This window comes from Pseudopodoces humilis, chromosome 7 (genome assembly GCF_049639895.1).
Source record: "Pseudopodoces humilis isolate 2021_Gansu_Grassland_sample_001 chromosome 7, ASM4963989v1, whole genome shotgun sequence".
NCBI classification, from domain to species: Eukaryota; Metazoa; Chordata; class Aves; order Passeriformes; family Paridae; genus Pseudopodoces; species Pseudopodoces humilis.
This window is the reverse complement of record NC_142206.1, coordinates 4,793,932-4,932,696: the sequence shown is the minus strand read 5'-3', so window position 1 is coordinate 4,932,696 and position 138,765 is coordinate 4,793,932. Positions and strand designations below refer to the sequence as shown.

General features: G+C 48.2%; 6 protein-coding genes and 1 long non-coding RNA gene across 20 annotated transcripts in view; 3 read left to right on the top strand and 4 right to left on the bottom strand.

Annotated features, from left to right (window-relative positions):
• LOC106628493 (uncharacterized) overlaps positions 1–7,497 on the bottom strand; it is a 20,460-nt gene extending 12,963 nt beyond the window's left edge. For 6 of the 8 annotated variants that reach the window (XR_015772910.1, XR_015772906.1, XR_015772909.1 and 3 more), the window contains exons 1-2: positions 5,489–5,654; positions 778–872 (exon numbers count right to left, since the gene is read on the bottom strand). This is a non-coding gene — a long non-coding RNA (uncharacterized LOC106628493). Of the gene's footprint in view, positions 1–777; positions 873–5,488; positions 5,655–6,062; positions 6,170–6,865 lie in introns of those variants that run through there. The other 2 variants (XR_015772912.1, XR_015772911.1) reach the window with 2 other exon arrangements.
• A 5,330-nt stretch (positions 7,498–12,827) lies between these two features.
• Positions 12,828–61,846, bottom strand: LOC102105571 (EPS8 signaling adaptor L2). Of its 2 annotated transcripts, XM_005529071.3 has the most exons (21): positions 61,556–61,846; positions 43,026–43,090; positions 41,938–41,993; positions 31,708–31,772; positions 27,575–27,736; positions 27,137–27,286; positions 26,932–27,011; positions 26,663–26,802; positions 25,179–25,258; positions 24,605–24,731; positions 24,200–24,288; positions 22,673–22,747; positions 21,881–22,029; positions 21,609–21,735; positions 21,149–21,264; positions 19,181–19,292; positions 18,325–18,432; positions 17,325–17,466; positions 16,052–16,235; positions 15,507–15,639; positions 12,828–15,136 (listed from the first exon to the last, which is right to left on the bottom strand). In XM_005529071.3, the coding sequence occupies exons 2-21, from the start codon at positions 43,067–43,069 to the stop codon at positions 15,065–15,067; spliced, it is 2,211 nt and encodes a 736-aa protein (XP_005529128.1). In that variant the 5' UTR covers positions 43,070–43,090; positions 61,556–61,846; the 3' UTR covers positions 12,828–15,064. The 2 variants fall into 2 exon arrangements, with proteins under 2 accessions (XP_005529128.1, XP_014113298.1); XM_014257823.2 differs by lacking the exon at positions 43,026–43,090.
• A 4,185-nt stretch (positions 61,847–66,031) lies between these two features.
• Positions 66,032–72,197, bottom strand: TMEM80 (transmembrane protein 80). 4 transcript variants are annotated; one of them, XM_088057959.1, is made up of 6 exons: positions 71,697–71,728; positions 71,309–71,424; positions 69,355–69,471; positions 68,182–68,254; positions 67,988–68,080; positions 66,032–67,067 (listed from the first exon to the last, which is right to left on the bottom strand). In XM_088057959.1, the coding sequence occupies exons 1-6, from the start codon at positions 71,713–71,715 to the stop codon at positions 66,862–66,864; spliced, it is 624 nt and encodes a 207-aa protein (XP_087914085.1). In that variant the 5' UTR covers positions 71,716–71,728; the 3' UTR covers positions 66,032–66,861. The 4 variants fall into 4 exon arrangements, with proteins under 4 accessions (XP_087914085.1, XP_005529129.2, XP_087914084.1 ...); XM_005529072.3 differs by lacking the exon at positions 71,309–71,424 and having other exon boundaries at positions 68,182–68,275; positions 69,455–69,471; positions 71,697–72,197; XM_088057958.1 differs by lacking the exon at positions 71,309–71,424 and having other exon boundaries at positions 71,697–71,918.
• DEAF1 (DEAF1 transcription factor) lies at positions 71,933–91,636 on the top strand. Of its 2 annotated transcripts, none has more exons than XM_088057957.1 (13): positions 71,933–72,053; positions 73,340–73,437; positions 73,787–73,916; positions 74,770–74,916; positions 75,705–75,844; positions 76,463–76,528; positions 77,457–77,583; positions 79,481–79,609; positions 80,346–80,474; positions 82,145–82,395; positions 88,134–88,199; positions 89,878–89,967; positions 90,981–91,636. In XM_088057957.1, exons 5-13 carry the CDS (start codon positions 75,767–75,769, stop codon positions 91,083–91,085), a joined length of 1,041 nt encoding a protein of 346 aa, XP_087914083.1. In that variant the 5' UTR covers positions 71,933–72,053; positions 73,340–73,437; positions 73,787–73,916; positions 74,770–74,916; positions 75,705–75,766; the 3' UTR covers positions 91,086–91,636. The 2 variants fall into 2 exon arrangements, with proteins under 2 accessions (XP_087914083.1, XP_014113321.2); XM_014257846.2 differs by lacking the exon at positions 71,933–72,053 and adding an exon at positions 72,239–72,540.
• A 1,213-nt stretch (positions 91,637–92,849) lies between these two features.
• On the bottom strand, positions 92,850–103,634 carry DRD4 (dopamine receptor D4). The gene is made up of 4 exons (XM_005529074.3): positions 103,366–103,634; positions 96,195–96,307; positions 95,313–95,863; positions 92,850–94,907 (listed from the first exon to the last, which is right to left on the bottom strand). Exons 1-4 carry the CDS (start codon positions 103,594–103,596, stop codon positions 94,705–94,707), a joined length of 1,098 nt encoding a protein of 365 aa, XP_005529131.2. The 5' UTR covers positions 103,597–103,634; the 3' UTR covers positions 92,850–94,704.
• Positions 103,635–113,002: 9,368 nt separating this feature from the next.
• Positions 113,003–117,172, top strand: LOC102106319 (uncharacterized). Of its 2 annotated transcripts, none has more exons than XM_088057590.1 (6): positions 113,003–113,045; positions 114,752–114,848; positions 115,599–115,703; positions 115,805–115,909; positions 116,092–116,193; positions 116,777–117,172. In XM_088057590.1, exons 2-6 carry the CDS (start codon positions 114,760–114,762, stop codon positions 116,886–116,888), a joined length of 513 nt encoding a protein of 170 aa, XP_087913716.1. In that variant the 5' UTR covers positions 113,003–113,045; positions 114,752–114,759; the 3' UTR covers positions 116,889–117,172. The 2 variants fall into 2 exon arrangements, with proteins under 2 accessions (XP_087913716.1, XP_087913717.1); XM_088057591.1 differs by having other exon boundaries at positions 113,023–113,045; positions 114,740–114,848.
• A 1,380-nt stretch (positions 117,173–118,552) lies between these two features.
• CDHR5 (cadherin related family member 5) lies at positions 118,553–132,153 on the top strand. Its single transcript, XM_005529076.2, has 14 exons — positions 118,553–118,708; positions 118,898–119,073; positions 120,045–120,095; positions 120,396–120,488; positions 120,616–120,714; positions 121,860–121,970; positions 122,328–122,504; positions 122,848–122,938; positions 124,128–124,225; positions 124,559–124,765; positions 125,303–125,419; positions 125,924–125,996; positions 128,800–128,960; positions 129,796–132,153. Exons 1-14 carry the CDS (start codon positions 118,630–118,632, stop codon positions 130,393–130,395), a joined length of 2,133 nt encoding a protein of 710 aa, XP_005529133.2. The 5' UTR covers positions 118,553–118,629; the 3' UTR covers positions 130,396–132,153.
• Positions 132,154–138,765: the final 6,612 nt, after the last annotated feature.

Here is a 138,765-nt window from a genome sequence, read left to right as displayed (position 1 = left end):
GCTCTGGGGGAGGAATTTATTGCGTTCCTGGTATCAGAGAATGTAAATCTCAATGGCGCCGAGAAGATTGATCTATTGGGAAGGGGGCAAGAGAAAACTAAACAGAACAACACCAAAGATCCTAAGAAGAATGTATGAATATGTATGAGAATTTATAGATATGTAGTAGGATTCTGTTTTTAAGGGACAATCCTTTGTTAGTAAGGTGTGCTCTCTTAGCTGAATGCAGAGACACCCGGCCGTATCTGTATACTTTACTTTATTTTTCTCTCCTAATTGTTTTTTTATTAAACTTTTAAATTCTATAAAAATTATGTGAACCTCGTTTTTCACATAAGCAACACTGTTGGCATGGCAACTCTGATAGCTTATTTCAGAATAAAACTCCAGATATGCTGAGCACAGAGTTCCCAAGACAGAAAAAATCAGCCACAAGTCTGCCTCAATTTGGAGCTGCTTCACAGCAAACAGCACCCTAAGACAGGTAGCTTGTGGTTTTGTGTAAACACACTGAGTTAAGCCATTAAACTCATTAGCATATATAAATATGATATAGGCTTCCACATCATGAGCAGCATTGAACACTTCCCATGTCCTTATGCAACCTCTGCTGAAGCCTCTGTCATCAAGCTGCAGCACTAATTGCTTCCAGGCTGACAGATTTTTAAATTCTTCTAGCTTAGGAGAGGCTTAAGTACTTGGCAAAATAAGTCCCAATTTTAGGAAGCAGCTTGGAGAATTCCAAATGCAATCTCCCGTCTCAGACTCAAGACTCACATTATTTGTGGCTGAGCTGACTCGTCCACATAGGGGGTGAAACTGGGTAGGGGGTGGGCCAATTCCAAGCCAGAGCTCACAGTGCTGCGAGGACGCTGCGGAAAGAAAGGCAACATTAACAACTTCAGGATTCATTTCAGTCCCCACACCCCTCTGCACTCTGCATCTCCCTTTTCCTCATCTTCTGCTCACTTGGAGGTTTTCTTCTACAGAAAATTAAACTTGATGGAGACTTTGCCAGGATGAATTCCCTTCTGACACAGGCACAGCCCAGCACCTGAACACTGGCACCCAAAAGGCAAGGAACACTCCTCCTCCTGCGTGTCCTCACCAGCCCCGGTTCCTGTTATCCTGAGGCAATGTTTTATACATACTGAGGGATATATATGTGTATATATATATATACACTGCAGGGAATACCCTGCTCAGGCTGGGTATTCCAGCTGCTTCTTATTTTCCACAGATGCCACAGTTCTCATTTGACAGCCAAGGTAGTCCTAATTCCATGATAATATTCATTCTCCTGTCCACCAACCACCACCAGACCTAGAGTTTGTTTTTTTTCAATTTTCCCATCAGAAGCCACCTCAGCACCATGCAAATCCCTTAACAGCTTGTGAGGTCTGATGGCAATTGAGAGACAGGACTCTGTATGGTCCAAGCAAGAAGCAAATTTATAGTTTCTACAGCTCAGTTTATATACTCTTACAACTTTGGGTAAAATTTTCCACTGCCAAAGTGATAACCACAATATTTATGTTTCTTAGCAACACTGGTTAACCACAGTCTTGTGTGATTCCCTTTAGACAAAGCATAACATTCTTTCTGCTTGCTCCTTTACATTTCTGTTTGCTGTTCAAAGGGCTTCTGGACCACCAGGTGCAAGATGTCCATATCATCCATCAACTGTACACTCATTTCTGTTCTACTGTTCAGCTGTCCCTCCACGGAGGTCCATAAGTGAAGAGGTGGAATTCAGTCGGACAACACGCTACTCACATCTCACTATTTCAATTCCCTGAGACGGTTGGGCACAAAAAAGTTACATGGTGGGAACTGGCAGCGATTGAATTGATTCACTTGTTTCCGTTCAAGAAGTTGATTTATTGATTGACTGTAGAGCTTAACATTTATACTTTTCAACTGTAGCTAAAAATAGCTCACAGGCTGAAGAAATATTCATTGTAACAACCACATCAATGTTTCTTAACAATATTGCTTCACTATAAGCCATCAAGCCTGTACAGATATGTACGGGTCTTACATGAACAAAGCCAACCAAGAAATGCAGCCCAAACACACACATTTACACACTACTAACGGGGGCTTCCCTCTTCAGGGTACCACTGGCACGGGCTTTGCTGCCTGCCAAGGCCTGCAGCCCAGCAGAGTTACAGCATCCACTCCTGACATGAGTTTAGCAGTGCTCTCACTTCTGCTCTCCAGCGGGGAGATTCCCACAGGGAATACCTCACAAACTCACTCCTCTTGTCCATCATTTCCCAAACTGCTTCCTGAGTCACCTTGAAACCAATAAGAGAAACCCCTTCTTCCCTGTACAGGTTTTAGTAGCTCAGAGCATTCACCAAAGGTTAGTCTTGCACTGCCCTTCAGTGGAATGGAATTAAACATCCTCAAATCTTCTGCCAGAAACAGGATATTTTATTTCATTCAATCTAAGAAGTTTCATTAAGAGGAGAGCAGAGACTACTCTAAGGGCAGACATGAAAAGAAATATGGAAGCATTTGAGGACGAGAATTAATGTTTTAAGCAGCACAAAGAGACCGGTAAAAGAAATTTTATACTAATAATTCCTCATCACTCTTCTCAGCTATATTAAACCTGTGCTTTACTGAACTTGTCCATTCATTTAACCAAACTGCTTTTTACCTGAAAAGAATGTTCCTGGAGTTTCCATAAATTTTAGCCTGGCTGCATCCATCCCTCATTCCAGATTTTGTTACCAAGCTTCACTTAAAACAACATCCATACTGAGAAGATGAAATTATTTTCATCATCTTGATACCTAAGGTTTTCAGCTTTTATGTATTCTTCATGTATTTGTAGATCTGTAGACTGTTAAAAGCCTCAGTGTAACTCCCAGTACTTTCTCACCTTTCTTTCCCACAGTGAACAGGCACTTATTGACACATTCCTCAAGTTTTGTTATGTCTTGCCTGTTACTTCTCCAAGGACATTTTATTCTGCACCATGTAATCACTGGCACAAAAAAGGTAGGGGAGGAGGGCAGAAGCCAGGCAGGAGATTACCTAACCCTAACCAACTGCAGCTCTCATTGGACAATATTGGCCAGATAGTCAAACTGCCCAATCCTATCAATTCTAAACATCGATTTCTGAGTGCTCTTTTTTCCCATTTTGGGTACCTCAAGGCTTTCAAGACTTTGCTTTTACATTATCATTCTAACATGATCTGGAACAGTTGGTGTTCTGTTTCCAGGCATCAATCTCGTGACTTTCTATTCTTCTTTTCTCAGCTACAAGGAACATGGTAACACTGGGGGGTTATCTGAGCACCTATGAAACAAATCTGATCTCACAGGATTGATTCTCTTCAGACAATGTCTTGCATCACTTCTCTAGAACAGCCCTAAACACCTGTAGCATAGCTGCTGCTTTTGATGCTTAGTTTAAGCCATTGGAAGCTACTTTCTGTCATCCTGTTGCCAGGATAAATATTCCATTGATACGGCACTTGAATTCTTTTGATCTGCACTCTTCTGTTTTCCTCACAAACACTTCAAAACAAGACTTGCAGAACACTGTACATGCCTTCTTTGCACAAAACAGACAACAAGGTCTTCCTTCAGGTTGTATTTTCCAATATAATTCAACTCTTACGCTTCTTTCTTACAGATTTAACTAAGGCCTGGCTTCTCTCCCCTTCCCTGGCTAACATTTTCCCTCTCACATTCCTCTTCTGCCCTCCAAACACTTCAGCGGGCCACCTCTGCCAATTCCTCTGCTTAGCAAGAACTTTCATTTCTTGATTTTAAAACTCCACAGAGATTTTAAACCTTATTCTAGCAATATCAGCTTGCTGAACTTGAACAGAGTACACATGGCCAGGGACTCATTAGAAGGAGAGTGATCGTTCACAAGGGCATGCAGTGACAGGACAAGGGGGAATGGCCTTAAGCCGAAGCCGGGTGGCTTTGGACGAGATACTGGGAAGAAATTCTTCCCTGGAAGGGTGATGAGGCCCTGGCACAGGTTGCTCACAGAAGCTGTGGCTGCTCCAGCCCTGCAAGTGTCCAAGGCCAGGTTGGATGGGGCTTGGAGCAACCTGGGCTAGTGGAAGGTGAAACTGGATCATCTGTAAGGTTCCTCCCAACCCAAACAATGTCACAATTCTATCATTAAATCTGTATTTGCAATAGACACAAACCACCAGCTTACACACAACTTCCTCTCTTTTCCCCGTCCATTTTGAGCATCCTTACCCTGCCAAATATCTAAGGTCTTGCACTGAGTTAGTTCTTGCAAGCTGGACATCACCTGACCCTGCCTGAGGGGCTACACATTCTCCTTGCTCAGCTCCCACTCGTGGCTGTCCTCCTGGGACATGACCACCTCTCCTTTAATCCTGCATTCACAAGAAACCGACACCTGTAAGGCTGGGTACTGACCTGAAACCTGACAGAGACGGCTTTCCTCATCCCCTTCACCCCGAATTTTCTTTGCAGCCAAAACACACCGCTTAGATACACAACTTTTAGAGGGACTTCAGCGTTTAATTCCCCACTAGGGGAAATACATTAAAAAAGAGCCAATCTTGACAAGGAAGAAACGCACGCAAGGCAATCTTGGCAGCAAAAGCCACTAAGATTAACCCAGTTCCCTCCCCAGTGATTGCTCCTTTCGCTGCCCCGAGACCCCCCACCCTCCTCACGGGGGCTGCCGATGGCTGCGCTCCGGCCACGGGGAGTCTCAGCCAGCCTTAGTCGGGACCCTCTGATCCTTCACCAGTCACGCGAGGGGTTGCAGCAGAAGGGGGACACAGCCGAGCCTCAACCCCTGCCCGGCGGGGACCCCCGCTGGCACCGAGGGGAGGCGAGGCTGCTGCTTCCCCGGGACGCACCGCCCCACGCCGGGTCCGGGCACCCCGCGCTGTCCGGGCAGCCCCAGCGCCGTGCCGGGCGGAAAAATACGGCTCCGAGCGCCACAGCCACCCGCGCTATGTACCTCATCCCCTAAAGCCCCTCAAGGATCCCACACAGCCACAGCTCCTCCGCCCTACAAGGCTCACCTCCCTTCGCGGACCGATCCCCCCACAGCCCCTCAGCCACACGTACCTCACACCTTACAGCCCCTCAGGCCGCCTCTATTCTCACTCTCTCCCAGACCCCAGACACCTCTCAGACTACAGCCCATCACGGATCTCCGAGCGCCCCTCAGCCCCGCGCACCCCACAGCCTCAGCCACCCGCCCCTTACGAGTCTTCAGAGACCCGCGCACCTCACAACTTAGAGCCCCTCCGCCCCACAGGAATGTCACAGACCCCCACACCTCACGGCTCCCCAAGCGCTCCTCACGTGTACCGCCGCCATCTGTTCCGAGTACCTCGAAGCCCCCCAAGGACTCCCCTGATCCACGAGGACCCTTCATGGCCCACAGCCCTTCAAGCCCCCACCCCGGACCCCGCAGGCGCGCACCCCTCACGGGCCCCACAAACCTCAGCCCCGCGCACCTCACAGCCCCTGAGACCACAGTCCTCCACGGACCCCACAGCTCCTCAGGCCGCCTTAGCTCAGAGCCTCGCAAGCTCCGCGAACTCTTCACGGACTCGCCCCCCACCCAACCAGACGTACTGCACACAATTCCCGGTCGTGGGAGTCACTCCCACCAACACACCAACTGCTCGCCAGCAGAATGACTGGGAATTGCCGCCGCCTTAGTATTCAAGCAGCTCCCGCCTCCCCATTGGCCACGCCCCGAGCTCCGCCCCACCCCGCCTGATTGGCGCCGTCCTGCGTCGCCCCGGGGCATCACGGGAAATGTAGTTTTCACTTCACCAACGGCAAACCAAACGGCGGGGCAAAATAAATAATTTCATAAACAATGCGTTCGCAGTTAATCTCATCTGAAAGGCATGCTCCTAGTCCTGCTTGCGTGTGTTCCTGCCCTTTCCCTCTGCTAACCGCTGTCACTCGCTGATTCTCTACGTTATTTTTCTGTCCTAAATTCATCCTCTTTTTTTTCCTGAGGCGCTCACTTCATGCAACTGGCGATGAGTTCTGCTTTGGTGTCACTAAAAAACTCACTTTTTGGGTGTCCCTGAAAAATGCATAGTTTGCCACTCCCAAAAGTGGCTCCCAGAAGCGTATGGCTGTGTTAATATGATGCTCAGTCCCGTTAATCAGCTTCTCTCCTACAGGATTCAAAGAAAAAACTAATTAGTCTGACAGGCTGCAGTAATTCACAGGACCCTGGAGTGACTCGAAGCGTCCAAGACCAGGTTGGACTTGGGGTCTTGGAGCAACCTGGGATAGAGGAAGCTGTGGTTGTTCATGGTAGGGGCTGGAATGGGATGGACTTTAAGGTCCCTTCCCGCCCAGAAAATTCCAGGATTTTATGAATATCTCATCACTGCTTCAACACTGCCGGAGCACGATCGTGCAGTGAATCCAGTTTTTTCCTGCTCTTATTGACAGGGCAGAGGGAAGAGCTCAGCAATGACAGCCTGGGCAGAGGGTGAAGCCCTGAACAGCGCCACACGCTTACAGCCTGTCCTGCAGCACTCCCTCGTGCGCCTGTGGGGAACTGCAATGAGCTGGGACTGGCGGTTCGCCTCTCTCAAAGTTGAGATCTTCATAAAATCCAGCATCTACAGGAGAACAGGAGTACAGATGTCTTGCTCCCCTCTGCACTCAGGATCTGCAAACACTGACGTATGAGGCAGCTGCAAATCAAAAATTACCATAGACTTGGACAGGAATATCCTGTCAGGAACATAGATCAGCTGCCTTCTGTTATTGGAAATGTGATGAATAACAGAAATATTTGTCATAAAGAAAACTGAATGAGGAAAAAGCATTTTTTTTTTCCACAACTACCCTTAACTCACAGACTCTGAAGGCTTTTCTGGTGGCTGTGACTAATGAAGCTTTTGTATGCGCAGAAGAGACGAACGGTGACCATGGTGTTGATGGGTGGTTCTTTCCGTGTTACGTGGGCAAGAAACTCTTGACACACCGGATCGGGGACAGCGAGCGGGGCGGTGCCGGATGGGGCTCGGTCGAGCTGTGCGGGCTTGTGTGTGCGTGTCTCTGTCTGTGCCATGGACAGTGACAAACACCGGTGCCAAGGATCGGAGGTGGCCGCAAATGAAAGTCGGCAACGCCCAGGAGGGCGGCCCGGGCCGGCGGTGGCCCGGACCCGGCTGCTGCCAGCATACAAGATGGCGGGTTTGGGCAGAACTCACGTGATACCACACATAAGATGGCGGCTCTCACCGGAAGTGATTCCTGCCAGAACACAAGCGAGCGGCCTTGGGTTGAAGTCACGTGATACCACATCAAATATGGCGGGCTAACCGAAAATTACTTCTTCCGAAACGCAAGATGGCGGAGTTTGGGCGGAACTCACCATCGCCACACCTAAAATGGCGGCTTATACTTACCGTGCCCTTTCCAATATGGCGACACTTCGCGCATGCGCTTTCGGTAGAGAAAAAGTGGCGCCGGGAAAGGAGCCTACCCCGAGAAACGCGTCTCTGGAACTCTGAGTTAATGTTAAGTAAGTCTTGCCAAATGATTTTTATGAGGTTAAATTTAGTGAATCTGTACCAATAAACAGAAGCCCTGAAGCACAAGAAGCTGTGCTGCAGAACACATGCTGTGGCCATGCTGTGCCCCTGCCAGGACCTCTTCAGGTGTTCCTGTGGACCATCGGGTCCAACTGCTGCCCCAGCACTGCCAGGGCCACCCCTGTCCCTCATCCCCAAGTGCAACATCAGGAGCCACCCATCAAGTGACAAGAATTGGGGCTGGGGGTTCCCAGAGGGGCCCCAGTGCCCCTTCCCCTCTCCCTGGCCTTCCCAGGGAGGATGGCTGCTCTGGAAAGTGCAGTGTGCAGCGGGAGCAGCCCAAAGCCAGCCATTTCCCAGCAGTTCAGGGAATTTGTGCCCAGAGCACCTTGAACTCCTGTGTGCTCAGCACCTTTTCGTTGGATTTTTATGCACTTGGAAATGGATTTCAGGATCTACCTGTGAATTCAGTGAATTGTCCTGGCCAGAGATCTTTTGCTGACCTAAAAGTAGCTTTTAAACCTCAGACCCACAGGCTTGCAGTGTTTTCCAGTGGCAGTGGGAAACACAATGGAAAGATCCTGTTCAGTGATGCAGCTGCCCACAAGGGCCGGGTCAGCTGGGACAGCCCTTGCTGTCATGTGTTCTCCTCTCTCTTGGCTTTCCCATGTGGGATTGACTGAGGCTGCAAAGTGCAATCCAGAGCATCTCCAGGCTGCTGGTGCTTGGGGCTGTGGTGCTTGGTGCGCAGACAACATTCCAGCCCATCTGCTCTGGGGTTGGATGTACATTTCCACAGGCACTCAGACTGGGAAAAGGTCAAGAGTGTGGTGGGAAGGGCTTTCTCCCAAGCATGGACACGCTCAAGGCAGGGATGATTTTTAAATATTTATTGTCTTTTGCTTCCCAGCCCAGGGCTAAGTTGGTGTTCCCTGAACTGGATGTGGAGTGAGGAAGTTACTGTTGGGAGAGTGGGAGAAAGGAACACACTTGGCTGGTGTACCCCGGCTGGGCAGAGAAATCTGACAGTGCCAATAAGGGTTTGTAGGTATTTAACGAGTCCAGTGGTGCCAGTGGTTCAGGGCAGAGGGGAGCAGGGGCTGATGGACACTGGCACTGGATGTTCAGTCATGGCTGGGAAGGAACAGCTGGACCTCTCCCAAGGCAGTGCTGGCTGTGGATTTGGGTCCTGTCTGGCCACAGAAAGGTGTGGCAGCTGGAGACAGGGCAGGTTTAGGGGCTGTGCTGTCATAGCCTCTTTAGTTCTTGTCCCTGTTTGTTCCTTCCTTGGAAAAGCATCCCTTCCTGGCTGGTCATTTCCTGAAAATGGCAGAGCCTGGCCCTGAAGTTCCTCAGCATTGGTGTGACCCACTGTCCTTGTCACCTGCCCTTGGCACAGTCACTGCCTTTGCCATTCCCGGTGGAAGGTAGGATCTGCCCAGAGTCAGGAGCACCCAGCAGGATATAGCCCCTCTTTTCCAGGAGGTGAGAGGTGGGGGGGGGGGGCAGGAGATGGAAGGGATGTTTTCCAGGCAGAGACACTGAGGTCACTGTGAGAATTCCAGCTCCCAGCAGCTCTGCTAGTGCCAGAGAGACTCAGGGCTGAGAAGAGAACAGGGCAACACTGGGGCTGTGAACAGCTCCAGTGGACAAAGGAATGTCAAAACAATATGAAGAGTTTGAAGGAGAACAACTAACCTGAAATTTGGCTTTTGGTGTTACTGTGTGTAGTCTGTCACCTCCAGGCATGAAATTGGACTTTGAACATGTCCATGGTGAGTTGTGTGTTCTGTTCATGGGAACACTGACCAGGTAAAGTGGGATGTAAAGGCTTGTGGCAGACCAGAAGGTGCCTTGAGGATCATGGTGAGTGCTGCCCTGGAAAACTCCAAAAATAATCAAAATATGAACTCATGAAACTCGGGGTTTTAAAACTTTATTCCAGATAAAAAAATATGGAAATGACCTTGGTAGAAAAGCACCTCTGAAGCAAAGCAGAATTAAAATACCTGTAACCAGAAAACCCAGGAGGAATGGCTGCTGGCTCCTGGAGTCCTGGTCTTTTTAGGCAGTTTTTATATTGGACTGAAAGGCAGTTTTTCCTTCTGGGACTGGACCTGCATCCCCCTGGAAGGGGAAAATGTGGGAAGAGTACAAGTGGGAAGACAGCTGTTGACATCAGCCCTTGGATTCTATTTGCTCCCAGTGGGTCTGTGCTGCATGAGGTCCAAAGGAAATCAGTCCTGGAGTACCTGTGTGTTCACAGCCTGGATCTGGCCCAGTTTTCAGAGTTGCTGTGATTGAGGAACAGAAACAAGGAAAACAGGCTCTGTTTCTTTGCTCTCTCCATCTCTCTTCTCACAACTTCCCTGATGTGCTCCATGTGCAAGGGCCCTGAGCAGCATTCCTGGACAGCTGCCACCCGCTTCTTTACAAATAAAGGGCAAAGAACATCCTGGTGCAGAGGGGTCTTTAGGAAGTGCCAATCCCTGACTGTGTCTCCCTGCGCTCGCTGTAGTTCTGCCTGTTACCACCTGCACTGGAGAGACCTCCATGGCATGGGGTTATTCTAGGAAAGTGACCTTATTTAATTAGTCCAAAATTTATGTTCATAGAAGTCAAATTTCTGACAGAAAACACCATTTAAATTTTGACTTTCCCATGTTGTTTCCAGTTGCTGCCAGGAAAAAAGACCTTGTGGCAAGGGGCAGCACCTGAGCAGGTGGAGTAGCATGTGGGGTCCCAGGGGAAACATACAACTTTCCTCTTGTCAGTCCTTCCCCAGTGCCCCCAGAAAAAAGGGGGGATTATTAGGAGAAAAAGTGTTTAAACTGAGGGGAAAAACTTCCTTTTCTGTAATTGTCTGTGTTTAAATTGAGCAGGAATCCCCTGTGATTTTAAGGGTATCAACTGAAGGAAACCCTGCCTTTTCCATGCTCTTAGGGGTATCACTTGACAGGGAATCCCCATTTTCCAGTTTAAATGGAAGGGGAAAACCTTAACAACACTATGTTATGTGTGTGAATTGAAAGTAACTCACCCATTTTCATCATCCTGAGGTTTGAATTGAGGGGAAAGACATGTTGTCCCTCCTTTTTAAGGCATTTAATTGAAGGAAAAATCCCCCTTTTTCTATCATTTGAGAGACTTGAAGTAAGGAAAATCCCTCTTTTTCCAATATTTTAGGGGATTCAGAGGGGAGAGCCCACTTATTACCACGGTATTGGTTTAAGAAGAGGCAAATACACCCAGTTCCCTCATTTTAAGTTCAGTGGAAGGAAGCCTCCCTTTTTTTCAGCAGTTTAAGGGTTTAAATCTGTACTTCAGGATGCTTTTACTTGTGCCCCTGCACCAGATCTCTCACAAGGGAGTGAGCTCCCTAAGACATAACCCTAAGGCTGCCTAAGTATCCCTTTTATTTCTTATTTTTATTTACAGCACTAATTAGAGGTCCCAAGGGGCATTACACCATATATACTGTTAATATTCCTCTCTACGATACTTAGTCACTGCTACTTAGTAATTACTAATAAATAGGAATTCAAGTTAACAAATTACCCAACTTACCTATCTACGCTGCCAAAACAAGCTTTTTTTAACCTACTGCCTGCTCTTACTGTCAATGCAGTTGTAGTAAAAAAAAAAAAAAATAAAAAAAAAAAGAGGCATCTATAAAGCCCTTTACTCACCTTGAAGTGAGAGGAACCAGACAGCTACAGCTCTTCTCCGAGCTTTTATCCCTTGTGGTAATTATCTCCTCCCTTTTCGTGAGAATCATGCGAACAAGAGGCGGGTCCTGTCAGGGGTATATTAACCCCAGCCCTTGGAAAAGGGGCTTATTACATCTCTGGGACTGACTGGTGAAAGGGCTCTTATTTTAATGAAGAGCCTCTTTCAGGTTATCTCAGCGTTTTCTCAGGGAGCATTTAAGTTCACAATTTTGTGTTGAGTGTTCAGGGGTGGTAAAGTGTTTTTGTAATTTCCTCCTCGGCCGGGCGCGCCCACTCTCCGTGAAGGGAGACGGGAGAGGGGGCTAAGGAGAAGGTGCGATGACAGGATCCCCTCGCGCCGTCTCTCACCGTTGAAGTCCCCGGTGTCGGCCACCACCGTGGTGTGGTGCTTGAGCTGGTCCAGCGCCGACTCCATCTTCTGCCGCTTCACGGGGGACACCGACATGTCCGCGGCTGTGGGGGCTCGCGCGCCTATAAGGGACAGTGCGTGCCCGGAGGGGACCGACCTGCGCGCGCACCCGCGGCCCGCGCGCTCCCGCCGCCAATCCCAGCCCGGCTGGGAGGCAGCGGCCAATCAGCAGCGCGGACACAAGACGGACGCGGCCGGGAGGAGCAGAGGCGGGGCAGCGGGAGAGAGAAAGATTCTGATTGGCTGGTTCGTGGGCCTGGCGGTCAGGGCGGGTGGTCGCCTTGGCAATCCTGGCGCTGCCGCTGTCACCAGCGGAGCGTGTCCGGGGGTCTCTGCATCCCCCGGCCCCGGCATCTCCGGTCCCCAGGACCCCCCGGGGGTCTTCCCCACGGCCGGCACGGCGCCCGACCCACCCCCAAGCCACCCGTCCCTCATGGCCGCGCGAGGCCCGGGCGCCGCCGGTGCCGCAAGATGGCGGCGGGCCGGCCCTGAGCGGGGCGGCCGTGAGGGAAGGCTCGGAGCCGCGCCGGTGCTGCCCCGCTGCAGAGCTCAGCGCTCTGGGCTCCCAAGTTTCGAAACTGCGTGTCGGCCACAGCTCCAGCCTCTGAGAGAGCCCCCGACCCAGCACGGCAGGTGTTTTGGGCTCTTGGTTTGCCTAAACTTTATTTAGGCTATAGAGGAGGTGGTCTTGTTAGTGTGGTGCCACTTGGAAATTGAACTCCCCTAAACATCTACAAAAGGCATTACCAATTATTTCAACTAAGTAACTTAATTATTGAAGGAAAAAAGAAAACAAACGTTTGCCTCCTGAAACTGAGGATGGCTCTTAGCTGGAATTGTTGGAGAATCCATGTAACAGGCCCTGAGTCAGGGGTTTATGCTGTTCCCTCTTTCTGTATTGTTCCACTTAGGACGGCTGCCACAGTAGTTTCCCTTCCAGATGGGCACAAATGTGCTTTTGTACAGCCTTTTCATGCTTTCTCCGTTCTTAAAACACAGCTATCCAGGCTATAACATCCTTCCTGTTGAATGTCAGTCCCCAGACCCAAAAGGAAACATGTGGTTTCAGACATTTTGCTGAGTTTCTGAGACTCTCAGTGGCAAACCATTATGAAAACCCAGTGAAAGAGACGGAGATGGATTTATAAGTATAACTTAACTATTTTAATAACTCTTGTACAGTGCATGGTTATATCATTGTCTCCTTCGCTCAGTTACATCAATGTACAGTACTTTATAGCAGTGTCTGCAGGCAGTATAAACAGAACAGATGCACAGCTCAGTCACATGGAAATTTGTAAAAGTGACCTCTGCAATAAGGTCTGCTGAGATATCCGTTTTAGGAAATGCTCCTGTGGCTCCCAGCTTTACAGAACCGTTGTGTACACTCCTGTTGAAATCCCAGATAAATGTAATTCCCTGTGATTTTCTTTCCTCTATGCCCCAGGACTAGAAGGTGGTGTGTTTCCTAGCTCAACATTTCTTTTTTATTTTCATTTTAGAAACTTTCTTGCCTCCTGTGCTTGCCATCCTGCTTCCTTTCTCCACCCTAATCCAGAGCCAGGGCTTCTCAAGAGGATTGTCCTCTTCATCCCTCCCTGACAAGGTGAGTGCCAGTCTCAGATCCCAGCAGGGCTGTGACTAAACCCAGGATCCTCCTCCCCTGCCTGCACCCTAATTCTGCTGGTGCCAGCAGTGCCCTCTTTCAAATGAAGAAAGCAGATTATCCATTGGAGACACTTAAGAATAAAGCCAGAACTGAGGTGCACTGGTGTTCTCAGATTTAGACACAAGTTCCCCAGGTGCTGTGCTGTTTTAAAGCTTTTTCCATTAAATGTGCAAGGACAGACACAAATTTGGGCAAAGACTCAGCTCATGCTGAGGGAGAAAACCCAACTGTCACTGGGCTGTGGGCAGCTCTGGAGCTGTGTTTGCTCACTGCTTTGCAATCAGGTTGTCTGTCAGTTAAATAGAGATAGAAATGCAATGTGCCAGACTTGCTGTGGACAGGAACTACGCTGCTTGCTTGAGTTTTGAGACTGTGAGTAAATTTTGGAAGCGTAATCACTAATTCTGCCTCTAGGGAGAGAGATTTTCCTCACCCCTATTTACAGATTGTTATATACAAATGCACATAACTTTATGAAGGAAAACAGGAAGTCAAGAGCAACATCCTGTGCTAAGTTAGATTATTTTTTTTTCTTGTGCCCATTTATTTGGAGTTAAAGGTGCCTTTCCCAGTATGCTTTGGGATTTCAGCTATTTGGGAATCATTTCAGCTGACTTTTTGCAGTGAAAACGTGAAGGTGGGGGATGAGTGACCCCCAGGAAGGGCTGTGGTGTGCCTGGGTTGGGAGCAAATGGTCAGGGCTTATCGTGTCCTGGTTTGAGGCCGGGTTTGGCAACACCACAACATTCCAGTGCAGGATCAGTGCCCCAGGGAAGGGCTGCACAGCTGCCCTGAGCCCCTGCCTCTGCATCAGCAGCGGTGGGCAGGTGGAACTCACCTATTTCCACATTCAGATCCCTTTGTCTGTCACTCCTGCTCGTTTCTAGGCACTGAGAGCTCATTTCAGCTGTTCAGAGGCGGCACTAATTGGTCCAGGGATTTAAGGAAGCAGCCAGACTTTGGGAATGTGTGTTGCCATTCTAGCCTTGTCCAATGAGGGGGCACAGGAGGTCAGGAGGAGGACAGGGAGTTGTCACCAGGCCTGGGCTCGTGGGCAGCAGGGGACACCTGCACTGAGGAGGAAATGGAAATGGGGCTGCCTTAGGTTGCCCAGGGAGGTCATGACTCCCCATCCCTGGAAGTGTCCAAGGCCAGGCTGGACAGGAATTGAAACAACCTGGGCTTGTGGGAGGCGTCCCTGCCCACAGCAGGGGGGTGGAACAGGATGAGCTTTAATGTCCTTTCCTTAAACCCAAACCACTGCAGGGTTCCAAAGCCTCATTCCCGTGGGGCAGGCTCCAGGCCTTGAGGCTGGCCTCTCCTGTGCTGCATGCCACACCTGCTCTGCCAGCGAGGGGGTTGGAGCAGGGACAGCCCTCGGAGAAAAGCTCTGGGGGTCTTTGTTTGAATCCAGCCCTTGTCTACATCCAGCCCCGTGTGAATCCTGCTCTGATTGCATGCACGGAAAATTTCAGTATAAAATATATAGTTATAAAAAAAATACTTCATGCAAAATTAAAACACCTTTCCCAGTGGGACATGGTCTTATTGTCAACCCTTCCCAACAGTGTTCAAGGAATTGTCACTCTGATGGCAGCTGGACCCCAAGGGGAGCTCTGCTGCCTCCGGCCTGGGCCGGGAATCATTGCTTTCATTCCCTTTTTTTCTGCACTACTTAGGGCTAAGAGCTGAAATAAAGCAGAGAGACTTTAATTAGCAGAATCAATCCTTTCCTGGCGGCGCTTCATGATTTCTTGGAGCTCTGACTCTCCTCTGCTTTTCTGGAATGGAAACAAAACAGGAAGTTTGGATTTGAACTTCAAGCTGTAGTTAAATTACAATATTTAATAAATGCTGCAGGAGTAGAGCTAGTTGCAGAGGGATAGCTGGTATCAGTAAAAGGCAGATGAATTAGTGGACACAGGGGATCTTATGGATTTGGGGCCATTTTGCTTAAAAGACACTTCAGAATTTTTAGGTGTGTTTTATTGCTGGTGTGGGTTTTGGTTGTGTTGGGTTTTGTTCATTTTTTTCCAGCTGTATTTCTTAAAATGGCTGTTTCATGAACTGTCTGACACTGCTGGTGTCCATTCACCCCCACAGCCCCCACAGCCCCCCATTCCAGCAGGAGTTATCCAAAAGAGCACTTACCTCCAGCTGGTTTTTCTCCACCGTGATCTTGCTGTACACTCTGTTTCCCTCATCACCACACACCTTCTTCAGCTCCTCTCTGTTGAGGGAGAAGAGCTGAGCTCCGGTGAGGATGCCCAGGTGTTCCACGGTCCTGGGGAGACACAAAATGGGGAGATGATGGTTGTGCTGCACGTGGCCTTGTGCCAGAGGTGAGGAATGGAGGGAGGAGGGAGATGGGAGGCTGGGAGCTGCACTGGGACCGTATCACAGGGCCTGGGGCTGTGCCAGGGTGCCAGCTGTGATTCCAGTGGCATGTCAGGCTGTGGGTTTAGTTCCTTAATTATTTTTCTCCAATAAAATGTTTATAAAAGAGAAAGGGAGTGAGTTTGGGGTCTGAACATCCTGGTTATAAAGCCTGGGTTGAATAGGGTTGAAAACTAATTTGCAACACAGGCTCTGTGTAAATCCAAGTGACTTGTCCCAGGTGAGATGGTGCCAGCGGCCTCCCCTGCTCTTCTCCAGGGAAGGACGAGCATTTCTCGAGGCAATAGGGCAAATCTTACTCTTTGCTGAACGACTTGGCCTCCAGCCAGGCTTTGACTTCTTCAGTGCTGGATTCAAAGGTGAGGGGTACAAAAACTTGCTGAGGCTTTTCCACTTTGAAATTCCTGTGGGGAGGCTGAATTTTATTGTTTGTGATCTTCTTTAGCAGCTCGTCATTCAGCTCATCCATTTGGTGAATAAGTTCTGTAGAAACAAATAGGGAATGAAATCAAGTCTTCAGTCACAAATCCCATGAAATGTGTTTGTAGGGAAACTGTAAGGAAAATGGGGGTGTGGCTCAGCATTTGTATTTAAATTCAGCCCAGAAAAGTGGTTCCCATTTTCCTGTACCCCTGTGCTGCCATTTATTTTCCTTCCATCACCCCTTGGCTGTTTCCTGATATGGAAGGACAGATCTGTGAGAATCTACAATTGAGAGCTGGGATTGAGACCTTTTCAGTCCTCTCAGCTACTTCTAGTCAGTAATTTGCTGGTCCCAGAGCTCCAGGCTTTGCTCTACAGCAGAACAGAAGTGTCAGGAAGCACAAACTGGGAGTGAGCAACACACTCATGATGAGATGAGCTTGAAGGTCCCTTCCAGCCCAGGCCATCCTGTGATTCTATGAAAACTCCAGTGACACTTCATCACTTTCCCCATGAAACTCCTGAGGACTGTGGAGAATAACTCAGTGTTATGAACAGAGTCATGTTCTTTTATTGTGGTGCTTTCCATTGTCCCAAAAGGGCTCCTGCTTCTGGGAGTGGACAGAGTGGGATAAGGGGTGAGGTGAGAAGGGCCCCTGGTCTCTCTCCTGCTCTGTGAGCCCCACAACATGTGCAGGGTGAAGGAGGGATGTGGATCTCCTGTTTGGCTGGGAATTCTGTGGGACCACATGAAGGAACTGGCCAGGCAGGTGCTGTGTGTGTGGCAGGGTATGAGCAAAAGGAAGGGAGAGAAAGGGATTGACCTGAGCTTAGACACACTTAAATGTCTTGGAAGAGAAAGGAATCTCTCTCTGGGAGGAGGAGGAGGAAGGTCAAGCTGGAGGAAGGAGGAATGAGATGATCAATCATTGCCCTGCCCATCCTGGGCTGCCTGAGAGCCTGGGAGGTGTCACAAGCTCCAGGGCTGCTCTCTTGGCTCTTGTCCTACCTGGAATGGCCTCCAGACTCGGTGCTGCTCTATTTCTGATCACTGAAAGGTGCAGAGGAGCCCCTTGGGTAGGTCTGGACCGCAGAGCACCCAAAGCCAGGGGACCCCAGCATGGGACACAGGGTGGGACACACACGTACGTTCTTTGGCGTCCTGTGGAGAGTTGCGTGATAACATCTCACTGCCCCACTTATCCCCAGCGTAGCTGGCAGGCAGCTTATGAGTTGGACTGGATGGGCCATAGCCCCTGGGGCTCAGGTCTCCTTTGTACCTCTGGTTAGACTGGTTAGAAAGGAAAAAAAAGAAGTAAGATTTTTTTCTGCTGTTTTTAATTTTCTTAAACTTTCTGCCTTGCACCCACAGAGGGACAAACTGCCATGTTGTCCTTGTGCTGATGTGGGGCTGCTGAGACCTCAGGTGGAGTTGCATGGAAGAAATTAACTTTGGGTTCTTCATTCCCAGAAATGAAGTCTGAAATTTGCACAAAGGAATTCCTAGACATGCCAAAACATGTTCAATCCCATTAGAAGGCAAAGCCTCACTGCTCTGTAGCTGGTATGTGAAGTGTGACCACTGCCAAGGGCCTGGAGCAGACTGGGAAGTTTTTTTACATTTTGATTAAACTAGCAAGGATTTATCTAGAAGCCTGCTGCGCCACCTTAGGCTTTGTCCAAACTCTGCAATACCAAAACAGGGAAGCGATTCCATGCTTCCCTAGGATGTTTAGAAAACTCCAGCTCCACATTTCTGTAGTGCAATTGCAGTATTCACTTAATTCTTACTTTGATGGCATTTCCATCTGCCACCACTCCAGTGATGTGTTCCTGCTGATGAACTGAACTGGGTGAGGGAAGTGTCTGTTTTTAATTTAACCCCCAACAAAAATGTTGAGAGGAAAAAATATGGAAAACGGGAAGCTGCTGCACAAATTGGAAAGATAGATTGGGAAGACGATTGTGGCAAAATGAGAGTTTTATCACAGGAGACTCAGGAATCTCCTGACTTTGTCTACTTCTGAGGGTTCGTCCTGGCTTGTGCATAGTATCCTAAGAAATGCAGGGAGGTCTAATGACAAGATTATTCCCAGAGGCAGATTGTGCCCTGCAGCTGGTACCAGTCAGGTACCACCTGACTACAGACCTGTTCGAGCTCTTCCAGTTTCACCACATCCAGGATATTGTATGGAACGTAACCAGCCTGGCCACTCCGGTTGAGCAACTTCCACCATTGCTTATTATCTTCCAACACCTGAGAGAGGGACAAAAATAAATCTGCTACTGGGAACATGGGATTTCAGGCATACTCAACCAGTGTATGTCGCTTCTTCACCCAGAAGGTGAAGTTGCCAGAAGGACATTGCTGAGGCCAGGAGCTTTGATTAGATCTGCTGCTCTCAGATGTAATCCAGGATTGAAACTTTTCCTGGAAGGCATCGGAATTTATCATAAAGATGAATAGAAGAGCACCTCTGGGTGCTGAAGAACTCATAGTTGCTATGTAATGTCCCTGTTTCTTCAGGTATTTTTTTTTCCCAATGACTGAGTTTCTGTTGTCTTTTTGTGTTTAAATAAATAAATAGCTATATTTTGCACAGAAACTTTTCCCCAGGTCACAGATCAGTGTTAGCCTGAGTTGTGTCCCACATTCTCCAGCTGCAGGAAGAGGAAGGTTATGAAAAAGGTGTTTTTCAGAGAAAACAATTCCTTGTGGAGGCAGAAGTGGTAATAAGGAACACAGACTCAGCAGGGGATGAGCAGGGCACAACAGGGAGTTGTTGTCCTCCCTCCTCACTGTGGTTAAGATGGGACCGATGTGTTTGAGCTGAGGAAGTGACACAGCACAGCACAGGCAGCCTGTTCCAGCTTTGGATTGGAGCAAAGCTCCGTGTCACTGCTCAGACACCAGCAGGGAAAATGGAGCTGGTGCTTGCTGGTATCCTGAGCTCTCTCCTGCCCCTGGGAAGGGAACACACCTTTTCCCAGCAGTGGTCACGTACCTCCAGGATTTCATCCTTCAGCACCGAGAGCTCGTTGGCATTTCGCGCGGTGAAATCGTAGCGGATTTTGGCAAATGTCCTGGGCACAGCCACTCCCTGGGCCTCGAAATTCCTGCAGGAGAGAAAAACTGGAGTTTTAGAGGAGGCCTATCTGATTACAAGGCCAAGAAAACTGAGATTGGAGAAATGATCCTAATTCTTTCCTGACTGCACACTGCATCTGTACCACTTGATGTTCCTACCAGGACCAGTGATGGGGTGAATGATAAAAATAAGTTATTTTGCTGATATAATTGGATTTAAGGTATTTTGTTGTGGGTTTGAACTCTTGTAGTAAACCTTATAAATCTTTTAGATTAGAACAGAAAGCCATGGAAAAACAATCTGGCTTGAAGGTTTTTTCCTAGACTAGAGCTGGTGACAGAAAAGTGGATGGTCAGCTGAAAACTTGACTCAAATCCCTGAAAAGTGATGTGTCAAATCATGGCAGAGGGCTCATGTGGAATTCAGGAAGAGTTTGGTGGCACTTGGAGATGTGACAATTTCAAGGTGTGAGCTCATGTAAACAAGGAAGAAGATGGAGCCTCTGAAATAAAGGTACTTTGATGAAGGTTTTGTTCCATGGAGTGACTGGTGATGGAAAATGAGAGTTTGAGTTGTTAAAAGGTGAAGAGCCATCTTTCCCTTGGAAAAAAACCTGAGGCAAAGGGGTGGCCTGGTTGGTTCTGGGTTTGGAAGTGAACTTTCCAAGACTTCTGAAGAAAGGGGAGAGTTTTTCCCCATTTTCTAGAATTCTGTCTCATCAAGAAGAGTTGTCTGAACCCGGTTCCCAGTTCCCTAGGGAAGAGGTGGGCAGGACTGGAATATATTGTTTTATTCAGCCTCTCCTCAGTGGGTTTGCCTTCGGTTGTGTCTAAAGCCAAGGAGGAGCTTCTGTTTCCAGGCAAACAAAGCTCATTCCTCAGCTGAAATGTTTTCCAGCAGCACTGGGAGCTCAGGCTGCTCTTCCCTGGCCCTGTGTTTCCAACAGGGTGAGGTTTGTGTGTGCTCTTCCCTTAGGGCAGATTCCCCCTGTAGGCAGCTTCTGTCTGTGCAACCTGTGGTGGCTTTGGGATGAATGGAGAGGTCCTCAAGGGTGTCCAGAGGAGACCAGGAAGGGGCAGGAAGTGCTCCAAGGGCTGGAGCATTACAGAGACAGGCTGAGAGAGCTGGGAATGTTCAACTGGGAGAAGAGAAAGCTCCAGGGAGCCCTTAGAGCCCTTTCCAGTGCCTAAAGGGGCTCCAAGAGAGCTGGAGAGGGACTTTGGGGAAGAGTCTGGAGTGACAGGACAAGGGAGAATGGCTTCCCACTGCCAAAGGGTGGGTTTAGATGGGATATTGGGAAGAAATTCTTCCCTGTGAGCATGGGGAGGCCCTGGCACAGGTTGCCCAGAGAAGCTGTGGCTGCCCCATCCCAGGAAGTGTTCAAGGCCAGGTTGGACAGAGCCTGGAGCAACCTGGGATAGCAGAAGGTGACCCTGGCCATGGCAGGGGGTTGGAACTGGGTAATCTTTAAGGTGCCGTCCCACCCAGTCCATTCTGTAATTCCATGATTCCAACGTCTCTACACATACAGAGAGCCAAAGCGCAGTGCAGCATCTTTGGCACCTGACCCTTAAAGTCACTTTGGTGGGCTGATGTTGGGAAACAAGACCTATGGATGGACTGATGAGGTCAGTCAGTATTTTTGCCTCCAGTGGTGAAAACCACCTGGGATTCCTGTCCTTGCAGAGCTGCTGGGGGTTAAACAGCAGACGGTGCTCACGGGAATAATCCCTCGGCTGATCTTTATCTTCTCTTGGTGGTTATTAGTAGTGGCAGGGAGTTGTCTCCAGGATGTCCAAACTTCCCAGTGTCACCATACGTGTCCGTGTGTGTTCACAAGGTTCCAAGGTAGGAGCTGAAGCTCCAGGGGTGCAGATCCATTACCTATTGCCGTGTGGAGTGACATTCTGTTTGAAGGCATCCCCAGCCTGTGTCTGCTCAGCCGTCTGGCCACGCTTGAGTGAGGAGTTCCGGTAAGGATATCCATTGGCTGAGGAGAGCTGGAAAGGCAGACATGGAGTCAGTGTTACCAGGAAAGGGGAAAGCCAGTTGGAGAAAAGGAGAGGGTTAGTGGGCAGCTTTTGGTCAAGATATTCTTCAGGGAAGCCTGTGTCCCTGGAGCTCAGTGACATTGTAGGGTCCTGTTGCCTTGAATCAGGAGAGGCTGATTATTGCTGCCCTTTTCCAGCCTCATTTGCTTTCTGTATTTAACTGGAGCAACCAGATCCAACTGAGTTTTGAGCCAGCTACTTGTTGCACACACCACCACACCCCCTGCAGCTCCATCTCTCTGGAAAAGGAGGAGGGAGAGGGAAGAGAGTATCCTCAGGGACACAGGACTAACCTCCTCTTGCAAGTGTCCAATGTCTATTTCCCAGGGCGCTCCACGGAAGATTTCTGTGGGTGGTTCCCAGCCGTTGCGGAATTTGGGGATGTAGGTGGGGATGTTCGCGTCTCGGGGCCACTCAGCTCTAGGACACAAAGTGAGAATATGAGGTGACATTCACAAGGAATGTGTCTTTGAGAGTATCCTCTCAAAGGAGAAGCAGGAGCATCAGGACATCCAAGCATCCCATCTGCCTGGAGACCCTGAGGAGACGGCAGCTCTGTCCTCACCTGGATCTGGTCCATGTCTCCCCCAGGGAATCCCAGAGGTTTATCTCTTTGGGTGTCAGGTGTCCTCTCAGGAAATCGGTGGCATCTTTAGAAAGCAGTGGGCTGAGGACAGACCGGGCCAGCTCAGGGCCACCACAGCTATTGACGATCTGGGTCACACACAAACCACACAAAGATGTCAAACCAGGGACACACAGAGGAGCAGGAATCAAAGACAAAGCTGATCCTTGAATCAGCTCAGTCACCTAAAGAAACATCAACCTTAGTCTTTGAAGGAGACTGGACAGCTCTGGAGAGCATGAGATTTTTTTGGATTGGAGTCAAAGCAAGATCTGATATACAAATGAGCTGTTGTTACAGATAAGTGAAGTGTCACAAGCTGACACTTCAAAAAATGGAAAGTGTCTTGCTATTCCTGTGTCCTTTCTGCCTCCTTTTCCAAGTTGGGCTTTCTGCTTCCAAGCATTTTGAGTGCAAATAGTGAGCCGTGTTTGCCTGAAGGTGAGACCAGACAGATTCCCAGTGGGAACTCCAGCTGGCTGCCCCTTTTGTTCACAGTAATTCTTTATTGACTGGATGGAAAGATTCATATTTGCTGGAGTTTCCTGTATTTAGTTCAAGCTGCAGACCAGATCAGAGGCCAGAAATGACCGGCATCACTTCTGGATGTCCCTGAGAAAGCTGTGGCCAGGCATGAGCAGTTTTCTAACCCTTCTGCACAATCTGTCTGCTTGTAAGTGTGAAGTAGAAATAAAAGGAGAGTTCCCAATGAGACCTGGGAATAAGATTTACCAGTTCCAGTGGCCCAAATAGGAAATGCACTAACTCCGAAGCGCTGGGGTTCTGGATGTGCTTCCTTAATTTGGCCTGGAAAGAGAAAAGAAACACAGTTTAACCCTAACCTGAGTGTGCCTTCTCTTTTCTGTCACATGGGGGCTGTGTTGCTGGCTGATGAGAAGGGATGGGGGAGTAGGAATCATTCATTTTAATTTTGTGTCCATTTCTAATTCCTGATGAATTTCAGGAAGGGTGGAACACCCTCTCTGTTAAATCAGTGCCTTGGAAGGTAATTTGAACAGACACACAAAACCTTGGCTTATTTTGAAAGTCCTAGTGAGGAAAGGCCAGGGTTATGGTTGCTTCTGCCTATTGCAGGGTTGAGAATCCCACTAATTCCATGAATGAAAACAACAGGATAGGTGTTTTGAGGGTCCCTTGGCAGATTGCTGACAAGGAAAAGTCTCCACCACGGTCTTGTCTGTGACACCCAGAGCTGCCTTGGCCACTGAAAGGCTTCAAATCCACTGGTGTTTGAGGTGAGCTGTGGCAGAATGGAGGGGCAAACACTTAACAATTTACTGTAAGAATTGGGTTTTGGTAGCAGCAATCAGCTGAGCTGTAGTGAGAAACCTCTCCAGTCTGTGCTTCCATTCAGCTGCTTCTCCTGTCCTGGTCTCCTGGCACTGCTGCCATGAGAGACAGGAGCCTGCTCCTACTGAAATGCAAAGCATTTGAAATGCTGGAGTTTAAACATTAACATGGAATGGTAAGTGGGAAACAAATGCTGGCAGTAAGGTGACCCAATGAACTGGCACTTCCCAGGGACTTAGCAGCCATGTGGTGAGGAACGTGGCAGGGTTCCACCATGGAGTTCCAACTCTGCTCCATGCTCAACCCTGGGCTCTTGCCAGATCAGCTGTGCCTTCTGATCCTGAGCACAAATCCTTCTCAAAGAAAAGGCTGGAGCTTGGTGTCCTGCATTAAGGTTGTTTACAATCTCTGGGGTTTCCTTATTAATGACTGCCCAGGAAGGAGCTTGGAGGACGTGTTTGCTGGACAAGTTTGGTCACAACTGACAGAATTCCTGCTGCCTTGTTAACCTCCTGATCTCTTGTGTTTCACTGAACAGAGCTGGTAGCACTGGGAACATCTTTATGCTCTTGCTTTTCACCCCTTCCACAATACAGAGGGTCTGGCAGGGGAGAAAGAGAGGGGCCAGGAATATCGGGGAAATGGGGGACATCAATTACTGTCAAGCAGAGACTTCCCAGGCTGGATCTGAAAAGACCCAGGTGTTGCAACCTTCTGGCTGCTCTGTCCCATCCTGGACTTGGTGCTTCTAGTTTTGTTTAACAGCTTGTCGTAGAAAACCTGCACAAGACTCACACAATGTTTGTCCTGAGTTCTGAAGAATCTGGAATTCATACTCTTGTCCCTTGTCAATGTTTTCTGTTCAAGTTTCACTCTAAACACTCACTGTTGGGATACATGGGGAAAAGCCCTGTCCCTGCATGGGATGGAAACTCCTCCATGTCTTACCAAGAGGTTAAAAGCCAATTTGGTTTTCTGGAAGCAGTCGATGAACTCAGCCTCACTTGGGGGTCTTGCTCGGAGGGTCAGCATTCCCTCTGCCAGGAGAAGGGGGCAGAGAAGGACATGTTAGTGAGAGCATCCCTTTTGGGGAGGTTTCATCTGCCTGCTGTGCAGAAGGTACAGCAGAAATGGGTGTTGAGACCATAACTACTGAAATCAGGGGTTCAGAGAAAGGCAGATTCCCTCTGTGTGCTCTGCCAGAGGTGCCCACACACAGCAGCACCTCCTGAACGGGTGTGCCTGGATCCATGGCATTGATCCGGCCTTGCTGGCCTAGGAGCTGATGTGTCCCCCCCACCTTCATGTGTGACCCCCTTGCGCTCCCAGTTTGTTGTGCTTTCTGCACTGCACCTGCTGGCCCTTTCTTCTTGTTCTTCTTCCCTTTTTTCCTTTGGTTGAGCTGTCGGAATGCCTCTGCAGCCTTCTGGAGCCGGGCGACGAACACTTCGATGTCATCCAGGGTGCAGTTCAGGATTTGCTGTGAGGACAGAAACCCAAGGGACCAATGTGAAAGCGAGCCTGGGCTGTGCATGGCTGGGAGCCTGAATCTCAGAGTCTGCTGCATTTCCTGGGAGAATGAATGCACTTGAGTGGGCAATCCAGGCATGAAATGCAGCTCAGTGCATCCCTCTGCAAGGGTCTGGCTGTGTGCTGTCCTTACCAATGTGACAAGTGACCACTGCTAATGGATGGCTGGAAAATAACCCAGGGAGGAGCAGAGCTGGAATCAGCAGAGCTGCCTCAGGTCAGAGGACATTGTCACTGACATGGTGATGGAAACTTGCTTTTGGACACCTTATTTTTATGCACAGGAGGTATCAATTGGAAAAATGCCCAGATGAAGCATTAAATGTCTGCTCATGGAGGGGCCCCTTGCTCCCTGCCTCTGCTCCTGCCTATGGACTGCAGTGTCCCTGTCACCCACCGTTTCCTTTTCAATCTTCTGTGCTAACATGGCACGGGATTCCTCATGGTCGTGAGAGCCAGAGCTTCGTCGTTCATAGTCTGCAAACAAGGGAGAGAAAAATAGATTTACTATCAGAAGCTGGAAATAGATTCCATGAAAGGGAGGGATCCATGGGATGGTAGCTCCCAGCTTGGGTGTTTGTTCTGGGTTATGAGGGCACCTCAGGAATAATGTTTGTAATAGGTGCTAAATCCCAATCAACCTGCAAAAAACCCAACCTTGAGGTACCTCCCAGCTTCCAGAAGCCACATGCCCAGTGTGGGGGGATAGTCCAGTGGGAAGAATCACTGGGGTGGTCCATGATAGAAAGCAAGTGGTGTCAGCTCAGGGCAGGGGCTTAGAAAGGGCTGGAACAGCAGGATCTGCCAAGTGGAAGAAATGAGGAGGCAATTTTGGCAGAGGACCTTGACAAGTCCGAGGCATCTCTAAGTGTGGGGATGAGGTGCCTTATTGGGACAGGTTTTGTAGGAAAAATGGGAAGGCATTCCATGGAGAAAGGATCTTGGGAAACAGGCATCACTCAAGGCTTTCTTCTGTCATCTGCTCTCCTGCCAGGCTCTGTGCACTCAGAGCCAGAAATTCTTCCTGGAGGAATTCCCAGCTCTGCTGATATGCACACCTTTGGAAGGGCACAGGTAAGAGTGGCTGCTTTTCATCAGAATAGAGATGTTTATTCATGGTCCAGCTCAGAAATAGAGATATTCCTTTTATGATGCAGAACTGGGCCTGAAATAAGTTCTCCATTCAACATCTAGAGCAGTTGCTTGGCTTCAGAAGCCATCCTGGAAAAGAAGTGTTTTGGATGTGTGATAGTATCCTATTAACGTGTTTCCCTTGAAACTAGAAATGTATGCCAAGAGAAGGTGGTATGTTAGGCAGGGGTAAAAAATGCTTACAGTTTTTTCATCACTTTGATCTTTTGTCAGAGAAAGAGCTTGTTTCTGTTCCTAGGAACTTATTTCTGCTACTTCTTTCTCCAAAGGAAAATACCAAGTTTTTTCAGGCCAACTCAAATGGGCTGAAGTCAGGATGGTGTTGGAATCAGTCTTCAGATGAGCACATAAGGGTGAGTTCAGATCTGCATTTCCACACTTGACTTTACAAGAATTCATGAAAACCAGTTGATTTTTAAGGGTGAAATCTTGGCTTCTGTGAAGTCAGCAGAGCCAGGAATTTGTCTTTCTGATCAAATGTCTTGTCTGTACATTTTAAGATCGCCAATGCCTGGTTCAGGTTTCACGTGATGGCTTATGAGGGGCTTTTGCTTTTTTGGCATTTCTGTATCCCCCAAATAAGAGTGTTGTTGCAAGGAGTCTCTGGGAGTTTTATTTGTTGAGCAGAAGATGCCCAGGGCATACACCACAGACCACTTCAGGAAGGTTGGCTGTCTGCGTTAATTAGTCTCCCATCCCCAGCACAGACTTCCTGAGCACTCCCAGTACCTGGATCATGCTGGGAAGGAGGTGCCACCCTGTTCCTGTTCATTGCTGAGCCTCGCATGTCATGCTGGATCGGGATAGGAGCTGGTCCTTGAGGAGGGGGGAGGATGGATTGTCTCTGCTTGATCTTTTCCTGGTTTGCCCTACAAGGAAAATGACACAGAACAACCCCATCAGCGGCTGCACATCCCATTTCCAAGAGACTGTGTATCTAAACTACTGAAAACAAGGGTTTATTGTTGTTGCTCCCAGCTGTACCCCACAGCACTTACTTGAGTGTCTGTGGCCGTATCTTCTTCCCATGTTTGTGGTCTGCCAGGGCACTTTCTATGTCCTCATGAACCATCTCCGCCTCAAGGATAAAACAGGGATGTTTTTAAGGGCTTGGTTTAGGAAGGATTAGAGGAAGGGGGAAAGGGCAAACAGCAAGAAGTGTGTTTTGTTCTATTTCACATCAAGCAGGAAGGCTCTGCTCACCTCCACCTCATCACAGTTGAAGAAGTGGATGTCAGGTTTGTGCTGCTCAGAATCCTGACACACGAGCAGAAGGATGGAGGAATAACGCATCTGATTGAGCACTGTCTGGCAGTGCTGCACTGTCGGCAGGGGGAAGTCCTCCAGCTCCTCCTGCAAGAGAAGGGGGAAGGTGTTAGGCAATGGGGATCTATTAAACTGAAGGGGAATGGTCCTGTGCAGGAACTCCTGGGATCCCTGGGCTGATCTTCCTTAGTTTGTCATTGCTAAAACAATCCTGTTCCCATGCTGCAGGGCTGACTTTAATTCAGGAGAGGATTTTGGTAGCGATTCACCCTTGTCTGTGTTCTTTAGGACTTGCCCCCTCCCAAGCAGAATAGAAAGGGCACTCACTGCACCCCACACTTCAGTCTGGGATCAGTCCCACAGGGCTCCAGGTACCTGTGTCTCACAGTCCAGCAGCCGGATGGACTTGTCATTCACTTGCAGCAGCATCTCCTGTGTCCAGATCTTCTCTTTGGAGTTGAGAAGGATGAGTTTCCGGATTGCGTCATCCACTGTTGTGATGGACTCACTCTTGTCCATGATGAAGGTGGCCAAGTGCTGAAGTTGGGGAGAGAAAGAAGATAAAAACACATGCAAAATATTTGTTGGGGTGTGTAAATTGGTAATGAAAGCATCTCTAGAGGCTTCAAGTACCATTTGTAGTTTCTCAGAGCTGAGGAGTAAAGGCGTTGCAGCACAAAACAGTTTTGGTAGTTGGTACCAGCTGGTTGTGGCAGTGAAAGATTTGGGTTTCATAATGGGTTTTCATAACCAGTTTCACCACTTGTGTATTACTCTCATCAATTCCAGCAGGTCTGATCCCCGTCCAGTGGGGCAAATGCTTCACATACACAAGTTACTCCCCAGGCCCCTCTGAACCTGGCTTGGAAGTAGAACTATGGCAGTTGAACTAATGCTTTGCTTGCCAAGCTATAAAAGCATTTGTATTTTGCTTGTCTTGTGTAGCAAACCTGCTTGTGTGGGATTTGTGCCAGGCAAAGAGCTCACACAAACCATGGGCAAGTGTTGGTCCTCTGTGCCAAGTGGGATCCATGCGATGTGTGGGGTCCCATGCTCTGGGAACAGTTACTCCAAAGAGCTTCTATACTGCAAAGCCTGCAGGAGCTCCAAACCTGGCAGCTCACTCTACACCAGCCCTTTAAGCCCCAATTAGAGTTGGGGTTACCTTCCCCCCAGAAAGTACCCAAATCAGCCCTCACAGTAGTGAAAATGGGTGTTGCTGACTTGTAGCAAGCTTTGCTTGGTTATCCTGGTTTTCCTACCTCTTTTCACCTGTCCTGTAAACCCAGCCCATGCTCTTTTCCCATCAGCCAGGCTTCCGTGCTGTCCTCCCCTCCTTCACTGCCCCATGTGTGTGTGCACTTGGGCCAGGAGCAGCTCAGCTACAGCCTAACCATCCAAGCTGCTTTCCCATCCCTGCTCCAACTGCACCCTGAAGTGTGTGGTGATCCAAGCCTTGCACCTGGCACCTGTATGTACAGAGTTTGTGTAATGGGGCACCTTTGGGCTGCTCCTGGGGCTCCATGGGAAGGGAATGTTGGGCAGGGAGGCAGCTGGGGAGAGATGTGTCACATCCAAATGTTTTGTGCCCACCAGCAGTAGGTGAAGGCCACTCCACAAGTCCAGGTGGGTAAATGCTGCTCCCTGCGGATGGTAGAACTGGTTGTGTCTGTTTGCAGAGGGGACTGCAAGGCAGGAAAAGCTGGGACTCAGAGCAGCCATGCTGTTTGCCCAGCTGCTGTCCCTGGGGCAGTGACAGCACAGCCAGGCCACATGTTCAGGTGATGGCAGGGAAGAAAAAAAAAAACAAAGGAAGGAAAATGAAAATGGTACTGTTTCACCTTGTTCTTTTGTTGCCTAGCTGTGTTCTCGGTGAGAAGGGAAGGGGAATATGCCTGACTGTCAAAAAGCAGCTGAAGCTTTTACCAACTTTCTCCAGCAGAGAAAAGCAGGAGGGTTTTGGATGGATGAGTTACAGGCCCAGTCAAGGCATCTGTGCAATCCAATGGCCTGCAACCCAGCCAGATCCCAGCTTTTTCTCTTGTCCCTGGAATATTGAAGGCCCATCTACCAGCATGACCCTCTCATGCTGGTTTCCTTGCTCAGTAGTGTACAAAACACACACTTCAGCAGCAGTGGCTAAGCTGGAGGGTCAGGAGCAAATTAACCTGTGGAGCAGGGACACCTAAGGGGTGGAGCTGCACTGGGGGGCCAGGACAGCACTGTGGCCACCCCAAAAATGGTCCTGCTGGGCATTCAGAGTTTGTGGGGAGGACAGCAGTGAAATGCCTGCTTCTCTTTGATGCACACATCCTATAGTTTGGTTCCAAAGCAAGAGCTGAAAAAACAGGACGTGTTTTAAAGCAAGTCCTAAATTGATGGGAAATTTGTAGTAAAGGGATGAGTTTTGCCTGGATTTTCTCCCTTTGATTCCATGTCTTCCTGCCTTCTCCAGTGATCAGACATAATGTTTTTATGGATCAAGTAGCTTCTTTCTGGTGCTGATGCATTCATGAGCTGATTCAGTAACCCAGTGGGTTACTGAACATGTGCATCAGTGAGCCATGGAGAAGGATGAGAGAGTTGTTGGGAAAGAATTCCTTTCTTCCTGTAGAAGCCCAGGTAAATGCAAAGTGGGAAGCAGATTAAGAGGCAGCAAAAACTGGTGCTGCTCCAGCATGTCCTGCTGTGGGACTGGAACCTTGGAGAAGCTGTGGATTTTAGGGTCTGACACAGACCAGATGGACCCGAGAGGGATGAGTGCACTCAGAGCACAGAGCCTTGGATGCTTGTGAGGAAGCACAAGCAAGAACTGTTGTTGCAGTTGGCTTCACATAAGGTGGATGCAGGGAAAGGCTTGGATTTAAAGCACTGGTAGACCCAACTGGCAGAAAGTCTTTAAACATGCTCTTGGGCATTAGGGGTGAATAAGGGTTTGTGGTGACCCATTTGCTGTTAGATGATTCCCAAAGACTGCAGGAAGAAGCAGAGGACAATGCAAGGGCCCATTCTTGTGTTCATAAAGCAAAGGTATGGGGCGAGGCACTGTCTAAATAGAACTCCTGGCAGGTGTGTGAGCTGAAAGCTGAGATTAGCAATGCAATCACAAATGAAAAACATGCTGGGTGTATGTTACTGTAATTGTAAAATAGTGCTTGGGAAGGTATTTGCCAAGTCAGTTTTATCTGTACAGAGGTGACAAGCCCTCTTCTTTCAGACCAGTTAGGAGAATGGGTTTACTTAAGATGACAGGCATTTTTATCTCTTTGATAAGAGATAAATTTTATTTTATTAAGAGATAGATTTTATTTTATCCACCACCTTTACAAGCTTCATAAATTCCTTTGCTGTTTACTGTTCAGTTAGTTTTCATGGAGGGGGAGCTACTTGTCTGACTCAATCATCAGAATATTTTTCTGCTTTCCATTTTCTGTAGATATGGGTGGATTGAGAGGGAGAAGCTTGCTGCTGTCTTTGTTTTATCCCTTAAAACCCCTTTTCATCCAGATGGACATTTAAATACAGCAGCTTTTACTAGAATGGGCAATGACTCCATCCACCGTTAAACTTTGATCAGATTACTTCAAAGGATGTAAAATGCCTCCTATGAGAAAACCTCATTATATCTCACTACCTGCCACCGCAATCCTGTTTGCCTTGGTCAAAGTTCAGGGGAGAGACTCACAAACGGGTGGCTTATGGTGTAATTAATGAAGAATTCATTTACATGTCACCGTTTAAAGTCCCTTCTCTGCATCCATGAGTGACTTCTGAGCCACTGAGTTGGTTTCTCCGATGGAAACCAGGACCTCTTTCCAAACAGGCACTTTACAAGTCTAAATGTAGGCTTTTAAAGGGCCCCATCTCCTAAATATGAACCTCAGGAAGTGTTTTCCTGTCTCACCTTGCTCAGTTTTCAATGATGAATGGCCCCACCTCGTCCACAGAGTCCTGCACCTCCAAGTCGCATTACAGGAATTACCAAGCTCAGGATGGCCAGGATGGCTTCTCTTTTTGGGGTGGGTGGGAGATGGATTTGGCTTACTGCCTGTCTTGTGTGAAGGGGTTTGTGTTACCTGAGAGGACACAGTAGCTGAGGAGAGCTGAAAGCTGATAGTCCATGTGGTCTCTGTTGTTTGGAAAGCTGAGTTCTGGAAACCACCACGGGAACTCTGCTTTTAACCTGTCTGTGCTGATCAGAAGGGTTTGAAGCACAGGGTGACAGGAGGGACAACATTTCCTGCTCCCCTTCAGATACAGAGAAGGGAGAAGACAGCAGCTTCTACATTTCCTCTTTCCTTGTACGAAATTTCCCTTGTTGATTTAAATCTTTTTATCTCCCCATTTTCCTTCACTCAGTGACTTTAGATTTTAATGGTAAAGGGGTTCCCAACTCCCCCTTGGCCTCCTGAAGATCTAGGACACAGGGACCACATTACACTACAGGCACCTATCACTGACCTTGGCCCCTCAGCCCTTTAGCAACTCCATTGCGTGTATGTGCTCACCTGGACGTGGTACTGGGAAGTCTCGTGCATAATGACGTTGGAGTTGGAGTATTTTTTCCTTTGTTCTGTAAGAAACAAGAAAAGAAGCATTGGTTGTTTTTCTTTGGATCTGAGAATTACAACTCTGAGTCTTTCTCACAATCCCTGAGTTTCCAGCTCGGGCTCCGCGGGAGTTGCCAGCAGGTGTCTCTCCAGAACAAGCATTGTATTTCCTTGAGCTTTGCCTTGGGGATTTCACCTTTCTCCTTGGCCAGCCAAGAGCTTTTAAATCGAGCTCCTCTTGGTGCACTGGGCTGAGCACAATCCTGCGTACTGATCACCCGAAGATATCCCAGCGATAAGGATCACGAAAAGTTGCCGCTGCTCTTCCTTGGAGCCCGGCAAGGGCGGGTAGAAGCTAATTCAAGCCGATTTCTGAAGTTTTTTAACACTTATCCTAACACTCTTTAGGCTGTGCCATCAGTTTGGCAGGACACACGAATACTTGTAGCTCTGCGCCTGGCTGAAAACACAACAGTGTTTTGCCTCTCTGCCTGATTGCTGACAGACCTGGAGTGGTGGCTGTTCCCCAGTAGAAGTGATTTATTGATTTATTGGTGGGAATATTGGCAGAGGCATTAATGGAGACTGCAGGGCTCTGAGCCCATGTCTCACCAGCACCAGCTCAGAGGTGGAGTGAGCATGGTTCAGGGGAAAGACCTCAGACAGCCAGCCCAGTTCCCTGCTCAGCCATTCCAGACTGACCTTGAATAACCGAATTAACATTGCAGCGCGGCCCCTTCCCACCTCAGGCTGGCAGGAAAGGCTCAGTGGCACTTTCTGGTTGCTGGGGGCTTTAATTGCAGTCTGTCCTACTTGAAATGTGGGGCAAGGTCTGGGATAGGGCACAGGCAGCGCATCCCACAGGGATTTGGGGCTGATGTGAGGCACTTTTTTCCTCTCAGTAACCTCAATTTCCTCCCTGAGCATTTCTCATGTAAATAGATGACACTGATGGAAATGAGAACACCGCATTCGTGTGGGATGGAGACAGATTTGGGTTTTAAGACATCCCATCCCCTCCTTTTCCAAAGGGAGTGGAAAAGGATGAAGTGGGTGGTCTGGAAACAAAGGGAGTTTACATTCGGACAGGCAAATGTCTCCAGCCCTGAGAGGAAGGGTGCAGAGCTGTGCTGGGAACTGGTAGTCCCTGAGGGAGGGAAGGAATACCAGGGGAATGAGGTTTCCACTGGGAGGCTAACTGCTGCCCTGACCACTGCTACAGCCCCATGGGCTGCTTTCCTGGTAGGAAAACAACCCATGGAGCTGTAGCAGTAGCCAGGGCAGCAGTTGGTTGTTCCCAGACTCTCTGGGATCCCTTCAAATGCCTTTTCCCCTTCCTCCAAGCTCAAAGAAACTGCACGTGTCGCAGTCAGGGGAGATCTCAGTATGCACTGCTGAGAAAATGTTCAGAGAAGCCCTTGGAAGTTTTGGGGACTGGCCTAAACCTCAGAACTCTGCATAGCCCAACTTCCCATCACCTGCACTCAGTGAGTGCAAGAGAGCAAAGGCCGCTTTAGCCCTTTGCAGCGTTGTTCAGACAGCAGCAAGCCCTGGGACAGGGAGAAATGCAGATGTTTCCCCTCCCTCTGTTGATTTTTCCCTGGGGGAATTTCTGCATTACCTCCACAAGTCACAGAACTAGAACAAAGTGCCTCTATTTTGTCTACTGATGTCATTGAAGTGATGTCCCAGAAGCTGCCCAGGGCAAGAAGTGGGGTGTTTCTGTATGTTCTCCTGAAATCCCTTCTGTTTCCTTGGCTTCTACCTGGCCCCCACACCCATGGAAACTTTCCTTTTTGTGTTTCCTGCTGGCACCCTCAAATAAGACCACGAGGTCTGGAACCAGCCAGACTTTCTGGGGACAGCAGGGTGCCAAAACACTGAAATCTGCTTCTTTCCTAACACTTAGTTTTGATTTAAACACAGGAAGAATTAAAGATCCAGGCTGCAGATCATGAAAGAGTCAGGTTTGAGCCACATCTGTCCAAGGAGCATGGGTGCTTTGAAGAAAATGAGTATTTTTTTGGTTTATTTACTCAAAACAACGTGGTGAAACACTGCAGGGTTTTCCAAGATGCATCATTATTTGTCTTCAATTAAATCTGACTCTGGTGGGGCTGGGCTGATCCCAAAATGCTTTTAGGAAGAAGTTCTTCCATGTGCTGAGGCCCTGGTGCAGGTTTTCCAGAGCAGCTGTGGCTGCCCCATCCCTGGATGTGTCCAAGGCCAGGTTGGACCGGACGTGGAACGACCTGGGATAGTGGAAGGTGTCCCTGTCCATGGCAGGGGATGGCATGAGATAGGCTTTAAGGTCCCTTCCTTAAACCCCAACCATTCTGTGAATAATGCCTATAGCAAAATCTGTGGCTGTTTGACTCCTCAGCCAAGGGGACTTTCCCTTGCCCAGGTGAACTCCCTTGGCCAGCCATACCTCAGAAGGCAGGTCAGCTGTCCTGTGTGGCTCCACCCTGCCCTTCTGCACAGCCTTGTCCCTGACTTGCTGAATTTTGTATGAGTGCATGCTGGCCTGTTAGCAGCAGCAGCAGCAGCAGCAGCTCATTTCCTCCCACTTCATCTGACACCTCACACCGGGACACTTGGCATTTCTACAGCGTCCTGCAACAGGACCTCTGCACTTTCAGGTGTTATCTGACCCCTAACCTGGCCCCAGGATGTGGAGAATTTGCATAATTCCCATAATTCCCATAATTCCCATGTGATAGATGAGCATTGCAGGAATATAGTGATGATTTCCCCAAATTAGCTCAGACACCCATCTGCACCTCTGTTTATTTCCTGCTGTGACCTTCAGAGTCTGGCAGTGGAGCACTCTGGATATAACACAGGCAAAGGGCAGGGAGAGCTCCAGGGCTGTGGCACCGGTACAACAAACATCCAGAGGTGATAAAGCTGGCACGAGCCCACAGTGACCACCACTGTCCTTTTTCCCTTTTGTCTGCCAAGGGAGCCAAAGAGATGGGAAAACAATACAGCTTTGTCCTGTCCTTTGCATGTCTGGCACGAAAAAAACCCAACTCATAGCAGGTACCCTGGCAGGTGCTGGTGGGATCCCCTGTGGCCTGAGGAGCAGTTGTGCTGATCCCAGACACTTGCTGTATGTATGGGATGGGGGATCCAGAAAGCTTTGAATGCCTTGAGCTTGGATAACACATGGGACACGCACACCCTCTGGTAAATTGTCTCATCTCTTGCCTCTCAGGGTCTGGCCCAGTGATCCCTAAAACAATCCTTTGAGAGGAAAAGCCCCTATAAATGGTTCTTTAATGGAATTCACTTCAGTTCTCTCCTAACCAGGTAGCTTTAATCTTGCCTCACACCCAGAGGAGTGGGGAAAATGGAAACAAATGTTATCTACCACGGGTATCTTACAGATAAAAAGTGTTGTGGGAATGGCATTTCCATTCCAGGAAATGGGAAGAGCTGAGACCATTGCAGAGGTACAAGGTGGTACCTGAGGGCTCAAAACAGTGCTGCACTGAAATCCCAGTAATGATACTAAAATCTTGGCTGGCAGGGAAAGAGTCCTGTTTGGCTTTATGTTAAAGAGTGGAAAGGATGAAAGAAAGTAATAAATGAGGAAAAAAAGCAGGATCAATGCACATCCTGGAGGGCTGGGGTTATCAGCTTGGTCCAGGAAGCCAAAGCACATCTTTAGTGCCAAGTTCCCTCCCCATTTCCATGCAAAACCTTATTTAGCAGGGAGCTGGGACGTGGCTGCAAATGCTCTGTTCAATGAGCACAGGAGATCAGCTAGTGGGATAAACTGCCCGTGGGACCAGCTTACAGCCAGGATAATTGGTTAAGGTCTTTGGGACTTAATGAGCAGTGCCAAGGAGGGCAGGAGCAGGCTTGTCTTTCTCCAAGCACAGCTTCTGTCAAGTCAGAGGGGCAGAGCACCCCCAGTAACAACCTGCCAGTGGCCCCTGCCTCCCCTCCAGGCACATCTTCCTCTAATTAATTAGTTTTACCACACAGGATCCTACCTGATCCTCCCTGTCCCTCCCCACATTTGTTTACAGCTGTTGCCGGGCAAAAGGCACAGCAGAAGACAGGGGGATGTATAGACAAGTACAGAGCAGTCTTTGAGGAATGAGAGGTATTGAATTTGTTTTCCTTGGCAGCGCCATACCAAGGACCTCTCCTCCATTCCCTGAATCACACTGCTGACCTCTCCAGCCTCTACATCCATTACAGCAGCCTAAGGGAAGTCTTGGCAGTTACTTGAGAAGCTTGCCAGTTCCTTATATAATCTTTACATTATCTATACATTATCTAGCAGCGCGCAAGCTGTTTATAGGAACCTGCCAGCATAGCATGAGCTGCTCTGTGCCAAATGGCAGGTCAGGACCAGCCTGCTGAGGAGAAATGGGGCAGCAAATGCTCTGTGTGCTCATGGCAGCCACAGAAACCTGCCAGGCTGGCTTACAGAGTAGCAGTATGGAATAACCTCCATTCCAGGATCCCAGCGTGGGGCCAGATGTGGCAGTTGAACACAGCATCTGCCACGTTCCTGCTTCCTCACACATGTAGGAGGATGGGATGTTCCAGATTACCCAGGGTTAGTCAAGGATCTGGTTTTGGGCCTAACCTGTTGTGCCTGAGCTCCTGACGGGAGAATCTGCAGGTCCTGCCTTGCTCCTTCCGTGTTCTCTATGGCCAGCACAGAGACAGCTCCATTTAGGGATATCTTTGCAGTTTAGGGAGCATTGAGCATGTAGTTCTTAGATCCATGGTACTTGCTGAACTGCTGGAGCTGGAGTTGGTCTCTACTGGCACCTGTGGCACTGGGAATGTCTGCCTGGTCAACTCTCACTCATGGCTAGTGTGTGCAGATGGATCTGGAAGCTCTTGGAGTGAATGAACAGCTCTCATTGAAGTGTGAATGGGCTGTGGCAGCAGGGAGCAGCAGCTCTGGGTTTCACACAGCTGAATTCCTGCTCGGCACGCTTCATATTTGCCACGGCTCAGCCCCAAGTGCTCACATTCCTGGTTTATTAGCTGAAGACACAACCCACTCTAGGAAAGCAAATAAAAACCTGGCTCAGCTCCTGGGTTGTGCAAGGACTGAGTACATGGAGGAACAGTGTGTGTTTGTGTTCAGTGTGTCTGGCGGCACGGTGTCCATCGGGCTGCTTGGAGCAGGATAATCAGGGCATTGAGGAGCTATAGTTCACCACTAGAGATATTTCCTTTTACCTTTACAACCAGACCTGGAAGAAACCTGCCAATTTTCACCAGAAAACCCAAAGTAGTGTTTTCTCAACTTTCTGTAGCTGGTAATGAAATTTTTTGAATGTCAGAACATAGTAAGATTGGGGGGAGAAAAAAATGCATAATGAAAAGTTCCCCCCTTTTTTTTGGTGTTATTTTTATGAACTACCACAACTTTTGATCCCCAAACTACTTGGGCATATCCAAAACCCCAATTCCTTTTAGGAACAGGTTCCTCTGTGTGAGCTCTAAGCAGTTACTCCACACAAGGACAGAACTTGTGCTCAGCAGTTTCAAGGTGGCAAAGAAAAAGGGTCACTGGAGATGCTGAGCAGCATCAGAGGTGGGAGATCCCTCTCCACACCAACTCTGTCACTAACTGCCATCCCAAACTCCTGACCAGCAGCACCTGGAGCAGTGTCTGCTCTTCCCAGCAGCTCCAGTCAGGGCTGAACTGAGCCAATGTGTTCCCTGTCTCACCCATCACTGGGGCTTGTTCTGCAGGAACCAACAGGATTGTTGGCTTCCAGTTTTTCTTCCATCCCTGTTTCCAGTTGGTGCATTAAATGTCCAAGGCCTTGAATAAAAAGGTCACCCACACACTCAGTATCAAAGGGGAGCAGGGTAATCTGAAGCTGGAATCTCAGGTGGGAAAGGGGATGTGAAGAAGGAAGCTGGAATGGCACTGTGGGAGAAGTGGGGGAGGACAAGGGAGTTATTCAGGGCTGGCAGCAGAGGACATGAGGAATTCAGCAAGAAGGCTGAACCTCAGGCTTTTTCTCCAGTATGATGAAACCTTTGAAGACATGACAGTGAGCGACAGTGTTCAGATGTTGCCCAAATCGCTGTGGATTTAGGCATGGACACGGTCCTCTTGACCCAGCAGTGTGGCTGAGTAGGCTTGGGTTTAGCCACTGTTCCTGTCAGGGTTGTCTCTTGCAGACAATACCAGTGTGTGTTAAATCCTGCACAAATCCTCTCTAAAGGTTGTGGGCAAGGAACGGTCCCTCCATGCTCCTGTCAATAATGATGTGACAGCCATGTGGCTTCCAGCTGGAACTGTGAACAAGCTCATGGTTTGGGCAGAGTGTGGGAGAGCCAGCAGCAGGGAATTACAGTCTGGGCACTGTGCTCAGGGCTGGAGGGTCTCATCTCAGAGACCTCTCCATGTGGCTGGGGCTGGAGGCCCCACTGGGATACAAGGGAGGTCTGTGGAGACCCCCAGGAGCTGGCTTATGACCATTAAACATAATTTACTCCTTCTCCATTGGTGTGTTCTGCCTGGCCAGCACCAAGCAGCTGCCTGTGGCTCAGGGGTGATGCTGGCACCAGCAGAGCCTCTCTGCCTGTGGCTCCCCAGGGAGATGATCCCTGTCTAGGGACACGCTGGGCAGGAAGTGGCTCTTCTCTTTGTGATAGTACCTCGTGTCCTGTTACAGCGCTGCAGCCTGGCTTGGGTTACGGGTGTGCAGTGTCAAGTGATTGGTGTCAGCACTGCACTTCTCCAGCCTAACTCATTGCTCCAAAACCCCTTTTCCAGCCCCTTTATCAAGTCTGGTTTTTTCCCAGAAATGAGCACATCGAGGATGGGTGGGCAGGTTGGAACCAGCTGGCTGGGTCTCACAGGCTTGGCATGGGGGGCTGGAAGGAGGCTGAGCACTGCAGGGACAGACAGCAGCCAAACAGAAATGAGCTGCTCCTCCCCACAGCCCTACAAAAAAATCACTGCAATCATCAAACTGCCCTCAACTTCCCCTGCTACACTGCCTAATCCATCAGGAGAGCCAGCCAGTGCTGTTTGCCAGCTCGGGAAGCAGCTGAGGGGAACACCTGCAGAAGCCCACATGGAGTCACCCCAGAAAGGGGTGGCAGCAGCTTTCCTGCTGTGGGAAGTGCTGTGCAGAAATGCTTCCTGCCCAGTCCTTCCCATGGGTTCTGTTGGAGCCTGGTTTCCCCCCACAGGCTTTCATCTGGGCTCGGAACAGACGCCCGTAAGCAGAGAAGCAGCCTAATTTATTTATGGTGTGCATTAACATTTATTCAGCTGGTGGCTGTGTGGGGAGAGAGGTGGCAACCTGAGAGGGGGCCAGCCGTTCCCTGCTGCCAGCTGAGGGAGGACTGCTCCATGCAGCCACATACCCCTCCAGAATGTGGAGCTGAATGAATGTGGTGCTGTGGTACTAAGCGAGGAGGAAAAGATGAGTGTCCTGCTCCCATGACAGCCAGGAAACTCCACTGAGGATGGCAGAGCAGCTGGAAAGCCTATAAAACTCTGGTAGGGACAGAGCCAGGGGAGTGTATCTTGGGGTTTTAAGCCAGTTTCATTGTAGAATTCCCTTTGTTCATCTCTCCACATCCCTCTGTGCTCACCACCGTGGAGAATACACAGTGGAAGGCAATATATTTGGTGATCAAAGCAATTTCAGCAGGCCAAGTGTGACACCAGAGCCTTCCCCATCCATCAACAGCCGTGTGTCCTGTGAGGAGCTTGACACTATGCCCTGGAGCCCCACCAGAGTGAAACTCCACCTTCACCATCCAGGTGCCTTCTGTGCACAGCCTGAAGCTGCTGCTGTGTTCCAGCCTCACCATGACAATTTTAAATATCCCTCTTCAGGGTCCCCCCTGAGGTGGGTTTAATATTCCCAGTAAGTCCCTGTTGATACTGGGGACACCTTGGCCCTCAGGTAGCACTTACGTACTCACAGTTGGCACCCCTGTCATGTTAGGCCAGTATTTCTGTAGAAAAAGCATCTTTAGAAAGCTAAACCCAAGGCCTTGTTCACCTAGAAATAATATTTAGACACCTGTGTGCATTGGAGCCGTCATAACCCAGTGAGCTTTTAATGAGTGGATGCCTGTGTGATGGGAATTTGGGAGTCACTGCACTCGCTTCTTGGAGGTCTGGCAGTGTACACAGGCTGAGGGTCCAGCCTGATTGCACTGGAGGAAAATGGAAATGTGAAAAGTCTTGTCAGTTCCAAATGTCCCTCAGCAGTGTTGTAATCACATAATCAAGGCCAGCTCGGCTTGGTGTGATTTGTTTCATTATGAAACTTAATTCTCCCTGGAATTTTAGTTCTTGCTTGCCCTCTACCCCCAAATGTGCCAGCTCACAGCAGAAATTAATGCTGGGGGAGGGAGGATCCAAGTGGGAAAGGGGCCAAGACATTTAAATATTGGTTTACCCATGCTGAATGTCCTTTGCTGAATTAGTGGGTGGGTTTCAAGTGCTGCCAAGCAAAATCCCTCTGGATGTGCTCATGCCAGGAGCTGGGCTGGCCAAGAGGCACTGATTTGTGCAGGGAATGCCTACAGAGCTTGTTCTGCATTTCAGCACTGGCAGGGAAATAGCAGGTAGCTGCTTTACTCCTCCTGAGGATTTGGCCCAGGAACATACAATCTTCATTTCAGGTTTGCTGGAATTTGGTCAGAGAGGTCTAAGCCCTGGTGAATTTGCTTTTGAGGTGTGTTCATACAGGAAAATGCAGAAGATGAAATCCAGTGTTGAAAAGTGCTTATTTGAGAGCTGTGTTTGTTTCTGAGGCAGTCTGTCGGCCTTTCCCTGCACTGGCTTTTGTGGCACAGGATTGAGGGGTGCTCCCTATGCCATAGCACCATTAGATCCTCCTCTGGAGTTCTGATGGCTGGAACCCTGGGCTGCCTGCACCCATGGGTGCCAGCCTACAAATCTGCTTGGCTTTAATACCGTTGTGAGCTCCCAAGTTCATTTTTACACATCTCTGTAGGGCTGTTTACCTGGCAACTACAGCCCTTCTGGCCCTGATGTGCTGCAGTGTCAGTGCACAGCCAAAGGAATGTGCACTGCCTTGGAGGCAGGAGTTTATCTGCATTAGCAGCCCTGTATGCACCCAACATTTCCACACCTCATCCTCCTGCTTCTTTATCATGTGTCCTTACATCTCCAGGAGTGACTGACACAGTTCAAACCTCTCCTTGGCACCTGCCCACCCTGCAGCTTCCAGGCCACAGACAGCCCAAATTTCTGCTCTGCCATTACCCTCATGTTTCATTTATTGGAAGGTAATTGACATGAACAATGGCCTTGTTTAGCACTAAGTACAACCCCTGCTATCCCACTTCTCCCCAGGTGAGGTTGGTCTCTCTGGACACTGCTCCACATGGATAAACCTCCAGCCAAAATACTTGGGCAAACAGAGTCACTTCCCAGGGACGAATAAACCACCTTGGCAGCTGCCAAGGACTGATCAAATAGAAGATCTTCAAGGAGAAGGACACACAGCCTGTGCCTTCCCAATAAAATATCAACCAGGTAAATCTACAGCTCTCAGGTGGGAGAGCTGGCAGGCTCGGACTCCCCAAAAGCTGCTTCTGTTACACCAGACAACCCCCAACTTCTTACCCAGGAAATAACTGAGGGAGGTGATTTCTCACATGACTTATGCTTGCTCTGCCCACCCCAGAGGCCACATTTTCACCTGGGGTACTTGGGTCTGCTAAGATCAGGAATAACTGGTATTGATACCTAAATGTGCTCAACCCAAACAAGCTGCCTCTCGGACTGTGCACAAACACCCATCCTGCCCATTCCCTGCACTTCCAGAGAGCCAAAGGGCACAGAGTTTTCATGGTTCACTGAGTAGTTAGAAGAGTATAATCATTAACCTGCTGAGGACAGTTTTTCTTTTGTGAGGCCCTTTATCAGGTGATCTTGCTAACAGCCTAGGGAGGATCTGGGTAGGGGAAACAACATTCTGTTCCCACAAAATCCCAACTGTCCCCAGCATGGAAGGTGTTGGCACAGATGTGAGGTGTGTTTTTGCTGCCAGGTCAGGCCAGCCTGTTGTGTACGGAACTCTGGATTCATGTGGCTTTGACTGAGTTCCAGCCTAAAGCTCCCTAACATCCACATCCAGCTTTCCAGAGGTGCCTTTGCCATGGGAAACTTCGGATATGTTTGCAGGCACGACTCACCGTACAGGTCCTTTGCACTCAGCTTGGAGACTCCCTCGGCTTTGCCCATGCTGCCACTGGAAAAGAAAGAAAGTGCAAATCAACCATCATCTCCCAAATATTTTTAACATCAGTTTTCACACAGCAGCTCTGCAGTTGCCCAGAGGGACCAGCCCTTCCCCTCTGTGCAAAGCATTTCCTTGTGGGCTGTGCTGATGGCTCCCTGTGCAACCCTACCCGTTATCCACACCACAGGCACATGTCACTGAACCCAGCAGTGGAAACAGGACACGGAGCAGCCCAGCCAGGCCTGTCCCCACTAGAGTTACCTTCACAATGTCCCCTGGAAGGACAGGAAACCCAGAGGCTGGGTTAAGGACAGTGGTTCCCAGTGTGCCATAAGTGGGGTTGTTACAGGGAGACCCCCTCCATGTTATTCCTGAGCCCACCTGAACCTGAGGCAGTGCAAGAGCCAAGGTGACGATCCTTCCCCAGCAGACATGTTGGAGATGTAGCCCTTGAAGGCAGTGCTTGGATATAGAACATATCCCATGTAAGAATGTGGGAGGGTGGAATTGTGTGTAAACAGCTGAGTTTTAAGTGCCACAGGTAGGGCCACCCCCTGTGCCTGGGTTGTGGGTAGGAATGAGCACCCAGGAGTTAACAGTGTTTTCTCTGGCAGGGGAAGATCCAAGCAGGATCTGAGGCGCTGTGGTCGGGCTGTCCTGCACAGAGCAGTGAGCCCATGGGTGCCCAGGGGCTGCTTTATGCTCTGTCACTGTGTTCCCCTGAGGGCAGGCAGTGGTTCAGGTGCTCATACCCGGAGCAGGAAGGAGGGAGAGAGCTGGTGGCTCTGGCTCCATTAGGAAGTTGCCATGGGCTGCTGTAGCCTGAGGCTGCAGGTGGAGAGGCTCCTGGTGTCCCTCTGCTCTCTCCACCTAATGTGCCACTATCAAACCCCAGTGCACAGGGCAGGTGATGTGTGAGGCAGTGCCAGCTTATGAGGTGCCCAGGAAGGGTGAAACAAACATCAGGGACTTTGGGGATGAGTGGGACTGCTTGGAGTATCCCCTGAACGGTAGGAAGGAGTGGTGCAGGAAGGTCCTTACTTTGATGAGCTGGGGTTGCTGCTGAGGGATCCCTTGTGACTCATGTTGCTTCACAGGCCAGGCAACTGCAGCAGAAGCACAAGAGACAGGGTCAGTGGTTATGGAACAGGCTCTCAGGTGATTTATCCATGTGCAACCTGCCCTCCCTGCCTCCAAGCTGGGGTCTCCAAGAAGATGGAGCAGTCAGGTGAGTACAAGGGTGTTTCCTCTCTGCTCTCAGTCACCTCTCACTGCTCTGACCTAGGCTGAAGGTGACACATCCCACAATGCTTTTTCAAAATCTACTTCCACCTCTCCCTCTTGCTCTTCCATTCCAGGCACACCCCAACTTTGTGACATTCCAGCACATCTTTTTCTAGCAGCACTGTCGTGCCTAAGGTTAAACAGGGACTGAGGTGGCCTTTGCCTCCATGGTCTGTCCTGGATCCCTGTGCCCATGTGCTCATGGCTGTGTGTCCCAAGTAATTTTTCATGCCTAGAGTGCCACTAGCTTTTGTTATGTGGTAATTTTAAGCTCTACACCAGCTGTTAAAGTATCTTTACAAGGGGATTGTCCACATAAAGAAAAATGGGATAACTGAATGTTGTTCCACTAGCAGCTCAAGGATGAAGGAAAATATACTGAGGTGAATGGTTAGTGAAAAGCAGACAGGATCAACATAGGTTATTTTTGTCTTCTTTCCAATGTGAATTAGAATGTGGGAGAAGATGTGAGAGAGATCCAGGCACTGTTCTGACAGCAGAACTGCAAGGGAAAAGAAACAAAACCTGAAAAAAAGATCTAATAAGATCTCAAGGAATGTTTTGTTTTGGTATCCAAGCTCTTCAGCTCTGCTCCGTGTGTAAGCTGATGGGAAGCCAAAGCAAAGTCCTAAATTTTTTTTAAGTCTCTTGTAAAATTCAGGAGCACTTCTGTGCCTGCGTCAGACCCTGCTTATCCCATGATATGGTTGCCAGAATTCAAAGGTTTGGCTTTGAAATACTTATTGCTGGCCTAAAGGAAGAAATTCCTCAGTGTCCTCAGTGGGACTTCCTGTAAGGGAACTGCTGAGTGTGCTTGGCATGTGCCAAGGGCTGCCATGACAGCCATGGGCAGGCAGTGGAGCTTCCTCCAAGGGTTTGTCTTCACTGAATCTAGGCTAAAGTGTGTGTAATCCCCAGGGAATACTTTGGAGTCATCCTTGACGCCTGGGATTTCCCCTCTGGAGGCTGACTATCTGCTGCAGGGCTTGTTGTATCATCAGCAGGGCTGCCCTAGATTCCTTACGTATCCATATTTATTCCTCGTGTTGGAAGAAACACTTGTGGTATTTTTCTCTGTGTGTTTCACCCTGAGGTGAGGGCAGAGACAGTTTTCTCACTGATCTTATCAGAACTGTCAGTAGGATGTCAGAGGGATGCATTTATGGGGATGCTGGTGAAGTACTTGGCTGCATGGAGGAACCCAGCATGTTTTGGGCTCAGCTGTACAACTTTCAGCCTGTTTTCTGTCACAGTAACACACCCAGCTCAGAGACATTTCTAGAAAGGACTCTTAAGAGCATTTTAGTAGCTACTATGTTAAGCTCCCCCTTGTTTCTTGTCTCTCTTGTGGTTGATACTGAAATCCCTATGCATGCCTATAAGAGGTATAAATTCATATCTACATTAGAATAGAAACTTGGTGGTCTGCCAACCCCTCTGAGTGTAATAAAACCCATCCCTGTGCCCAAGCTTGGGTACCTGTGAATTTTTCCTCTGTTAATAGCTGTCTGCTGGTTTCCTTTTACAGTCCTCAAACTGTTCCTATCTCCTGGATCTCTTTGTGCATTAGCATAAGATACCTGGGAAAGAGAACTTGGGCTCTTTAAAACCTCCACTCTGCTCTGTTTACTCTGCACCATCCAATCACTTTGTGTCCCACAGCTGAAGATAGCTGGGAGTGTTTCTGCATATTAGTTCTATATGTGTTTCTGCATATTTCTAGCTTCCTTTCTCTTACAGCCCCAGGTCCATGTCATAATGTACTGAAATCCAGGTTACTCCAGCAGGAATGTGTCACCAGGTTTGGCCCATGGAGCTCAGACCTGGTCCCCAGCCCCAGCTGTTTTAGGAGGAATCAGGCATCACCAGGATGATCACCAGGAGGAACCAGGCATCCAGCTAATGTCACCCTGTTTTTTATTTCTCCTTCCTAAATTGTGTCCAAAAAATAAACCTCTGGGATTGGCTCTGTGAGGAGCTCATCTGGTGCAACTGAAGGTGGCTGCCAGAGCTGCAGACTCCATGGCAGTGGCAGAGGAGTCTGGCTTCGTGGGTGAAGCAGGACCAGCTCTGAATTCTTCATCTCATGGTGGTTAATGAAGTACTGATGGGGTCAGCTGGGCTCCCCAAATGATAAGCTAACCTGGAAGGCTGTCCTCTCTTCCAGGGTGCCTGTGTCCCAAAGAGGCTGTGAAACTGGAAGCAGTGCATACACCTGCCAAGTCAGCAGGTCCTTATCATGCTGGGCTCCCTTTTCTTTGTTTATTCCTGCTATTTTCCTATTTGCCCTTAGCTTGGCTCTCTCCGTTGCTTTCAGGTCATGGCTGTGCTCGGCCTTGTGTTGGTCACAGTGAGGGCGTGGTGTGGTGCTGGCCAAGTGAAACCAGGATGGAGCCTCATGCCAAAGCTTTTAATTCAGCGTTAATTGCCGGATATTAATTGAATTTGAACTGGAAGACTGCAAGGGGGAAGGGCACATTCCTAAGGGGTTGGAGACTTTCTAATGAATCTGCTAAATCAAGAGGCAACTGGGCTTGTGAAAGGTGAAGGAGGGCTAAGAGCACATCGCCTGAAATGTGGATAGAACCAAAGACATGAGAGATGAAGCTGTGGGCGGGCTTCCTCTAGGTTCTCTCTCTCCTTGGAGCATCCTTCAGAGCTCCCACAGCCTGCAGCCTCAGCCAGATGTTGTCTTCTCCCTGCACTGATTAGAGGGTTCTGATCTGCCCCTTATCTACCAGCAGGCGTGGCTGCTGCCTCCTCCTCCAGCCAGAGGAGCATAGGAAGGGAGGCAAGATGCAAGCATCACCATGCAATGTGTGCCTGTGCAGGTGGCACCTTGGACTCAGCCTAATCAAAGCCAATTTCAAGACCATCATCCCGCCTTTTGCTGGTGCAGGGCAGTGTCTCTGCATGGGTCACTCAAAAGCTGAGCCTTGCACATGAGCATGGTGTGGAACGAGATACAGACTCCAGGAGCTAAGCCAGGCTCAAATTCATTCTGCTGCTGCTGCTGGAGCAAGGAAGCTAAACTGCATGGCTAAAGCCTGGCACCTTGATCTGGCCCAGGCCAGGAGGTCCCAAGGGGACTGAGGGAGGCCAGCACAAATCAGTGCTGAAAGCCATCAAGGTGGGTGAAGACATGTTGTACTTTAAAGCACAGGAAATCCCACTCCCTGACTTTCCGGCCACTCTTATCCTTGGAGGTCAAATATCCTCCCAAAGACACATGGAGCCGTGACAGGAGCCTGGCATTGTCTGCACCACATTTCTGTACTTTTATAGAAAATGGAAGCTGGCCATGCATTGTTTTGGCTTTCTCTGAGTCTCTTTGATGAGGGAGCTGTGACATTGGTCCCTCTTCTCCAAGGGTGGAGAAGTGCTTTGTGAAGGGAAAAAGTAATATCTCTTTCTCCTCTCTGGGCTGATCACTGCTATTGTTGTACTTTATTTTTATTAGGTTCTCCCTTATCTGCTGTGGTCAGACTTCTTATAGTGTGTGGAAAGGACATGAAAAATTCTGGATTTGGGTAAAGATTGGACAATGTGCAAATGTGAAATACTAGTGGGGTTTTTAGGGCTATTATTATTATCATCACTGTTAATAACAGCAGTATCTGGTGTTTGTAGGTTTTTCTCTTCATGGATCTAAGACCTTTAAGACTGAGACTGGGTTTGTTGGTATCAGAGAATATTAGGATGTGATTGTAGCAGCAGGGACTTATGCTCATCCAAACACAACAGTTTTTGCTGGAACAGTAGAGAAACATGGCAAAACCCCCAAAAACCTTAAGCTAAGTGACCTAGGAGTAAGAGAAAGTTTTTCCAAGCATGTTCTAACCTGGTTCTAACAAACCTTGTCTGTTTTCATCAGTCATCCCACTGAAATCTGCCTGGGGCAACAGGACTTCCAGATCTCCAGAACTCCATCAGCCATGCTGAAAGGAGGTGATGGGGCTTGGGCACTGGTGAGATCTCTGAGATGGAAACACTCCCTAGGATCCTGCCTGGGGTGAGGGGTCCAATGCAACCCTGCTGTCTGTGTGTGTATCCCGTGCCAGGGGGATGGGCCAGGCAGAAATGCTGGATTGGCAGCAGCCTTGGGAGTAACATAAAGCGTCAGGGAGAAACATGAGCTGGCCACCACACGATGTTATCTCTTAGACTTCCCAGGCCCACAAAGCACTGTTTGTTAGGGCTGCTGGGTGTTTTCCTACAGGAATGTCATGCTGGAGAAAGCTGTTTGATGGGTTGTGGTGTAAAGCTTGGGCTTCTTGGACTCACAGGAGAGCAAAGGGAGCACAGGCACCGTGGTGCATGTGTCCTGCACTGCTCCTGCTCCAGACAGCTCCCTCAGCCCCTGGGAGTGTCCTACCAGTTTCCACAATCCATCCTATCCTCTCTGATGGTATGGAAGGAGCTGGCAGGTAGGGAAGGCCACAATCCCACATCAATCCACTAACAAAACTGCTTTTGGGCATTAGTGAGGCGCTGGGATATGTATGCTCACGGCTCCTCATGACACCAAGAGTCCTAAATTCACAGAAACTGGTTTAGGTCTCTCAAACTGGTTGTGAGAGGGACCCCAGGAGCCTGTGGTTGACTTGAGGACTTCACATGGGTCTCTGGTCTGCTGGTCCAGCCTCCTGGAACCACTCTCCTCCTGCTTTTAGTTGCTTTTCTGAACCTGCCCGTAAAGATGGCTTCAGGGCTCACCAGAAGAAACTCAGAGTCCCTGCCAGGAACATGCACTCATAAATAAAAATAATCTTTGGGTTAGTCAGAAAGCATCAGGAAATGCAAATCCAGAGCAGAGAGGCTGACAGCCAAACAGAGGAACAAGTTGTTTCTCCTTGGAGAAGCAAGCCAGGATCTTGTCCCATCCAAAATTTCCAAACCCTGCTTTTGCAAAATCAGGCCCTGGTTGTTCAGCAGGACCAAGTCAGAACTTCACCACTCTATTTAAATGGGGGTGATTCCTGCTTTGGAAAGAAGAACACATCTAGAGGACACTGTCTGGGGAGCCTGGTGGCCACAGGAGTCCCCATTGTTATCTGTGTTGTTTGAGATGCCTTTACAGCACCCCAAGTTTGGGAAAGTAGCAATTCCTCTGCTTTTTTCCTTCTTCCATCCTTTCAAGTTACCTTTACAATGATGGAGCCACTCGGGATCATGGATCCCTTTGGAAAGACATTAGCCTATGGAAGGGGGGAGCGTGTGTGTGGAGCTCCAGGGTGTGTGAGGCTCGTGCCACATTCCTGCAGAGGCAGTCCCCACGTACAACCTGCCAGGTGCCTGAAGGAAACACTCCCTGCTCTGCACATCAAATTGTTCACATTGTGGAGATTCTCCAGAAGACAAGCACCTGGATAAATATAACCCAGCCCAACAGGTCTGGGCAGAGAGGAACCAAGTGTTCTTCAGCCTCCACGGCAGAAGTGGCAGCAGCTCATTTGGGCTGACACATCTCAGTCCTACAGCCACCCCCATATCAGTTTTGGTGGATCCTGACCCCCCGCTTTGAATCCCATCTGGATTTACTGTTGGTCTCCAAGGGGCTGAAATTGAGCCTTGGGAGCTCAGAAAAACAAACTGACACTACAGAGCAAAAGCACCAATATTTACAGATTCTTGATGAGATATTCATGAACTACCTACAGAGACAATGTGTCCATGGTGATCTGCAAACAGACCTTATTTTAGGTCCCAATCTGGAGTCCAGTGGCACCAGAGGCCCTTGATGCCCACAGGTTGGAGCAGGAAAGGAAAGATCTGAATCAAAAATGAGGAGCTTTTATGTTCCTGCCAGAAAGTAAAACCTTCCTCCCAGAACTACAACCAAAAGCAAGTCTGGACAGTGCTCTGCCTATAAATACACAGGGAAAATGCACAAATAGCCACAGTCTCCAGGATCTCGGGAACAAACTGGAAGCTGGTTACACTACCCCTCGGAAAGACTTGTTTGTAGAGTCCTGGTGCTGCATCACAGCTCCTGGATTTACACCTTTCCTCTCTGTTGGAGGAATTCTGCAGGAGCTGGGTGGAAGGAAAATGGGAAGCAGGTTTGGGCTTGCCATATATCTTGCCAGGGGTTCCAAGGTGAGCATAATCCATGCTTGGGCTGCAGCTTAGAAAGCTGGAGAGACAGGCCCAGAAACAGCACATTAAATATTAATGGATCCTTTTGGAAAGATGGAGGGAGATGAATGAGCATTCCTTACATAAAACCTCATTAAATGGTTTAAATTAAAAGACCTCAGTTCAAAACTGCCTGACTGGGAGAAAGTGTCATGTGAGTCACTTGTACTCCCCAGGAAGAAAAACCAGCATGATGCGTTCCCTCGGCTTCCTGGGAAGAGAGGAGTTTTGTGAGGAATTTTGTAGCTTTTTCCCCTCTGTCCTGTTTTTGTTTTGTGCCCACACCTTCTGTGAGCTAATCCTGTCCCTAGCACCACCCAGCTCCTGGGAGGTGGGAGCCAAGGAGCTGTGGGAGACTGGAGCTGGCCATGGGACTGTCTGGGAAGGATGTAAGGTAAAGGCTGGAAGGCTCCAGTGCTGCCAGGACCTGTGGGTGTAGCATGTCTGGTGTCCAAAAAGTTTGCTGAAGAAAGTGCTGGTAGTTGTCATGCTGAAGGTTTCTCTGCCCTGCATCCTTATTCACCCCACAACCCACCAAAATTATCCCTTTTTCCCAGCCTGGTGCTGTACTCTGGGCACTGGATCACCAGCAGCAAGGGGTTTAAAGCTGTGATTTTTAGACATGGGAAGGATTTCACACTGTAGATGAAAGGGAAGCTTTTTCTTTGCTCTGTGTAAAAATCAGGACTCAGATCAGCCAGTAAAAATAGGGAGTGACTCTGCCTGTGTGTGTCATATTCCAGAGCAGGATGGATAACGGCTGAGCCCAGCTTGGAGGAGGGCCTTGAATTGCCTCTGTGTTCAGGCAAAACACCAAAATCCTGAAACTGGCTGTGTGCTCATGTCCCTGGCTGCAGGCACCAGCTCTCAGAGCTGCTCCTCACGTGCACCTCCTGTAGAGCTGGAATATTTCTCTAACTTTTCCAAGCTTGAAGGCATCTGTGGAACAAGTGGGAGACTCTGTGAAAGGCTAGCACTGGTAGGGGTTGCAGGCTGCCCATCCCTAGAAGTGTCCAAGGCCAGGTTGGACAGGGCTTGGAGCAATCTGGTCTAATCCAGTTCCTGCCCATGGTAGGGGGTGGAACTGGATGGGCATTAAGGTCACTTCCAACCCAAACCATCCCAGAATCTGTGAGGATGGGCTAAAGCTGGGACTTCCCACAGTAATGTCACAGCTCTGATGGAGAGAAACACAGCGAGTGTTGTTTGTCACGGTGGGATTTCCAGGAACAAAGCTCAGGACTGTCACATCCGTGCTGGAAGGAGGTGCTCTGTTTATGCAAAGCACCCACAACAAAACTGCTTCTTCCAGAAGGTTGAAAGCTGTGTGGTCCAGCAGGGACCATGCTGATATCCCCTGGGTGATCCTGGTTTGTCTGGTGGGAATCAATCATTTCTCACTAGGTGTGGGTGTATAGGTAGGGGACAGGTTGACCTTGCTGTTTGAGCTAATCGCTCAAGTGTCTTAATTTTCCATTAAATGATTGCTGTAATGTGTAAGTACACAGTGCCCTCCTCACATCAATCCTGTGTAATCCCTATGAGCCAGCCTCAGCAATCCTGCTTCCTTATTCCTAACAGGACAGCTGTAAAGCCTAACAGATGCATTTAGCAGGCAAATTAATTTTCCAAAGTAATTCCCAACCTTTAGCTCCAGGCAGAGCCTGATACACCTGACCATCCTTGTCTGGCTACTGCCACCCCAAATTGGGCTGAAATGCACCAAGCAAAGCTGGGGGGTATGCCTGGTTCCTCATCCCCTCAGGAGGAGCAAGAGGGAGTCTTGTTTGTCAGTGCACTCCCCTGTGCTGACTGGTTCATGAGCAAGACAGAGCTGCTGAGATCCAAGGAACCTTTCCACCACCTCCTCCTAAAGGAAGGGCATTTTTGGTCACTCCCTGAAATGCTGATTCACTTCCCTGGCAGAAATTCAGGCATGTAACAGGGCAGTTGGTGTGCCAAGAACTTTTTCTCTATCAGAGAAAAGCTGTTATTAGGCTGAGAGCCACTTTGGGTCCACGTTTAGCTTCAGTTTGTCTCCAGAAATGTCAGCTCAAAGTCTCTGGGGTTAAATGAGGATTAATAAATCTGCACTAAGTAATTGGTCAATCTGAACTAAAAATCCTTTTCTGCCAATGTAGGAAGGTCACAGCATCCCATCTTTCCCCAAAGAAAGGGAGAGGGCCACAGCCCATCTCCCTCTGCCTATACCTGTGAGGAGTTATTCCACTATGCTCCTGTTCCAAATCTCTGCCCAAAGCAAAAGGGGCTTGGGAAGCATCAGTAATGTTCATTACCTGCTGTAAAACTCATCCTGGGCTTTCTGCTGGGAGGGTGAGGCAGAAGATTTAAGGGAGGAGATTCATCTCTTAAAAATCTCATTTGACATTTACAGCTTTTCCAGCCTTTTTAAGCTAATCATGACAACATTCATTGCTATCTCTTCCCATCCTATTTTGTGCTTCCTACTCATATCCTGTCCGGGTATTTTTGGCTATTTGTAACAATTCATTTGAGCTAAAACTTGGCACATGGGAAATTGGCTCTGAGTGTCACTGCAGGAAAACAGCCTGACACCAGTTTAACCAGCTCAGTGGTGGCTCCTGGAGACATGGTGGGGCTCAGGTCAGCTTTTGGTCTGAAAACATCACTTGAGCTCTTTTAGTAGTAGTCTAATGCAGCTTTTTCCTTCTTTAGTTGGTATTTTCATATATATTTTCATGGTAGATAAAATTTTAAATTGAAAAATGGTGATTTATCCCTTCCCATTCACCTCTGAAAGGCAGAAATGGCAGTTCATGTTAAAGGACTTTTGCTGTCCATCATTGATTTGTTTTACATGCAAAATGCTGAGATTTTTGGAATTTCACAGAGATCCCTATAGGAACGATAATATTCATTGATGGTACAAAACATGTTCTGCTTCAAAACACACCCAGCTGAAGGATGCCCTGCTCTGTTTCTGGGGTCAGAAGACAAGATGTACAGTCACAGGAAATCACTAGGTTGGTTTCCAATGTTTGGGCTTTCAGTAAAGCTGTGGATGAGACCACAGAAGGGTTTTTCAGCTTGAACATCCAGTTACCCAGTAACCAAAACAGTCCCAGGAGAGATCATTCCAAAACCAAAATAAACCCCATTCCCTTTGCCCTTTGTTTTGTATAGAATAGAAGGATGTGTGAGGCTGGGTTTATCAAAATAATTCAAATGGCAGTTTCTAATCTTGCGGTGCAGAAATGTTTTAACAATCTTGCCACAAAAAAAAAATAAATTAATCTCTTGCAAGGGCGAGGAGGAAAAAGCACAATTGGTCCATGCAGAGGCTGGGATGGGAATCTGAGCTGGGCTAGGAGGAACCAGACTGATTCCAAGTCTGGGAAGGGGGAAGAAGAGTTTCTTGCAGTGCCTTAAAGAGGAAAGGCTTCCCTGGCCACTCCTGTGTGCCCACAGGGTCTTTGGCATGGAGATTTCCAGTCCCAAAAGGCTAAAGCTGTGCAGGGCACATGAAGGACAGGGTTTCTGCTGTGGGAACCATGGCACTGTGGAGCAATTTGTGGGAGGTTGTGCCGTCCCATTCTTGGAGATTTTCAAGAACAGCAGGAGTGAACTGTGCAGCCTGTTCTGATTACAGAGCTGACCCTGCTTGAGGTTGGACTGGAGACCTCCTGAGGTGCCTCCTGGCCTGGATAACCCTGTAATCCTCAGAGGAGAGGGGAAAGGAGCAAGAAAGCCCTTTTATGACAGGTGGGCAAGGTGTGTGTGTAAGGATCAGGAACTGTTGGCATGCAGTGGGACCAACACAGGCCATGTGGGTGCTCCTGCAGCCAAAGGGGTGCCAGGTTGTGCTTACCATGACATGGGGTTTAAAAACACTGAATTCTTCTTGCTGGCCTGACTGTCATTAGGGTCTGATCCTTAAATGAGCCACCTTAAATGGTGTGGTGTCCCCTCTGGAGCAAAGAAAGGTTAGCAGAAGCAAAGCTGTACCTAAACATGCACACTGGAGAACCTGGTGTATTCTGGGAAGGTCGTTCTGAAGGGAGGGGCAGGCAGCCCTGAGAGCACAGGAGTACCTGTGGTTTGAGAAGGACAAAGGGCTGTTCCTGGTGCTCCCCAGCCAGCTGTTCCTGAATCCTGCCCCAAGGGCCTACAGCTGAGCTCATGGATGCTCAGGGATGTCATGATCTACACAAATCCTCCTTTAACTTGAGTTGTCAGGACAGGATTCCAAGAGAAGAACCTGTGTGCCCATCACCCACACAGCGCTGGAGTGGAGCATGGCCTCTGTCAGCAGCATCCTGGCAGCCACAGGCACGTGGGAAGGGCAGATCATGTCGGAGGCAGCTCTGGGAAAACACCAGGGACTGCTGAGGGTGGTGGCAGCCCAGATCTCCCCCACAACCTTCTCCTGCTTTACATTGTCCTTCTCACCTCTGACTGCTCATCAGGTGTTGGCAGGCAGGGAGAAGGGATCAGGGAGCAGAAGTGTCTCCAGGCTTGTGCCAGGTGTGGAGCAGATAGATGTTCTGGGACCTGTTTGGTCTAGTTCGCATATGGCTGTGGCATGACTTTGGCTGCTTGGCTGGTTTCAGGCCTCCCTTCCTGGGCTGAGACTAAACCTGTACAACTTCCACTGAGCAGTCAGTGAGGCCAGAGCTCCTCTCCTCCCTTCCATCCTCCCCTTGGCTCAGAGGAGCCAGGCACAGCTATCTGGATGAGGGGTGGTCCATCACCTCTCAAATCACCTGCCCTCAGTTCTGCTTGGTGGCAAGTTGGGGGCACACACAGCTGCAGCATTCACAGATACCTGGACAAGAAGCCAGGAAGAGGATGGGAGCACAGGAAGCCTCTCTGCAAATTTTCCCAGCCTCCAGCAGTGGGAGTGAAGAGCTCCTGGGTACCCTTTTCCACCCCTGAATTTCTCCAGCTGCGTTTGGCCAAGCTGTGTAAACTTTGGACATCCTGAATGGCCTGTGGCAGGATGTTCCATGCTTGGCTCTGCATGGTGTTCTCAGCCACCTCCTTTTGTTTCTCTGCACTCACCAGCTGCTGGTTTCATGGGATGCCCCCCAGCTCTGTCAGCAGGAAGCAGCTGTTCCCTCGTTCCCTGTCTCTGTGCCACAGGCTGTATCACAGATCTCAAGGAGAGCAGCACCTCAGTGTCCCTCTCCCAAGCTGAAGAGCACTGGAAGTTTCAGGGCTGAAGACACAGCTACAGGGGCTGTTTCTGGTTTTATTTTTAAGCTCAGAGCAGATGCAGCACTGGCAAGAGGTGCTTCCTTGTCAAGGGATTGCTCGGACAGCCAATGGCTCAACCACACCTTGGGTGTTACCTGCTCGTTCTGGCACAGACCAGCAATGAGCACAGCTCTGGTACATTTGCTCTCAATTTATCCTGTTGAACCTGCTCTTGCCTCGCTCTGTGCAGCAGCTTCTCCTTCAGAGGCACATCTTTTCTGTCTTTTCTTAAGCTACTGAAATTTTATTAGCTTATTTTCCAAGCAGCAGCAAACCTGACAGTCTTGAAGTTATCCCTGAGAGCCTTTCATGCTACTTTTACACTCCTGCTCTGCACCTTCTGTTGAAAAAATAAAGAAGGGGGGGGGTGGGGGGTGGGGAAAATTCAACCCAATATTTTCCTTGTGTTTTGACTCTGGCTTGAATGCCATGTTGGAGTGAGCATGTACCTGGATGCTGAACTACAGTCTTCCTTCACCACCTGGGTTCCCTGCTCTGGAAACTCTGCAGGGGCAGCTGGACATTCCTGACTTACTCTCTTTGGGAGTCATGGAAACATAGAATAAGTAGATAGAATCACAGAATCAGCCCTTTGACCTCAGTGGGTCAAACTGTCATTTCCATGGTTCAGATGTGCCACTCCCCTCCTGCAGTCTGGCAGGGTTTCTGTTCTCCTGAGCTGGAAAAAGAGGTGAATCAGGAATGTGCCTGCCTGCATGACCAGCTCCCAAACCCATAAGGAGATCAGGCAAAGATGCTGGTGTGCAGGTGCCCGGTGGTACAAGGCTCCTTCCCCCACCAGCCTGAGGGTGTGGATTCTTCTCATGGGGAAGTGGATCACACCTGTTGAAGTCCACATAACTCAAATCAGAGGATTTGAGTGAAGTCTGGGATACCTTCTCCATCTCAGAAATCCTGCCTGTGTCACATATCAAGGGATAGCATGCAAAACCTTTTGTGGTCGATACCTGGACTGAGGAGCCACCCCTACTACCTAACCTTACCTCCACACCTGCACAGGCTGCCTGGGTACATGTTATTCCTCTTCCTTTTTCAAGGACTTTGAAAGTCCTGTATCTCAGCCCAGAAGCAATGCTGAGAGCACCAGGTACCGAAAACAGGACAAACTGCCTGGCTGTGTGAAAGTCAGAGTTACAGGTTAACCTGCAGGAATGGCCACAGACAAGGCCATTTGCTTCTGCCCCAAAGGAAGACATTAATATCTTCCCAGAGAAAAGTGGTTTTAATTAGTGCTCCCTTCTGCATAGAGCCAGGCTCTCCTCCTCTGTCTCCTCAGCTGAACACAGCTATAATTAGGAGGCAGCAGTGTCAGGAATGAGAGTAGGCTCCAGCCTATGATTTATTAAGGGATATTGTGGGTGCAATTACCTTTCTCTCTTCTACTTTCCCTGGTGTTTTTATGAAGTGAATTTACTGATGAAAGGATTGTCTCAGGCTCAGACAAATGGACACCTCTGTGTTTATCTCAGCACCAACAGCAAAGTCACTGCTTTTCCTCCATAGAGTCACCATGGAAAGCCTCAAGCCTGACTTATCATAATATCATAAATTGGATGGTTTGGGTTGGAAAAAAGTTCCATTTCCCTGTCATGGACAGGGACCATGCCCTGTCCCTCCCTTCCACTATTCTAGATTGCTCCAAGCACTGTCCAGTCTGGCCTTGAACACTTCCAAGGATGGGGCAGACACAGGTTCTTTGGGCAACCTGTGCCAGGACCTCAGCACCCTCACAGGGAACAATTTCTTCCCCATGTTTAATGTAAAGCCACCCTCCTTCATCTTAAGGCCATTCCTCCTTTTCCTGTCTCTCCATACCCTTGTGATAAGGGCATGGAGGAGTTCGGAGGACTTGGAAAAGTTTATGTCCACAAGTCACTGTTCTGGCTGGCAGCAGTGGTGGGACAAGGATTGACCCAAGGGAGTCCTGATGGTGGCAATGAGGAATGAGTGGCAGACTAGAACAAGCTTCTGGCATGTCCACAGCAGTAAGGTGTGTCAGATTTGGGATTCACTTTGTATTTGCTGGTGAGGGAATCTGGAGCTACCCATGATTTTAGGAGTCAGCTCTAGTTCCAGCAGCCAACACTTGTAGGGCATGAAGAGATTCTCAGCTCCCAGATGATTCCCACTTCTGTCCATCTTGAGCGACAGGGAAGTTAGGTGTAAACACTCTGTGGGAGGGTGGTGTTGACTCAGCCTGATCCTAATCGTCATCCCACCAACAGCACTATTTCACTTTCTGAATTGACTGTGGTGCCTGAACTTTGGTTTATTGCCGTTCAGATGGGCTGCACTTTACTTCTGTAGGATATAAATCTAGAAAGGTTGAGACTGATAAGACAGAGGAAGGAAAAAAGAAGGAAGAAATAAGGAAGGATTGAACTTAAATTCAAATTATGAAAGCTTTTGGGGGTCAGTGCCCCAGCCAGAAACCAAAAATAGGGAAGAATTTGCTGTCCCATTCCAAGGCAGTGCTGAAAGACCTCAGCCCACAAATGTGGAGTGTTCCTGTTCCACCAGCTGTGGAAAGTTCTGCCTTCACCTGGGGCAAGGCTGGGTTGGAGGCCCATGAGCTGTAAGGGTTCATTTGTGCCACACCTGTCCATCACGACAGCCAAGGCTGTTGCAAAATTCCTATCCCATCACCCATTGGTGAATGGAGGTGCTCAGCTCCTCCATTCCAGCTGAAATTGCTGCTAGAAGCTGTGGCAGTGTCCAAGGAGTGGGAAAGGAGAGGTGAATAGGTGGGCTAATGCCTTGACAGGTGAAACCCCAAGTGTGGACTGGACTGGGGAATGTGCCCCTGGCACCGCAGATGAGGATTTCTCTCATGTGAGACGTGTTTGCCTGTTTCAGCAGAGCAAGGAGAACCTTTGTGGGAGATGCTGGTGAGAGGGGTTGATTTGGACCCTCCTCTGAAGGCAGGGATGGATGTAAGGTCATGGAGCATGCCAGGCAGGGTCTAGCTCCATGCCAGACAGGCTGGAGCAGCTCAACCTCTGCCATCAGCTTCTTGCCTTGTGAGGGTCCCCTGACCACACTGTGCCTGCAGGAACAGGCACCCCCAGGCCTCACTTGGTGCTTCCAACCAAATCAGGGCCCCAGCAGCTTGTCTGGGCACTTCAGTCCCTGTCCCAGGGCAGCTGAGCAGGCAGAGCCTGTGATTCCCCACTTCTTCCGGGGGTTGGAAGCTTTTGTTCTGTTCCTTGGCAGATCCTCAGTGGCAGTGAGCACGTTGCAGTAACGCCCTTGGGAGCACTTGGGGAATGGGAACAAGGGCTGGGCTCTCTTGGGGAATTGCAGCTCAGGTGAATGGGAAATATCTCCAAACCGGTCCAGCTCAGCTACACACCCTTCCCTCCATTCTTAACTGCAATTCTTCCTAATTTATCTGGATTGCCAGGAAGTAAAATGACAGGACTTTTTTGGTTACCCCCCTAGCATTGGTGCATTTCAGTTTTGGAGGTGGTACTGTTGCCAGCCCAGGAGAAAGGAAAACTCTTGCTGCCTTGGGAAAAGACAAACCCTCACCTGTGTGCAGAGACAGCCATGTCCATGTGGGAGCAGCTCTCCCTGGATTCTCCCTGAATCCTCAGGATACCTTTCCCTCTTAATACCTAAATATTTTAGGGATGGGTGACAGCATATTTTTCACCGAGATTGACATTTCAAACACAGTGCAAGCAGAGATGCTGCTCACAGCCTCCCCACTCCATGAAAATCCTTCTGCTCTGCTGTGCTCCTGCTACAGTCTTGTGGGCAGGTGGAGATCCAGACCAAACTGTGCTCTCAGGCCTTCTGGGTCTCCTTGGATCTTGTCTCCTGCATCTCTCAGGTGCTGTGCAGTGCTTGGCACCATTTCTGATGGTGCAAGGAGTCTCCTACAATGCGGTCAGATGAGCAGGGAGGGTTTCTGGAGGTACCACCCTTTCCCTCCCTTGGAGTGGGAAACATGAATACCTCCTGGGCAGGCAGGTGGGTATTTTTCTGGGCACTTGCTCTGCATTGGCCAAACAAGTGGTTCAGGAGGATGTGCTGGCAGAGCCAAGTGCTGCTGGATCTGCCGGCATTCCATGGGAGCTGCCATGCCAAGCAGACTCTGAGCTGCTGGTAAAGCTCTATCGGAGTGCAGAAGGTCATCCCTGTCGCTCCAGGAAGTCTGTGGACTTTACTTGGCACTTCTGCTTGGGGGTCACTAGGCTAGGCTCGAATATTTTCCAAGGGTGATTGTTTTATTGCCAATGGCACCAAACTCGCAGGCTAAAGGCTGTGCATTCCTGTCCACCTGGGAGCGAAGGGCAGCATTGCTGACTGCACTTGTGGAATGGAGTCATGAGCCCTGATCAGCCCTGTTCAAGGACAAACCATTGAGTCTTCTTCAAAACCACAAACCTGCCCTGACCCAGCACTTTGAAGACACCATGGCATGGAAGGAAGAAAGCCAAGAGTGTGACAGAAAGTGCTCCAAAGCAGAAACCCCAGATTCAGCTCTCTGGGAATAATACTCCAAGAGTCCCCCCACGCACTCAGGACTTATTTCATATGGATGTTTCTCAAGCCCACACAAGCCAACATATTTGTTCTCCCTTTTTCACTCCTTTCTTTTTTGCCACAAGGACTGAAACCTCCCAAGTCCTACAGTGCATTAGTGTCTCTTCTGAATCTTTCTTTTCCAGAATGATCCCGTGACCCTATAAAAAGCATTTTGTTTTCCAGCACATTCCAAGCCATCTCACCCAGGGACAGATGCCAATAAACCTCTGGCAGGTTTGGCTCTGCAGCCATGCCCCAGCAGGGTCTCATCTCAGGACCTACAGCCTGGTTGAGTGACCAGAGCAGAACAAGCAGGCCAAGGTTCCTCCTGTCCTTCCTTCCCTGTCTCTTCATGCCCTTAGATGAATCCAGGCAGGCAGCCATGACAATTTGCCACAGCCTGACAAAATGGTGGCTGCTGTGACATCACCACAGAAAGCATCTGCTCTGAAATATTCCTCACAAGAATCATCATGGTTGGAAGAGACCTTCAAGATCTTCTAGTCCTACCTACCCTTGACCCATCACACCATGGGAGTTGGACAGATGGAGACCCAGGAACAATGATCTGCAGGGCTATTTCAGGCTCAGGGCTGGGCTTTGGGAGTCTGCCTGATGGTGAGTGGTTTGCAGTCAGCAAAGGTGGGCACTGAGGGCATATTCTGTCTGCTCCTGCAATACTTATCCTGTGGCTCCAAAGACATTTCTTCCTGGTGCAGAGAAGGATCCAGGCTGCCCTTGTCTCTCATGGTGTTTGTGCCCACCCTGACATCAGGGGTGATGGCAGAGGGGCAGAAAGCCAAGGACTCAAAGCTTGTCTTGGCAAACTGCTCCATGGCCCCACGTGGGCAGTGTGTGCACGTCACAGCCATTCTCCAGCGTCACTCACAGCTGCTCCCTTCCCGGGACTTCATCAACAGACAGTTCAACAATGCTGGTGCTAAACTTTTCCTCGGGTGCCCACAAACATCCCCTGCTCCTCTAAGCTCCATGATTATATGACAAACCCACCCTGCCCTGCTGAGTACAGTGGAGTAGATCCTGCTCTAGACCACCTGGAGGGCTGGGATACAGTTGGAAGAGCACCAGTTCCTTCCCAAGGCTTCAGCTGTGGAAACCATGGAACAACGTGGGCCTGACCACGGTAGAACTGAGCTGCAGTGCTGTCCCAAACACCAGTTCAAGCCTTGGTTTTAAACATGGCAAACGAACGACCTTTGCCTCTCACAGACACCTTCCCACAGTGGATCCCAAGTCCCTCTTCCCAGTCTTGTTTTAAAAAGCTTCTTGATCCAGCACTGCTGACTGCCCTTTCTGTCTGTGAAGGACTGATTTTCCTTCTTAATCAACTGAAAAGTCAATCACGGAGCAGAACGGAGCCAGGAATGCGCTGTTGCCTGCGGCATCTGTGGGTGAAACCCTGCTGTATCAACTGGGGGCTGAGCCTCTGGCTGTCACTTCTTTACCTCAGAAAAAGTCCTTTTTTTTTTTGGAGCCCATCCCAGGCAAGTTCTGGCACTCCTGGATGAGCAACTACCGATGGATCTGATCCCTGCTTTTGGAGCAGCCCAGCAACACAAGTGTTAACTCCCTGTTGCCCTAATTACAGCAGGGAAATCACCGGATTTTACTACTGTGCTGTGTCACAGTTATTTCCAGTCTTTGAAAATAATGTCGGTCACATCATGTGTCCCTGAGCCTTGTCGGTCACATCATTTGTCCCTGAGCCTTGTCCTCAGTGGAGTTTGCACCAGCATTTTCCAGGAAAATAAGAGAAAGGGGACGGGAATGCTGTGACTCCTTAACGTAGATGAAATCTCATCAGGAGGCAGAGCTGTCACGCGAGGGAACAGGGCAGCTCCGAGCTTCCCTCCGTGCTGAAATGGGGTGGCGGATCCTGCCAGGGCGAGGGGTGGGGAGAGCTCGCCCACCGGGAGCAGCAGCTCTTTGAGGGGCCTCGCGGGATCCGGCCAGGAATTCTACACGTCCCCAAAAGAGGAAACCCCGAGGTTTGCAAACAAACAGCTGCTCAAAACCACGTCTCCAGACTTCATTAGGAGCAGAAAAAATGGCTCGTTCTGTGCCAAATAGATGTTTTGCTGCCAAGAAAGTGCCACCTACTGGATCTCACCCGGCGGGGAATCATCAGGACGGGAAACAAATTCAGAAAACACAATGCTGGGAAAAGTACGTTTTTTCATCTTTTTTAACTAAAACAACATTAAACTACATAGATACTGTCCCAGTCACAGCCCCTCTCCAGCCACGCTCCCTACACAGCAGAGTCAGACAGACTTTTGAAGTGGACAGAAGTTGGGGAGGGGGATGAAGTTTTAGGATTTGCAAGAGAAACTCACCGGTGCTGAGAAGCCGCTCTCGTCTCTCGCAGTTCACTCAGCTCCCGTGAGTTCTCTCCCAGTTTTCTGTGCTTTCCTAGTTAAATCCTGCTGCCATTCTCCAGCAGTCAAGCTCCCTGTCCTCCCTGCACAGGCTGTGAGCCCGATGCCCCGAACGCTGAAGGAGAGTGGGAGGCAGAGCCCACCCGGCACCCCGGCGTGGGGGTGTCCGTGCCGTGGCTCCCCGCTGCCCTTTCCTCCCGGTGCCGCTCGCCCCGGGTGTCTGAGAGCAGGTGACAGAGGTTCCTTGGCAGAGGAGAGAGGAGGGGAGGGATGTGGAGGCAGCGAGAGGTGGAGCTGGGACCCGGAGCAACAGGTTACTGTATAACCAGGAGCCGGTGGCCCCGGGAGCGCCGGGGGCTGCTGCAGCCTTCGCCCCCTCCCCAGGCAAGGCGACCAAGAGCCCAGGAGCCCAGGACGTGTTAGACTTTGGGTTCCTCGCTCCAGAGAACATTTTGTACCCAATGGGAAGGTTGAAGGTGGCGAGGGGAGGTGAAGGAGTGCTTGGAGCTCAGTTTTCCATCGCCGGTGAGGGAGGGGACGTGCTGCCCGACCGCCTCATAGGGGGAACAAGGCACCTTTTGTGCAGCCCAGGGCTCTCCTCGGCGCTGGCTCGCGGCTTGTTTTCCTCCAGCATCGCCCCTGCCTGCTCTCTGTCCCGACGTCTGCGGCAAAGAAAGGTGTTGGAAGATGGAGAAGGCAAAGCGTCCTTTCTCTCACAATCCCCAAAGCAATCAGGGGTGCGGAGCAGTCTCCCCTTTGGGGTACCCCCTCTGTGGCACTGTGCTCTTTGGATTTATGTGGCCATAAAGCTCCTTGTTCTGCCCCAGCTCTTCCGTGAAAGACAGTAGGTTTAGATGGGTTATTGGGAACAAATTCTTCCCTGTGAGGATGCTGAGGCTCCGGCACAGGGAAGCTGTGGCTGCCCCATCTCTGGAATTGTTCAAGGCCAGGTTAGACAGGGCTCAGAACAGCCTGGGATAGTGGAAGGTGTCCTTGGCAGGGAAAATACCAACTGGCTCAAACCGATGTGTCCACGGCAAGGTGGGACCCTTCTGGTTAGCCATTCCTGTCCCAAAACTGAGACTTTTGAGAGTGTTTTATGGAAGTGCACGTGTCTGCAGGCCTCCCCACCATGCCCACGCTGTGTGTCGAACCCCTGCCTTGTACATGTGAAGCGAGACCCGGTGTCGCTGGCCCTGCGAGGAAACAGCTGTAACTGTGACACTAGGCAAAGAAAAAAGGAAAAGCTTCCCCCTCCGGACAGCGGCCTGGGAGAAGCCCAAACTCCTTAGCTTGACATTTGCCGAGTTCCCCGCTGCTGTGGGTTTCTCTGAGGGGCTCATGCCCAGCGCAGGGTCTGGCCCGGGTCCAGGCGCTGCACGGAGGAGCCGCCCCGGTGAGTTCCTGCGGGAGGAATGCGGCCGGGTGAGCCGGGCGGGCAGGGGGAGAGCAGCTCCCTGCCTGACAGTCGGGATTTCGGCAGCTCGGGTTTGACAGGACCACGACCTCTCCTGCTGCGGGAGAACACGAACCGATACTCGGTGTGGCACTCCCACCCAGTGCCCCGTCATCCTCCTCGCCAGGATCCCAGGAGATAACAGTGTGAAAATAGGGCCAGCCCTAGGAGAAGCAGGATATTGTGAAAACACGGCCAGCCCTAGGAAAAGCAGGATTTAGGGAATGCCTGCCGTACCAGGCAGGAGAAGGGATATCAGTCCAACACAAGGGAAATGCAGTAGGAATGTCAGCTGTGCTGGAGCCTGGCGAGCCTCAGCAGCCAGAAGATTTTTTGCAGGGGATCCCTAGACTCTGAAATGCATCACTGGGGTATTTCAGGAGGATTGCTGGTCTGGGCTGATTTTCCCGGGATGCAAACAGGGAGTTGACAGGACGGTGTTTTAAGGCACTGCTTCCTATCCAGCTCCACATTCTAAGTTAAGGCAGGGCTACTGTGAGCTGCTGTGCCCCACAGCAAATCTCTTAACTGCTCTGCAGAGGCAGCAACTTTGCCTCTGGGCAGGGAAGAAAACCACAGGGGAGCTTATTACACCTTCCCTGCTGTCCCACCTGGCAGCTGGCTGTGCTGGTGGGGGTGGGCCAGAGGCAACTGGAGAATCATGGAATGGTTTGGCAGGAGAGAATCACCCTATGGTATGGTGGCGGTTCCTGACGTGGCTCCCAGGTGTGGAACCAACTAAGTGCATGTCCTCAGCCTCCCTCCTTCTCTGGAGCACCAGGCCACTCCAGAGGGACATCATATATTCATGGGGCCATAACACCCTATCTCTCAGTATCTCCAATTTGAAAATCCCGGAAGGCTGACTTGCCTTTCGGGATCAGCCTTTTAAATCAGGCTGGCGGCAGACACCCCTGTGATGGCTCGAGAACAAAGACTTGTCGAGTAAACACCACCCAAACCCAGCTCCTCAAAATATGTGTTCCTCTAAATTTTTAATGCTGTTTGCATCCAACTTGCTTGTCCTGTTTCAGAAGGGCTGGGCCTCGTAATTAAAAGCTCCAGCGATTGTATGTCTGGCAAATGTCATCAATGGCTTCACTATGTGTGCCCTGCTTCTCCAGGCAGTGGGAACGGTTTGGAAAGGAGCTCCTGGTTAGGGAAACTCTCTGAAGCTGATTCACTTTGGGTCTTTGTACCAGCTCAGCATTGAGAGATGCCTCCATGGAATCAGGGACACCAACACAAGGACAATTCCCATTGAAAGCCTGGAAATACCTGGGATGAAGGAATTCCAGACTTCATCCTTCATCCTTCATCATGGAGCACAGGGCTCTCAGCAGCAGCAGTACCCCATGAAAGAGTTCATGGACAATTTTATCTGGACAATTTTATCTGGAATTGGAAAACTGAAACCAGACCTGTCCTGCCCTTGTGAGAATGCAAGTCCAGGTTGGTACCAACTGACCCCAGCAGGCACCAACAGCCAGACAGGGCTCTGAACAGTTGCAGCCATCAGGACCTGCTCTGAAACAAGCCCAAAATTCATGTTTGTTATCCTATGTGCAAATTTACCCCATGCCTCTCTATCACCAAGTATTGGCACTCTCTGCTGATCCTTGTTTTTCACCTGGGTGATAGGGAGGGAGCAAAGGGTTCACCATGTTTTATAATTTGTATTTAGTATTTATTTTGTTTGTGGTGATCACCCCAAGAAGGTGAAGCACAGGGGCTGTGACTCAACATTAACCTGTGTGACCCTGTTTGCTGTATCACCTGCATTCAGGTAAAAATTCCACTTTGCAATATTCCCTTTAGAACCCGTCAGTTGTTCTGTGGGCAGACCTTTGTGTAAGGTAGGTGCAAACACCAGGAAAAGTTTGTGCTTTTTTTTTGTGCACATCCAGGAAGTTTTGCTTGTGTGCTTTGATCGTTTATGGGCAGGGACAGCTCGGTATGTTGGTCACTCCTTGGAACAAGCATGTGATGGCACATTCCATCATGCCAAGCAAATCTGGAAGGACAAATAGGTGGGGGCTCCATTCAGGCAGATTAAGCACAGAAACATTTGGTCGTTCAGTTTCCGGGGTGCTTCTTAGCCCCAGTTCTGTTGCTGTGTTGTTTCTGTGTGACCAGCAAAGGGCAGCTGTGCCCTGGCTTAGCAGGACCTGTCCAAGGGGATTTGTGCCAGTGGGTACTCTGGTTGTGACTGCCAGGTAGTGTAATGTGGACAAAACTTGCTGTTACCTGGCCTAGGAGTAGAAAGGTTAGGGTTGGAAGGGACTTAAAGCTCATCTCCTTCCATCCCCCTGCCAAAGGCAGGGATACCTTCCACTAGACCACGTTGCTGCAAGCCTCATTCAACCTGGCCTTGGACACTTCCAGGGATCCAGGGGCAGCCACAGCTTCTGTGAGCAACCTGTGCCAGGGCCTCAGCACCCTCTGAGTCACAAATTTCTTGTATCTCATCCAAACCAACCCTCCTTTCGTTTGACAGCACTTCCCCTCATCCTGTCACTAAATGCCCTTGGGAAAGGTCCCTCTCCAGCCTTCTTGTAAGCCTGCTTTAGGTATTGGAATCCTTAAGGTTGGAAAAGCCCTCTTTGATGATCAAATCCAACCACTAAATGACTGAGGAATGAAACTGGGCCCTTCCACAGAACTTGTGTGTCTTTTGCCCCTTTCTACCCCCACCAGAAAGCAAAGAGCAGCATGGCTGAGGTACCACAGGCCTGCACCAAATTTTCAGGCCCTTGTGAATGCAAATTAGCTCAGACCTTCTCAGGGCAGAAGGGGCTACACACAGAAGCAGGATCAGGATCAGAAGAGGCTTTCACACACATCCAGGCTTCCTCTGGGTGACTTAGCTGGAGATCTGAACAAGATGCTCTACATTTCAAACACTCCTTAGATCCAAAACATCATTTATTTGAATGAATAAATAAATATAAAAATAGGAAATTCTGAATAGAAAATAGGCTTCTTCAAAACACCAGGAACTCCCAAAGCTTTCCATTACAACATATTTTTGAGACAGTAAAAAACTCTGCACTTGCACCAGTTAGAAAAGGCTTGAATGTACTAATTTTTGAAAAATAGCAGAAATAAGCACATTTAACACCAAACAGAAATAAAGCTGCTAATATTCTGTTGGACTTTTAAACAGGACAGAAGGGAGAATGAATGGTGAATGGTTTTGTTCATTTTAGAACCATCCTGTTTAACCAAACATCCCCTCAAATAATGTGTAAGAACTGGCTGCCAAACCTTGTGGCTTGGCTCTCCAGGTATGCACAAAACCCAGTTCTACTCTCCCCCACTGGGATACATCAGGTTCTGCCCTACTAAAGTCAGGGAAATTACCACTGAGGTCTGGAAACACAAATGAGAGCAGCAGAGCAGCCATGCCCTCAAACACGGACATGTGCGTGGCAAAGCACAAGTGAGCCCTGGCCTGATTCATTTCTGTGTCATTTGGGCTGCATGTTGCTGCTGTGCCATGAAAACTCCCACCATGCCAGCAGCACTGGCTCCTATCCTGTGCTGGGAATGGATATTTAGTACTGATCCCTGGTGAATGCCAGAGTGTTAAGTGTTTTGCAATTCATCCCTTGCCTTTGCCATAAATAAGCCAATGGTGGACAGCATCACACAGCTCCCGGGCAGGATATCTAGGTCCCCAAAACTTCTAATTTAAACAGAGAGAAGCTTTACAGGGTATTTACATACATAGGAATTCCATAGTGGAAATAAAGCCCCACTCTTTCAGAGAAGGAATGTGTGGCAGGCATGTGGGAAGGGGCCGGGCTCAGCTGACAAAGGCAGCGATGGCCGTGACCTTGAGCCCCGACTCGAGTCCGTAGGCCGAGAGCAGCAGCGCGTTGAGGAGCACATCTGCCCACAGCACGTAGGTCTGCCACAGCAGCAGGTACACACACAGCACCACGCTGCCCACCGTGAGCCCCAGGCTCAGCCCCAGCGGTGCCTCTGCTTCTGTCAGGTTACCCTTGAAACCTACAAGGAAACAGAAACCAAAAGTCCAATTTGTTCTGACAAGAGCTCAAGCTGTAACTCGAGAATATTCCTGCTCAAAAAAGGCTCTGGTTCAGACTTTGCTCTTTCTAGAGTCCTAAAAAAGCTCAGAATATGTTGAAATCCCAGCCTGAATCGAGGCTCTTCCAGCAAACAGAAAGCCCAACACCAAGGGACAATCTATTTCAAAACAGGAAAACTAACCAAAGTTAATCTAAATAAGTTCATCAGTTGATAGAGACAGCCAGGGCACCTCTTCTTACCACAGAGAATCACTTCTGAAGCTGCATCCTTCTGAACATTCAATTTCAACCATCAAACTCTCCCTGAGCCACCCAGCTCTGCGTTCAACAGGGTGACCTTGGTGGTCTCCTGGATTCCAATCCTCACTTTCAAGTCTTATTCCCTGCTAATCTATTCCTGTTTCAGATGACTGTCATTGTAGAGAAGCTGTCCTTCTCTTTCTTGCAGCTTATTTCCAAGCCCAGCTCAGTAGATTTTGGTGTTTAACTACATTAGAGTTGAAACCCACTTCTTTATTCATGGATCAGGCTCCAAGCAAATACACAGAGAGCTTAAAGGCATTGGAATAAATCCAACCCTAAAGCTAGTCAGGGGCCCTTCCCTGAATAAATGTCTTGAGAGCATTGAGCAGATTTTAGGAGTGCTTCAGGTTTTTTAAAAATTGGACTTGAAGAAGTTTTAGCAAGGTCTGGACAAGGTCAGGAGGCACTTCCCACCCTTCTGTCTTAGTGAAAGGAATGTGTTGGTGCTTGCAGGTGTCATCACGAGTGAAAGGAAAGGTGTGGGGGTCTCCAAATATCTGCTCAACTGACAGACTCCCTTTCCAAATGATTCATGTTTACAGATTACATTCCATTTGCTCTGATAACATGACCTACCCAAGTACAATCGAGGCACTTCCAGAATGGCCATAAGAAAAAGCACGGCAAGATCAGGAGCCAAAAGATCATCTGGATAACTGAAAACTTGACCTGGAGAATAAAGCAGAGTAAATAAAGCAGGAAAACAAAGCAGGACAAAACCCAGCTGTGCATCAGCACAGCTTGCTCTGGGGACAATACCTGCGACTTACTTTTGTAAATAATCATTGCAAGAGTCACCAAGAAGTAGAAGATGTAATAAATCCCATTTACATAAAGCAGGATCTGTAAGGGAAGCGATGACAGCTGAGAACAGTTGTTAAGGATGTCTCATAGTGATGAGGTGGGATCTATTCCATAAAATCACCATTTCCCAGTAACCCCAAAATATACTGCACTCCCTCTTTATACTGAATGGTCCAGCTATGCCTGGCCTGTCAGGAGGGTTCAGGCAGGAACTTGAGGCTGTGAACACCACAGGCTGGGATAAAAGCTTGCTGTTTCGGGCTTGGCTTTAGTTCCTTTCTTAAGGAATTTTATTTGGTCTGTAGTGGGGCATCTGTTAGCCTGAGGAAGTGGGGGGGATGCATGTGTACATTGCCCCAGACCTCTTAGTCAGCCTTAAGGAAGTTGACAGAGAGTTGTCAAACTCCATCAAACTTGTGTTTGGAGAAGAGGTGGCTCTGTGCAGCAGCCAGGCCTTGTTCCTGCCCACAGCATGGAAATGCTGTGCTCCATACCTGTCTGAGCTCAGCTTTGAGATGCAAATTCCTAAGAAACAGCCTCAATTCACTCCCCTCTCTCCCCCAGCCCTTTTCAAATCATACAAATATCTCCAAGCAGGGATTCCATCCCAGGCATCTTTTACAGGAACTGCCCATCCCGTTTCTAAACCCACCCACACGCCGTGGATGGATTCCAGTTCCCAGAGCAGCTCATTTTATTAATACAGAACCAGGTTTTGGGGTTTTTCCAGTTGAAGGAAGGTGGAGCAAAAAATTACTAGATAGGTTCTAAGCATGGAAATCTCCAGAGCCAAGGGTGTCTCCTCCTAGGAGTTTACTTGGATCTCAGCAGGAGTAAAGGTGGGGTGACTTACCATAAGAGAGGAGGAAGTTACTACTGAGAGCTGCTTTTACTACCCCTTGTCAGCTGTGTCAGCTGTCTGTGAGCTGTCATGCAGGGGGTGTGTACACCAGTCCATAAATACAATTTTTAACCTCCTTTCCTAAGAAAATGGGTTAAGTCATGACTGCAGAGGGGCTAAAGGGGTTTCTGCAGGAGCCCATCAGCTAAACCCACACAAAACACCTTCCTTTGGAAGCCATAAGGTCCCAGTTGTGCTTCCTGGGGATGACACTGACGGAACATTTAGGAGTACAAACCCAGCACTGTGCAGAGTTACTGGGCAGAAGACAGCAATCCACTTGAGGTAGTCTTTTCCAAGATTCTTGCATGGTGGGAGCAGTGGTACAGAAAGGATACAATCTCTGATGTTCTTCCTTTCCATGGAGAAGGAGAAAATAAAGAGAAGAAAATAAGTCTAAATCCAGAAACATTCTAACAATGGTATCTAATTCTGGGAGGAATCTCTTTTTTCATCTCCCAGGAACATTTATTGTTTTCAAGATCATGGTCTTCATGTTCTATTAATAACCTTTTCAACTAGATGAAGGCTCAAATAATCTGGGGAAAATCCCTACTGGGAAAAGCCCCTTTCAGTGAGGAACTTTAGGCTCTTTCAAAGCCTGAAGGAGTGCACAGACATTATCCAGAACTTGTTCATCCTGTCCTTTCCTAGCAGATGACACTTCATCCCCTCTAACTATGCAGGAAGGAGGTGAACACGGGATCCATTTGCTTGTAAATTGTGAGAATGTTTGTGGAGAACACAGGGCTCCCAGTCGCCTCTAAATACCATCCCTCCAAATGTCATCCCTCCAAACCAGTTCCCTTCACAAAGTCATTCCACATCCAACCTCAGTGTGTTCTGATGGCCCACAGAAATCAAACCAAGTATTTACAATGATCCAACCAACACATGTCGCTTTTTTCCTTATTATTTTCTGCAAAAATCACAAAATTCCTATGCAAAATTCCCATGATAACACCAACCTATTAAAGCACCTCTTGCATTCCACATTAATATTCTCGGTCTCTCTCAGACACGAGGAATTGCACAGTTAGTGATTTCTGTTCCAGGGAAAGTAAAACCTGTGAAAGGCCATCTGTCTCCTCAGGGACAGCTTCTCATTGTCACAACACCATTCTCATCCCTGGATTGCAGGGTCAGTGCCCTCTTCACCTCAGTTTTATGCATTTAGGCCCAAGTCCCCCTACCTCCAGGGAGCTAATTAAGGTGTCCAGTTTGGGAACACAGTGGGAACAGGCACATGATTTTAAGTGATTCATGTGTCCGTGATCCAAAATGTCTCCTGGACCTGATCCTCTCCTCTCTGTACAGGGACTGGGGGCTCCCAACACTCATCCTGTCACTCCTAAGTGACAAGGGGGAAATGGCTTTGATATTGGGAAGAAATTCTTCCCTGGGAGGGTGTGAGGTCCTGGCACAGGGTGCCCAGAGAAGCTGTGGCTGCCCCTGGATCCCTGGAAGTGTCCAAGGCCAGGCTGGACAGGGCTTGTAGCAACCTGGGACAGTGAAAAGTGTCCCTGCCCATGGCAGGGGGTGGGACTGGATGGCCTTTAAGGTCTCTTCCGACCCAAACCATTACAGGATTCCACGATTCCATGTTCATTCAATATCCAAAACTGCAGATATACCGCTGATGCTGAATTGTATCACAGTCAGAGTCATGGAATTCCCACAGGGAACTCCGAGTGAATTCCCTCAGGGCAGTTCCCCAACTTTATATTTGAACTATTTCCTTAATTCTTTCCTAGGAGAGGGCAGTGAGCCTCCTGCAGCTGTTCCAGGTCAGGATGGCAGCCACTGCTCCTGAGGATGTGCTGCCTCCCTCAGAGCGACTGCGACATGGCACAGGGATAAACCCTGAAACCCCACAGAACCCCCGCCAGAGGGACTCCGAGTCAAGAGGAATTACTATATCACCTGAATATATAATTTCAGTGCTTTACCCAACAAAATCTTGGTTATCTATCCAGGCTGGTGTTGATTTTAGAGTGAGTGACACTGAGAATGGAGATTTGAGATGGAACATGGCCCATTTTCTAACAAAATGGTTTCATTTTAAACACAAAACTGTATTAGAGGCAGCAGCTGTGGTTTACATCATCCAGAGCACCTCACTGCACAGACCTGGGATTAGGATTCTTTTTTTAACAAGTTCGGCAATAATTTTCTAAGCCACCTTTACCTACCCAAGACATAAATTCACCGTTTTGGAAGAAAACTTTGACCTCTGCGAAAGACTTGGAAATCAATGATTTTGGCCACACTAAGGATGATTTCTTTCCCCTCTTCATTCCAGCAGTTCCTAAATAGAAGCAAAGATCTGGATTTCCCGGGGTTGAGGTGCTCCTCAATCCGCACATGCGCCAGGCCCCTGCTCACGGCGCCACCGGGATTTGCCTCAGCTTCTCGGGGTTGTCGCGATATGCCAACGGGGCCGGGCTCGACCTCGGCCCCGCCTCGCTCTAGTCGTGTCCCCCCGCGAGACGTCACCTCTAGCACGGTGGGAGACATCCCCCCGGTGCCCCGGAAAGGACTGTCGTGTCGCTGTCGTGTTGCTATCGCGACACGGCTCACCTCGGCTCGGCACCGCCATCTTGACACCCCCGCCCGCCGGTCCTCCGCCGTCCCGGCAGCCCGCGCGCGGCCACTCGCCCCGCCCACCCGCCTTCGGGCGCGATCGGAGCGTTCGGCCCGGTTCGGTCGCTTTCGGGCGGATTCGGGCGCTGTCCATTCGGGCGTCTCCGTTCGGGCCGGCGAGCGGAGCTCGTGTGCAATCGGAGAGGACTCGGCACACATCGGCGCTACTCGCTATCGCCTTCGGCAGAGATCGGAAACGGCTCGAGCGCGCTCGGGACTCTTCGCCTCGCCGGGCCGCACCGCTCGGGGACTCGGCCGCGTTCGGGCGGGCTCGGGTCTCACCCGATCCGTCAGGTACCGCTTCGCGCCGCGCCGCGCGGACTCGGCCGCGCCCCATTGGACAGCCGGCAGGGAGCGCGCGAGCCTGTCGCCTTCGCACGGGGCCCGAACGGTTCGGGCCGCTTCGGGCCTCATCGGAAGTCGGTCGGAAGGCCCCGAACACGCTCGTCAGCGCTCGGGCAGGCTCGGCGGCGCTCGGCTCGCCGGTCCCCCCCGCCCGCAGGACCCCCCTCAGGCGCGCCCGGGGGGGCGGCGGGGCGGGCTCGGCCACCCCCGGCCCCGCGCATGGAGCACAGCGACCGCGACTCGGCCGCCGGACAGCTCGGCTTGCCCGCGGGACCCGGGCAGCAGCAGGAGCCGCCACGGGCAGCGGAGAGGGAGGCGGAGCCCGAGGAGGAGGAGGAGGCGGTAACGGTGATGGCGGCAGACGCCGAGCACATCGAGATGGGAGCGCCTCCAATGCCAAGCGCCGACGAGGCCGCTGCCGCCGCTGCCTTCGCAGGTCAGGGCGGGCAGCGCTCCCTCAGCCCGCCCGGGGCTCCACCAGCCCGGGCTCCGGCCCCCACACAGCCCCCGAGCCTCGGGCTGGGACAGCGAGCTCCTTCTGGGAGCGCTCCCACCCCCTCACCGAATCCCACACTCCGCCCCTTCACACTCAGTAAAGAGCAGGAGCCGCTCGGTGCGCCTGAGGCACGGCCCCGTGTCCCCGTAACCAAACGCCCCCAGTCACGCAGCAGGGTCGTGCAGCCGAGCTGCGGTGCTACAGAGTCCAGAGCCCATCGCCCCGGCTGTCTGTCCGAGCGCCTCTTGTTCTTTCAGCCTCGTCCCACGTGGAAACCCAAAGATTTGAGCCAGACCAAATGCTGTACACCACAGAAACGCTGGGCTGTACGTCTGGGCAGTTCTTTAGTGGACAAAGTGCACAGGCCATGGCACCATCAGTTAGTACATGACAGGGGCAGAGTCTGTTGTTCAATCTATCCTGATGTTTGCCAGTCGTCCCTATTTAAATAAAGCACCACAGCTTGGAGTATCCCTAGTACAGGTGCAATACTACTTTATTCCTTAGTTCATCACATGCTGATAGTGACTGCCCTGGTTTCAAGGAGGTTAAAGCCTGTTGAACCCAAAGATTAATAGAAATCAGAATGATAGTGTTCATAATAACTTAGAGGTGCCATTAAAAATAAAATTAATTTTGAATAGAAAGGAAGAAGGATTGTTTTGTTGTTGCTATTCAGCTGTTCATCAGGCTCTGTGCATGCAGCAGAACATTAAATTAACCCTGTTTTACATTCCAGAAGTCACCACAGTGACAGTAGCCAACGTGGGGGCCTCTGCAGACAATGTTTTCACCACATCTGTGGCCAATGCAGCTTCAATTTCAGGACACGTGTTGGTAAGTCTGTCCTTTCATTTGAGGGCATTTGACAAAGTTTCTCAGTGTAAATGAAGATCCGTAGTAAGGTCAAAGGCTTGTTTTCATTGTAATATCCAGGCTTTAAGCCACAAACCCCATTAGCTGGGGGGGTTTTATTCCCATTTTTTTACCTTTCCACCCCCACATACTCATTCTGTAACAGAAGTGGTGGCCTGAAACATGAAATCTTTGAATTTGCTTGTCTGAAAACTCAAAAATTAACCTAATAAATACCATACTGATAGGAATTTTGGGGTACCTGTGGGTTACTGAAATCTATTTGTGTTGAAGTATTCTACTCAATTTAAACTCTTTATTTATTCTGTAGTCTGGGAGAACAGCCCTCCAAATTGGGGACAGCTTGAACCCTGAAAAAGCCACTCTGATAGTGGTGCACACGGATGGCAGCATCGTTGAAACCACTGGGATCAAGGGGCCTTCAGCACCTCTCACACCAGGTATTAGACAGTCTACTTATGGTGGGTCCCTCTTCCAGAGGGATGGCTTCTACTCCACTCTACTTGTCTTTCTGGAATCTAAAAATATGTGCAAAATTTTATGAGGATGGTTTGCCCTCTCTTAAAACCATAAAGTTGTTCAGGTTGGAAAAGACCTTTAAGATACCGAGTCCTCACACAGAATTTTGTGTATTTCTTGGGAATGAAAGAATGCTTTTTTAATTTTTTTTTTTTTTTCTGATCAGAAATGTGTTTAATTTCCTCATTCTTTCCCTCAAAAATAAGCTGTTTGAAAAATCTTGCCCTGCTACTGGGCTTTCTACACCCATCCTACCCCCAAGGGCACACGGATCATTTTAACATGGTTAATAAAAATCCAAGTCTCCCAGTTCTGTGCGTGTTCTTTCCAGGGGTTCTGGAACACATTTTCTTGTCGATTCAGGCCACTGACTGACACTTTAGTGTCGCTGAGGTTTTGTTTGGGGCTGCCTGCCAGTTTCCTTGCTGCCCACGAGATGGCAGAGCAAACCTTCAGTGCTCTAAAACTGTCCACAGGATGTGCTCTGCAAAGGGGAAATCTCCAGCCAGCTCCTTACACCACGGCTTACAGGTTGTGTAAGGATCAGTTCACAATCTCAGCATTTATTCCCTGTTAGAGCCTGTTTCCTCAGGTCCTCTATGCTTAATTATCAGCCCTTCTCAGTTTGTTCAGGTTGAGTTTTTTGTGCTGCTCCAATGTGGGGCAGTTCCAGCTGCTCCAGTCAACCCCCTGGCATCTCACCCAGCCGAGCATGGGGAGGAGCACCACTCTGCCTTTCGGTTGCTGTCACCTTGCTTTTCTCTTTTCTCCAAGGACCACAGTCTCCTCCTACCCCTTTGACAGCTGTCCAGGGGAAGAGTGGAACCAAGTACAACTGGGACCCATCTGTGTACGAGAACGAGCTGCCGGTGCGGTGCCGGAATATCAGTGGCATTCTGTACAAGAACAGGCTGGGCTCAGGTAACTGCCACCCGGGCTGAGGGGTGGCACAACTTCTTCTGTACTCTTCTTTTAATCAGGCTGTTCTTAAGGGCTGATCATGAGAGAAAAAAAAAGAAGAGAGTTTCTAAGCCAGTCTGGTGCCTTTTTGATTTTTATTGTTCCCTTTTGTTTTGCTTTTTATTCAGAGGCTTTTTAGCTTTTTCTTAAACCTGTGGACATCCAGGCTGCCAGGCATTGAGTCTCCTCAGTGATTGAGTCTCCTCAGGCCGACTCCTCTAGTGATTTTTTGTCTCATGAGTAGACTTGTGTTTTTGCAAAGCTCTGAAGAGTCCCTGCTGGAATGCAGATAGAGAGTTTGTCTCTTCATGGAGTTCCTGAGCTCCTCCTCTTGTCTTTTATCCCTGTGGGGAAGCAGCAGCAGAAAGTGCCAGCAGCCTGGCTGCCCAGCGGAGTGCTTGCTTTGTGGACAAAAAGTTTTCTTCAACACAAAAAGGATAAGAAATTTAAGTGCAACTCGAGAAAAGACTTAAATTTGTGGTATTTATCCAATAAAGAATTTTCTTTTTTTGTGGAGAAGTGAATTTTTAAGACCCCGAGTTGGAGCTCTGACCATGCCCAGTCATTGTCACAACCATAATAATAAATGGACGTAGTTACCCCAGAGCAATGAGAAGCAGCCAATGGGCATAATGGTTCTTACAGATTACCTGCTAGTTTGTCCAGCAATTTCTATATTTTCTTCTTTAGAGAAGTGGCAAAATTCCCCTTAACCTGGACTAACAGTGTGTTTTGGTGCTTTACTTCAGGAGGCCGTGGCAGGTGCATTAAGCAAGGGGACAACTGGTACAGCCCCACAGAGTTTGAAGCCATGGCGGGGCGAGCCAGCAGCAAGGACTGGAAGAGGAGCATCCGCTACGCCGGGCGGCCCCTGCAGTGCCTTATCCATGTAAGGTTCAGTTTGCTCCCTCCTTTCTGCAGGAAGGGGCAGCTGGAACCAGGTGCTGATGGCACCAGGATGCTCAGTTTGGCTGAGGATCAGTGATGTAGGGGAATTGTTTGTGATGTGTCTCAAATTCAAATAGCACACTGGGAATCTTGCTTATACTGGAAAGAGTTTCTGCAGGGTGAAGCCTAGCCCTGAGCTGTGCTGCAGGAATTGAGTTCTCACCCATGATGCTGTAATTCAGTAACCTGATCTCCTTCAATGTCTTTGCCTGCCACTTCTTCTTCACTTTCACCATTCATTATTTGGGTCCTTTATTTGAGTCTCCTGGAGAACTTGGCATTGCCACTAGGCCACAGTTGATTTCTGTGTGGGCAGAAATCAAGTCTCAGATTCATACATCCTGGCCTTTGGGTGTGGAAAAGTTTGGTTTTCCTTTTCTCTCCTTTGACCCTCTCACCCCATTGCTCTAGTGTGGGAAACTGACTTCTCTGTTACTGTACAGCATCCAGGAGGGAATGGGTACCACTCCAGGAGCCATCCACATTTTTTGGCAGGATCAAGGTGTGCTTTGGATGATTTTGGTGACTCTCATACTGAACTGGTCACTTCTGATTCCAGGATGGGATTTTAAATCCCCATGCTGCCTCGTGTACTTGTGCCGCTTGCTGTGATGACATGACACTGGTGAGTGGGAGGCTTTACATCCATTACTTTATTTTTGTTGGACAAATTAACCAGACAAGCTGCCACAGCCCTTGGGTGAGCAGGTCACACATGTCCTGGGAACTGAGTGCCTTGACACATGAGTACTTCAAGACAAGTGCTTTGTCCCTGCCCCATGAAGAAAGGAGATAAGGAACTGCTGGCATTATTGCAGAACAGCCTCAGTAAAGCTAGATCATACTTACTGTTTTTTTCTTCTTTTTTTTTTTTTTTTTTTCTCCTTTTCTAATTAATATATCTATGCAAAATGCCTTTTGGGGATGTTAATGTTATGATTTTGACTCGAATTTCACAATGTTTTGAATTGGAAAAATATTTTTGTAAAGAAGTAACATCATAATCTTATGATGGATCAATATTTTAATTTTGAAACTGCTTGGGGTTTTTGGTTAGTTGATTTGGGGTTTGATTTTTTGCTAGTTTGTTTCAAAAATGAGGTTTAAGTCCTGAAGTAGAAGCAGAAGACTTAACTTGACCTGGTGCTTTGCCTTCCTTTTCTGCTATGAACTGACTGATGTGCTTGTTTTCTAGCCTGGAATTTCTTCCTCTCTTCTCTTCCCTCTTTTTCTCTATTCTTCCACCACCTTGGCCAGCAGCTCATTATCTACCCAGTTCTACTCCTTGAATAATAGTGGAAAGAGGTTGAATTTGTGCCTCTTCAGCTGGAGGGAGCTGAGTTTAACATTTTTTTTTTAAAAGTTTTTTTTGTTTGGAAAACTTTTAAGTCTTTTAAGCTTTGGTCTGTCATTGCAAACCACATATCATCCATGGGGATCTGTGCTGCTGTTCTTGGAAAGATGAAAGTAAACCCAAAGTCTCCAAAGAGATCCCTCAGCTAATGCCTTTTCCTTTTTTCTTTTCATTTTCTTTCTGGTGTTTTTCTACCCAGAGTGGCCCTATACGACTCTTTGTGCCATACAAAAGGCGGAAAAAAGAAAATGAAATACCTGCAACTCCAGTGAAGAAGAATTGCTCCAAAAACATCACTCTGCTTCCAGCCACTGCTGCAACGACGTGTAGGTTCTTTTCTCCTCGTAAAAATTGCTTCCTTTCTTTGGAGAGTTGCCCTGCTAGGTGTTTTATGTCTGTTAGTGGCCCCTTGGAGATATCCAGTTGAGAAAAATGTCCTTTTTTTTGGTCACATGCTTTTGAGTGGATAGTTTTATTGGCTCAGCGTCACTTCCTATTTTATAGAAAGTAGCACAGCGTTGCCACATCAGGACACAAGTTGAATAGGAAAAAGTGCAGCTCTAGACCTCCAGGAAACTCAGGTTTAAGCATCATGACATTTTTGTGCTATGAACAGTAGGCTTCATATTTTGTGCTGAGAGAGGCTTGGATTATGTCCTATGCCTGGAAGTGTTCAAGGCCAGGTTGGATGGGGCTTGGAGCAACCTTGTTTAGTAGAAGGTGCCCCTGCCCATGACAGGGCAGTGGAAGGAGATGACTTTAAGGTCCCTTCCAAGTCCAAGTATTTCAGGATTCTATGGTTATAGTCTATGATTATATTTCCCCCTGTACCAGACTAAGTGGGAGAAAATTATGGGGTCCTGGCCTGGATCCATAGTGGATTTCAGGTAATTTTTTTGCAAGTAACAAACTTTCCTGTTGGAAATTTCCTGTTGGAATTAAGTTGTGGGGGAGGCTGGCCCTTCTCTTCTCTGACAGAAATCCCCATTCCATCCCCTGAGCTTCTCTGTGTCCCTTAGAAGATGGAGTAAGATTTGTGTTATTCCTTGCAATATGTAGAAAAAAGTCTGTAAGCAGCTGGAGTGAAACCCCCAGCCTGAAAGTCGTTAATGAAGGAGGCAGAAGGTGTTGCTTTGATCTGCACATCCCTCTCCAACATTCAGCACACACTTTGTTACTTACTGGTTTGATTGGCAAATCATCTGTGTGAGAACAGGAATTAATTTGCAAGCTGATCCAGCTCACACATCCCCAGTCACATCCATGTGTCCTGCTCTCTGCACACTGGCATAATCTGCACGGTAACAGTACAAAGGGAGTGAGGAGGAAGCAACAGAAATCTAAAAAAAGAAGAAAAAAAGTAAGCTTTTGATTAGATCATCAGCAACAGTAGGAGGAGAAACACACAAGGATTCTGCAGAGTTGTTTTATGGCTTTGTTTTTTTTTAGTCCCCAAATAGGTTTAATCTGTACTGGTTTGTTATGTGAAGTGCTGTGAGGCTGCTCATTCTCTCATGCTGGCACTGGAAGAGAGAACTTGTTTCGGTGGCCACATACTTCACCAGCCAGGAATCTGTAGCTACTGTATTCTAGGATTTAATTATTGTGTGCTACAGAATCAACCCATCAGCAATTAATAGTACCAGTTAAATAATCTTCTTTAAAATGGGTTTTAAACATTCTGAAGCCACTCAGGTATAATTATCCAGAAGGATTTTGTGCCTTGTTCCTTGCATTGGCTGAGCATATTCTATCACCTCATGTAGGTAAACAGCTAAAATTGTCCAGCTATCATGGAATCAGCTGTAATCCACAGGTTGTTACATTGGTTTAAGTAGCAACAATCACTCTTGCTAAAATTGTCATAAAGCAGCCAGAAGTTGATGGGGTGTGTGGCCTCACTGAATCTTAATGGGAGGTGTTAAGTTACAGTTTATAAAGTAACTGGAAAGGTGGTGATTTGGGAGGTATTAAGTTGTAAATTAATGTTTTGGCCTTGTGCCCCCAGAGCCTTGGAAGGACAGCAGAGCCTTCTGAAGCCCTCTGGGGCTTTTATTCCCTTTCCAGCTGCACTGGTCACAGGTGTGATCCAAACTGGGTTATCCCAGGCTGCTGATCAGTGAGTCTTCTGGGCTTGTATGGTGCAGCACAGGGAAATCAACAGCTGGACAGGCTTGTCCTCTGCACTGACAGTTAACTATGAAAGTGCTTTAATGTTTCCAGTCACCGTGACTCCCTCTGGACAGATCACGACCTCCGGGGCGCTGACCTTCGACCGGGCATCCACCGTGGAGGCCACGGCCATCATCTCAGAGAGCCCGGCACAAGGGGATGTTTTCACTGGAGCCACTGGTAAGAGCTCAGGTGTCTCCTCGACAGCCATGGGGAGGAGTAAAAGAGGGTTGGATGCCCACTGCTGTACGAAGGAACATTTTGAATGCAACAGAAAGGATTTATTTCTCAAGGGAGACACCACATAAGGCGCTGTCCTTTCTGTGAAATCATTTCAGCAGTTTGAGATCTTAGCAGTTGCACCAAAGGGGAAGCTTTGCCCTTGAGAGCTGCTAACGTTCACCTCTGCTGAGTTCCTGGGATTTATGTTCATCTCTGTAATTTTTTTTTTTTTTACTCCTCATTTAACCTAAAATACTACAAAAAAAGCCCAAACTAGGTGAGGGTTTAAACAGAGTGAAAAATTCCGGGATAAATCAAACAAAATATAAATGCATGACATACATTTCAGTTCTCTCAGTTTGAGTCATGCTTTGGGTTGTGAGCTCTCCTGGGGAAATGATCCTGCACTGAAAACCAGAGTTTGGAGCCCCGTGATGATCATGGATATTTCACTGTGTGGGATGAAACCAAGGAACCTGTGGCTCTAAAGGTGAAAGCAGAGCATGGTGGAGCCAGGATCAGGATTCCTTGCCTGCTGACTGTGTGAGATCCTGCTGCTGTTTCACATTTTCAACCCTTGGGAATTACCAGAGTGTAGGAACTTGTATAAAATGTAAAAAAATAGGGATGAATGCAGTGTAAGAAACACCTGCCAGGTGTGTTAGTGATTCCCAAGGCCCTTGTTCTCCTGCAGTTCAGGACACCAACGTCCAGCAGCCTTGCCGGGTGTCTCATCCAGAGCCTCACTATCCCAGTTACCAGGACAACTGCCAGATCTCACCTTTCCCTGAGGCTGCACTGCCAACGTCTCATCCCAAAATCGGTACGTTTGCTCACTGTGCTTCAATTTCCTCCCATCTTTCTCAGCAAAGGTAAAGATTAGAGCAGAAAATTAAACTTTGCTCTATTTTGTGTAGAGTTTTACAGATGCTAAGATTTAAGCAAGCCAGTTTCCCCTCTGTGGGAAGTTTTTTGCTCTTTATTGAGAACTTTGATTTGTTTATTCTGCCAGAGGCAGCTGCTGTGATTCTGCATCATGAGTCGTCTTGCATTCCCTGCCTGTCCTAAACTGCTTGCTTCTGGATTTTGGTCCTCTTTGGGCACTGTGGCTGAACATTTATTTAGTGTTTGATCTGAGGAGAACAAACCCCATCAAAATCACGTCATAGAAGCTTTTCTAGACATCCTCACATGGCTTTATGGCTCCAGTGGTGCATGCTGGGGGTACTTGTGGGCAGGTTTTGGTGTCAGTTTTCAATCCCCTCTGTATGACCTTTATTTATTTATTTGGAGCAGCACAGGATGTTCCTGGTCTCCAGAGTCAGATCTTCTTGAGTTTAAGACCTAGTCAGATCTTGATGTTACTAATTAAACATTGATTGTTTTTTCACCAGTGAATACTTTCTCTTGCCTGATGTACTTGTGCCAAAATGAGGAATCGGAAGTAATTCCTGTCTGATACGTTATCAAATGCCATGCAGGGATAAATATTGTTCTGGAAATGGAGAGTGGGAAAGGCCCTTGTGCAAACAGACACTGATAAAAAAAACTGGTTTATCTCATACTCATGTCTAAGCGCAAATAGTTACATGCCACTCATTTGCAAATTCACTAAAATTACTGTTTTAATTAAGGGTATTTTGAGGTAAGAAGTCTGCACAACCCTGAAGCTGGTATTACCTTCTTTTTACTAGTAAAGAATTCAGTGAGGAGTGTCGAGGTCAGTGTTGGTAGATGTGAAAATCTTGGACTGAATTTTATGGCGGATGGTGAGTATTTATTGCTAGAGTTACATTTTGGAAAAGTAAATTCAGATAACACTTCTTCCTGGAATGTTACCTAAGCTGAGCTTACACTGTGTATGGTGGAATTCCTGGGTCTGGATTTAATTTTGTCCTACCTTGATTTCCCAGTGTACATTCAAACCTAATGTGAAAAGTAGCTGGTTCAGTGACACAGTAACTGCTGGGTTATTAAAGGGCTTCCCAACCCATGGTTTTGGGAAGTCCACCTTTGGAATACACTCACTTGAGGGTAATGGTGACTATCTCAGGTTGAGTCCAGTGCCTGGCCAGGGTTATGTAGAGGTCAGAATTCAGGAAGCACAGAGAGAGTGATGTGGATCAGTACCTGAGTTTTTGTGGTTTTCAACTTGAGCGTTGACATCTGGGTAGGAACATCAGGATGTTTCTGTAAAGTATTGGGTCACTGTGTGACTTACTCTAACCTTACCTAGCCATGGCTGAGGGGAACGTTGTTGGCAGTGGTGCAATTGTTCCTGGGAATGCTTCTTTCACTGCATCATGGTGCTTCTCCACAGCAGTGCTGGGAGGTGTTAAACTCTTCACAGAGTCATCCAGGTCAAGAGGAGGCATTCTTGTCCGGTGGGTTTGCCAGTGCCCATGGGCTTGTTCTGCACAGACCTGCACTTGATGTTGCAGAAGGAATGATCTGTTTTCTGTCTGTGTTTTCTCTTTTGTTCCCTATGTCCAGTGTTGACCTCTCTGCCTGCCCTGGCAGTGCCCCCTGCGACGCCCACCAAAGCCATGTCGCCGTCGGTGGTGAACGGGCTGGAGGTGACGGAGCAGCGGAGCTGGCTCTACCTGGAGGAGATGGTCAATTCCCTGCTCAGCACAGCCCAGCAGCTGAAGACCCTGATTGAGCAGGCCAAGCAGGCCAGCTCCTCCTTCCGTGAGGCCGCTGTCACACAGGCCAAGATCCAGGCTGATGTGGAGAGGAAAGAGGTAACTGTGCCACGGGGGCGAGGGGGCTCAGCCATGGGCACCTTTGGGGCTGAGTGGTGGAGCCGAGTAGTTCCTGGCTGGAGCAGTGATACTGGAAATAGTTTCTCCAAGCCTTTAAAGCAATGTTAGCAAGAGAAATCTTCCCAAATTATTTGTATCATGGGGAAAGGAATAAAGTGCTCTGGGATTCCAGGAGCTGTGAGACTGCTTGGTGTCACGATCCTGAGCTCTCCCATCAGCTGTCCATAAATTTATGGGATGTGGGCACTGAATCCTAGTCTGAGAAAGCTGGTGAGTGTTCAGCTGTGCAGTGGCTGCTGTCAGGTGAGTTGGGCTGTTGAAGCCTTTCAATGGGATATGTGGAACAGCTTATCCCAGAATTTATGGGGAAGCGTTCTGTCCCAGTGTAAAAGAGGGAGTCGGGGAGGATTCTTTTTGATAGATTTCTGAGATGAAAATAAAGTGCAAATGTGACATATTACAATCCGAATATAGAGAAGGGTAAGTGTCCTACTGAAGGAGAATAGAAAAGAGAGCAGAGGATGGAGAAAGAAACAGAAGGCAGGGATAGCGTTACCACAGGAACTCCGGCGCTCTGTCAGCGCCAGCTGAGCAGGTGGAGGTGCGAGCTGCAAGCCATGGCGAGCCCCCGCTGCTTTTGAGTGGTTGGGCACAACCTTCCACGGGCAGCGGTGGCTGCGAGCCGCCTTGTGCGGCCCTTGTGAGCGGCAGCTGCAGCCTTGGCTGCGCCGGTCGCTGCGGGCTGGTGCTGTGGCAGGTTGGTGGGGAGGGCAGTGCAGAAACACAGCGGCGATGGGGGTTGAGGCTGGGTGCAGGCGGGTGCAGCTGCGCCTGGGAAACACGGTGGAGGCAGCTGGCAGCGCCCCCTCCCTCGGGGAGGCAGCGGAGCACAAGGTGTTTGTGGAAACAGTGAAGCAGGGCAAAGCAGGTAGGGGCAGGGAAGCAGGACCACAGAGAGGGAAAGTGAGAGGTGTGGGGGAAGAAGGACCAAGGTGACCCTCCGAGTGAGCCCTTGATGCCTCCAAGAAACCCAAAGCAAAATGGCTCACTGTTTTGTCCCAGCGGCTTTTATGTGCTAAGGCTCCTTCCACAGCCCGATTTCCCGGGCATTCTTCGTGGGTATCCGGGTATTTGCCCCACCAGCAAGTAGGGCAGGTCGCTCACAGCCTTATCATGGAGGCTTTTTCTGTCCTGACTGGCTGTCAGGGGAAGCCTTCCTAGGAACAGGGTTGCCAGTACATGTACAGTACTTACAGGAATCCTTCACCTCGTGTGTGAGGCATAAATGAAAATCAAATTGATCTCTCTCGGGAAGATAAGCAGTAAAGTTTAGAGGTACCTTGCTGAGATCTGTGCAAGCAAAGCTGACTCACACAACTCCTGTGGTAGGATTGGCAGGCTGCCTGGCCTCATAGGAGCTCTGACTGCTTCCCATCTTCTCTCTCTTGTGGCCAGGGATTATCCACAAGGACTGCCCTCTTCTCCCTGCTCTTTTGTGTAACTTATACATGGTAGGGGTCTCAGGTCCTTCTGACCACCACCTCATGCATGCACCCAAGTATGGCTCCATACTGAATGTGCTCTCCTCTCCCAGAGATCCACAGCTACTGGTGTGGACTGGGGAGAGAGAGGTGGGGGGCAGTGTTGGAACTGGTGTTGCTGCCGGTAGCTGCTGAACTCCCTTCCCAAACACCACATTCCTCCTGGTGCCATCAGCACTGTGCTAACGTCAGCTTTCCACTGAATCCATAGGCAGGAGTGTGCAGCAACAGGCCTGGAAGAGAGGTATGGGAAGACTTTGCTGGAAGCTGAGGACCCCTAGGACAGTCCTTGCAGCCTCTTTGATATTCTTTGCCATGTTGGCTCTGCTAAACTCTTCTGTACGCTGCATCCTTGATGTGCAGGTGTGTGATATGTTGGGAGTCTAATCCTTCCCTGCTTCCTTTCTGCGGAACAGGTGCCAGTGCTGCTGCCCAGATTTGGGCTGGCTACTGCTGGAAAGCTGCACAGTGTGGGACACTGAAACACTGGAAGCTTTGGCACAGTTCAGAGATAAACAGCTGCTTTTGTTTAACTTCACTCTACTCTTTTTCCAGTCTGTGTGCCTCTTCCCTTCTGTTTATCCTCACAGTGGTTTCTGGAATGGTTGTTCAGTCCCTTCTCTACACCCTCTGATCCAAAACCAGCTCTCTTTGATGTTCTCCTAGTTACTTCTTGTCCTGGGAATGGGAGTTAAAATCCCTCCTGCATATGGATCAAAGCTGACTTGACATGGGAAGGATGAGCACATGATTGTTTCCAGGGAAAACCCCTTTCCCAGGAACTACTGCATCCCCAGTTACACCACTTGTGTCTCACCATTCTCAGTGTGTAATGGGGACCTCCACACTTGTGCAATGTGGTGAAACCATATGCTCATGGTGGTATTTTTTATCATCCAGACAATTCTAAGCTGTGCTAGCTGCTGGAACAATCCAGGCAGTATCACAACTATCTATCTCTGAATGAATTCCTGCTTGTGAAATCTGTATTTGGACAAAACTCTGTGTTTCTGGATACAGGGAAGCAATTACACTAAAGGTCAAAGAATTTGCTCTCTGGTTTTGTGTTGGTTAAAGGGCCTTTCCCAGTTTCCTAGTGATTGTAACATGAGTCTCTTTCCCACTCTGAGTATGTGTGTGGTCCCATGGCTTTTTGGGCAGTTAAGGTATATGAGAGGCACATAGAGGGGTCTTCCTGCCCTTCAGGTTGGGGATTTTTTCTTAACCAGTTTAATACAAAGGAAATCGGTGCTTAATCACCACTTTCTTTGTTCCACTGACAGAACTTCCAAGGGTGAGCAAACAGGGGGGGAAGCTTTTCCTGGGGGTGTCGTTGTGTGGGAGCTGCAGAGTGAGGCTGGACCACAGATGAGATGATAACAGCTGCAGACTCAGCTTTTCCTGGAAGAGTGACTTAGTACAGAGCTGTATTGTAGAGATCTGATAAAAACAGGCTGGTTCCCAACTGGATACACAAACTTAGTGCCATGCATGTTACTCATCAGTCACTATAGTGTGTTTTGGTACTAAATTTATTATTTAATGAGCTTTAGAGTCGTTAAATATCACAAAGGAGCTGTCCTGTTCCTATAGGGCAGCAGTTAGGTTGCCTCAGCTTTAAATATCTGGAGCTGTGCTCTGTGCTGGTCAGTGTCGATGTGTGTGGGACTCACACAACTCTGAAGTGTGTCTGATGCGAGGGGTTTGCACTCTGCCTCCCTACTCATGTTATCTCAGCCTGTTTCAGGGGCTGGGGACATCCTTATCCCTTCTGAAGAACTGGTCCAAGTTCTGGAGCTAAAGCTTCATCAGCAGGGAGGTTTTTTGGCATGTAATTTAGTAATTTGGCAGTTCTGACATGCACTCAGTTGCTGTCTTTGTACGTCTTAATCTCTGTAAATTTGTTTAAGGGTCATGGTTTGTGGGGCAAATTTCAAGACTGAGGATCTCCTTCAAATTTTGTTTCCATCTTTCCCAGAAGTCATTTTGGTTCCCCTGGGTAAGTCTTTGGCCTCACTGTGCCTCAGATGAAAATAACACTTCTTTCCCAGAGAGCTCATGTGCAAGTTTGCAAAGTGTTATATCCTCTGAGTAAGGTTACATTTGTGTAACTTAGAAGTCCTGGGGAATGATATCCCAAAAGGAAAACAAACCACATGCCCTCCAGCTCCATGTTTATATGAACTTCCAAAATGTGTCATGATATTACAAAAAATGGAAGTATGGAGACATTTATAAGGTTTTTCTGAATTGCAGCATTCTGTGTGGGATGAGTTTACTACAACTTCTCTGGTGGAATTTCATGTGGCTGTTAAAAAACAGTTCTTGAGTATCATTAATAATTAAGTTGTGTCTGAGTATCGAATCCCTTGGTTAATATCTCCATGTTGGCTTTACTGCATTTTTTAGTAAGGGAAAGCATTTAGGAATTTAGGGTGAGTGGGGAAACAAAGGCTGGGTGTCTCTTGCAATAGATATTTGACATTTGCAGATCAGCCAAAATGAGGAGATTAAAGGCAGAACTGACGTGTGATGGTGTGCTTGGACAATGTAATTTTTTTGAGTGTGCATTAATCCATTGTTTATATCAGATAAACTTTTGGATGGGGATATTACACATACTCACCAAATTCTGTGCCAGAATTGCTGGGGGATAATAAAGAGATTCAGGAAATGTGTTAAATGGATTTTCTGTATAAGTTGAAGAGAATCAGTGTTGAAATCCCACAAATTTTTTAATTGGAATAGCCTTCTGTAAAGCAGGGATGCTTCTGGAGCCCTGCTCATTTGAAAGCAAGGTGGAAAATTAAATCAGCAAACAGCTGGGGCATCTGAATGTATTTTTAGAAAGATTAAACCAATTCGGGGCTGGCGAGTATGAAATTAATCTAAAAAGGGTTGGACAGTTAAGAAATATGTCTCTTGTCAGCAAACAGTGGCTTGTGTACTCCAAACTAGCAGTGATACTATGGGGAATTGGATGTTATGGGTTTTGTGGAGCTGTTTCTGTGAGAGATCTGAATGTGTCTGGCTTGCTCCTCTCGTATCACACCTTTTCTTTCTCCATGGTTTGTGCATGGCTGGAGTTGCCTTGTCAAATAGGGAAAAACCAAATCACACCCCTGGCAGGCCAGAGCAAGAGGTTTCCCTGCCTCCACCTCCATCTACCTGGAGTTTTTAAACTTAATTTCTGTCATGGTAGTATCAAGGTTTTGAAGGTTATGGTTTCACAGGAGAACAAATATTGTGCTCTCAGGTCATACACTTGTAAGTTAAGCCTTTAATCTCCTTATGTGTTGAGTCAACTCCTCGATGAACCTGCTTGGCCTGGAGGAAGGGGTTCAGCTCTTTTTGGACTTTTTAACTGTTCCAAATACATTTAATCCAGGGTTAGCACATAATTAATTTAGGATTGGGTTTGTATTTCATTGGTTTGGGACTCCTGTCCCCCATTGCTGAGCATGTTGCTGCTGCAATAGGTACAGCAGCATCTGGTTGGGCTTGAACTGGTGTGACGTGATTCTGCCAGGCAGCCAAAGCGGGCTGTGAACATCACCTCCAGAGGAGTGATGGAGTCACAATGTGTTCTAAAGCCCTCTCACTCTTCCATTGCAAAGAGGAGTAATTGTGGTTAGTGCTGCTCCTAAAGTCTAAGGTGTGTTAATTTTGTTCAGGCTTTTTTCCCTCCTAATCCTTTTTGTTGGGCTTTACCTTCCCTCCAGACTCCTTTACCTCTCAGTGGATTAGGACCATGGACTTTACCCAAAATTTGGCCCCGGAATGTGCCACTTGGCCCTGTTACCTTGGCATTTTCCTTGTGTTTCCTGTGCAAATTTCCCAGTTCCTGTGTACAGGGGGGTTGCAGTTAAACCCCCCATTTTAAGGACAAGTGTGTGGATGGAGTGGGGAGCTGGGCTTGGAGGAAATGCTGTACTAGACTGGCAGTTTGTCACCTCAGGCCATTTTCTCACAGGCTCCTTGCCCTGTCACCACATCAGGTGACAGTGTTCCTCTCCTAGAAGGGAGAAATGAGGGGCCACCCTGTCCTCTTGCAACTGCATTGTCAGGTTGGGCAGACACAGCTCAGCATGGGGACCCTCTATCCTAGCACCCTTTCCAACCCCTCACGTTATGCTCCAGCTGGGAAATGACATGTCTGGTGTGTTTTCCTTGCAGCAATACCAAAGCCAGTTATTCCAACAAACAGAGGATGTGGATGGGAAGACAGAAATCATCATCAAGGTAGGCTGGGGGTGGTTTGTGTTGTGAAGAGCCTTTTGGTCTTTGTCTCATTAAAGACACAGAGGGTTTTGCCATTGCTGTGGAATCCTGTGCTCTGTGTCTGGCCTTCTGGCAAGGAATCTGAGCCCTTCATAGTAGGGCCAGTGCTCCAAGCAGTTTCCCCTTTCCCAAGCATTCCAGTTTTCTATACTCCTTTACTGTCACCTGGCCAGGTTCATCAGTCTCCCTCACCACTGAGTGGTGGTGCTGCAGCTCTGGTGAGCTGGTGTTACAGAGCTGTGACAGGAAGAGAACTTGCTTCCTTTCTGTCCTGTGAGCTGGTTTTCATAACTCTACAATTTCCTCTGGCTTTTGGAATGGGAGTTAGTTCTGGACCCATGACTGAATCCCTTAGAGCTATGTTGCTCAGTTCCCTTTCAGATCTCCAGGTACAACCACACCTTGTGTATTTTCCACATTTTCCAGTAACTGTACAGTTTACAAACAGCCCCAGTCAAATGTCCCCTCAGGGCAGGCTTTGCAAGTTCCAGATCGAAGCTTTAAGCCATTTTTGGTGTCCCAAATCCACAGCTACACATCAGGAGCACAAACACAGTTCAGTCTCACCAGCTGTTCACTGCAGGTACATGGAAAGGTGTGAGAGGGGGTGTTAATCAGAGCACTGATTTTTGGTGTGGTTGTGCTCAAAGAGAGAAGGAGCCTGGAGGAACTAAAGAGCCCACGATACAGCCCAGCAACGCTTCCTGTCACTGCTGCTGACGTGCTAATGATTTGTCAGGAGTTTAATGAGCTGGAAGTGGAATGCTCTGTGAAGTGCTTATTTTAGTGGCAGTTCAATGATGTTTCCACCTAAATATACAGGTTATGTTAATTGATGTCAACAAGATAAGATGAAAGCGATAGACACAAAAACATCCCTTAAAAAGCAGGTGTGATTTTTCACCTGTGTATCCCATCTCACCTTGCTTCTGGATTTAAGTCCTTGCTCCTGTCTTCTTAATTTGACTCCTGTTTCCCTCTTGGTGCACTCCTTATGTAGTCATGACCAGGAAAGGACCAAGGATCATATCCCGTAGGAGCAGATCCCTTTTTCCTCTCTAAAACTAGGAGAAAATACCTGAAGGGTCCTATCTGTACTCTTAGTCTGTTGTCCTTCCTCAGACCTTCTCTTGGACATACACAGGATTATAAACCAAACAAAACCACCAATGAAATCTGCCTTTAAACCTTTAAATATGGGATAAACTCAGAGCTTGTGTGTCAACAGCCTGTGCACAGCCTGACGTGTCTGGGTGGGATACACCCAACTCCTGTTGTTACCTGACTGATGGATACCTGACCTATCTGGAGGGAGGTTTCCATGGGGTGGTGGGGATGGATTTCCATGACCACTCAGTGTCCACACTGAGTGTTTTGGAGGGCTTTCTGCCCAACAGAAGGAGAAACAGAGGTGCATTTCATTTTCCAAAGTGATCCCTGCTACAGAGTAAGGAGAGTGGGTCTCTGAGGGTGAGGCCACTGGGCCTGTTTGTTGTGGGTTGGTGTGCTGTTTTGGGAAACGGGAGCTTTCCCATTGCTTTGGTGTTCCAGCTGGTCACAGCACCTCTGTTGCACCTCGGTGACACCTCGGCCCTGGTTTGTCACTGTGTGACATATCCCTCTCCATCCCTTCCCACAGCAATCCTGCGTCAACTGTGGACGGGAGGCCACCAATGAGTGCACGGGATGCCACAAAGTCAACTACTGCTCTACGTTCTGCCAGCGGAAGGTATCAGCTTGTGACCTGGGATTCAGTACCCTGGAGAGGGTTGTGTGACCCTGGGGACAGCCAGGCTGCTCAGGCAGCCTGATGGGTGTCAGCATGGAGGGAGGAACAGGCAGCAGAGCCAGGCAGTCAGAGCAGAACCTTGCATGGGCCAAGCACTCCAAACCCACCCTGCCAGTGGGATCACCAGCAAGGCTGTAGTGATGGGACAGGTGTGCAAGTCAGGACAGGGTTAAAAGGGTAGAGGAGATCCCCAGATTTGCATACACCTTCCCAAAGGTGATCCAAAAAATCCAAGTAACAATAGAAATGAAGCATGGAACTGTGGGGAGCTTGGAGCACTTTTACAGCCCCTTCCTGCAGCTTCCTGGTGAGCTGCTTACTTCCTTCCCTGCTGTTCCTGCCATGCCACTGAGGACATAGTTCTCCTTTCCATTATTTGTGATGCTGTAGGTGATGCAGTGGGACAGACTCTACAATTGTGAACTTGGGAGGTGGGAAGAGGTGGGAAGTACACCTGGAAGCTGCTGTGTGTCATGTTTCAGACCAGTTCCTTACAGCAACCATTGGCCCCTGCTTGGAGAGAAGGATGGTTCAGTTTAGCCAGTTACAGCTCTGCTGGGTGGCCAGGTTCAGGCTGAATCAGCTGTCCTGAATTCAGTCAGTTCCAGGAGGAATCTGTTCCTGTCCTAGCTGAACTAAGATCCTGGCACAGCTGTCCCTCGGGAGTGCTCAGTGTCGAGAGCTGCCTTTCAGGAGAGGCTTTAATTTAAGGTTCTGAGTCAGTTTTAGTAAATTTTCCACCTGACTGACACTGATACCATGGATTGTGGTTTTTGTGGAGATGGCAGCATTCTGCTTAGTCCAATTCCACCTCTTGTAGTGATCCAGTGCGTGGCTCCTTTGCCCTTCATTGTTGGTCTGGTTTGTGGAGAGAGAGCTCTTCTCACACAGTGAGGGCCCTTCTCCAAGAGCCCATTCTGCTCACAGCCTTTCCCTCTGCTCTCCCCTGGCAGGACTGGAAGGACCACCAGCACATCTGTGGCCAGTCAGCCACGGTGACAGTGCAAGGGAGTGAGGTGCACGTCCCGGACAATGTCATGGAGAAGGTCACTGTGTGAGTGCTCTACCTCCGCAGCCGTTCATGGACATGCGGGGCCGAATGGATCGGCGACTGGCAGGAGCGGTCTGTCCTGTGCCAACAGCACTCTCATCACTAGCAGACTCATTTTTCATTGACATTTTGATACTGTGACAGCATTTGTCTATTCCCAATCCCCTTCCAAAGATTTGGATAATACAGAGACTGTGAAAATCTCATCTGGAGCCCTCTCCCTTCCGTCCTGGCCCCGACTGGCTTTGGGAGGCTTTGCCTTTGCCTGACTGGATCCTCCACCATGTGGATTACAGCAGTCTCCTCATCTCCCTTGAGATGGATCTAAAGTAGGTGCTGCAAGGAGATCTGCCAGTGCTTCCTCCTACCAGGACCTCCCTACCTCTCATTAGAGAAGAGAAATGAATCTTTGGTTTATTTAATTGCCTTGAAAAAGTTGGTGCAGGTTCTTAGTTTGGCATTGAAACACAGTTTTTCCTGTGTTCCCTCTGTGCTGGGCAAATCTGGAACACATTGGAACTTCTCCACTTAAATATAATTGAAAAATAACATGTTAAATAAAATGCGATGAAAGCACAAGTGTGCCCAGTGGTCCCCCTTAATTCCCAGGGCAGCACTTTGTGGTACAGGTACCTGCACAGCTGAGTGCACCAACAGGCACATGTGTGTCTACTGCCTGTCTACCTGGGGGGTGTTTTCTCCACAGGGAAGCACAGGTTCATTCCATAGTGTGCCTGGAATGTCACTCATAGCATCCAGCTGGCCAGAATCAGATGGAATCAAGCCCAAGGTGAGCACACATGGATATGGGGCTGTTCTGTCCCTGCCCTATTGGAGGTGCTAATTAGAGATGTGCTGATCATTAGGGAGTTACTTGCATTGTTCACTGCAACAAAATAATTTTAATTATTAATCTACTACTTTAATAATTAAGTTAATCCTTTGTTTGTTAATTAAGTTGTGGTTGGAGACTTCAGAGGAGTCATGACAGGCACAGAAGCCTCTGGTTGTATGGTTGGGTTTATTTTTATCTCCAGGTATAGCCCCCGTTAGCAGTCACAACCCCATGAAGGGTCACTATTGTTTGCTCTGGTTGAGGGGTCACTTGTCCTGCCTCTTGTTTGCACCAGTTTGGTGATGATGGGTGAGGGAGGATGGTTGTTCAGCTCCTGCTCCAGGCAGGGTCACCTGAACCACAGAGTGACCCAACCCAACATCACACACACTGTCAAACGGAGGAACTTCTATCCTGCGTTACGGGAAACTTGGAGAAAAAAATGCCATGGAAAAGACTCAAAGGTGAACTCCATGGAAAAGTTTAGAGGATTCTGACAAATCTATTCCTTCCCCTGTGCATGTTAAAGGTCTGTTAGGTTGCATTCCATGTGTTCCAAGGCAGTAGGAGTTGGTTTGCCATCTCTTTCAGGGTCTCAGAAGTGCCCTTGGTGGGTTTGCCAGCGGCACCAGCTCCCGAGGGACATTGGTCACGAGTCTCCCATGGAGTGAGGTGACAGGGCTCCCACAGTCAGTGGCAGGTGATGAGTGTTACTTCCTGGCTGTCTCCTGGGAGTTATTCCTCCTAATGCAGAGCTGAGCAGGCCCAGGGGGCAATACTGGACTGCCATCAAGGGCAAGGAGCTGGTGGCCACAGCATGCAGCTCTTCCAGAAGGAAACCATGCTTCCAGTGAAAGCCAAGCAGGAACTGAGGCAGGATGTGTATGAGATGCTTCGGGGTGTGGATGGTCTGAGACACGGCAGAGACCTCTGTAGTCGAGTTAGATGTTAGTAGTTTATTTCAGAGCGTGGGGGAGAGAGAGAGAGCCTGCTATGAGCCAGCAGATAGAGCTCAAAGCGGGCTCAGAGGGAACAATACAAAAGGGGGTAAAATATGAATACATGAGTTCAAGACTTAAGATTGCTATGAAAGAGAGTAACAGAACAGAAGTGAGAGAGCCAGGAAAAAAGGGTAAAGAAGAGCAGGAAAGAGCAGGAAAAAGAGAGCAGCAAGAGTGTAGAAAGCGTGAGGCAAGAAAGCTAAGAGAGAGAACTCTCTTTTACAATTGCTTATATAATCTATACATTGAATATTCTATTCCTTCACTAACCAATCTTTCTAAGTATACTAATACAGTAATATTTGTGTGCGACCTATAGAAATTTCTGCTTTTGCATATTTTTAGTTATCTCAGGGTCCTTCAGAGCTTTCCTTATAAGGCTGGGGAGAGGGGTCTTAGCTTAGTTTTATTGGGGAAAAGAATGTGTTCTGGCATACCAGACCGGTTTCTTTGAATTATTCAAACCGTGCTTTCATTTGTATTTCTTCCTTAGCCTTTCTGGCTAAAGAGTCATATTTATAATTTCTTTCTAATTCTACCTTCCCAACAAGGATGGGAACAGAAATTACCTGTGATACTCCTGGGAAGGAAAAAACAGGCAACTCCTTCCATTCCCATAGCAAAATGCTTCCCAAAGTAATACGAGAGTGTTTGGAATGGTTTCTGCTCACAGTTAAATGCAGATTGCCTGTTGTCTAAAACTTAGAGACAATTAGTTAATTGGGAAGACAGTCTTAATTGAGCCCACAGTAACACATCTCATTTACCGGGTTTCTTGCATCCTGCATTTGGATGCAGCAAAGACAGCTCCGAAGTAGCACCTCTGGAAAGCCCCCAGTGCCCTGCTATCTGGGGCAGCTGTGCCCCAACCCAGTGAATGACAGCTCAGAAACGCACCATATAATCATGTGGGAACTGTTTGTTTGCAGATGAGAAATTGAGCACTTGCTGTTTTTAGAAAAAGGACCACTCAAGACATCCCTTTTCTGTTCTGCTTCCAAGCAAATTCCCTCCTGGAAAGCAACAATCCCGTACAAAATCATTACTCGTAAGACTGTAATTTTCTGCAATATTCTTTTTTTCCTCTCCAAGCCTCAGTGACAAGCATCACCTGTCCCAGTGGCTGCTGTGTCTGTCGCTGCATGCAAGTTTACCTAAAGGTATGAAGGATTTTTTCCTGAGGCTGGAAATGGTTTCTGGCAGGAATCATGTGGCTTCACAGGAAATTCTGAGCACTAGCAATAACATTATGGTGCCTTTGTAAGACCCTTGTTAAACATGAGTGAAATCAGTTTTTGGGTTTAAAATTATCAGGGATAAGGGGAAAGGAGGTTGCATAGGTGGATTCACCCTCACCTGGCATATGGCCATCTGGAAATGAGCTTGGTACCCTTGTCTGGCATGTGGACATCTGGGAAATGAGCTTAACAGCTTTTTCCCCCAGATTTGTGTCCATGTCACCTCACAGCCCTGTTAATACCACCCCAGAAGCCAGAAGATTAGAAATTACTATTATTATTATCCGTGGTTGCATCAAACAGCAAGTGTTAAAAAAGTGGCTTCACTTGGCAGTTTCCAGTGGGAAGAGGATTCAAGCTGCATCCACGGGCCCTCCCCTGTAACACCTCACTACAAGGATCTGGGGATCCCTTCCTTCAGCTGCCAGCTCTCATCCTCCCCTCATCCCCAACAAAGACAGCAGACCAGAGGCAGAAATAGACCTTTAATGAACTATACAAAAAATGACCCAGTGGTTCCTCCTGCCTGGTGGTTCCTCCTGTGCAGAGGGCTCAGCAGAAGACATGCAAGACTTTGCGGAAGAAGTTCCTGAACTCGGCGTTGAACACGGTGTAAATGATGGGGTTGAGAGCACTGTTGACGTAGCCCAGCCAAGTGACAGTGCTGGTGACTTGAGGGGGGATGGAGCAGGACTTGCAGAGGGCCCTGGTAATGTGCACCACAAAAAAAGGTGTCCAGCAGAAGAGGAAAGCACCTGCCAGGAGGACAATAAAGAGAGAAGGTGATGTGAATGTTCAGAAGGGTTTAATTTAACGAAGCCTGAGCCAAAAAAAAAAAATATACACAGCTCAAGCACTCAGGGAAGAGGCAGCAGTTGTGCTGACAAGTGGAGCTGGGCTTATGCCCAGAAAAAAACTGGGATGTCTCTCCTATCCTAAACACTGATGAAAAGTCTTAAGTAAGTCTTGCTTTGGCTTTGAACTTAAGATATTGGGAGTCACAGGTTTGCCTTGAAGGGAGGTTGGGTTATAAACCTTTCCCAAGGGTGGTGGTTTTTGGCACTGCTCTGGATTCACCCAGGTCCTGCCAGTCTGAGCGCTGTGATGGGACAAGCTGGCACATTTCCCACCCTCCCCAGCCACCCCTGACAGCCACTCACCGACGACGACCGGCAGCACCCGCATGGCCTTGCGCTCCCGGCCGTTGATCTTGGCCCGCTTGTGCCCATGCCCTGGGTGCGGGTACCTGAGGTGCGGGTAGGAGACAGTCTGGATCCCACTGTTCATCCTACACTCTCCAGGGAGGCCGGCACGGGCATAGGGGCTGCTGCAGTCCAGCAGCCCCAGCCGGGTCTGCTCTCTCTCCATCAAGGTTGGGGGGTGATACAGCTTCCTGTTGGCTCCATAGATGCAGCCTCTCAGCTTGGCCTTCCGGGCTTCTTCCCAGCGCTTGAGTCCTTGGAACATGCCACAGTACAGCACCAGCATGACAGGGCATGGGATGAAGAAGGAGCAGATGGAGGAATACACGATGTAGTTGTCATCCTCCAATTGGCACAAGCTAGGGTCCCGGTCTGGGACATTGTTGAGACCAAATATGACTGGGGATGCCACAGCAAAGGCGAATATCCAGGTGGTGGATATAAGGATCAGCTGCCGTAGGTCAATCTGTCGCCGGTTGTAGTTGAGAGGGATTTGAACAGCGATGAACCTGCCAACACAGCCCTGGGTGAGTCAGTCTTGGTGTGGTGGTGGCACCACTGGTAATGTAACTGAGGGGCCCCAAGCTCCTTGTCACTGTCCTTCCCCCCATTCATTTACAAACAGCCGAGGCCTGGGCTACAACCAGAACAGCCAAGGGACAGCTCTGGCTCATCTCACAATGGGCTTGGCCACCACTGGTGAGACACACACCTGGTGGTGAAGGACATTAGAGCAGAACACCCTCCTTAGGGGAGGGTAGAATCCCTGCTTGGGACACTGGCAAGGGCCTATGGAACCAACGTGCTGCCCAGGCACAGCCAGAGCAGGAAGCCACTCACCGATCCACGCTGATAGCACACAGGTTGAAGATGGAGGCTGTGCACAGCATCACGTCCATGGTCATCAGGGCATCGCACAGCACCGTGCTGAGGGACCACACTCCTCCCTGGAACTGAAAAGATCCCTGGAGTCAGCAGATGCTGTGTCCTTTAAAATGATAGGAACATGGCCATGCCTGGGTGCCTCAGCCACTCATGTTCCCTCCAAACAAGCAGCCCAAAGCTGAGTGCTCCTCCTGTGGCACAATGCTTCCAGCAGCACATGGGAATCAGCCCCAAACAGAGCCCACAGCCTGCTCAGGGCTTGTGGTTCTGGCCCATCTGGAGAACTGAGCTTTCAGACCATCAGTACAGCCAAGTGAGTCATGCTGGGCAGAGAAATGGACACAGGACATTGTGCTGCCTTGGGTGAGGGCAGGTACCTCCAAACTCCTCAAACCCCCCTGTTCAGGACCCCAGGATCTCCCCAGCTTGACAGTACTGACTGCACAACATCCTAAGCTCAGTCCCCAAGCATGGAAGAGACAGAGCACAAAGCTTCTCTTCCATTCCTGTGTCCCAACTGCTCCAACCCATGGTGTGCAGACGATGTGAATGATTTCCCTGTGTAACACCACTGTTCCATCCTGGCAGGGCACAAGTCCAGCCTCTGGATACAAGGTCCAGGCAGTGAATAACAACCTCTGATTCTCTCCCCTTGGTCACAGGCACCAGGGCAGAGAAGCAGGGACCAGTGTTACTCTGAACCACCTGGAAATGTTGGCTCTGCCATCCTTGGTGATTTTCAGCTCAGTCATGTCTCAGCCAGCAGCACAGGCTCTGCACAGCCTATAGCAGAGGACAGACAGCAGGACAGACAGCAGGACAGCAATGGCTGATGCTGGTACAGCTAGAAACTACTTGCAGCGCTTTGTTCTAGTCGAGTGCATCTCACCCAGGTACAAACCCAGCTTGTTCTTTTAACATTAAAGCACTTTTTAGGCTGACACAGAAATAAGTCACCTCGATCCTATCCCTGTGCCATTATTCCCATGAACTCCTTGAGCACAGGCAGAGACCTATCTGTTTGCACAGGTAAACCAGGAAGCTCAATAGGCTGTCACCACAAGGACAGTAGGGAATTCTTCCTCTGAGTTTGAGAGGAAAATTTCACCATCCTTTGGGTCCCTCTGCAGAGAGAGGTTCAGTTAAAAACCCAATAAAATGTACAAATAAGTATGATTTTAGCTTGAAAAAAAAGTGTTCAGTAGCAATGGCCCCTTGTCATGTCTCACTCAAACACTTCATTTTTATATTGCAAAATACCAAACATTATCTGTACTCTCTATATGCTTTTATTAAAATATGTATGATAAATACTACTACCGTGTATATATGTTGCTACATGTAATATATTTTATTTTCTTTGTGTTTTTATCTACAGATAATGTGAATCATGTAATATATATGTAATTTATTATATACTTTTATATTTAGAACATGTGCTGTGTTAAAATTATTTAGATATATATATATATAAATCCCAGGGACTTTTTTCTCTATAGCAATAGCCAGCCAGTGCTCATAGAGTCTAATGTTGCTGCCATTTCATGTTGCAGGTTTCAGGAAGCAGGTATGAATTTTTTCCTGTACTGGTGCTAAACAACAGGTTCTGGTTTCATTCATCCCAGCTCAGAGTGCAGCCACGTGGGAAACACGCTACACAGAGCGCTGGGAAAGTGCTGAACCCCCAGCCCCTGCCAGCAACAGGGCAGGCAGCTCTGCAGGGATTAATATCAGCCAGTAATGATGTCAAGCACAGGATTATGATTAGAGGAGCTGTAAAGCCAAAGGAGTCTCTGAAGTAACTGTTTTGCTATTTTTGTACAGCATCTTCTTGAGATACCTCCAGGGGAGCTCGAGTCAGACCTGAGGGCTTCGTTCAGCCTCTTCTCTAGCACAATGCAGCCACTCCAAACTGAATTTGGACCTGAATCATCAAAAACCAAATTTCTGCCAAGCTCACTGGGATCTTGACAGGTTCAATTCAGCCTATGAGAGAGAAAATTTGATTTTGGGCTGCAGTTTTCCAAACCTATTTGTGATTTGGGGGAACTAATTGATTCTGAAAAGGACAAGGATTCTCAGCTGCAGCACCTTTGGATCATGTGAGATTAAAGTTGGAAAATGCTATAAACCCTTCCCTTTCCCCACCAACCCTCAAGACTCTGGCTTTGGGAAAGGTGCTAGGAGAGAACTTCCCATTCTAGGGTGTTTGTCACCTGCCCACCTTGGCAAAACATGCCAAGGACCCCTCTAATGGGAGAGTAACTTTGGATAAGAGGCTTTGCTGGGCCATGTGATTAAGGAGTACCTAATTCCAGGAGGCTGCAGCAGATTAGCCCATCAAGGTACACAGTGTAAAGATTTATAGATCACAAACAGCTCAAGCTTCCTTTAAGAAGTGCTCCAGAGCAACTGCACCTTCAGCGGCTCTTTGGGTTCTCCACTTTTCCAGAATACAATGCAGAAATTTTTATAGGATGGTGGATGGCAGGAGACAGACTTGGCTTCTTAAACACCCTTGCAGCTGCCTTCTTAGTCAGCCCATTCTGGTATCCTTATTCCTAAGCACAGCTGATTTGTAAGGAAAACTCTGCCTTCTAAACCAGCCTGATGCCAGCAGAGCTCCTGAGGGCAGGAGCCAGGACAGAACCGAAGGCTTTAGTCCTATTTCCTCTAATATCAGCTCTTGTCTCAGTCCTGCCACATGCAGGGAGCAGCAGGAGCCTGAAAGGGAACTCGGAGATGCCCAGCTGGACTTTGAACAAGCACCTGCCTCAGAGCAGCCATGGCTCAAAGATATGGCATGGAGTGAGAAGTCTGTGACATGAGTTGGAAGAGGAACAGTCCTTGCCAGTGGGTAAAGTCCAGCATCAGAGTCAAAGAATTGGCCCCATGTCCACCGGAACCTGACTTGGGGCTTTTTGTCATGAGTTGTGACAACTGTCACAGCCCCCAGAATACACAATGGAGCCTGCAAGGGGAGAGGAAGAAGAGGGAGTGGGACATAAAACAGAGGTGCCTCATGTCTGCTCTGATGTTGTTTCTTAACTTAAATCATTGAGGTCAAAGTTTTTCAGAGATCATGAGCAAGCCTGATCATCCACCTGAGACATTAAGAGGACCAGGAATTCCAAGACACCTCTCCCCAGTTACTGGTATCTGAAAAAACACCAAACCCTAAGCACTGGTTAGTAATTGCTGGCCTGTCTCACCTTCCCAGTACTTTGCGTGGCTCAGACATCAGCCAGACCCAGAATAACATCTATTTCCACTAGAACTGTAAAATTCTAGGAAAGACTAATCCCAAATCCTACTGCAAACAAGCTGATACGCATTTACAGAGAGCCAGGGAAATTTGGAGAGGGTAGCGTCTGGCCTCTCATTAGAGGAGCCGAATCACAGGCACACAGAAAATACTGTAAGAAAATAGATAAATGGTTACCAAACCAGTGACACCCTGAAAGTTTTAAGCAGAACCCATCACCCTCACCAAGACAGGAAGATAGCTCATGTGGTTTTTATTGGCTGCTGGGAACACTCATCTTCCCTGACCTGAAGAAGGAGCCAGGTAAAATCTGCTCAAACTGTTTCCTCTTTTCCATAATCACTTACACAGGTCTTAGTGGCAAAGATGTTTACATAAGCAACACCCTCAGCTCCTGCCAGCAGCTTCCTGGCTGAGGCCTGTTCTGCAGCTCTGCTGCTTGGCAGGGATTAGCAGAGAGCTGATCACAGGAGCAGCAGGTACAGGTACAGGTGCGCTCCACAGCACAGTCCACATGTGGAGCTTGTCCTGGTGCCTGCCCCAATTGCTGGGATGCCTCTGCTTAATGAGGGCTGTATAAACTCCTACAAGTATTCCAGAGTCTTTGGGACTCCTGCCATTGTCACAGTCTCTAGGAAAAGGAAGCAGTTACACACAAGGCGAGCCTCTGGAGCCATGCAGCTCCCTCCCAAAGCCACCCAGAGCCAAGTGATATCCTTCAGTAACTCCACAGTACTGTAGCTTGCCTCCTCAGAGCCCCCTGTTTCAGTGCTACCAATGCTCCAGGCACTCTCTGGGATCTTCTCCTGGTTTCTCTTCATGTCAAAGCAGAACTCTGCTCCTGGAGTAACAGTTAATGCCCGGGAGTGCCCCAGGCCATCTCCTTTCCCCTTGCTTCTCTGCCTCTTTGGCACTGGATTAATTGCTGAAAAGTGCTTGACACACTCATCAGAAAGCCAAAGCTGGCAGAAGAGCAGTGCAGCTTCCCCATGGAAGTTACCATTGCCTCTCCCCATCATACTGCTAAGAGCTGAGATTCCCAAGCAAGCAGGAAGATAAGTGCCTTCTGCCCATCAGGGCAGGCAGCTGTGTGGTAATTACAACTAGAAAACATTGGAACATGTCTTTGTTCCATATTTGGATGAGTCCAGTTGAAAGAGAGTATGTGTTTTGAGAGTGTATTGCTGCCAGTGTCTGAAATGAGCTTTCTTAACAACCAGAAATAAAAGCCAAGATCAAGGACTCTCCCACTGTGCTCCAGTTTCTGGAATGGGAGCAAAGGATCATCCACATCCCACAGGAAGGAATCCCATCCCGACTGGGGCTTGGAGGAGATCTGTTGTTTGTGAGGATGTCAGATGTCACCTCAAAAGCTAAGTCACTCCTGCTGTCTTCTAAAGCTCTGATTAGGAGGAATGTTTCCAAAACTGGAACACAAGATGCCACCTCACAGGAAAACAGCACAAGGTGAATGAAAAAATGCTCAGTTTATTGCTCTGTTCCTGCTAAAAAAGCACAAACCCACCACCTCAGCTGGTTTTTGAGTTTTCCAATAGGCCCCCAGAATCCACCTTCACTGTGTCAGGAGTTGTACTACAGTTTAAAACAACAAAACAAAAACCCCACACCAAGAATGAATGTTGAGGTGAACATTCAGGACCATCCAGACCATATTTTCAGTGGCTACCATGTTTGGTACAGAGTGCAAGCTGAAACCAAGCTAGTTCTAAAGAGCAATCAGGACACCCTGCATCTTGCATCCCAACATCTTATTCTGACTTTTGCCTCCAAGGAAAAAAAGACAAAGAAAAGAAACCACAAAAATTCTGTCCTCTGGCATGGATTCAGTGGTTACTCTCCCTTTTCCTTATTTCAGAACAAAATGAGCTGGAAATTCTGCATCAGGAGGAGACAATTAAAATGAACACTTGCAGGCTCTGAGCCTACAGAGAAGCTTCCAGGCATGGAATGAGAACTGCTGCAGCGCTGGAGTTGCTCTACACATCAGAGACCCACTGCCTGCTTGAGGGGGCTGTGACTGCTGCACCGTGCTCTCTCTCTGTTCAGCACTACCCACACCTGCTCCATGCATTCCCTCCGAGTGCCAGGAGTGCAAATCCTGTGCTGTTTTGTGCATCTGAATGCCTGCCTAGCTGCAGGAGCTGCAGAGGATGAGAAGGAAAGACTTCTGTCTTACAGCACCTTCATTGCCCATGTTTAATATCCTGGGAGCAGAGACATGGAAGAATTCCCTCGCAGAACTGATGTTTATAAACAGCCATGGAAGTGAATATACCAAGTGTCACCACGAGCTGGACAACCCCAGTTTTTAAAGCTCATACAGGTATGAACACCTTTTACCTGAGAATCCAGAACTTGTGGAATGTCTGTGGTATTCAAGGAAAGCCCCACAATACTCCTGCCCCATTGGAAGCATTTTCAGAGGTACGCCAGAATACGTAAACCTGTATTTTATGTATTCCAGCAAAACTCCTACCTGAAGGCAAAAGGAAACCACTCTGGTGTTGATGACTGCCCACAGAGAGACCTGGGAACTGAAGGCATCGAGAGACAACAGAAAGTGGAAGGAAGAAAAGGGATCCCAATTAGCAAAAAGTAGCTGAGAAGAATGATGAATGTGCCTTTCTAACCAGCAAAATTGAGGTAATGAAGGAAAAGCAAATCCACCAAAACCAAGAGCACAGTGGAAAAAGATGGAACCTAATGCTCCAGTTCTTCATTGGTTCTTCTCATGGGTCCCCAGATGAACCTGCTGTCACACAATACCTGTCTCCAGAGAGGTCACAATGTCCTGCAAAATCCTAGGCCAAGGTAGAGACCATTCTAAGCTCTAATCTGCAGCCTGCCTTGCTCAGGTGAGCACATGCCTGCACGGCCATGGCTTCCTGAGCCATGGGGTGCTCTGCATGGCTTGCCAGAGAGGACAAGATGCTCTTCCACAGCTGGGAAGAAGATTCACACTACCAGCTACCACCAGGATGGGTAGAAAAACCTGCTATTTGGCCCAGTGGATGTTTCCATCCTCTTGAACAGGGAAGAGCCACCAGCTGGTACTAGCAGGTTCTAAAACATCCCCCTGCAAGCACAAGGGTTTATTCCTCCCTGGCAGTAAATGTTACAGAGAGAACCACTCAGCCTCGGGAGTGTCTGTTGTTCTTTCCCTCAGCTGCCACAGTCTTGGGGGTGAACAGGTTTGGGGAGTGAACAAGCAACTCTGCCCCATGTCCCTGAACTGGCTCTCCACGACTGCCATCATATGCTGGGTCAGGCCTGTGCCAATCAATAACCTGCCAAGCAAAGCCACCTCGGTGCAGGGTGACCAAATCCCATCCAGCTCCCGGGAAAGACGGCTTCTCCTTCTCAGCCAACACGGAAAGTTGTTTCCTGGCTAAAGAAACTAAAGATCTCCTTTTATCACCGAGATCTGCTCACTTTATGCCAAACAGAGCACAGCACCTGTCTCTTCCTATCCATTTGCTGGCAACCTGGCCAGCGTGCAAGCCAGGGGTCAGCCACCCCGCTTCGCTTCCATTCGGGGCATCTCCGTTCGGACGGGGATCCCAGGAACCCGCATGGAGCCGGCTCCGCTCCCCGCATCCCGCGGTCCCGCAGCGCTGTGCGATGCCGTAAGGCTCGCAGGTAAGAGCCGGAGGGTCTGACCTCCACATCCCGGGCACAGGGCTGTCCCGGGCCGGCGGCGTGGCGGTGGGGAGCAAGCCCGGAGAGCGGCTTTGACCCTCGGTACTTGGTCTCTTGCCCCCCCGCTGCCTCGTAACCTGCAGGTTCGGCGGGCACACAAGCCCCAGCCCGCCGAGCCCCGGTGTCCCCGGGCTGTCTCACCTCGGAGTAGACGTAGAGGGGCAGGACGAGGAGGGCGAGCAGCAGGTCGGCCACGGCGAGGCTGACGATGAAGTAGTTGGTGGTGGTCTTGAGCGCCCGCTCCGTGCAGACGCTCAGACAGACGAGCCCGTTGCCGCCGACGATGAGGAGGATGAGGAGGATGCCGAGCACCAGGGCGGCGATGCTGTGGCCGGCTCCGGCGGGCGGGGGTCCGGCGGTGCCGTTGCCCATGGCCCCGCGGCGCTGCCCCCGCAGCCCCGCGCACGGAGCCGGGCCGGCCGCCGGGAGCTGCCCGCCGAGCCGCGGGAGGAGCCTCCGCCGCCGCCCCGCCCGGCCCCGGCCGGGCCCCGCGGGGACAACTGGGTCACCAAGCGGCTTAAGGGGTGGCCGATGCGGGGAGGACAGGCTCCCGGTGTCCCGGTGTCCCGAGCTCTGCAGAGGTCTTGCTGCGTTCTCACATGGTCTCGCTGTGTTCTCGCATGGGGCTGTTCTTTAACCGATGTCAGAGGAAAGAAATTGGAATCAGTACAGATCGGGTGAATAACTGGGAAATTGTATTCCGATGTTTGTGTAGAATCCATTAATGTTTAGCAGTTTGTAATTAAACTGAGTGAAGATCCAGGCAGTCCATAATGAAATTTAAGATAGTGCCAAGACAGGATGCTGCGAGCATCTTGGAGCGCAGAGTGCTCTAGATAGATTCAAAGTGCTCTAGATAAGTTGGCAAATGCAGGATGCACTTCAAAAGGAATCTTGCACCTTACCCATGCTTGGGGAGGAATAACAACTGCAGGAAATGTAGGATACAGGAAGAAACCAGATAGGCAGCAAGTGTGGGAGCAAAGATGGGGTGGCAGGTCATGAGCTGAACGTGGGGGCTGGGGTGTCTTACTGCAGAAAATGAGAGAAAAATGCTGTTTGAGGGGTACCTATGCACCTGCAGGATCAGGAAGCACAGGGAGATGTGACCTCCCATTTCTAGCCCAGATGACTTGGAAGATGGGGGATACAGACTCTGTGGGCATCTCTGCAGCTGTGCCACCAAACCTCAGCCCAGATGTGAATGCCAGGTAAGCATTCAGGTCAGCCTAGTGTTTGTGGAAGGCAGTGGGAAGAGAAGGCATAGCAATAAAGTGACATTTATACTGCATGGAAGGGAAAAATACTATATTGGAAGCTTTTTATGAGACAAATTGCTTCTAAGCTCTGTTTATAGGCTACAGCTATCAGAGTTTCATCCAAACCATTGAGACTTGTGGGAGAAATCCTCCCTCCAAACCCTGCCCTTGCTGCCCCAAAGTTCCCTTACTCTTTTTTGGAAAGAGTCATGGTTACCCTTCAGCATGTGCATCATGGAAAGGCCACAGCCCTGGTGTCAGCCACAGGACACAGATCCAAGCACTGTCCTTCCCTTGGACTGGACTAACAGCAGCTGACCCACACAGTCTGTTTTGCCCAGCTGCTGTGGCTCTGCAATTTCATACATGAGTAGGGGAAAATTCCCTTGGTTTAAGCACTTGGACAACAGTCTGGTTGTCCTCAAATTCTGCCTCCAGAGGTGGGGCTTCCAGGTCTTTTGTAAAGCCAGCAAGAATACCATGTCTTTAGTAACTGTGGGTTCGTACCCCCTCCTCTCCCATCCCAGGGAAGGTTTCCCATTCTCATGTTGATCCCAATACCCATGGAATTGTTTTTCCAGTCATCTCCCTCTTCTACTGTGCAAAGACAGGAGACACAATTCCACCTGGCCTGAGTGGGACCAGGTCTTGCTCTAGATCTGTCTGTCACCAGCACTGGAGTGGGTACGCACATACTTGTATCTCTGCATTCCTTTTGAGAATGGTTGGTGTTGGACTCAGGAGGACACAAGCATGGTTGCACATCTGCCAGGTTCAGAGCTCAGTGATACCTCATCTGCTGGGAAGTTCAGACAAGGAAGATGGTTTCCATCATCTGGTCACAGCTTTTCCTATCTGGCTTTGATCCCTAAAGCCTGACTCCTGACACAGCCCTCACTCAGTGAGGGGTTGGGACAGTGGAACCACTTTCACTAGAACCCCTTTTATTCTGAGAAATCAGCTCAAAGTAGTAAAAGGGGGCCCTGAAGTACATTAATGAAACTGTGTGGACAGAATACTCTTGATTTATTTATGTTTAAACCACCTGAACAGTTAAGAGAGCAGGATGGAAACATGACTGCTGTCCTCTTGCCTTCCCACAGGGATTAGTGCCATTCCTCTAATCCCCTTTAACAGTTAATTTACATTCATTATCTCAGTTTTCCCTGTGGGCTAGTGCTGAATGATTCTTAATTCTCAGTGTGGAAGCTCGTATTCCAGACTAACAGGGCCTTAATCCTAAACTGGTTTAATCCTGGAGTGGATTAAACTAATGTGAAATAATGCTTTTGACTCCAGAAATTAGTAGCCATGCAAACCACTAATTAGGACAGTGCTTCCATGGCAAGCAGGCTACAGACATTAAACACAACTCCTTTCTTAGATAAGAGGAACTGCCCTCCTAGCAGAGCAGAAGGCAAGTTTGTTTAGATCAGCATATCCAAAGAAGTCATGTCATTCCACTGCACAAAAAACAGATGACAAAGGACAGAGTCATGGGTCATGTAAAGCAGGGGGAGTGACCTGCAAGAGTGATGGACTGGGAATGCTTAGAGCACCTTTGGAGAGGGTCTGATGTGGTTGGTGTTTTGGAACAACCCTTTTTTGTTTGGATGCACAGCCTGCAGTGTCCTCGTTCCCCATCCTGCTGTGACAGAAGCTGTGGAAGCACCACAGCTGCTCCTTGTGTCAGGAAAAGGGCAGCACCAGAAGAACACCCAAACCAACAAACCAGTGGGAAATCGGTCTTTTCTGAGTGTTTTGGAGTGTTTGGAAAAGAAATTCAGGATATAAGTGGAGAGGTTTATGGTTGTGGTGGAGCTGGCCTCCGACCAAAGGAAGCTGGTCCTCTGCCAAGGAGCCAGGAGAAGTCCTACAGAGACTCTCCCAGGATAAATTAATGGAGAATTTGTGTCCCAGCCAGTTCAAAGGATCAGGAAGTTTGCGAAGTGAGACATCTGTCAGAGTCTCCACAAGGAGATGGAACTTTTATCACCATAATTTTTCACATCTGAGGCACTACTAATTTAAATAGAAAAGGGGAACAATGTGGCCGCCGAAGTTTCAGGACAGATGTGCCAAACTCAGCTGATGAATAGTGCCCTGATAGCATCAGCTCTCCTGGCTGCCTTCAGGTTCAGGACAAAGGGAGGAAAACATAGAGCTTTCAAGGCCAATTGTATTCCTTTTATTTGCCATATTCAGCCGGGCAATTCTCTTTGAGACACTCATCAGCAACAAAGCCATCCTGCTTTCCAATTTCCTGTAGTGCATTTCTCAGAAAAGAGGCAGAGGCAGCATCCCTCTTCTCAGGTGAGCTTTTACAAGAGAGGGAAGATGATGGCACAGCTCTCTGGGCTTTCCAGGCTCTCCCAGTCCCTCAAGAAGCTGCAGGGATTTATTTACATGCTGAATGGATCTTGTTACATTTACCATTCTGGTAAGTTGTGATAAATCCATGTAAGATGTAAAAACTAATGCTGGTGGTCAGCTGTGGGGGTGAAACTATGGAGGAAATAGCTACATTTTCCATCTCTGTTTGCTTGGAGTCAAGTTGAGATGTTTTTGTGGATGCCTGATTTCAGTTTAACCACATAAATGATCTCACACAAGGGTGACCCGATGAGATACGAGGGCTTGTGGCACAGGACAGATCAAAATAATATAACTCAAGAGCTCCTACTGGGTTTAAAACATCACTGAGCTTATTAGAGACACTTGTTGGGAAAAACCTCCTCGGCAGGGGGAGAAGTGGAAGACAACACAAGGAAGAAAGGCGTGACTGGGAGCAGCAAGCATCTTGTAAGTGCACCTCCCTCCACACTCATCTTGCCAAAGCCTGTTTACTGAAGAGGGGACCCCTTCAGGTCCCTGACAAAGTCAGGGAGGGACGAGCTGAAATGCAGCCTGAGCAGCTGTGTCAGGTGCTGGGATGGCACACCTGGGACAGCTGGCCCTGCCAGCCAGGACACAGTGCACATCGTTCTTCTAATTCAAATTAATTCCCCGAAGCGCTTTCTCCTCTCCCCCAGACACACAAACAGCTGGAGGCTGAGATTACAGTGCTGATGCCAATTAGAGCTGTGATAAGGCCAGACACATGGGAAGTGTGAGTGTGCTCAGTGCTCCTGTACTCCAGGTACAGGGAGCTTCCAGCTGAGCAAGGATGGCCAGAGCAGGCCTGGGGAGGAAGCCACCCAGTCCTGTGTGGTCGTGTCACTGTGTTAAAGGATGAAGATGTGATTTTCCCTGCACAACCCAGGCAGTGTGTGGATGGAATAATTTCTGCTGCACATGCTTGCTGGAATAAAGTAATACCTTGATTCTCTAACACTAAAAATGTTGATGGAGAGTTTTTTGTTTTTCTTGCAGTTTTGGTGATGCCTGCACTGGGATGTGTTGTTCCACCCTGGGAACATAACCAGGGAGCAGGCAAATATTTTGCCCCATTTGGGTGGGAAAACCAGCCCAGGGAAAACCAGGGGAGCTTTGGAAGGAGTTCCACATGGCATAAAATTCCAGCATGCAATTGATGGGGGTGACAGCTTGTCTTTAAAAACTACTTTGGCCTTCCATGGTGACAGGAAGACATGATACACTCATAGGTTGGGAAAACAGAGTTCCCCTCTTCCTGTAAAAAGACTGTGCCCTGAGCTTGGCTTTTCCTTTTCTGGATCACAGTGCCAGCCACAGTAAAACCAACCCTTCCTTCCCCCTACAGTACCCATTCCCAAGCAGGCAGGAAGAATTTCTTCTCAGGAAAAGCTCATGGAAAAGGTGGTCAGTTAATAGAAGGGGCTGCCCAGGGAGATGGTGGAGTCCCCATCCCTGGAGGTGTCCAAGGAACAACCGGACATGGCACTCAGTGCTCTGGATTGGGTGACAAGGTGGGGGTCAGGCACAGCTTGGACTTGATGGTCTTGGAGGTCCTTTACAACCTCAATGATTCCATGATTCTTTGATTGGCTTGCAGGAGGGAAGTGCCTCATGGCAGCCCTTCCAGATTCAAGGCTTGCCACAGGTGTTCCTGCTGCAGGATGGGCCTGGCTCATCTCATCCAGCATCCCCGGGTAGAGCATCCCTAGGGAGCCACCCCAGGGCACTTTCTGGCTTAGCACCTATCCCTGCTTCAGATTTTCTCACTTGCAAAGCACCTCTTATCCTGTACTCAGGAGAGTCAAGGCACCCTACCAATACCAAAGGTACCACTCCTGCACCAAAGGAATACTTTTCTCCTTGTTCTTCCCAATTCTTAGCAAAATGTTTTAAGCATTTGGGGACTTTTTTTTTTTTCCCCAGTATGAGCTAAATTTATTTAATCTTTTCCTTTACTGCAGATTTCACCCAAGGGTTTGCCAGGAAGCAGATACAACTTTGACCAAAATGACTGAGGTCTGCTCCAGCACAACTCAGACAGAGCTCCTGACAAATGTTTTGCTGTCCTTGCCCCTGGATAATGCTGCCAGCCATGGATATCACTAGCATGTCCAGCACCTTCCCTCCTGACTTCAGACCAAGCAGGCACAACTCCAGGTATGTGACATTTTGTCCCTCACCTCTGGTTTTCGTTCTAAACTGGTGCAAATCCAGAAAGGTTACACATATTTCAGTCAAACAGAGCAGGGGAGAGACACAGGCAATCCAAGCCACCTCAGGAACAGGTAGGTAGAAAGAGAGTCACACATATCCTGGTTCTACACACCTTCTTAGCTTAATTTGTCCCTTTGAGATTGGGTGTTTTTCTGAGGTTCCATGACCATATGGGACTTTCCTTCTTCTTCCAAGCCCACCTGGGCTTGCCTCTTCCTTCCATCCCACTCTTCACTCTTGCAGCCTAAATCATGGAATCAGGTGGTAAAGATTAAAACCACTCCTGAAAGCATCCTATGCAAGAAAGGAGCATTTAGAAGGCTAAATCCTCCAATCCCCTTATTCCAATTAGGGTCCTTTCTCTTACAGACCTGGGAGTGATGCAAGGAATCGCCTCCAATCTGCTCTCAGCTGGAGCAGCATCATCGTCATCGCAGTGGCGTGGGCCAGGCTCACCTGCAAACACACCAGAGACAATCCTCACTGCCCACATGGCCTCACACAGACACAGGAAGGAGAAAAAAGGAATGGGGGAGGTAGAAGTTCCTGAACACCCTGTAAGCTGATTAAAGGGTATTTTACGTAGGAAGGATTTAGCCATGCAGTTCCTAGTACCATCTGACCTCAATAAACACCCCTGCCATGGGCTGGTGCTGCCATTACATGGGGCACAGCCTGTGCTGGGCTCCCCAAAGGTCAGCTGTACTTGGACAGCTCCATCAGGACTTGGAACACCATTGCTGGACATGTGTGGGGCATGACATGGTCCTCCCACAACCTTCTTGGCCTGGCTTGACCCCTGTGCATTTTGCCATCCCAAAGCCATGGTGCAAAGCATTGCTGTAAGATTTTGGGATGTGTTTTGGTCAGTCAAGGTGTCTCCAGGAAGAGCAGCTCCAGCAGATCCTGGGGTCTGAGTTCTGGACAGGCTGGCAAGGGTTGGGCAAACTTTGTAAGGACTGCCCGGAATAACTGGATAGATGGGCTTTCCTTGTCCAAGGCAGGAGCAGCGATGTCCACGTGACAAAAGCAGCATTTATCCAGTCTGTTCTTAACGCTCTCTGGAAGGGGACTCTGAATGCATCCACACTTCTTCTCCAGGGAAAAATGTTTTCTGACCTCCTACATCAATTACTTTGGAGGGTGAATGGGAATTTCTCCCCTTCAGAACTCAGAATGACCCCAGAGCTCTGAGTGCTGATTTTGGAGAGTCTGCCTGCATCCTTCTTGTGCTGTGGGCCAGGATAGGTAGCTCTGTGATGAAATCCTCTCTTTTCTAAAATGCAGTTTCTTGTCTTTACTTCCAACATCAAAAAAGGCCAGGTTCGCATGTTCTCTCAAACATTGCTGAATTTGGGGCTAAGGCATTTAACGTGGTTCTAAGATGCTGCCTTTCACACTGCAGATTTGGTGACCCCTCTCATTGTAAAGAGAAGGAAAAAGACCTTCCTCAGTTCCATTCACAACTCTGATGCCTTTGAGAGAGCGGTAACCAGAGCCTGGGTGTTGAAGGGGGGTGGTCCCTGTGTTCCATAATCTTTGTTCTCTGTCGGCACGAGGGTGTGCCCAGGCATCAGCGTGGCTGCTGGGAATAGCCCTGGCACCCATGGCAACTGGATTTACTTAATGCATCCCATCACAGGTCTCTCCATGCTGGGCATGTCAGTCGGTGTCAAGCCTAAGCACAAGTGACTGCACAAAGATCCTGATGGCTTCATACCTGGCAGCGTCCCCAAGGCAGCTCAGAGATGGCCCCAAAGCTCACAGATCCCTTCTCCATCTTGCCCTGGGGCATTTCTCCCTGCTGTCTTCAAGGAGTGTGTGTGCACAGCCTCACACCTCAGTGTCACCTGTTTGTGGCACTTTGCTGAAATCCTGTAAAACGGTTATGAGCCATGGACAGGTGAGTCAGGGCATCCAGGGGCTGGGATCAGTCCAGCCCTGACTTCCTGCACCTGCAAGTGTGGCAGTGGTACAGGAGCAGGGGTCAGGTGAGGCCAGTCATTTCCTCTATCATTCATAGAGCCAGAAAATAGCTGAAAGCTTTTCTATGCAGTGATGCTGCACATAGATAATGGGTTATAGATTACATCTAAATGGGTGATTTAATTCTGCTTTGTGCCTGCTGGATGCAGGCAGGGGGAATCTCCAGTCCCCTGCTGGGACTTGGAGTGTTCACACAAATGGAGAGTGGGAGAAGCAAAGTGCAAATTCACAAAGCTTCTTCCAACTGATATTGTTAGCAGGATTCTTTATTACTCCTATTTCCATAATGATGAGAGCTTGATGTAAATTCTGGCTAAGGAGACTCAGATATTGTTTCAGGACTGAGGAATTAGTTTGGGCTCTGGTTTATACAGTTATAAATTTCAGCTTGAAAATGTTTTTGAGTTCTCTTTATGGCCCTGAATTTCCTCATCAGGGGCTTCCAGAGCTGCACTGGAGCTCGAGCCCATGTTTGTCACCTGCATTAAGGTGCAGCAGTGCTGGGCATGGCCACACTATTTTCTACCCCATCACCTTTTCACTCTGCCCCTGCTGCTGGAGGCAAACTCCATTTTTTGCTGCAAAGTAGTTATTCAGGTTACTTATTTCACGTTCTTCAGTCCCCCTTCAGTGCCCTATTATATACCCTCTGCTGCCATCGTGGGGCCACTTTCTCATTCCAGCCTCTTCTCTGCCCTCATCCAGATTCTCATGGCTAAGCTTCCTCTGAGCTTGGAGGCATTTCAGACTCACTGAGGTTGTTTGCAGAGGAAGGAAAATCACATTAGTAACTTTTACCTCCCTACACGTTTTTCAGCCTCTGAAGCTGCCACCACCACTGCAGGCAGAAGCAGAGGCAGAAGGCTGCAGCTGGAGAAAGCAGGTTCAGAGAGGAGAGGAAAGTGGTTGGGAAATGCCTGGGCCAGAGCAGGTCCCAGAGGAGGAAATGGGCTCCCCTGTCCCAGTGCTGACCATGGCATGTCCAGGTGCTCCAGCCCTGGAATGGGACCTGAAGTGTCCCTGCTGTTTTTCCCTGTCCCTGTTGCAGGGCTCTCTGCAGCCTGCACTCACAGGCTGGAGGGCTGAGGTTCTGCTCATCAGGCCCTGGGGCATTCTTCCAAGGGAAAGATGATGGGGAAAATCTTGTTCCTCCCAGTCCTCTAGTCTTTTCCAATGAAAAAGAAAGTTAAGTAGATAAAAAGTGTAATACAGTTTGCATTTCTCCAGTTGGAAGATTAAAAAAAAATATTTATGGTGCTTATTCCTTCCAAGCTACTTTATACCATATAAAGAAGGAGAGAAGGGGTAATCTTATTTTCTTCCTCTATTTCCATGTCACCTTTAGCTGCTGTATTTGAGACCAAGCAAACCCCAGCAATGGCAGGGAATATATTCAGGATGTTTTCCATGCATGTGTAAGTATGCTGGGTTTTAGATGCTGTGACAGAATCTGTACTTGTCAGACCCTTCCCAGCTGAAACCACAGTTCAAAAGGTGGTGTCCCCTCATGGAAAAGTCAGTCCTGATCCTACTGATCAGGCAATGCTTGCCTGAAAAAAGTAATATGTCGTTCAGTACAGAGACTCGCTGACAGATCCTGGCAATTGCAAACATAGCCCAAGCCAGGATGAAATTACAAGAACAGAAGATTAAGCTCCTATCAAGAGGTAATTAAAGCCAGGAAATAATGATGACAATCATAGTGAATCAATTGGTACAAGGATGTTTGCCCAACAAATGTCATTATAGGCAGAAGCAGGAATTACTATCCATCAGCAGAAATATTCCATCAAATTGCTGTGAATGACCCGACCAGGTAATTAAAAGGACATTCCAACCCCGCTGCATTATTTGCTGTTAATCACAATTGTTCATATCCATATCTTTACCCAAATAATTGCTTCTGATAAGGCTGCAGATTTATAGGGGTCCCCGAGAGGAGAGGGCAGTGGAGCATCAGCTGCGAGCTGGGAGCCACCAGGCTTGGTGAGTCCAGCTGGGGTGGGGGGGCTGCACGGGCTGCCTTTCCCCCCTCACTTTGGGGGGTGGATTTCAGACCCCTGTGATGCCTCACTGAGCCATTGCTATGAGGCCATCCATGTCCTGAGCTGCAGTGCTGGAATAGGGGGGAGCGGGTTTCCCTTCTCGGGGATCCCAGGTTGGCTTGGGGTATAGTTCTTTCAGCTAAAGGTCTCAGCTGGCCAAAGAGTTTGCAGTCATTGAAAACCAGCATCAATGGGGAGGAAATTAAAAGCTTGGAAGTATCCTAAGAAGGTTTAACAGCCCTTCAGTGATGACACTGGAGATCTACCTGCTCCTTTTGGTCTGGCTAGTTTGAAAAACCAATGCAATCATTATTGATAGGCAGGAGAAATTCCCCATCACTGCTCCTGGGAACTTCAGCAAGCAAATTTGGTCTACCCAGGGTCTACCAATTGTGGTCTACCAAAATTATGCCCAGAAAGAGAAAAAAGAAGTTGATCACTGGATTAGCAGCTGGAAAGGTTATGAAGAGAGAGGAAACTCTGGAGCCAAGGATGGGTTTAAAATGGTCTCTTAAATATGGTGATCCCAGAGGGGTGCCAGCCCAGGGGAGGCCAAATGCTGAGATGAGATCCTGGGGTCAAGGGATTGTGTGACAGCTGTTGGGCAGATGGGAGGACAGGCTCAGGATTCAGGCTCCCCTTGCCCAAGGATGCTCTGGTTTTGGTGGCTGTTTTCAGCTCCTCCTGCATCCCAGGGCTGTGGAGTCTGCCTTGTTTGGACTCCAGTAAGATGCTGATCTTTGAAATGTCCTTCTTCTTTCACTATTCCATCCCCTCAAAGATGGATCAGGCAGGAAAAAACAACACTAAAGCTCCAAGTCTGTGTGAGATTAAGCTTATGGTACCTTCATCCTCTCATCTGTTTGCTCTGCAGCCCCCATTAAATATTTGCCCTGTGGTTTACAGTGAATAAATTTCTGTATAAGTCCCTCACTCTTGTCCTTTCTCCTTGTGCCTCTTCTCATCTTGCAGCACCTCCAGAGCAGCAAACAATCCCAGAAGGGTGGCTAGAAGGTGTTCAGAATTCTCAGACAGTCCTTTCATGTTCTTTGTACTGTTTAGCTTCAGAATAAAGTAAAAACCAAGTGGGAGGACTTTGATTTGGGGTTAGCAAAGTGCTGTCTTGAGAGATTGCAGGGCAGTGATGGAGGTTTGTTTCTTTGCAGGAGGAAGGCAAAAAATAAAGGAGTGTATTTATAAATTACAGGTAGAGTTGCTGTGTGATCCTTGAGGAAGGGTGAGCACCTGCGAATAAAGGGTAGAAATGTGCCATGGCTGGTGATAAACAAAAGTACTTTTTATTTCAGCAAGAAAACAAAATAGGAGGGCCTGCTGTGACTGCAAATCTGTGTTATTTCATTTTTCCTTTTTTAAAGGTTAGAGGATACATGGATATGGGCACACACATGAGCCCTTCCTCTATATGTGAATGAATTTTATTTAGCACATGTGATTTTTATTTTTTTTTTTATGAAAGCCCCTTGCAGATGTCCTCAGGTGTTTATCTCTGCTGGCAGGAATTCCTGCCTTATTTAGTTACAGTGGTGGTGTTTCCACAGCCCCATCTCAGTGGGGCACATGAACTGCACCAGATACACACCAGGGTCACTTGTCCTGCTACTCACAAAACCTCAGGCTTTGTTTCAGGAGACAACATGGTTTCCATGATGACAGCTCTGTGGCAAGTAATTATTCCCATGATTGTCCTTTCCCACTTCTCAGCATCTCTGCCACCCTGGGAGAGGTAAGCATTTCTTGGGACCCTGCTCTCTTTTTCTCTGTGGTTTTTGTTCAAAGAGCCTGCTAGCTGAAAACCCAGCCTTTTAGCTGCCTTCCTGAACTTAATCTGCTTGCTTGTGAATCTTCCTCTCCCCTAAACAGATTTAGTTAAATGAGTGCAAATACTGTAAATGTTTTTTTCTTGCTTAAGAACTGAAACGTTAATTTTATTTAATCTGGGAGGAAATTTGTGACTGCAAAACAAAACACAATTACAAAACCACTTTTGAGTCTGCTTTTCTCCTGTGCACTTGCACAGCCTGATAAAGGTGAGAGCTTCTGTTTCAAATAGCATGGTCCCATGAAAACATAACCAGAAATAGGCAACCCTGTAAGTTCACCAAGTTCACCAAGGGAGTCGCCTGCAAGGGCTGGTCTTCAATGCCCTTATCTAAGTGCTCTTCATGTTTGTGTCTCTGGATCTTTGTTCATTACTTCTCCAGCCTCTTGCCCTGCTATTTGAATCATCAGTAACCTCACATTCCCACATCAGCAAAAGCAAGGGCAGGTCGTTTTCCTGTGTGATGTTTAACAAAGATATTTTTAAAACTCCCCTTTTTTTCCTGTTTTTGGTGAAACTTTGCCAAAACAACACAAATTCTTGCCCATGTGTGTTTGGGACTCTCTTGCCTTGAGGCAGCAGTGTTTAATGCCTGTTCTTGCCTGCTTTTAAACCATTCCTTTTGACCTCCCCCTTCCCTGTTCCAACATGCAGGACGGAGCGCCACGCGGACGGACTCTTCCACAGCGAACTCAGCAAGATGAACGGCAACGCTTACGTGCAGCAGTTGGTCAAGCACCTGGTGGGCCTCAAGGACAGGTGAGGACCAGCCACAGCCACCCTCCTGGGGCAGGGAAGTCCCCAGTGGGACGTGCCGTGGCTGGGAGGTGCAGGTGCTGTCCCACGTTGTCCCCACGCAGGTCCCAGAGGCACTCGGATGGGCTGTTCACCAGTGAGTACAGCAAGATGAGAGGCAACGCCCAGGTTCAGAAATTCATCCAAAGCCTCATGGGCCGCAAGCGCAGGTGAGAGGAAACCTCTGGTGTCCCTGTCCCCACCTCTCACTGCCACACTGGGCCAGCAGCTCCCACTGAGGCCGTGTCTGTGAGCACAGCAGCAGATACAACACAAGGTGCAAGTGCTGCCCTGCAGTGGTGGTGGTTTGGGGTTTTTGATTATTATTATTAATTATCTTCATCTAAACCAGCTCTCCTGGCCCGGTCAACACAGACATGCAGGGGAGAGAAGGAGTAAACAACCCTGAGGAACTTTGTTTTTATTGGTTGTACCAGAGCTTTCTGAACACCAGGTAGGTGGGAGAGATTGGTCACCTCTGTGACTCTGAGCCCCACAATACTGAAGCCAAAAGAGGAATTTTATGAAGGGCTGTAGAAAAATCAGTTGTTAAAACCAGTAAAACCCAGGGAAGCAAAATAATATCTTTTCTTAACCATTTCCTAAGAGTTGTCATTCTGGATTGAAGCAATTATTCATCCCATTAGGAAATGTGATGTAATGGTTAAAATTGAAAGAAAGCCTTTGCTACCCTGTCTGGATTCAGGTGCTGATTGAAAAACACATCTCAAGATGGGTTGTCCCAGCACCTGGATATTGTCTTTTCCTAATGCCCAACAACTTTCCCTTACATATCTCTTTCTTAAATCACTGTAATTAGCAGGAATAAGCTGGCCCTTAGTACCTCTTGTGTCCACAATGGGGGTGAAACACCACTATGCATTTGTAGAATGCCTGGCAGCAGGCAGCTATGATCCCTCTATCATACACCTGCTCCTTGGAGTCATCCTTGAATGTCACAAGGTGGCCTTGTCACACTTCCTGCAGCCCATGCTGCCAGAAATAATGGACTATCCCTGATTTTTCCCTTCCCACAGCCGCTCGGACAGAGATGCCAGGGAGGCTGCTGCCATTACCAGCCAGAATCTTTGCCCCTTCTCTAAGCTGCTGTTTGCAGATGTGACAGAAGATACAGATGGTTCTGAATGAAGGTGGAGGGAAAGAAACAGCCAAGGAGACAGCTTTGCACATGTATGGCCTTGAAAATAAACAGGGAAGCTCTTGCTTAGGAAAAACTCTTGAGACAGGCAAATAAATAAAAATAATCCTGGAAAGCAGTAAAAAGCCAATGAAACCTCTGAGATTATGCAAAGTGAAATGTATGTGGGTGTGTACTGCTGTCAGTAGATGGAGCCTGGGTGAAGCACATCCCTCCACTCTGTGTTGGCATCTGACTGCCTGCTGCTGATCCCAAATAAAAATGGTTAACTGTACCTGTGCCTTGGCTGCTCTTTGGGAAACTGGAATAAGGGTGGTTCCTTTACAAGGTCTTGGATTATTAGGAATAATTAGGAATTATTAGGAGAGGAGCATTTTGCCAGGATTCCCCTACTGGAGGCATGGTGGTACACATGGCTGGGACTGGGGAGTGCCTACAGTGCAGCTGTGCATAGAGGTCAGAATCAGGGCTCCATGTAGCAGGAACAAAGGCACATGTTAGGTCTTATGGCAAAGAAATGTTCTGAGAGCTACACAGCAGAGATACTCACTGTAGAAGTTGTTTCCTCTCCATTCTGTCCCTGGAGTTGGTGGCCCAGTTTCCTCAGAGCCACTAAAGACAAAGCTCCACGGGGAGTAATTTGTTCCCCCCACTTACTGAGGTTTATGTGCTGTCCCTGTGCCACACAGGCAGATGGAACAGCCACGCCAGCTTTCCTGTAAAACCAGTGGATTTTGGAGAGAAGCTCTAAAATAAGGATCTTTAGCTGCAATCCTGTGCTGTGCTGTGCAGCCCTGCCCAGCCCATCCTGCTCTGGCAGTTTTCACCATCTATGAGAGATCTGACACCTGCAAAAGGAGCTGTTCCTACTCAAATACACACCTAAGTACCATTCCCTTACTGAGGAGCTGAACAAACCTTGGCAGTCATTCATTTTGGTCCATAGGAAATCTCTGCTAGGTAAGATTCCTTTTGGAATGCTTTTGGAAGGAGTACTGACAGCCTAGATTTCATTAAGCTGCTAAAAACCACCTGGATGAGGTGCAGCATCCGACAACTTCCTGAAATCAGAAAGAATTTTAAAAGATCAGTGAGAGCAGATGTCCCCTGAAAACTTCAGGAAGCTGCTGAGATTCAAATAGTTGAAGATTTCCTGGTGTGGAACTCCTGGAAGGGGATTCTGGGAAGCATCTCTACAAGGATCAGCCACCAGTAGGAGATATGTTTTCCCTACAAAGTTGCTGGACATTTCCTGGACTGCAGGTGAACCTCGTCACTGCTGGGATCCACTTGCTCACCTTATGTGATACAGACCCCAACTCTGGCACATCAGAAAACAAATTTTCCACCTTCCCTGTGTCCCTTCCTGGAGTACACAGACAGCTTCCCAAGTACCAGCCCTTGTCCTTCATGCTCAGCTGGGCAAGGGCTTGGCTCTGAGTTCTGAACTGCTTCAAATATATCCTCGTTGCCACAGAGAGTTTAGGATAGGAAAGATCCAGGGAAAAAAGAAGCAGCGAGGATTTATGTGTAATCCTGTTCTTTGACTGGTGAGCCCTTCAATAAGTCATCCAATGGGGCAAAGAGGCAAAGGTTGAACCACGGCAATCCACAGCCAGCCGGTGTTTCTTGGTGCCATAAAGTGGTGAACGCAGACAAGGGCACAGGGCGGAACAGGGAGAAGATCAGCTTAGCTGGAAAAAGGGATTTTTCAGCAACTGGCAGCTCACCATGGCTGTTCCTCACTGGCTCCTCATGTCTGCGCTCTTTCTGCTGCCCCTCCTGGCACAGGTTTTGGCACAGGAACCAGGTAAGCTCTTTGATGAGGTCCATGTCTCTGAGGAATGTTTCCCATGGGAGGGGGTGACCCTGTTACAGGTGGGGTGTTGCTACGCTCCAAGACACCTTTTCTCCACAGCTTGTGACTACAGCTCTCCCCCAGCTCCTTCACAATGTGAATCCTTGGGCAATTTTGCATCTTATTTGTGTTTTTTTCTAGGATGTTCTGTCAATAACAACAAACCAAGTGTCCCTGAAAATAAATGTCCTTATGTGGTGACTAGTGTCCACATGCAGCCAGGTTTCACCCTAACAATTGACCCCAATTTCCCTGATGGCCAATTCTTCGCCATTGAGGGCTTGGAGCTGAAGCTGACAAAGTGTGTGGACTATGAGGTAGGACTTTAGCTGGCAGGGCTGTAAGGATGGGATGGATAATGCTGGGATGCAATCAGTTTCAACCTGGAGCCTTGGGCTTCCAGGGATTCTTAACCTGTTTCTAAAGGGAATAAGTTATTTCAGTTGTGTGAGTTTGGGAGCTTAAAAAAAAACAATGGAGACCATTTATAAGGGCCTAGAATGACAGGATAAGGGGGAGTGATTTCAAACTGCCGGAGGGCAGGGTTAGATGGGATATTGGGAAGAAATTCTTTCCTGGGAGGGTGATGAGGACCTGGCACAGGTTGCCCAGAGGAGCTGTGGCTGTTCCATCCCTGGCAGGGTCCAAGACCAGGTTGGATGGGCCTTGGAGCAGCCTGGGATAGTGAAAGGTGTCCCTGCCTGTAGCAGGGTGTTGGAATGAGATGAGCTTTAAGGTCCTTTCCCACCTAAATCATTCTGGGATTCTGTCATCTTGTGTGAAGCAGAAAGGCAGTATGAAAGGTCATTGTGTTCACTTAGGTTGCTGCTAAATTATTTTAGCTCCCTGGAGTGCTTTGTATACAGCCACAGGCATCCTTAAGCTCCCTTTTAATGTAAACCCCCACTTTTACTTGTGTGAAGAGCAACAACTGGAACTAACACCATGCAGGTGCCATTGTACTTGCTGCATAGAATGTTTCTGATTTATTCAATTTTAAAAGAAATCTGTTAGAATTCACCTGAGGTGAGAGAGAATGGCAGATTAGCTCTGCCAACAACTTACAGAAACTGCAGGGAGAGCGCCTAGAAGATGGGGCTGCTTTGATATCCTCATAAACAAGACCCCAGCATTAAGGAAAGAAAGGAAAAGTTAGATACTCCTGAAAATAAGATAAAAGCCCAGCAGCATTTCTGATTCATCAAAGCATGGATTTGGCTCATTTGCTTTAGCCAGAGTTTGTACTCTTGGGCTGTTTTTACTGTGGGTGGGTTTGTTTTTCATGCAGGAAGACCCTGTGCTGCTGCTGTACTTGATCTGCAAGGACCCTGCTGGCCAGGTGAGTGCTCTCCCACCACTGAGCCCTGGGACTGCAGGCAGCACCTGCTTCCCTCTTCTCTTCCTAATCCTCACATTGGGATGGGCAGATGTTCTCTTTGTGGACAGACACGCTGCTCTCATAGCCACAGAGAGAGCCAAGGCTCTGCCACTGAGGAGGAGGTGGCAGCAAGCCCACAAACCCAGCCCCATTCAGCCCCCATCCTTACACCATCCCCTCTGGCCATTCTGCAAAGCAGGTTGAGCCCAAACAGTCTGTTTTTGTCTTTGATCCTTTAATTTGATTCTTTAATTTGCCCAGACTGATTCCTTGGAAATCCTAGTCACCATTCTGAACGAGAACGACAACAGCCCCGTGTTTGCACAGCCAAACATCACCAGGGATGTCCCAGAGGTAAGGGGTTTTTGGAAGGGAAGAGGGCACTGCTCTCTGGGTACTGTGGGACTGAGGAAGGGTCAAGAGGGAGAGGGCTTCAATCAATTTCACACAAACAATAACTACAACAATGTGTTTTTTTCAGGATACAAAAGTAGACACAGCTATTGTAGCCCGTGAAGAATTAAGTGCTACTGATGCTGACCTGGACACCATCTACTATGAACTCACTACTACAGTGCAGGTGAGCATCTCTGGGGACAAACTGTAGCTCTAGAGAAGCTGGATGCAGAAGAACCCCAGCTTTGAGGAGAAGATCACTGCATTTAGTTCTCTCAGCTTTTACAAACTCCAAACATTGATTTGGTTAGTGGAGCAGAGCCATCAATGCTGCAGGTATTGAATTCTCTTATGGCTCACATTTTTAATGCACTGTACAGATTAAACTTTAATCTAGGATATTCAGAGCCATAATGACTCAGAGAAGCCTTGCTGGTATGATCTGTAAACATATCAGGAGACCTTTGTACCTCGGGGAACTCAGAATTGCGCTGAGTCAGATGGGGAAAGGAGTCCTTGCCCTGCCTGCCAACAGCAGCACAGGAAATGGATTGTGCACACAGTAAAATCACAGTCTAGAGCACAAGAGCTGGCTGTAAACTCAAATCAAAAGGAAATTCAAGAGAAAAGCCAAATGTTTGTTTGCACTTTTGAAATGCATTGTGGAAAGAGCAGTCAGTGCTTTAATATCCTCAGGGAATTTAAGTTCCTGTGAGCAGAAACCACCAGGTTTCAGCTCTGGGATCAGACTTTGCAGTCACATTGGTGTAAGTTCAGAGGGATTTAGAAATTCATATACATGAGATTAATGGAGAACCAAAGCAAGTGTGGAAGGTTATAAAGTAAAATGCAATGCATGGTATTTCAACTCAGCTTTAGTTTCTTTCAAAGTTCGGCTGTGTTAGGTTAAGGTGGGTGATCCTGCCAGCTCTCAAAGGCTGAACCATCTTTGACCTTTTCTGTGCATGGAAGTGAGATTGCTTGGCTATTAGGGACTCAAAATCAAGGATTGTTGGCAACTTGCTAGAAGTAGGAAATAAATGAGGTGATAGATTTTATCTGAAAATTTCATCCAGAAGCTGCTGAGCAGATGGGCAGTCAAAGCAGGAGGTCTGGGAGAGGAAATTCACAAGAACAAACTTTTCTGATAAGCCAGGCAACTGCAGTGTGCAGTACCAAAGATTAAGTAGACCAGACATTCCCACAGTGTCCTTCATCCAGGTCTCCAGGACTAAAGGTCCAGTAGGGATGACAAAGACAGCAATGAGCAGGATTTGGAATGTGTCTGTGAATGAGTCTGCTATAGGAGTTTTTCTTTTCCCTTACCAGGACACAGATGGTTATTTTGCCATAAGAGGAGTTAATAACCCAGAAATTTATTTACAAAAAACATTGGACTATGACAAATTTACTTCGACAACGTTGCTCTTGTATGCCAGGGTAAGTGGTTTGGGAAGAACAGAATGTCTCTTTTGCATGGTCCCTCTTACCTGAAGGATGAGTCTGTATGGGACATCTCTGGGATAACAGGAGGGAGGGTGGGGATTAGGTGTGTGGGAGGGGTGCATTTGGAGCAGCCTTTCCCTGTCCATTAATTCCAGTGACAGACCTGCAGTCAGCCCACCTTTGTCAGCAGAACAAGATAACCTACTGCTTTAGCTTCCCTCACATAAATTGCTAATTAAACAGATTGGAGTGACAGTGGCTAAAGGGCCCCAGGCCACTGCTTTTAGCAGATGGGGCCTTGTTTTGGCAGTGAAACTTGTGTCTCACGAGTGTGCTTTGCCTTGGGGGCAGGACAGGCCTGTGACCAGCCCCGAGCCCAGCAACAATGCCACTGCAACAATAACCATCACCATCCAGCAGAGTGACACCCGGGCACCCTGGTTCCTGCCCTGCACCCGGATCCACAATGACGCCAGCGTCTGCATCAGCAGCCCCTACTCTGGCAGGGTCAACATCTCCGAGATGTCGGTGAGCAGAGGGCTCAGACAGTGCCCCTGCTGCTGTTCCCAGTGGGAAGCACTGAAACATTTCCATGAGCTTCTGCTGGTCTCCAGTGTAACCATCTCCAGATGGTTCAGCAGAACAGGGAGCCTTTGTCAGACCCCCATCCCAAGCAGCACTGCTTCTCTCTGCTCCTACAGCACATCACAGGAGAGGCAAGAGCTGGAACACCAGCTCAAGGCTGTCTCACCTCTGCCCTGGCACCAGATTCTGTCCTGCCCAGGCAGAGCCACAGCATCTGCACTGGGCTGGGAGAGCTCCAGATCTGGTCCTGGCCTGTGGTGTGTGATTGTTTGAATTGTTGTTGCAGACAGAGCCACTTCTCCTGGAGCCAGGGCCCATCTATGCTATAGACCCTGACTACACCATCAGTGACAGGATCCTGTACAGCATTGTTGGGGGTGAGTAGGTCTTGTCACCTTCCACAGGGGACATTGCTCATGTCTCCTGTGCTACCTGCCAAGAGCACTTGAGGGAGGGCCTGGGATTTCTGCCACAGAGACAAAACTAGAGCCACAGAACATTGATGATTAAGTAGAGGAAACAGACTGTACAGAGAGGAAGAAAAAAATAATCACAGTCCCACCAACTGGTTGCAGTGAAATGTTTCAAAAAGACTTTGTTTTTTTGTGAGATGAGACATGTTTTATCTTTAAGTTTTAAATGTGATTTTGTCAATCTGATCATGCTATTTTCATGCAGTGTTTGAGCTGAACCTAAAATTCCCACATTATCAGCCTAATTTCTATTCATTGCCCAGAACTGTGTTTTTATTCCCTAGCACATTGCCACTATCTCATCTTCCCTGTTTTAGTCTCGGTTTCAAAAGGATCAAAGCAAAGGTCATATTGGTAAAGTGGAGTGTTCCTCTCCCTTTATCTATTATGCCCCATGGCACCACAGTTGTGATATTCTCCTGATATCACAACTGTATTAAAGATGTATTAAAAATGTATTAAAATGTATTAAAGAACATTAAATTCCACTGGCATTTTGGCTACCCTCTCCACAGTCAGTGACTCACATCCTTGTCAACAGAGAGCCCACAGTGTCCCAGGGTGAGGAAAAGAACTAAAAATTCTGCTGATCTTACAACATGTATCCAACATAGGTACTGTTATGATTCCCACACAGATGTAGGAATCTGATTTCTACCTGTACATAAATACAAAGTTTGTGTCTAGACTCCCTTTGTAATCAGCAGAGAGAAATAAGCATTCCCAGAGCAGACTGGGAACTGGATGAAGATTTTCAGTCCTAAAATTGTACCAGAGGCTCTGGGCATTTATTACACTTTACACTGGCAATCTGTGGGCCTAGGCACTGGAAATGCAAAGCTTTGTTGTCCTGCCTCATTTAATTGGGTTCACACACATCTAATGTGTCCCTCTGCATCCCTGGCCATCACTCCCAGTCTCTGGAGCAGCCAGGCAGGCAAGGAAAGCAGCATTTTTCCTTGGCTAAATGGTATTTACCCAAGGAAGATTCCTTGAGGGTATTTTCACTAAGATGTGGAAGAAATGAGTCTGTGAGCTCCAGGTCACTTTAGGAAGGAATCTGATGTTTGAATGGTCTTTGTATTTTCTCTAGGTAATACAGACAACGTGTTCTCAGTGGATGCAGACACAGGGAATCTAACCATGAACAAAATAGTGACTTCCCCAGATTCCTTTTTGTTGCAAGTTATGGTAAGTGATGACATTACAGCCAGCCACCCAGCTCAGCTGGATTTCCAGGAAACTGAGCTGGGTGTGACAGGGATCAGTGACCTCAGTAATTACTTGGTTACTTCCCTTCTTTTGAAGGGCCCAGTGTTTGACCTATGTCTTGCACCAATCCACATGCGAAACTCCTGCAGCAGTTGAGAGTTTCCCCTCAGGTGTGGGTGGTGACAGCAAAGGAAATTCACCCTGGCCACATTCTGCTGAGCTGGGAATTGCAACAGGCTCCAGATCCAGCCTGTCCTTTAGTGTCTCATCAGGGGCAGGAGAAGTCTGGCAGTTCTCTCTCTTTCTCTGCAGGCTGCCCAGGTCAGCAACATAAGGAAATACTCTGTAGCCACTGTAGAGATCAAGGTCATCAATAAAAGCAATTTTCCACCCTACTTTGAGAAGGGGGTCTACAACGGGATGGTGTTTGTTGGGCTGCCCCAGAGAAGCTTTGTCTACCAAGCTGGAGATCCTTCCACCCCTCTGGTGATAACAGCAATGGATCAGGATTTCCCTGATGTAAGAAACTAAAAGTGCTCTGTGTTCTGTCTCACTGCTTCAGGCTTAAAGCAGGATCAGGAAACACAAGGGAGGGGAGGTGGGGAGAGGCAAACACATGTTGTCCTCTAGTGTTCCATGTTATATTCCCTTGGAAATTCCACAGAAACCAGAACCACTTATGGTGTGATGTAATGGGGAGAAGCTGCTGGACTTCCCTCTTCCAAAGCCAGTCCCACACAGATCACTTGCATAGGTGTGCTTTCCTTGGGGAAGTACTAAAGTTGCCAACAAAAGCTGGGTTAAGACTTGAGATTTTTATTTTTTTTTTAATATTTTCGTGGTGCTTTCTTGGCCTCTGAGCAACAATGTGAACACAGTTGAGTTCATCCTTTCTCACCTGCTCAGCCCAGGTTTATTTATTACTCTCCACACCTGCTCCTTTAAAACCTGTCCTCAGAACACCTCAGGTATTTTGGACAAAGCCTGCCAAGGGGTTGTTGGGAGGATGCATGTGAAGCACAGTGTGGTTTGATCACCTGCTCTCTGACCTTTCAGAAAGTCAACCCCAACATTGAGTATTTCCTCAAAAACAGCACTGATTTCATTGCAACCAGGGATGGGCTCATCCTGACCAACATAGTGCTGGAGTCCCCAGGAACTGTGACCATCCAGGTAGGGCACCTGTCTTGGGTATTTTGTCAGGGGTGTGGAAAGAAGCAGGAATTCAGACCCCTTTTTGCTTGGGTCAAAGGAAGCAGTCACTAACTTTAGACTTGTAAGAAGCTGGATGTTCCCTTTGTCCACACACCTGCCTAAGGCTTGCCTGGCACAGTGCCATGCCCTGTGGAGATTCTGGCCCAGCCTGGCCACAGCACTGCTGGATCCACAGGCAGGCACAGAGAGGTCCAACCTGCTGCTCCTGCCCCACACTGCCTCAGAACCTGTGCTCTGCACTGTGCTGGGAACTGAACACAAGGCAGTGATGTGGTTCAGGCTCCCAGGGCAGGGAATCTTCAGAGCTCTTGTCCCCCTGTGACCAGGCTGTGCAGCCACAGTGAATGGATGTGCTGAGGATAGGGACAAGGTACTTTCTCCTCAAAGGGCCCCCCACAGAACTGGAGAGTGCTCTGGAGATCTGGAAGTCCCTAAGCCCATCTCTTTCCCATGTTCCCACAGGCTGTTGGAAAAGATGTGTTGAGCCTGCAGGAGGCAAGCACCATCATTGTGGTTGAAGTCATCCTTGCCACAGGTAGGCTGGGAAGGTCTCTGTTTTCTGCTCTGGGGAGTCTTTTCTATTTCTGTGGCAAACTGGCCATGATGGGTCACTTGCTGAAGCCTGTGGGCCTGGGCTGAGGCCAACTCCAACCCTACAGGAGGCTCTGTGGTGGCTTTAAGAGGCAAAACACCCCAACAACATCCTCACAGTATAACTTTTTAAAATTATTTGTTTATTTTTTCTCATTTTTGATTCTGCTGCTGTCCTTCTTCTGCACTTCCTTTCATTCCTGGATTTCTCAGTCTCCTCTGAGCTGAGCTTCTTGGGGATACCTCCTCACAGTTATCACAGTTCTCCAAGTCAGGACAAAAACTCCAAAGGTCGTCAGGATCTCGTTTGTTGTGTTTATTAGGATGTTATCACAAAACTTGTCAGGTCCCTCCAGACTTTCTGCACAAGTTCAATTCACTGCAACTTGGCTCATTTCTTTCTGATGGTACAAAATAGCCTTGTGGCTCACTTTGTGGCTCACTTTGTGCTTTGAAGGCACGAAATGGCCTTGAACTATGCAGTTCTTTTATCTTTATATTTATTCTTATCCAATTAACAATAGACACATATATTATTTTTCTTAATGACACAATGACCTATCACTTGTGTGCTGCACTGCAGCATTTTCTATCCAATCACCTACTATCACCCAAAAACCTCTAGAAGAAGAACATGAAGAAGAAAGAAGAAAGAAAAGAAACAACAGACTAAATCCTTCATCTTGCTTTCTTCTTTCTAAACTAGCTTAAACTCTAAACTTTAAATTTTTCACCACGTGACTTAAGAAAACTCTCTAATCTACACACTCACACTTTTAGCTTTTCTATTTAACTTTAACAGTTGTTTTCATGTATCACATGAAAACATGCTCATAAATTTCATATTATATGAAATTCAATGTTTATCTGGATCTCAGAGCTGAGCATCTGTGCACACACTCTGTGTCCTAGACTCCAACACACAGCAGAGTCACCACATGCCTCAAAAAGCCTCCTGAGACTTCAAGTGGTGCTGCGTATGGGAGTGTCTTTTCTTCTTCCAGAGCTAAATCTGGGCTTGGTTCATGCTGGGAAATAACCCAGGATATCTTATCATGGCAAAGGAGACCTTGGCACATCATTGCTCCTTTTTAGCCAAACACAGACAAAACTGCAATGTTCTTACTTGTCTTAGGCAGAGCAGAGGGCAGCTGGCACACCCCAAAGCCAGGCTTGCCCATGAGCCAAGGCATTTCTGCTCAGGGCAGGTCAGGGTCTTTCACATCAGGACTTTATGGTCTTACAGGAGAAACAGCCCATGAGTACTAAGAGAGACATGAGGCTCCCTGTGTAACCCTCCAGCTACTGTTTAACTTTGTCGATGTAAAAACAGCTCACACTTCCATGCTGCTGAGAAACGACTCTTAAATTGGTCTTATAAATAAATTAGGATTGAAGTGCATGAGACTTTTATGCTTTAAGATGGACCAATAGCAATGAATTTTTATCTCAGGATAGGCAGACAATGCCCAGGCTTCACTGGGTTCTACACAATGATGTGCGATTGAAGTTCCATCACTTCACCCTCTCATCACCACCTTTGTGGGGTGGGAAAAACAAATGGGCTCCTGGGTCTAAATTTGGATTGATTCTCTAAAGGTAGTGTCACTTCATAGCTAAAAGCCACTAAAACCCCATTTAAGGGCACAGCCCATCATGAAACTAGTCCATATGTGAGCTCACAGAGTTACAAATGCTCCAAGCATGTACCAACACTTCTGGGCAACTTTGAAATGTTGCCCCTGCTGCTTAAGTCACACAAAGCAATGGTGCTGTTGAATATGCAGAATTACACAGCTCTGTGACTGTCTGTGGGCTGTGGCTCCCCAGGAGACAAGATTAAGCAGCAAAAATTCACTGTGGTCCTGAATCCTTGCCAAGGTGTTAATGATAAACTGAGGGCAGAATCCAATGCGGAGGGAATACTCCAATTCCATTATCATAAACAAGTCAGCAGCAGAACAGAACCTTGTTTCATTAATCATTAATGAGAGTAATTTATACTACAAAATGAAGCTGGGAAACTTTAATAATCCCACCACCACCACCACCACCACCACCAAGCAAAGCTGAGAATGGTACTGTCTTTCCACTCTGGTGTCAATCTCTGTACAGCCACCCAACACTGACCAGTGGCACTGACCATGAGCAGACTGGGGAAAACAGCTACAAAAGGGCAGGAAACATTTTATTGTCCTGGGGACTTTCTAATGCTTTTCCTATTTCCTATTCCAACTTTTTGTTGCTTATTTTGCTGTGCTCATCTGTATTGGAGGGGATGTTCCAAATGAAAGGAAACTTTGCATTTTCACACACAGGTGTACAATCAAATCTCATTTTTGCATTCAGTAGAAGGGTGTAGTGTAAAAGGATAACGTGGGAAAGTCAAAGAACTAAGTGGCTTTACTCCATGTAGCAAATGCTTGCCTGATGCAGTCAGGTTTTTATTAACTTAGTTAAATCACGGGGTAAAAGTCACCGTCCTGTAAATGGCTGCTATTTCCACTTCATGGAATTTATTGGAAATGACAATATTCTGTGTAATAACAAAAGAAGCCCTCTGCTTTTTTGCCCTCAGCAAAAAAACGATTTTCTGTGGTATCATATATGACTGTCACATTCTGCAGCACAGGATGCTTCCTTGCCTTTCAAAAGTTGGTTGGAGCTTCTCCCACAGTGAAGGGTTGTGTTGGAAAATGCTGCCTGCCACTTTCAGGCTTTCTAACACTGGTTTGTTTTCCTTGCAGCTGTGACCCCCTCTGACAAGATGTACTCTGCTCAGGACATGGCTATCTTAGGGGGCACATTAGCAGCACTGCTGTTAATTGCCTTAGTCTTCCTTGGAGTGCTGGTATGGAAATCCAGTAGATGGTACAGGAAACCTGTCAAATACCTGATGAAGAAAAAGGTCAGTGTCTTGTTTGTACCTGAACTTCTGAGAGTTAGAAAGTGGGATCTGAGGAAGTGTGGATGGGCTGCCCAAGTACCACACATTGGTGTGAGGGTGGTGAACCACTCCTGAGATGAAGTTTGCAGAGGTGGCATCACTTTGGTGGTGGTTGCTGCTGTTCTTTCTGCCCCTGAGGCTGGAGCTGTGTGATGGATGAGGGGCAGACGTGGTAAGAAGAGCACCACAGCTCCATGGAGCACAAAATCTAGGATAAACGTGGCACACATCAGGGGCAGTCTCTGAAAAACACCTGACTGTGGTTCATTCTCCCTAGTCAAAGGAGAGGAGTCCCTTCATATCTGATCCCAAAGCCCAGGCCCAGACACTTGTCTGCATCTGAGCTATTTAATTTTGGACATCTCAAGTCCCTGGCAGATTGGTCACTGGGAAGTTTAGGGTGTAATTTGTCTGACCAGATGTTGATCTGTGCCATAGGCTGGGCCTGCCAGGAGCCTAGCCCTGAGTGCAGAGCACATAGCTCAGGTGGGTAGCAAAAGTCCTTCACCCTGAGTGAGGGAAATCCCACTGCAGAATGGGGTGGGTACAAATCACCATGTGTGTGGTGCTGGTCCTCAGCCCTCCTGGAGAACAAATCCACTCATCTGAGAAAACTCCAGAAATGGAGCCAATAAAAAAATATTTCTTCCAAGGATCTCCATCTTTCCCTGGCTTCAAATAGGTCTTTCTGCAAACCAATTTTCCTGAACAGGAGCTCAGTCACTGCAGCCACCCCTTCCCTCCTGCCCCCCATTTCTTTTCCTGTCACAGTCACAATGTGTCTCTCCTCCTGTAGCTCACCATGGAGATCTCTGGAGGTCACCAGAATGAATATTACCAGGAAGATGAGCAGCCTTATGTGAACACCAAGCAGCATGAGCCATCAGAAACCAGCAGTGTCCAGGCAGAGCCTCCTGTGCCAGAGCAGCCAGCACTTGCCTTGTACTCCTCTGGTGCAGAGGAAACAGACAGTCTCCCAAAGGGCTCCACAGCTTCCACTGTCACCTTTGACCAGGAAGAGAAAGAGGAAGAAAAGGAAGAAGAGGCTGGACAGGAGAAAGAAGTGAAGTCAATCCTCAAAACAGACAGGCACTTGGCAGATGATGGCTACAAAGCTGTGTGGTTTAAGACTGATGTGGACCCCGAGGCTGGAGAGAGGGTTGAAGTGATTGAGGACAATGCAGCAGCAGATGATGATGATGATGATGATGATGATGACAGTGACCAAGATCTGAAGAAGAATGAGGAGGAGGAGGAGGGAGAAAGTTCTGACACAGACAATCACCACCGAGGGCTGGAAGAGCCCTTTGCCTCAGAGAGCTCATCACCCCCAGCAGCAGAGGTGACAGCCAACATGTCTCACACAGGTGCAGGGACAGCTGACTCTAAGATATAATGGAAATTGGGTACATACCCCCAGAAATGGGGCAGCCTCAGTTTCTTTGCTGACATGAAGCCCATTTTTCTGCTCAGGGGGAAAACTGGAATGCAGAAGGGTGAGGTTATCTGTCTTGCTTGTCTGAATGCAGCAAATAAGGCCAGAAGAGATTACAGCTAATTTAACCCTTTAGTGAGATCTTAGAATATCACTTAGGATTTTCAGGGTGAAGCATTTCATCTTTCCACCTTCCTGCCAGTTCCCCCTGGGTCCCTTGACACCACCTTTCCCAAACTGACTGCAGGTACAGCAGAGCTGTATCTGACCTGGTCTGGCAGCAGCAAGCCCAGTTCAGAGGAGCAGTTGTGTTGCACAGTCCAGTGTTTTTTGGCTCTTCCCTTTAGAGTGTTGCAGCAGGGTGTCAGCAAGTCCCTCTGAGCCTGCAGGTGCTCCTGTGACTATGCAGGAGCTGCCTTCAGGGCTGGGCTCTGCTCTGTTCTCCCAGCACAAGCAGCTGGAATGTGCCACCAGGCCCTTGTCCTGCCTGAGGTTCCATGCTCAGGACCTGCTGTTTCCTTTGTCACTGGTAAACAAGGACCGATCACATGTTCTTTAGTGAAGGACTTTGTCATCCATTTTCTACATCATAAACCCACTAATTGTGCGCTACTTTAGCTGTGTATCTGCTGTCTGTCTGGCAAAAGATCTCCTGAGATATTGTCTGAAAGTGCCAAGTCTACTCTATTTCCAGGTAGCAGAGGGAAGGAAATATCTGATGCTCTTGTCTTGGTTTGCACCTCCCATCAACCAATCGCTTCTCTCAGCTGGCAGCCAAAAGCTGGGCTGGTTTCCACCAGCTGAGGTCATGGCTGTGTGCATTTGCGTCTTCTGATCATCAGCACAAGATTTGTGCTGCTCCTGGAGAAGGAAACCAAAGAGTGACTGCTGGGATCTGCAGGAACATCAGAGCACATGTGATTCCCAGGGAGGCTTTTATCCTCTTGGGCCTTACATGTCCCAGTGTTCCCATGCTCAGTCCTGCTCTCCTGTCTCTGAGGAATGCTGCCCTCCTGGACTTCAGGAGCTGTGTTTGTGCTGAAAATCAAGCCCAGGACCTGGAAAGCTTTCCTACTTCCTACAGCAAAGCCGTTTGCCTGGGAATTGCAGTGTGGAAATGGAGGGTGGGGAGTGCACCCAGTGTTTACCACTTAAAGAGTCCCTCCAGCAGCTTTGGGATATCTCCAGGAAGCATTTCCCACAGGACTATGAGAACTCTCTGGCAGCTGCTCACTGATCTGCCACCAGCAAGGCTGAGGGTTGAGCCTGCCTGCCCCCTGTGCTGATGCTGCTCCTGGTAGGGTTGCTGATGTGGGGAGAAGCTGGAGTGCTTCTCCTCTGCTCCATTTCCTTGGTGGCTGTGACATGTGTGGTCCATTCCTGTCAGTACTCTGCTGTCTGTCTGCCTTCCCCCTGCTGCTGTGTACTCTGGATTTCTGCTGGCATACTGATTTATGAGCTCCCTGCGACTGCAATCTGTGTTCAGCTCTTGGTGCTTTCCCTCCCCTCACCAGTGTGTTTCCCATGCTCCTGGAATAGGACTGGTCCCATCAAACCAGTCTTTGTTGTCTCCCAGGTCCCATCAGTGCATACAGCCGTGGGATTTGGAGTTTTTCAGGGTTATGGGTGTTTAACTTCAGAGGTGATGTTTGGTAAATATTGTGTCTGTGGAAGTGGTGGTGGTTGCTGTGAGGAGAAGCACAACAACACAATAATAAAACTTGGCAGCAGGCAGAGCTCAAATTCCAGCTATGCCTGTTAAATCCTCCAGATCCTGTGTTCTTGAGTCCTGTCCTTTTTGGAAAGAAATGAAGAAAAATGTGTAAGGAACAGGAAGGAAATTTAACCTTTTAAGTTCAAGTTCATGTGAGCTTGCATCTGTTCAGGTTGGTTTGTCTGCTGAGCTTGGGAAGGGTGACAGAGTTTTTGCTTCTTTGTACAACCATTACGTTCATTTATAAACATCTGCATAGGAAAGAAAAATGCACTGACAGAAATGTTTTTAGAAAATTGGATCAGCTTAAGTTTTTTTGATGGCAAATAAATATGTAAGTACCTTGAAGATCTCATCCTTACACTCCAAAGACATTCAAGTGCTTTTGGAAGTTTAGCTCTACAGGTAGATATAAGAAATCTCTGTCACCCCATCCCCAGTCAAGCTCTGTTTTTATTTCTATACCAGCTTCAAATGATATTTTTTAGCATTTGTAATGCAGAGCTGTAAAAAGCTGGTCAGCAAATCTGCAGGAGGAGAAAGAGCAGTTTCAGTGGCTGTGCTAAGTGTGGATTTGAGGTTTTACAGGTGGGAGTGGCACAGATGCCAAGGGAGAGGATCCTCACAGCTTTCCAGCTTTGAGCATCCTCTCCTGATGTAACACAGACCTGGCATGTGCCTGTTTCACCTTCATTTTGGCCTCTAGAAGGAAAAGAAGGCTCTCAGCTGCCAGGGGAAACTCTAAAGCTGAATTGAAACCAGCAGGTACAAGCAGAAAATTGGAAAAATCAAATAAATACAGACATTAGGGTTTCTTTTACCTGCAGGAAGTTACAGAAACTGACTTAAAAATTCCCAGGTGTCTGAAAATTAATTTCTGCTCAAATTCTGTCCCCATATAGAACTGAATTTCACATATTTCCTCAAGTGTCATTGGCATAACTGACAGCAAATGCATCCTTTTGCCTTTTTTTGCTTCTGAGAGAAAAATGCTTCTGGCACATGGCTTGCCAGAGTGTGGAGGACACTTGTTTCAGTTTTTGGAAGAGAACTGGTGACCTTTCTCTTTGTATGTAGGATAGCAGAATGATCTAGCATTTATAAACTTCCAAATGATAAACAATCAGAGATAGAAGACTTGTTTTAACCTGATTCCCCTTAGATATTGAGCAGCCTTAGCTCCAAAAGGGACGTGACAGAAAGTGGATGGGCTGTTACACCAGTGAATCAGGTTGTAGTCCCACCCCTGATCCTTCAGGAGCTGGCTCAGAGAAAACATGAAAACACACATTTTGGGGTTGAAAATCTTCTGAAACATTTAAAAAAGGTAGTAATAGGAAAGAGAATGACTGATACTGTACAGTCAGTAGTGAACAAATGTGAAATCTTCTTTAAAAACAACTCTGATACAAGGAAGAGAATTGTCTTAGGAGTAACAAAGGCAGGGGAACTTCCTGGAATTACTGGTAAATAGATTTTGCAGAGTTACCATGCAAAGAGGGATACTGGTACACACTGGAACTTCAGTGGATGGCCAGAAGCTTACCCCTGTCTCACTAACACACAACCAAGGAAGTGAGGAAAGTTTTGCTCAATCATATAATTCCAAGGTTCAGGGTTCCCTTGGGGATGTCATCAGGTAGGGCACCACACTGTTGCAACAGTGGTTAAAGAAGTTGTCTGGATTTGGGGAATTCCTTGGGACCTGCATACACCTTATAGACCCCAAGTGAGTGGTAAAGTTAAACATATGAATGGGTCTCTCAAAACACAAATCAGCAAAATCTGTCAGGAAACATCCATGACACGAGTTCAGGCCTTGCCTATGGCTTTACTGAGAATCCACAAACAACCAAGGTGGAGGGATAACATCAGTCCCCATGAAATAATTTATGGCAGGCCATATCAAATCCCACATGTTCCAGGTGAAGTTCACATGAAGGGGAAACTTGATTTACAGAGATATCTAATGGCTTTAGGTTCCACTTTGCAGAAGGTGCAGAATTATATCGTGCTGTCCAGACCCATAGGACAGGACACACCTGCACAGCCTTTCCAGCCTGGGGACTGGGTCTGTGCTGAGTGGTGGGACAGTGATCCTCTGTAAGCCAAGTGGAGAGGACCATTCCAAGTCCTGCTGATTGCCCTCATTGCAGTCAAAATTGCTGACAAAGGACCCTGGATTCACTACTCCAGAGTTAAGAAGGCTTCTGCTCCTGAAACAACTGTAAAAACAGAGACTGATGCAGACAAAAACATGATTTAAATGATTCCTCTTCTGTGCCTAAAAAACTGTTCATGATAATCACTATTCTTCTTTTCATGATAGCCAACTGTGCAAGACATTACTACTGTTAGATATTTACTGCTGTTAGATATTTATGTATTATTAGATATTTATTTACTGCTAGATATTGCTGTCCTGGAATTTTGTTTGAGGGTAGTGACAAGATTTTTTCTACACCAGATCTGCATATTTTGTGTTTTAGAAATCATTGATACATTTATTTCTTTTGGAAGTGCACACCACCATCTAGCGGAGCTCCTGAAAGGCGGCATTGGGAAGGTAAAAGCCAACAAGTGCTTTCTCCTTTAGTGTGGGATCAGCAAATGGAGCAGTTCCTTTTGGGATCCTGCATCAGTGAGAGTGAAAAAAATGTGAAGGCATATAAACCCGAGAAGAATGTGAACAACACCGTGTTATGTGAGCACTTCAGGGATTGGGAAGGAAAAGTAATGCCTACAAATGTCATTTTGTTCCAGGATCTTATTTTTGGGATGGTTTGAATTTTAAATATAATTTCTACTAGACAGAAAGAATGTGGTGCTGAGAAGAAAATCACGTAGCACCAATGCGTGTGGTGCTGTTCAAGGAGAGTGAGGTGAAGGTGAAGCCAGCAACAGTTTTCTCCTCTTGCCCATTTCGTGTACAAGGTTTTGTATGATAATTTCAATTTTGTAGCTAGTGTCAAATGTGAAATAAGCTGATATTACATATGACTGGAGAGGAATTCATATTGCCCCTTGACTGTTGTGTGAATTAAACATTTGAAATGGATGGTGAAGAGTTTATGCAAATTCCTTCTCAGTTCAGTAGCTGCTGCTGCTGCCATTAAAAAAGCCCTGGAACAAAAAAGACAGTGCTGGGCATCACTTTTCCCCAACAATCTCAAACTGCACAACACACACTGTTGCTTTGCTTTTTACTTTCAGCTGTATGCACTCGTATATTTTCTCTCTCGCTAAGCCTAGCTCTATAATTTTAATCTGGCCACAAAAAGTGACAGGCACAAAGCAGTTTTTAGGTTTAACATACACATCGAAGAATATCAACAATAGCACACCACTGGGGCTTTGAGTTTTCCTATCCTGCCACATGTACTAACACATTCTTTCTAACACTTGGGTTTTACAACAAACAGCTCTGGCAGCTTTCATGTTTCCTGCACTACACATCCTGGTGCTGTGATTTTTGTTTCCAGCTCTATACACCTTTACATTTTTTCACTTTTGCAGAGTCTAGCTACAAAATTGAAAACATCTGGCAAAAATCTTGGTCACAAAAAGAGACCTGAAAAATTTTGCTGGCTCCTTTTATAACTTGCATCCTCTAGGATTGTAAGACATACCATGGAACTATGCAGTTTCCTGCTGGACTGTACATACTGCTGTAGAGCTCAACTTCAAAACTTAACAGGTTTAGTAAATTGTTGCCATACTAAATATGCTAGAACAAAAACACAGAGTTTTTCATTTTCTTCTTACAGCTCATACACTGCTCACACAAAATTCTATGTGTTTTCTCCCTCAGTCATCCATACAACTGTGCACTTTCTGTCTTGCAGAGCCTAGTTACAAAACCAAACCCCCAAAAAATTCAGCAGATAATCCCACAGAATAAATTCCAGACGAAAGAGCAAGTGCTGGATTGAACCTTTCTTTTTCAACCTATAAACCGCACTGCCAACAACAAGACTATTCTCTTTCCTTCCCAGATATATCCAGAGTCTTGTTCTTTCAGTCTCGCAGAGCCAGGATCCAAAACCGCTCCCAAATAAAGGTGAGAGGAGAAAAAGCTCTTGGTTTTTACCCTGCCTCTGTGGAGGTTCAGCAGCTCCTCTAGACGGCGGTGTTTATTTGCAGAAAAAGGAAATGGACACTGGCTAAATAAGCAACTCCAAGCGCAGAAACTGAAGACATCGCTACTCAAACACTATGCCAGGACAGAAAGGTGCTTGGTTTCAATTTCTGGATTCAACAAACGAAGTTTATAGCTGAGTTCACCTATTGAATACAATTCAGGCACCAAAAAGGTGCCAGGTTATAAAGCTGTAGCAGGCCTTTACCTACCACTGACAGCCAGAAGAGAACCAGGGCTCCCATGGAAAAGCACTTTCAAACACTTCAAAGAACACATCATCAAAATTCGAATAATATGTCCAATAATGAATATGTCCAAGGATTGCTCCAACACAAAATTTTCAGGACAGAAAGGTCTTGATGACCTTTGTCTCTGATGGGCAGCTGCATTAGTCCCTTCCTATGTAAAGGAATGCCCAGTTTTGATATTCTGTGTACAGCTAACTTTGAATATTTCCACTGAATTGCTCCCACATAAAGGGTCCCTGGACAAAATGGTCTTGCTGGCCTTTACCTCTGATGAGAATATTTTATCATTTACACCTTTGTTGAGGACTACATGGAGAGGTACAACAGGAGCCATGTACAACCCTGTGTTAAAGGCCATGAAGAACAGTGGTGGCACCTTGGCAGAAGGACACTGGGGATCTCAGGGGAAAAAGCTGAATTTGTGCATGGGTGGACTGTGAAGTTTTAAAAACCAAGAGACTCCTCTGCTTGAGGTCCCTTGTCAGAGGCACTCAGCTCAAGCTGTTCCTGTGTCTCTCTGGCATGACTGAGTTGCTTAACGGAACAATTTAATAGTATATTTTGGAAATTCCGGTGTTGAACAGGTAAGGAGACCTGGTCTGTCTGTGTGAGAGTGGGGGTGTGTAGGGAGTCAAGCAAGGCCCCACAGGGCTCACTGGCATTGCCCACTATGAAGAGGCTCAGTCCCACCATTAAAGCATCTGGTAGTGGGAATATGATTGCAAGAGTACTTCCTGAATGGTCTGAAAAGGAAGCTTCCTTAATACAGAAATGCAGAAAATGTGAGAAAATACTGAAATTCTTGAGATGCTAGCTCACCTGTGCTCTTTCAAAAGTATTTCAACCATAGCTAAATTTGATAGCTCTTATAAAAATCTAAATTCACGTGTTTGTATTTGTAAGAGAGCAGAGGAAAGGCTGAGTGGCTCAAAACAACAGGGCAGGAAAGCAGTGGGGAAAAGGGTGAGTTCTGCCTAGATGGGAGAGTTCACTCACCTCCTCCTCCCACCCCTGCCTGGCTCTTTGAGCTTTCTTGCACTTGGCTGCACAGAGATTCTCCTTGGGAACTCAGCAGCAGGTGAGTGCTGTAACGGGCATGGCTGAACACATGGGTTCTTTGTAAGCCCCAAAATGTGCAGTGACAAGATTTTGGAGCTGAAAATAACATTGACCTGCCTGGGAGAGGGCCCCAGGGGTCTGAAACTGATAAAGAGCAGCAAGGTGTGTGCCTTGTAGCACACTCTCCAGCCCTGGATTTAAAGCTGTTGACACAACACTGGATCTCCTTCTCTCCCACATCTCCCTCACCCTTACATTCTTCCTCTTGAAATATATTTTAAGCCTGATGGAAAAAACTCAAACCATCAAAGATTCAAAACCTTGCCAAGTGTCTGATTCTGTCTGGATATTCCAAAGTTGCCAAGTGCCTTGTAAAGTCTGCAAGCAGAAGTTCTTTATATTGAAAACCCTGAGAACTTTATTTTTTATCCCTCCCACCACCTACAGTATATCCAACCACCTTCTCCTAAATCCTCTGAAGAAGACCAGATATTTCCCTTACTAGAAGCCTTTCCTGAGGGAATTTCAGCAGGATTAAAATCTTGTTAAAATTAAGTCAGGATTTAAAACTGTTAAAGATGGCCTTGAACTCTTTTTTACCCACGCTGGAGCTGCCTTGATTTAAACCACACCTGTGAAAGAAAAATGACACTGATCGTGTACTACACAGAATAGATTTCTTTTAATGTGAGAAAAAATTATGAATACAAGTACATAGAGAAGTTGTCCATAATTATGACTTAATCACCATTGTTGTTGTTTGAAATTAGAAAACTTTGGCCTAAAGGTTTGCTTAGAATCATATTTTTTTCTTTGGATATCAACCAGCTAATATTCTTGGAGATATGAAAGTAGATGTTTGCCGTTTATTTTAGTCAAGCAATGGTATGTTATATTGAATTATTGTATGGAATATTTGTGGGCTAATTAATGGGGTTATTGAATAATACACATTCATTTAATTAACCAGTCATTCAGTCGTTTCTCTTGAATGAGCTCATGTTGCTGGGGACTCTGTTATACTATTTATTTTGTAAACTTCCATTTACAGAAAGATATCACAGTGCAGACTGCAAGGAAAAAGAGGTATGAAAGAAAGGGACAAAAAAAGCAGAATTGTTGCCAGTGCAATAGCTCTTTCAAGTACAAGAAAAAAGGAAGCCTTTACA

Bases quoted from the DNA above. Each gene is read 5' to 3' on its own strand.
- LOC102105571 (XM_005529071.3), bottom strand. From the start codon at position 43,069: ATGAGTCACAAGGGATCCCTCAGCAGCAACCCCAGCTCATCAAA. The intron at 17,467-18,324 runs GTCTGTAGTCAG...CTTTCTAACCAG, and splicing joins AACTGGAAGAGCTCGAACAG to TCTAACCAGAGGTACAAAGG. The intron at 15,137-15,506 runs GTAAGTGCTCTT...TTTCCATTCCAG, and splicing joins TGGAGAAAAACCAGCTGGAG to AAAAGCAGAGGAGAGTCAGA.
- DEAF1 (XM_014257846.2), top strand. From the start codon at position 72,324: ATGGAGCACAGCGACCGCGACTCGGCCGCCGGACAGCTCGGCTTGCCC. The intron at 75,845-76,462 runs GTAAGGTTCAGT...TTCTGATTCCAG, and splicing joins CCCTGCAGTGCCTTATCCAT to GATGGGATTTTAAATCCCCA. The intron at 77,584-79,480 runs GTAGGTTCTTTT...TAATGTTTCCAG, and splicing joins AGCCACTGCTGCAACGACGT to TCACCGTGACTCCCTCTGGA.
- LOC102106319 (XM_088057590.1), top strand. From the start codon at position 114,760: ATGGTTTCCATGATGACAGCTCTGTGGCAAGTAATTATTCCCATGATT. The intron at 114,849-115,598 runs GTAAGCATTTCT...TCCAACATGCAG, and splicing joins TCTCTGCCACCCTGGGAGAG to GACGGAGCGCCACGCGGACG. The intron at 115,704-115,804 runs GTGAGGACCAGC...GTCCCCACGCAG, and splicing joins CTGGTGGGCCTCAAGGACAG to GTCCCAGAGGCACTCGGATG.
- DRD4 (XM_005529074.3), bottom strand. From the start codon at position 103,596: ATGGGCAACGGCACCGCCGGACCCCCGCCCGCCGGAGCCGGCCACAGC. The intron at 96,308-103,365 runs GTGAGACAGCCC...GGATCTTTTCAG, and splicing joins CCCTCTACGTCTACTCCGAG to TTCCAGGGAGGAGTGTGGTC. The intron at 94,908-95,312 runs GTGAGTGGCTGT...TCCTCCTGGCAG, and splicing joins GGTGCTGCCGGTCGTCGTCG to GTGCTTTCCTCTTCTGCTGG.
- CDHR5 (XM_005529076.2), top strand. From the start codon at position 118,630: ATGGCTGTTCCTCACTGGCTCCTCATGTCTGCGCTCTTTCTGCTGCCC. The intron at 124,766-125,302 runs GTAAGAAACTAA...CTGACCTTTCAG, and splicing joins TGGATCAGGATTTCCCTGAT to AAAGTCAACCCCAACATTGA. The intron at 125,420-125,923 runs GTAGGGCACCTG...ATGTTCCCACAG, and splicing joins CAGGAACTGTGACCATCCAG to GCTGTTGGAAAAGATGTGTT.
- TMEM80 (XM_005529072.3), bottom strand. From the start codon at position 72,096: ATGGGGCGCGGCCGAGTCCGCGCGGCGCGGCGCGAAGCGGTACCTGAC. The intron at 68,081-68,181 runs GTAAGTCGCAGG...TTTATTCTCCAG, and splicing joins TGCAATGATTATTTACAAAA to GTCAAGTTTTCAGTTATCCA. The intron at 67,068-67,987 runs GTAGGTCATGTT...GTTTCCTTGTAG, and splicing joins AGTGCCTCGATTGTACTTGG to GTTTCAAGGGTAACCTGACA.